Source organism: Bufo bufo, chromosome 2, assembly GCF_905171765.1.
Source record: "Bufo bufo chromosome 2, aBufBuf1.1, whole genome shotgun sequence".
NCBI lineage: Eukaryota > Metazoa > Chordata > Amphibia > Anura > Bufonidae > Bufo > Bufo bufo.
Window position 1 is genome coordinate 410,429,654 of NC_053390.1, and position 144,179 is coordinate 410,573,832.

Consider the following 144,179-nt stretch of genomic DNA (forward strand, 5'->3'; position numbering starts at 1 on the left):
TATTCCCTATCATACTAGGTCTACCATGGTTAAAACTTCATAGACCAACACTTCTATGGGACCAAGGGAAGGTAGGGTTAGATTCGGGGTATTGCCAGGAGACCTGCTATCCTACAAACCCCATATTACTGGTTGGGGGCACCCAGATACCAGACCTCTACCAGGACTTCTCCGATGTGTTCAGCTCTAAGAATGCTGAGACGCTGCCGCCTCACAGGATATATGACTGTCCCATAGACCTTCTTCCAGGAAGTGAAATACCCACGGGGAGGATCTACCCATTGGCGAAACCTGAGTTGGACCATCTCAAACAGTATCTAGAGGAAAACCTGAAAAAGGGGTTCATTAGCCCCTCTACTTCACCCGCAGGATCGGGAATGTTCTTTGTTCGGAACAAGGATTCCAGCCTCCGTCCCATCATCGATTATAGGGCCCTAAATAAAGTGACGGTAAAGAACAGGTACCCACTGCCTCTCATTAATGAACTGATTGAACGCCTCAGCACTGCCACTGTCTATACCAAACTAGACCTTAGAGGAGCTTATAACTTGATAAGGATCAGAAAAGGAGACGAGTGGAAGACCGCCTTTCGCACCCGCTATGGACTTTTTGAGTACCAAGTGATGCCGTTCGGACTATGCAATGCTCCTGCAACATTCCAAAATTTCATAAATGACATTTTTCGTGATCTACTGGATGTTTGTGTCATTGTCTATCTGGATGACATATTGGTATATTCAGATAACATCCAAGACCATAGAAGACATGTGCGTTGGGTATTAGCACGTTTGAGAGCCCACTGCCTGTACGCAAAATTGGAGAAATGCGTATTCGAAACGACCCCCTTACCGTTCTTGGGTTATATCATCTCCCCCGAAGGGATTCAGATGGACCAGTCCAAGATTGAATGTATACAAAATTGGCCCACTCCAAGTTCCAGGAAGGCACTTCAAAGGTTTTTGGGGTTCGCTAATTTTTATAGGAAATTCATCAAGAATTATTCTGCGACTACGAAACCGCTTACCAGTCTTACAAGCATCAATACGAGATTCAAATGGAGTCAAGAAGCTCAGGAAGCATTCCAACTACTGAAGCACAGGTTCACGTCCGCTCCCATCCTCACCATACCTGACCCTAACAACTTGTACGTCCTCGAAGTGGATGCATCCCAAAATGCTGTAGGAGCTGTCTTATCTCAACGCTCATCGTTAATGTCACTCTTACACCCGGTGGGGTTTTTCTCCCGGACACTCAATCCGGCCGAGGTCAACTACCCCATAGGGGAAAAGGAACTTCTGGCAATAAAAAACGCGTTGGAAAATTGGAGACATATCTTGGAAGGCTCGAAACACCCAATCACTATATACTCAGATCACCGCAACCTCCAATACCTAAAAACCGGTAAGACATTATCCTCTCGCCAAGTAAGGTGGAGTTTTTTCTTCGACCGGTTCGATTTTCAAATCACATACAGACCAGGCTCAAAAAACGGAAAAGCAGACGCGCTTTCTCGGTTGAATGAACCCCATCCAGGAGCAGATTTCCCTTCATGGGTCATTCCACCCGAAAAAATTATCGCTACTGTAACTCTACGACAAAAACTCAAGGACAACTTAAACCTAAATGAAAAGGATCGTCCCTCAGGACTCCGCATGGATGATGAGGGGTTCTACTATAAGGAGAATCATCTATACATACCACCAAAACTTACAACACAAGTAATTCAACTATACCATGATACTCCCATGTCGGGTCATCCGGGCACCTCCAAAACCGTTGATTTAGTCCGCAGATACTACTGGTGGCCCAACATGATACAGGAAATTGAGGAGTACGTCGCCTCATGCGAGATTTGTGCCACCTGCAAACATGACCGTAAGCGACCTTACGGTTTACTAATGAACCTCCCGATTCCCTCCAGACCCTGGGAGTGGGTATCAATGGATTTTATTGTTGATCTTCCCCCCTCACATGGTCATAATACAGTACTTGTTGTTGTTGACCTACTAACAAAAATGGCTCATTTCGTGGCTCTGAAGAAGTTACCATCCTCAAAGGAGACTGCTGAGGTTTTTGTGACAAACATAGTCCGTCTACATGGTGTACCTACAAAACTGATATCGGACAGGGGCTCACAATTTACCTCCAAGTTTTGGAAGGCTCTATGTGGGAAACTCCAGATAGACCATCGGATGTCCACTGCATACCACCCACAGACAAACGGACAAACCGAGAGAGTAAACCAATGCCTCGAGCAGTACCTCCGCTGCCACTGCTCTTATCTCCAAGACGACTGGGAAAGCCTGCTTCCTCTCGCGGAATTTTCCTATAACAACTCCAAAAGTGCCTCCACCCTTTATTCTCCATTCTTTTCGAACTACGGTTTTCACCCTTCTCCTCTCATTCCGATGAGTATCCCTACTAACGTGCCAGCTACTGAAGATTACATCTCCACATTGCAGAAGACCCTCAAGGAGCTTAAAGAAAATCTTATCCGAGCTAGAGAGCGACAAAAAATTTATTATGATCGAGACAGAAGGCCGAATCCCCCTTATCAAGTGGGGGACTCTGTCTGGCTGTCCACCAAAAACCTCCGCTTGGGTACTCCCTCTAAAAAATTGGGGAAACAGTTTATCGGACCATTCCGTATCGAGAAGGTCATCAACCCTAACACGATGAAGCTTATCCTACCTCCTCGATTTCAGATACACCCCACTTTTCATGTTTCCCTGCTGAAGCCTGTTCGTCCTAACCCTTTTCCAGACAGGAACCCTGCTCCGTCACCTTCGGTCATAGTCCAAGGTGAGGAAGAGTTCGAGGTTGAGGAGCTGTTGGATTCAAGAAAGAGGGGGGGGAGACTTCAGTACCTTATACGATGGAAGGGTTACGGTCCTCAAGATGATTCCTGGGAGGTGGCCGACGTTGTCCACGCTCCAAAACTGCAGAAGGAGTTCCACCGCAGGTTCCCCGGCCGCCCCTCCCCTTCTGAGGTACCCCGGAGGGGTTCCCTTAGGAGGGGGGTACTGTAAGGGATCGACGGTTTGTTTCATCTGGAGCGCAGCACCAGCTCCGAACTTCACAGCGGCGTTTGCGTTCCAGGCTGGAACGCAACGTGCGCGATGACGTCATCGCGCAACGTGCGCGATGACGTCATCGGCTCCTCCCTCACAAACACAGCAACCCGATATAAGCGCCAAGGGAGCTATACACGGCGTTCCACTAATTTGGAGTGTACGCCGTGTATGCTTCTAAGGAAGCCTCTCCTCCATAGACCAGAGCTGAACCACAACCTGCTGGGACACATATTGCTTACAGCACTACCTCGCCGGCAATCGGGACCTTCTTAACAAACCACCTAAACCGCAAGTATCAGTCAACTCAATGACTGAATGTAGCTGGACTATCATCTCCTTTATATGAGTAAATATTACTTCGGCACCCAGTGTCTGCTTACAGCTGTTGCAAGTGAGGGGGGTGTCATACTAAACAAGAGTTAAGGACGGTATAACTGTCTCTCCACACCAATTGTATCACTGCATCCACCTGTAGAAGGTATAGAATATCACTGTTAATAATTGATATAGCGTAGGGAACAGGTGTATGATGTTTGGATCCCTAACTCTCCGTATAGCTGATTGAGAGAGCCGCCTGGGAATCCGTCACTGAACCTGATCTAATATACTCACTCTCGTTCTGGGCCGTGTACTGGTTAATGCAAAACGCCTCCGCAGTTGAGATCCTCGCCAACCAGTTCCGTACATTACAGCGCTTTGCCTCTGTCTCCCTCTCAGCTTCCTCAGGCTCTAGAAACTTCTGAGCTCTAAACTAGACTCTCTTAGACTGACCTTCCTTTCCCTGACTGGGCCTTATATAAACTAGGGCTCCCTAGCTCCCTCTAGTGACTAAGAGCTGGAATGACACCCCTAGCAGGCCTGTACATGCAAGTTTCATAGTAACAGGGAAATACATAGCATTGCATTACATGACATTTTATAAAACTGACATATACCAACTTCCCATGATTAAGGAGGGACGACAGCACACCAAGTGACACCTTTGTAGTGACGGGCATTACAGTCCCCGTACACTACAGTATTTCAAATGCTTGATTCAAACCCCTGTATGTAGGGGGGTATCTTACACGGTCTGAACCAGTGTAGGCCTGAAGTAAATATATCTTTCCACAAAAAGGATGTATTTCAAATGACTGTATTTCAAATGCCTAATTCAAACCCCTGTATGTATAGTGGGGATCACAAATGCCCTGAATCAGTGTAGCCTGAAGTAAATATATCTTTGCACAAAAAGGCGGTATTAAAAATGGCTGTATTTCAAATGCCTAATTCAAACCCCTGTATGTAGAGGTGGTATCTCACAGGGCCTGAACCTCTGTAGGCCTGAATTCAATATTGGTGCACCAAATGGCGGTATTTAAAATCTCTGAATGTAACCCAAATGTATTAAGGGTGTATCTCACAATGACATCTGCATCAAAGGCTGCCAACAAAATTTTTTGTGCCCAAACGACTATTTGTTTAACAACTGAATTTGACAGCAGTATATAAGCCTGTAATTTCACACGTGCTGATGCTGCAAGGCCTGAAAATAGTGTTTTTTGTCAAATAAGTGTGTTTTTCAAACCCCAGAAAATGATGGGTGTATTTCTAGCTTAAATTGCACACTAACTAATACAGATGTTGTAGATTGCCCAAAAAGTCTTTTTTTGCTAACAGAATATGAATGCTGTATATATTTAACTTGAATTTAACACTTGCAGATCTGGCAAATACTGTTTCTTGAAAAAAAAAGTGTGTTTTTTAAACCCCAGAAAATGATGGGTGTATTTCTAGCTTAAAGGGAGTCTGTCATCAGCATTTCACTTTTTTAACCCTTCCCATAGCTCCCTAGCATGCTTACATTTAATAAAAACGTTACCTCTGGCATCAATCCTGGACTTATAGAACCATCAAAAACGATCTTTATAACTTATGCAAATGAGGGCTCGCAAGTGCCCAGGGGCGGCGTTACACTTGTAGGTGCCCTGCTTGTTCAGCCTTTTCATTGCGTCCCCCCGCCCCTTCCTACCCTCCGCCCATCCTTTCCCTCTGACCGCCTTTCTACTAACTTGTTATTCCGCCGAGATCCCGCGCCTGTATAGCATCACAGTAATTAATGCGCATGCGCCGGCTTCGCGCCGTTAGCCGTCGCATGCCCAATAGTTACTGTGATGCCGTACAAGGAATGGGCATCGCAGTGCGCATGCGCCGGCCGACGGACTGACTGCGCAGGCGCGGGATCTCGGCGGAATAATTTATAAGTTATAAAGATCGTTTTTGATGGTTCTATAAGTCCAGGATTGATGCCAGAGGTAATGTTTTTATTAAATGTAAGCATGCTAGGGAGCTATGGGAAGGGTTAAAAAAGTGAAATGCTATTGACAGACTCCCTTTAACCACCTCCGGACCGCTGTACGCACAGACGCGTCCTGGAGGTGGTTGATTCATTCCTCCTGGACGCGCCGGCGCGTCCTCTCGCGAGACGCGAGATTTCCTGTGAACGCGCGCACACAGGCGCGCGCGCTCACAGGAACGGAAGGTAAGAGAGTTGATCTCCAGCCTGCCAGCGGCGATCGTTCGCTGGCAGGCTGGAGATGTGTTTTTTTTAACCCCTAACAGGTATATTAGACGCTGTTTTGATAACAGTGTCTAATATACCTGCTACCTGGTCCTCTGGTGGTCCCCTTTGTTTGGATCGACCACCAGAGGACACAGGTAGCTCAGTAAAGTAGCACCAAGCACCACTACACTACACTACACCCCCCCCCGTCACTTATTAACCCCTTATTAGCCCCTGATCACCCCATATACACTGCGTGCAGAATTATTAGGCAAATGAGTATTTTGACCACATCATCCTCTTTATGCATGTTGTCTTACTCCAAGCTGTATAGGCTTGAAAGCCTACTACCAATTAAGCATATTAGGTGATGTGCATCTCTGTAATGAGAAGGGGTGTGGTCTAATGACATCAACACCCTATATCAGGTGTGCATAATTATTAGGCAACTTCCTTTCCTTTGGCAAAATGGGTCAAAAGAAGGACTTGACAGGCTCAGAAAAGTCAAAAATAGTGAGATATCTTGCAGAGGGATGCAGCACTCTTAAAATTGCAAAGCTTCTGAAGCGTGATCATCGAACAATCAAGCGTTTCATTCAAAATAGTCAACAGGGTCGCAAGAAGCGTGTGGAAAAACCAAGGCGCAAAATAACTGCCCATGAACTGAGAAAAGTCAAGCGTGCAGCTGCCAAGATGCCACTTGCCACCAGTTTGGCCATATTTCAGAGCTGCAACATCACTGGAGTGCCCAAAAGCACAAGGTGTGCAATACTCAGAGACATGGCCAAGGTAAGAAAGGCTGAAAGACGACCACCACTGAACAAGACACACAAGCTGAAACGTCAAGACTGGGCCAAGAAATATCTCAAGACTGATTTTTCAAAGGTTTTATGGACTGATGAAATGAGAGTGAGTCTTGATGGGCCAGATGGATGGGCCCGTGGCTGGATTGGTAAAGGGCAGAGAGCTCCATTCCGACTCAGACGCCAGCAAGGTGGAGGTGGAGTACTGGTTTGGGCTGGTATCATCAAAGATGAGCTTGTGGGGCCTTTTCGGGTTGAGGATGGAGTCAAGCTCAACTCCCAGTCCTACTGCCAGTTTCTGGAAGACACCTTCTTCAAGCAGTGGTACAGGAAGAAGTCTGCATCCTTCAAGAAAAACATGATTTTTATGCAGGACAATGCTCCATCACACGTGTCCAAGTACTCCACAGCGTGGCTGGCAAGAAAGGGTATAAAATAAGAAAATCTAATGACATGGCCTCCTTGTTCACCTGATCTGAACCCCATTGAGAACCTGTGGTCCATCATCAAATGTGAGATTTACAAGGAGGGAAAACAGTACACCTCTCTGAACAGTGTCTGGGAGGTTGTGGTTGCTGCTGCACGCAATGTTGATGGTGAACAGATCAAAACACTGACAGAATCCATGGATGGCAGGCTTTTGAGTGTCCTTGCAAAGAAAGGTGGCTATATTGGTCACTGATTTGTTTTTGTTTTGTTTTTGAATGTCAGAAATGTATATTTGTGAATGTTGAGATGTTATATTGGTTTCACTGGTAAAAATAAATAATTGAAATGGGTATATATTTGTTTTTTGTTAAGTTGCCTAATAATTATGCACAGTAATAGTCACATGCACACACAGATATCCCCCTAAAATAGCTAAAACTACAAACAAACTAAAAACTACTTCCAAAAATATTCAGCTTTGATATTAATAAGTTTTTTGGGTTCATTGAGAACATGGTTGTTGTTCAATAATAAAATTAATCCTCAAAAATACAACTTGCCTAATAATTCTGCACTCCCTGGTAGACTCACTGATCACCCCCCTGTCATTGATTACCCCCCTGTCATTGATTACCCCCTGTCATTGATCACCCCCCTGTCATTGATCACCCCCCTGTAAAGCTCCATTCAGACGTCCGCATGATTTTTACGGATCCACTGATAGATGGATCGGATCCGCAAAACGCATCCGGACGTCTGAATGAAGCCTTACAGGGGCGTGATCAATGACTGTGGTGATCACCCCATATAGACTCCCTGATCACCCCCCTGTCATTGATTACCCCCCTGTAAAGCTCCATTCAGACGTCCGCATGATTTTTACGGATCCACTGATAGATGGATCGGATCCGCAAAACGCATCCGGACGTCTGAATGAAGCCTTACAGGGGCATGATCAATGACTGTGGTTATCACCCCATATAGACTCCCTGATCACCCCCCTGTAAAGCTCCATTCAGATGTCCGCATGATTTTTACGGATGCACTGATAGATGGATCGGATCCGCAAAACGCATCCGGACGTCTGAATGAAGCCTTACAGGGGCATGATCAATGACTGTGGTGATCACCCCATATAGACTCCCTGATCACCCCCCTGTCATTGATTACCCCCCTGTAAAGCTCCATTCAGATGTCCGCATGATTTTTACGGATGCACTGATAGATGGATCGGATCCGCAAAACGCATACGGACGTCTGAATGAAGCCTTACAGGGGCATGATCAATGACTGTGGTTATCACCCCATATAGACTCCCTGATCACCCCCCTGTCATTGATTACACCCCTGTCATTGATCAACCCCCTGTAAAGCTCCATTCAGATGTCCGCATGATTTTTACGGATGCACTGATAGATGGATCGGATCCGCAAAACGCATCCGGACGTCTGAATGAAGCCTTACAGGGGCGTGATCAATGACTGTGGTGATCACCCCATATAGACTCCCTGATCACCCCCCTGTCATTGATTACCCCCCTGTAAAGCTCCATTCAGACGTCCGCATGATTTTTACGGATCCACTGATAGATGGATCGGATCCGCAAAACGCATCCGGACGTCTGAATTAAGCCTTACAGGGGCATGATCAATGACTGTGGTGATCACCCCTTATAGACTCCCTGATTACCCCCCTGTCATTGATTACCCCCCTGTAGAGCTCCATTCAGATGTCCGCATGATTTTTACGGATGCACTGATAGATGGATCGGATCCGCAAAACGCATCCGGACGTCTGAATGAAGCCTTACAGGGGCGTGATCAATGACTGTGGTGATCACCCCATATAGATTCCCTGATCACCCCCTTGTCATTGATTACCCCCCTGTCATTGATTACCCCCCTGTAAAGCTCCATTCAGACGTCCGCATGATTTTTACGGATCCACTGATAGATGGATCGGATCCGCAAAACGCATCCGGACGTCTGAATGAAGCCTTACAGGGGCATGATCAATGACTGTGGTGATCACCCCATATAGACTCCCTGATCACCCCCCTGTCATTGATTACCCCCCTGTAAAGCTCCATTCAGACGTCCGCATGATTTTTACGGATCCACTGATAGATGGATCGGATCCGCAAAACGCATCCGGACGTCTGAATTAAGCCTTACACGGGCGTGATCAATGACTGTGGTTATCACCCCATATAGACTCCCTGATCACCCCCCTGTCATTGATTACCCCCCTGTAAAGCTCCATTCAGATGTCCGCATGATTTTTACGGATGCACTGATAGATGGATCGGATCCGCAAAACGCATCCGGACGTCTGAATGAAGCCTTACAGGGGCATGATCAATGACTGTGGTTATCACCCCATATAGACTCCCTGATCACCCCCCTGTCATTGATCACCCCCCTGTCATTGATCAACCCCCTGTCATTGATCACCCCCCTGTCATTGATCACCCCCCCTGTCATTGATCACCCCCCCTGTCATTGATCACCCCCCCTGTCATTGATCACCCCTCTGTAAGGCTCCATTCAGACATTTTTTTGGCCCAAGTTAGCGGAATTATTTTTTTTTTTTCTTACAAAGTCTCATATTCCACTAACTTGTGTCAAAAAATAAAATCTCACATGAACTCACCATACCCCTCACGGAATCCAAATGCGTAAAATTTTTTAGACATTTATATTCCAGACTTCTTCTCACGCTTTAGGGCCCCTAGAATGCCAGGGCAGTATAAATACCCCACATGTGACCCCATTTCGGAAAGAAGACACCCCCAGGTATTCCGTGAGGGGCATATTGAGTCCATGAAAGATTGAAATTTTTGTCCCAAGTTAGCGGAACGGGAGACTTTGTGAGAAAAAAATTAAAAATATCAATTTCTGCTAACTTGTGCCAAAAAAAAAAAATTTCTATGAACTCGCCATGCCCCTCATTGAATACCTTGGGGTGTCTTCTTTCCAAAATGGGGTCACATGTGGGGTATTTATACTGCCCTGGCATTCTAGGGGCCCCAAAGCGTGAGAAGAAGTCTGGTATCCAAATGTCTAAAAATGCCCTCCTAAAAGGAATTTGGGCACCTTTGCGCATCTAGGCTGCAAATGCCAACTTTGTATAAAAAAATGGGAAAAGTTGTCTTTTGTCAAGATATTTCTCTCACCCAGCAAGGGTATATGTAAAATGACACCCCAAAACACATTCCCCAACTTCTCCTGAATACGGCGATACCACATGTGTGACACTTTTTTGCAGCCTAGGTGGGCAAAGGGGCCCATATTCCAAAGAGCACCTTTAGGATTTCACAGGTCATTTACCTACTTACCACACATTAGGGCCCCTGGAAAATGCCAGGGCAGTATAACTACCCCACAAGTGACCCCATTTTGGAAAGAAGACACCCCAAGGTATTCCGTGAGGGGCATGGCGAGTTCCTAGAATTTTTTATTTTTTGTCACAAGTTAGTGGAAAATGCTGATTTTTTTTTTTTTTTTTTTCATACAAAGTCTCATATTCCACTAACTTGTGACAAAAAATAAAAACTTCCATGAACTCACTATGCCCATCAGCGAATACCTTGGGGTCTCTTCTTTCCAAAATAGGGTCACTTGTGGGGTAGTTATACTGCCCTGGCATTCTAGGGGCCCAAATGTGTGGTAAGGAGTTTGAAACCAAATTCTGTAAAAAATGACCTGTGAAATCCGAAAGGTGCTCTTTGGAATATGGGCCCCTTTGCCCACCTAGGCTGCAAAAAAGTGTCACACATCTGGTATCTCCGTACTCAGGAGAAGTTGGGGAATGTGTTTTGTGGTGTCATTTTACATATACTCATGCTGGGTGAGAGAAATATCTTGGCAAAAGACAACTTTTCCCATTTTTTTATACAAAGTTGGCATTTGACCAAGATATTTATCTCACCCAGCATGGGTATATGTAAAAAGACACCCCAAAACACATTCCTCAACTTCTCCTGAGTACGGAGATACCAGATGTGTGACACTTTTTTGCAGCCTAGGTGGGCAAAGGGGCCCATATTCCAAAGAGCACCTTTCGGATTTCACAGGTCATTTTTTAGAGAATTTGATTTCAAACTCCTTACCACACATTTGGGCCCCTAGAATGCCAGGGCAGTATAACTACCCCACAAGTGACCCCATTTTGGAAAGAAGAGACCCCAAGGTATTCGCTGATGGGCATAGTGAGTTCATGGAAGTTTTTATTTTTTGTCACAAGTTAGTGGAAAATGAGACTTTGTATGAAAAAAAAAAAAAAAAAAAAAATCATCATGTTCCACTAACTTGTGACAAAAAATAAAAAATTCTAGTAACTTGCCATGCCCCTCACGGAATACCTTGGGGTGTCTTCTTTCCAAAATGGGGTCACTTGTGGGGTAGTTATACTGCCCTGGCATTCTAGGGGCCCAAATGTGTGGTAAGGAGTTTGAAATCAAATTCTGTAAAAAATGACCTGTGAAATCCGAAAGGTGCTCTTTGGAATATGGGCCCCTTTGCCCACCTAGGCTGCAAAAAAGTGTCACACATCTGGTATCTCCGTACTCAGGAGAAGTTGGGGAATGTGTTTTGGGGTGTCATTTTACATATACCTATGCTGGGTGAGAGAAATATCTTGGCAAAAGACAACTTTTCCCATTTTTTTATACAAAGTTGGCATTTGGCCAAGATATTTCTCTCACCCAGCATGGGTATATATAAAATGACACCCCAAAACACATTCCCCACCTTCTCCTGAGTACGGAGATACCAGATGTGTGACACTTTTTTGCAGCCTAGGTGGGCAAAGGGGCCCATATTCCAAAGAGCACCTTTCGGATTTCACAGGTCATTTTTTACAGAATTTGATTTCAAACTCCTTACCACACATTTGGGCCCCTAGAATGCCAGGGCAGTATAACCACCCCACAAGTGACCCCATTTTGGAAAGAAGAGACCCCAAGGTATTTTGTGATGGGCATAGTGAGTTCATAGAAGTTTTTATTTTTTGTCACAAGTTAGTGGAATATGAGACTTTGTAAGAAAAGAAAAAAAAAAAAAAAAAATCATCATTTTCCACTAACTTGTGACAAAAAATAAAAAGTTCTATGAACTCACTATGCCGATCAGCGAATACCTTAGGGTGTGTACTTTCCGAAATGGGGTCATTTGTGGGGTGTTTGTACTGTCTGGGCATTGTAGAACCTCAGGAAACATGACAGGTGCTCAGAAAGTCAGAGCTGCTTCAAAAAGCGGAAATTCACATTTTTGTACCATAGTTTGTAAACGCTATAACTTTTACCCAAACCATTTTTTTTTTACCCAAACATTTTTTTTCTATCAAAGACATGTAGAACAATAAATTTAGAGCAAAATTTATATATGGATGTCGTTTTTTTTGCAAAATTTTACAACTGAAAGTGAAAAATGTCATTTTTTTGCAAAAAAATCGTTAAATTTCGATTAATAACAAAAAAAGTAAAAATGTCAGCAGCAATGAAATACCACCAAATGAAAGCTCTATTAGTGAGAAGAAAAGGAGGTAAAATTCATTTGGGTGGTAAGTTGCATGACCGAGCAATAAACGGTGAAAGTAGTGTAGGTCAGAAGTGTAAAAAGTGGCCTGGTCTTTCAGGGTGTTTAAGCACTGGGGGCTGAGGTGGTTAAATTGCACACTGACTAATACAGATGTTGTAGATTGCACAAAAAGTCTTTTTTTGCTAACAGAATATGAAATCTGTATATATTAAACTTGAATTTAACACTTGCAAATCTGGCAAATACAGGTTTTTTTTTTTTTTTTTAAAGTGTGTTTTTCAAACCCCAGAAAATGATGGGTGTATTTCTACCTTAAATTGCACACTGACTAATCCAGATGTTGTAGTTTGCCCCAAAAAAATGGTGATTTGCAATGTCCCAAAAGCTCAGATGCAGTGCTGATGCACTGAGCATGCATAAAATGGCCGCCGCCGCCCACCTAACAGAATTCTAAAAGTTTGTATTTTTTGGTCAATGGCCTCAGGGCAGGGTAAAACGATAGTGCCCTGCACCCACACAACTATTTCTAGGTAGATCGCTGAGTTAGATTCTCTCCTATTCTCTCCCTGAAATCACCAGTCCAGCAGCATCCTCTCCCTATACTTGTAACAGCAGAGTGACGTGCAGCGCTACATAACTCAAGCTTATATAGGGCCTGGGTCACATGCTGCTCTGGCCAATCACAGCAATGCCAATAGTAGGCATGGCTGTGATGGCCTCTTGGGGCAAGTAGTATGCCGCTTGTTGATTGGCTGCTGTGCAGCCTTTCAAAAAGCGCCAAGAAAGCGCCGAACACCGAACCCGAACTTTTACAAAAATGTTCGGGTCCGGGGTCCAAAAATCCTAAAGTTCGGTACGAACCCGAACTTTACAGTTCGGGTTCGCTCAACCCTAATTGTGAGCTAAAACCAGGATTGGAGCCTCCACAGACATAAGGTATAAGGGAAAGATCTGCACCTGTTCTGTGTTTAGAGCCGCACCTGGTTTGGGCTCAAAATCACTGAGGGAAATCACTGACCGAACACTGAAGTGTGAATGAGGCATTAAACTAGATTAAGGCTGGGTTCACACGAGCGTGTCCGGATTAGTTCCGGATGCGTCCCGGTGTGTTGCGGCAAACCCGCGCGAGTAGGAATGCAATTGCAGTCAGTTTTGACTGCGATTGCGTTCCGATGTTCAGTTTTTCTCGCGTGGGTGCAATGTGTTTTGCACGCGCGTGATAAAAAACCGACTGTGGTACCCAGACCCGAACTTCTTCACAGAAGTTCAGGTTTGGGATCGGGGCTGTGTAGATGTTATTATTTTCCCTTATAACATGGTTATAAGGGAAAATAATAGCATTCTGAAAACAGAATGCTTAGTACAAGGTCAATTGAGGGTTAAAAATAATAAAAAAAATTAACTAACCTTCTCCTCTTGTTCGCGTAGTTCTCCCAGTCTTTAGTTCTTTAAAAGATAAACTATGGGCTAAAGGACCTTTGGTGACGTCAGATCACATGCTCCAATCACATTGTCCATCACCGCGGTGATGTAGCATGTGATCTGACGTCACCAAAGGTCCTTTAGCCCATAGTTTATCTTTTAAAGAACTAAAGATCGGGAGAACTACGCGAACAAGAGGAGAAGGTGAGTTAATTTTTTTTATTATTTTTAACCCTCAATTGACCTTGTACTAAGCATTCTGTTTTCAGAATGCTATTATTTTCCCTTATAACCATGTTATAAGGGAAAATAATATAGTGAATAGACTGTCACCTAGCAACCATGCATGAAAATCGCACCGCATCCGCACTTGCTTGCGGATGCTTGCGATTTTCACGCAACCCCATTCACTTCTATGGGGCCTGCGTTGCGTGAAAAACGCAGAATATAGAGCATGCTGCGTTTTTTACGCAACGCACAAGTGATGCGTGAAAATCACCGCTCATCTGAACAGCCCCATAGAAATGAATGGGTCAGGATTCAGTGCGGGTGCAATGCGTTCACCTACCGCATTGCACCCGCACAGAATACTCGCCCGTGTGAACGCAGCCTAAGGCTATTTTGACATATGCATTTTCCTTTCAGGTTTTTAGATCTGGCAGAGGATCTCAAAACCAGAGGAAAACGCTTCAGTTTTGTCCCCTATTCATTGTCAATGGGGACAAAACTGAACAAACCGGAACAGAGTGCATCAAAATGCATTTACGTTTCCATTTGTTGCGTTCTGTGAACGGACACAAAACCGCTGCAAATTGCGGTTTTGTGTCCGGTTTGCAAAACTGAACATGCCAGAACATGGCACATGCCAGATTACAAACAATGTAAGTCAATGGTGCCAGATCTGTTTTTTTCAGACAGGAAAAAACTGGGATCCGATACCCATTGACTTACAATGGAGTTAGTGCCAGATCAGGTTTGTTTATTTTCGATTTACTACAACGGATGCAGCCGATTGTATTAAATCAAACTGAAGCCTTTTTTTCTCCAGTTTTGAGATCCTCTGCCGGATCTCAAAACCTGAAAGGAAATTGCATATGTGAAAGTAGCCTAAGGCCTCATGCACACGACCGTTGTTGTGTTCCATGTCCGTTGTTCCGTTTTCCGTGATTTTCTGCGGACCCATTGACTTTCAATAGGTCCGTTGAAAACTCGGCTAATGCACCGTTTGTCATCCGCGTCCGTGATCCGTGGTTCCAGTCCGTCAAAAAAATCTAACCTGTCCTATTTTTTTCACGGAAAACGGTTCGCGGACCCATTCAATTCAATGGGATCATGAAAAAACGCGGAGGCACACAAGATTGTCATCCGCGTCCGCGCGTCTGCGTCCGTTTTTTCCTATCATTTGCATGGCAAACTTGACTTAGACTTTTTTTTACTTTCCTTCATGTCTGGTGGTCCTCCAAAAATAAAGGAAGACACACGGAAACAAAAATGGAAACGGATCACGGAACAACAGAACCCCATTTTGTGGAACGGAACACAACAACGGTCGTGTGCATGAGGCCTAAGACAGAAGAAGATTAAACATAGTTAAATAGGTAAGATAGAAAGAGAGATAGATGGATAGATCTGAAAGAGATAGATGGATAGAAAGATTGAATGATAGAAATTGTTTGATGGGTAATTCATAACGGGTATCGTCAGGCTGGCAGTATATGAAGTATAAAAATAAGGAGATGTTATTCAATTATTCATGTGTCAGTGGTCATCTGGACAAGGCATCATCTGCTTTCTTTGATTAAATGTATTGTCTGGCTGATTTTGCGCACCATATGAGAACCTCACATATGTTATTGTATTGTGTTAGCTGCCCAAGGGCATGTCTTTGCTCTTCTGAGACACTTAGATCTCCTCTCAGCATTATTGTTTCTTCCTGTTTCATTTGCTGTTTCATATGTGACCCATTTTTCAGTTGGATGACAACAAACATTTCAGAAATAAGCCATTTCCTTTGATAAGTGACTTTTTGGAGCATGTTTTCAGTTGTCATAGAAAAATGGATGTGAGACAATATTGCACAATATTTCCCACAATGCAAATAACTGCAAAAATCTTAACACACGTCATACCTGGAGATGATGTCAGTACATGTTTCTTTATAAATAAATCTTATGGCTAATCACTAAACATGCCTTATGAGTCTCCTGTGTACAGACACGACCCCTACATACACTCCCTAGGGTATATGCATCTCCAATATTAATTATTACCGTATTTTTCACCCATAAGACGCACCTGGGTTTTTGAGGAGGAAAATAAGAAAAAAAATATTTTTAACCAAAAGGTGTGCTTTTGGTGGGTTTTGAACTACCGTAATGGTGGTCTGTGGATGACACTATTATGGGGGATCTGTGGATGGCACTGTTATGGGGGCATCTGTGGATGGCACTGTTATGGGGGCATCTGTGGATGGCACTGTTATGGGGGCATCTGTGGATGGCACTGTTATGGGGGCATCTGTGGATGACACATATATAGCATCTTATGTGTCATCCACAGATCCCCATAACAGTGTCCCTGTGTAGTGAATGGGGGTCGGCAACTGTTTCTGTAATGGCAGCGGGGCCCGGTGCAGTCACTGTATTCTACTACACCGGGCCCCGCTCTCTGTAGTATACGGTAATCATATCTAACTTGTAGGTATTGTTTCAAGTATTCCAATCATCTTAAATCTAGCGCTGTACTACTTACAACTAACTTCTTGGCAGTCAGGAGGCCGGGCGGGCGCTCGTATCGAAGCTCGCTACCCTCACTGCGCCTGCGCCGCCTGCTTCATTCATAAAGTGGGCGGCGCAGGCACAGTGAGCGTAGTGAGCTACACTACGAGCGCCCGGCCTCCTGACTGCCAAGAAGTTAGTTGTAAGTAGTACAGCGCTAGATTTAAGATGATTGGAATACTTTAAACAATACAAACTACAAATTGGCGTTGTATTAAAAAGCAGGAAGTGCTCAACCCCGTATGCAGTGGTGCATCTATACCAGGGGGGGCAGATCCTGCACTTGTGGCCTGTTGCTAATGGCAATCCCCAGCAAAAATGCATACAATGGAGGATGCCTGCAGCGGACCACAAGTACCACAATGGACATCCTACACAGGATAGCAATTGTGTGCATGTGATAGACAGTCAAAAGAACATAACAAAAAAAAATACAGGTGCACTCTGCGGTCTTACTAACCCTCATACTGGTGTAAAATTGAGAATTAGCCAACATATCCTGCTTGGAGGACATGTCTGAGCCCGAGCACCGCGCCAAGGTTTCTCAAGTAGCTTGGGAATCTAACGCTAAACCTACCTGGGCCTTATGGGCAAAACCAGGAGCCAGTGGGCGAATTACAGGTGCGCAAGGTCTGACTCAAAGCAATCTCCCAGTAACCTCCAGCATGTGACCATGCATACAATGGGAGGAGGCAGAGAGCTCTGAGCTCTCTACTTGAAACAATACCCACAAGTTAGATATGATTACCATATACTACAGAGAGCGTGGCCCGGTGTAGTAGAATACAGTGACTGCACCGGGCCCCGCTGCCATTACAGAAACAGATGCCGGCCCCCAGCCCCTCCTCCCTTTCAGCATATTCACCGGACAGTCGCAGCATTAGCCCCATAAGACGCACTGCTATTTTTCCCCCACTTTAAAGGGCGAAAAATACGGGTATGTATTTTTTTACTTGTTCCAATGCTTTTAAAATAAAAAAGAAGCAACAATTTGCTTCTTACTCATGTTTTCATGTTAACAGACAATCAAGCCATCTGCCGTCATATTGCCTTCTATTGGCGTTATGGAAGCAAATGTACATCCGCTGTACACCTGAACAGATTTGACTTAGAGCTACTCCTAAGGGTGTTATTTAAGTGGCTCCCATGGTTTTCACCCTTTACCACCTATACAGGGATCTGGACTCCCGTGCAGAGGATAGACCAGACTACTACCTCTTGGTCTCTGTTTAGTAGCTTCTGACCCATGAAGGGTCAAGAGACACCATTGCAGAACACCGAAGGATCAGACAAAATTATAGACAGACAACCCAAGTTAAGGGAAGGCAACCTACTTTGTAGTTGCAATCCAGTAAACAGTCCAAAGGTCAGGGCAGCACAGGGTCAAAACAAGGAACAGGCAGATATTAGACAAGCAAATTAGGGCTAAATACAGAACGAGGCAGAGGTCGGTACACAGGCAGCCAAACAAAACAATGGCACACCTTAGCAGAAAATTAGCTAACTAGATTCTGTTGCTCAGGTACTCACCCACAGGCACCTACCCACAGCGCAGAGCTGTTGTGGCATTGAGACCACTGGGAGGGAGCAGCAAGACGTTGTCAGTCAAAGACTGCTGGCGAGAAGGGAAAAAGCCAACGAGTGCTCTGGTAGCCATACACAGGGTTGCCATCGGCAATTTCAGCGCCAAATACAGGCAAACTATATTTGGCGTATTTGGCTGAATATAGCCGAACTCACATTCATAGCCATAATTATTTTTTTTGCATCAGGTCATATTGCCATACACATAAGATTTACATTTCTATCAACTTTTGTTGTGAGTTAAGTGGCGGGGAAAGGGGATTTTTATTTACGCTGTTTACCGATCACCATAAATAATGTGTTCACTATATTGTAAAGGTTACTGTGACTACATGGATGCAAAATACGGTATTGTGATGTTTAATAGCAAGTTACAAAAATGCATTTATTGTAATGGTTTTTCCTTCATTATTTTTTTCAGTAACATAAACTTTTCTGAAAAATTTAACATTTAACATAAAAGAAAAGCTAGCAAATTAAAGTTCTATTTTCTGGCATAACTTTTAATAAATAAAAAATTCCACAGGTATTTACTGTGCATTTAACCCCAGACCACTACTTTGTAGAAGTGCTTTGATTTATGGATAGTATTTTCTGTGCCTATGAGCTATTAAACAGTATTGCTATGTATTTAATATTATGCCTATAAAGAAAACAGTAACATTATTATACTAAAGTAGACATAGACTTTAATACCTTCTGATTTTAAAGATGTTTTACACAGCGGTGGACCTGGGGTACGCCCATACTATTTAAATATGGCGAATGGTGTAACTGTAACGGAATAAAACCAAATCAAAATGGCTGATTTGCAATTTTAATCAATTTTTTTCTTTAACACATCGAGGGTTAACAGCCAAAACAAAACTGTATATTAGTAGTGGGTTGTAGTGGCTCACTCCTTAGTAGTTACAGGGTGGTGCTGCAAGCTCATATAGAGGTAATCACCCCACCCTCTGTTGAAATGTAAGGCCTCTTTCACACGGGCGTTGTTGGAAAATGTGCAGGTGCGTTGCGGGAGCACCCGCGATTTTTCCGCACGAGTGCAAAACATTGTAATGCGTTTTGCACTCGCGTGAGAAAAATCGCGTGTGTTTGGTACCCAAACCCGAACTTCTTCACAGAAGTTCAGGCTTGGGATCGGTGTTCTGTAGATTGTATTATTTTCCCTTATGACATGGTTATAAGGGAAAATAATAGCATTCTGAATACAGAATGCATAGTAAACTAGCGCTGGAGGGGTTAAAAATAAATAAAAAAATGTTTAACTCACCTTAATCCACTTGCTGGCGCTGCCGGCATCTCGTCTGTCTCCTTCTGTGCTGAACAGGACCTGTGGTGAGCATTCATTCCAGGACCTTTGATGACGTCACTCCGGTCATCACATGATCCATCACCATGGTAAAAGATCATGTGACGTACCATGTGATGACCGGAGTGATGTCATCAAAGGTCCTGTAACTGTACTTAATGCTCACCACAGGTCCTATTCAACAAAGGAGACAGAAGCAGATGCCGGGCTACGCGATCAAGTGGACTAAGGTGAGTTAAATTATTATTATTTTTTTTTTAACCCCTCCAGCGCTGTTTTACTATGCATTCTGTATTCAGAATGCTATTATTTTCCCTTATAACCATGTTATAAGGGAAAATAATAATGATCGGGTCTCCATCCCGATCGTCTCCTAGCAACCGTGCGTGAAAATCGCACCGCATCCGCACTTGCTTGCGGATGCTTGCGATTTTCACGCAACCCCATTCACTTCTATGGGGCCTGCGTTGCGTGAAAAACGCACAAAGAGGAGCATGCTGCGATTTTCACGCAACGCACAAGTGATGCGTGAAAATCACCGCTCATGTGAACAGCCCCATAGAAATGAATGGGTCAGTATTCAGTGCAGGTGCAATGCGTTCACCTCCTGCATCGCATCCGTGTGGAATACTCGCTCGTGTGAAAGGGGCCTAAATGTAACAATGGAAAAATGGGCGAGCACTCATACACTTGGCAACCAAATTGACATATGCAGAAAATATTTATTGTTAAATCCCCATAAAATTCAAGTAATAAAAATAATAAAAACAGTGTATTATAGCAATGACATACAAAAACTACAATCACATAAACTATAGTAGATATAATAGTATAGTCGATATTGTATGCTAAAATATATGATAATAAAATATTTGATACTAGTCTATAGTCGATAAATTCACTGATATAAATCACACACCAAAAACTTCAAGTATTGTCCAGGTCTTATATATGCTGTTATTGTGAAGGGGGAGGTAATTCCTCTGTGAATCTACAAACCGGATTCCAAAAAAGTTGGGACACTAAACAAATTGTGAATAAAAACTGAATGCAATGATGTGGAGATGGCAAATGTCAATATTTTATTTGTAATAGAACGTAGATGACAGATCCAACGTTTAATCCGAGTAAATGTATCATTTTAAAGGAAAAATACGTTGATTCTAATTTTCACGGTGTCAACAAATCCCCAAAAAGTTGGGACAAGTAGCAATAAGAGGCTGGAAAAAGTAAATTTGAGCATAACGAAGAGCTGCAAGACCAATTAACACTAATTAGATCAATTGGCAACATGATTGGGTGTAAAAAGAGCTTCTCAGAGTGGCAGTGTCTCTCAGAAGCCAAGATGGGTAGAGGATCACCAATTCCCACAATGTTGCGCAGAAAGATAGTGGAGCAATATCAGAAAGGTGTTACCCAGTGAAAAATTGCAAAGACTTTGCATCTATCATCATCAACTGTGCATTACATCATCCGAAGATTCAGAGAATCTGGAACAATCTCTGTGCGTAAGGGTCAAGGCCGTAAAACCATACTGGATGCCCGTGATCTCCGGGCCCTTAAACGACACTGCACCACAAACAGGAATGCTACTGTAAAGGAAATCACAGAATGGGCTCAGGAATACTTCCAGAAACCATTGTCAGTGAACACAATCCACCGTGCCATCCGCCGTTGCCAGCTGAAACTCTACAGTGCAAAGAAGAAGCCATTTCTAAGCAAGATCCACAAGCTCAGGCGTTTTCACTGGGCCAGGGATCATTTAAAATGGAGTGTGGCAAAATGAAAGACTGTTCTGTGGTCAGACGAGTCACGATTCAAAGTTCTTTTTGGAAATCTGGGACGCCATGTCATCCGGACCAAAGAGGACAAGGACAACCCAAGTTGTTATCAACGCTCAGTTCAGAAGCCTGCATCTCTGATGGTATGGGGTTGCATGAGTGCATGTGGCATGGGCAGCTTGCGTGTCTGGAAAGGCACCATCAATGCAGAAAAATATATTCAGGTTCTAGAACAACATATGCTCCCATCCAGACGTCATCTCTTTCAGGGAAGACCCTGCATTTTTCAACAAGATAATGCCAGACCACATTCTGCATCAATCACAACATCATGGCTGCGTAGGAGAAGGATCAGGGTACTGAAATGGCCAGTCTGCAGTCCAGATCTTTCACCTATAGAGAAAATTTGGCGCATCATAAAGATGAAGGTGCAACCAAGAAGGCCCAAGACGATTGAACAGTTAGAGGCCTGTATTAGACAAGAATGGGAGAGCATTCCTATTTCTAAACTTCAGAAACTGGTCTCCTCGGTCCCCAGACGTCTGTTGAGTGTTGTAAGAAGAAGGGGAGATGCCACACAGTGGTGAAAATGACCTTGTCCCAACTTTTTGGGGATTTGTTGACACCATGAAATTTTGATTCAACATATTTTTCCCTTTAAAATGGTACATTTTCTCCGTTTAAACTTTTGTTCCGTGATTTATGTTCTATTCTGAATAAAATATTATAAGTTGGCACCTCCACATCATTGCATTCAGTTTTTATTCACGATTTGTATAGTGTCCCAACTTTTTTGGAATCCGGTTTGTATCTCAGATTGGGAAAATGAGTGTCACTTTAAATATTGTAGGTGTATTTCCCCTGGGAACGTAATGTATTCATAAAATGTCCACAGGAATCCTGATAATGTTGGAATAAAAAGTCTCTTATGGTATTTCCTTTTAAAGTCGAGGTAAACTTTAAATCGGTATTTGGCTTACCGTCTGGTATCTGCTGTCTCCCTGTTGCTTGAGTGGAGCTTTAAATGTCTGCCGGCTTATTTGATCGCTCCTTCCAACAAGCTGGTTCAAATTTCACGGGAGTTCCAAAGATCGCGGGAGTTGACACTCTGTTCCGCAATTTCCTTCAGTACAGCTTTTCGACGATAAAAGTAGTTGTTGCTTTACTGTAAAAACTTTTTCTTTCTCTGTATGGCCATACAGTTTTATCGGAGGCTTCTCAATACAGGTACATCACTTGTTTCACCATACGCGTTTCGGGTAGATTCGCTCTCCCTTCCTCAGTGGTCAAGTGTCTGCCTGCCTGGCCTCAATTTTTATCCATTCCTTAATTACTTCCCAACTCTCAATCACCTGCTGTTCATGCTGTTCCCAATTGGTCAGGAAATCCTCCCACATAATCAGGGGATAATTCTATACAGCACTGAAAATTTTATTATTATTTTTTTTTTTTCTACTTGCAGTTTCCATGCGTTTTTTTGGGGACACATGCGTTTTTTTGCCCAGATGTCCCAATTGGTGTGATATACTGATGTATGAAATATAAACTTAATATCTAATTGCTAACACTTATAAAATCACATTTTAATGATAAAATATTATTAAACAAATTATTTAGATTAAAATACGGATATAAAACTATAAATACTCCCCAACATTTATAATGGATTTGAGGAATCTTGAAAGTTGGAGATTTATAGGATTCTTGGAATTTGATAAAATTCTTGGAATTTGATAGAGAAGGAAGGGTGGGTATCTAGGAGCCAAGGACACGTCGCAGCGCCGATAAACGGCCTAGCATGTGACGTGCCGTCGGCCACAAGACACCCAACCTACATGAATCCAAAAATTTCCAACTCCGAATTAAGAACTTTCGGTTGTAGAGATCCAAATTCATAAATGCGTCTGGATTCTATCCTAGACATCTGTCTAATAAAATCACCGCCTCTGTTATTAGACAGATGTCTAGGATAGAATCCAGATGCAGAAGAAAAGGAGCGCCATATGGTTTTTGGAAAGCATGTTTTTTAGATACCGTGTCCCATTTGAAGCCCCCGATGCACCCTTACAGTAGAAACTCCCAAAAAGTGACCCCATTTTGTAAACTAGGGGATAAGCTGCTAGTTGTATTGGTACTATTTTGGGGTACATATGATTTTTAATTGCTCTATATTATGTTTTTTGTGAGGCAAGTTTTGGTACTGTTTTTATTTTTTATTTTTTACAACATTCATCTGACAGGGTAGATCATGTGCTATTTTTATAGAGCAGGTTGTTTTGGACGCAATTATATCAAATATGCCTACTTTCTTTGTTTGTTTCAGTTTTACATAATGAAGCATTTTTGAAAAAAAAAATATTTTTGTGTCTCCATTTTCTCAACGCCATATTATTTTTTTTTATGCCGATCATCTTGTGCAGGGGCTTGTTTTTTGCAGGAAGAGTTGACGCTTTTATTGGTACCATTTTTGGGTACATATGATTTTTTGATCATTCATTATTACACTTTATGGGGTAAGGTGACCAAAAATTGGTTGTTTTAGCACAGTTTTTATTTATTTATTTTTACAACGTTCACTTGAGGGGTTAGGTCATGTAACATTTTTATAGAGCAGATCGTTACGGACGTGGCAATACCTAATATGTATACTTTTCTTATTTAAGTTTTTCACAATAACCTGCTCTACAAAAATAGCACATGATCTACCCTGTCAGATGAATGTTGTAAAAAATAAACAACCATTTTTTGGATACCTTGCCTCACAAAAAACGTAATATAGAGCATTTGTACCCCAAAATAGTAACAATAAAACTGGCACCTTATCTCTTAGTTTCCAAAATGGGGTCACTTTTTGGGAGTTTCTACTGTAAGGGTGCATCAGGGGGGCTTCAAATGGGACATGGCATCTAAAAACCAGTTCAGCAAAATCTGCCTTCCAAAAACCATACGGCGTTCCTTTTCTTCTGTGGCCTGCCGTGTGCCCTTACATCAGTTTACGTCCACGCGTGGGGTGTTTCTGTAAACCGCAGAATCAGGGTAATAAATATTGAGTTTTGTTTGGCTGTTAACCCTTGCTTTGTTAGCGGAAAAAAATTATTAAAATGGGAAATCTGCCAAAAAAGTGAAATTTAGAAATGTCATCTCCATTTTCCTTTAATTCTTATCGAACACCTAAAGGGTTAAAAAAAGTTTGTAAAATCAGTTTTGAGTAACTTGAGGGGTGTATTTTCTACAATGGGGTCATTTATGGGGGGTTTCCACTATGTAAGCCCCACAAAGTGACTTCAGACCTGAACTGGTCCTTAAAAAGTGGGTTTTGGAAATTTTCTTAAAAATTTTAAGAATTAGTTCTAAAATTCTAAGCCTTCTAATGTCCTAAAAAAATAAAATAACATTTACAAAATGATGCCAACATAAAGTAGACATATGGGGAATGTTAAGTAATAAATATTTTATGAAGTATCGCTTTCTGTTTTAACAGCAGAGAAATTGTAATTTTGAAAATGTAAACTTTTTCAAAGTTTTTGTTAAATTTTGGATTATTTTATAAATTTAGGCTGAAATATATCGACTCACATCTACCACTGTCATGAAGTACAATGTGTCATGAGAAAACAATCTCAGAATGGCTTGGATAAGTAAAAGCGTTCCAAAGTTATTACCACATAAAGTGACACCTGTAAGATTTGCAAAATTAGGCCTGGTCGGGAAGGTAGCAAATGGCTCGGATGTGAAGTGGTTAAAACACTTTATTTTTTATTTTTTTTATTTTATACTTTGTGTCCACCATAAGGTCATACAAGACCTCTGGGGGACATTTAACTTCACTTTTTTTTCTTTCACTATTGATTTCTCCTGTAACTGAGGCTGACATAGAAGCCCTAGTTACAGGGGAAAAACAGCCCCCAGAGAGGCTGTACAGCAGAATGCAATGCTGTACAGCCTTAGTACAGCGCTGATCGAAGTCTATGGAAGACCCGACAGCTCCTGCACTCTGTCACAGAACCTCCGGGCCGGGACAGGAAGAACATAGCACTTCCTGATCTGTATACACCGCGCTCGTTGAGCACGGTGTATACAGCAATCTAGAAGGCAGGGACACCTGGCAACTGTCCCTGCCTTCTCTCTGGGTTGCCCTGCTGTCACTGACAGTGGGCCCCCCGCTCGGCAACTGCACGATTAGCATGCAGCTACGATCTCTGAATGGATGTTCTAGAACGTCCATTCAGAGATAAAATACACCCATAGGACGTTTATATCCTATGGGCAGATATAAAGTGGTTAAGAAGCAAAAATAAATGAATCTGACAAAAGGGGAGAAAGAAGCGTTACGAGAACTATAGACGAATAAGAAGGATATTCATAAAACCAGCGGGGCTGTCACGGTCCAGCTGTGTTGTTGCTGGGGATAGGTGTAGCTTAAATGGTCATTCCTTCTCCTCTATTTAGTCCAGCCTCACTCATCATGCTATGCGGTTGATAGCTCCTTGTTTGTGGAAGTCCTTGTGTTGGTTCTCTCTGAGTTCCTGCTTGTCTGCATACTTCTGGAAGTTAAGTTTATCTTCTTTGTTGTTTGTTGTTTTCCCCTACCTTCTGATATTTGGCCTGAGGGGGTCTCCTATTCCTTCATCTGGGAAGGAATAGGCCATCCGTGTCCTGACACTATCTGCAGGGCACTGTTAGGGTTAGATAGGGCTTAGGTTCCTGCGTATGAACATTCCTACCATCTAGGTCTGTTCATACTGAGAGCAGTCAGGACTCGGTGTAGAGACTCACTAGGCCTAATACCTTTTCCCTTCCCTTCTGTGTTCAGTGTGGAGTGTTTTTACACACTGCCCCGTGACAGGGGGGAGGAGGCCTATAGGCTGCAATATGAAAAAGAAATGGATAGGATTCTAGGAGCTCAAAGCACCTATAAAAAAAATTAAAAAGCAATCCGGTAGACATATATAAAAAACAATTACAAACGTTGTTAAAAGGGGTTACGAAGAAAACATATTAAATAGAAAAGAATACGACTATCTTAACATAAAACATCCAACCACCCCCGTGATTTATTTTTTACCAAAGTTCACAAACATCCTGTCAATTTGCCAGGGAGACCAATAATCTTGGGGATTGACTCCCTTACTAGCAGAGTCTCAGAGTATGTTGATTTCTTCCTCCAGAAGTGTGTGCAGACGGTGTCTTTATATCTAAAAGATACGGAAGATGTATTAAAAATAATAGGGTATGTTTTTAGTGACTGCAGATGTTCTGCAAAATATTATACCCATGGACATAGGCTTGAAAGTCATAGAATTTTTTCTCAGCAAGGATGAAAATATGGCATATAAGCAAATAATATTTATTATAAAATGCATATAATTTTGCTTTACCCACAATTATTTCTGGTATAGGGAAAACTACTACTCCCAGATGGAACTGCAATGGGAGCGAAATTCGCTCCGAGTTTCGCAAGCTTATTCATTCATTCATTCAGTCTGAGTATTTCACAATCTGCTCAGTTACTGGGATTTTTACGCACAACCATTTCTAGGGTTTACAAAGAATGGTGTGAAAAGGGAAAAACATCCAGTATGCGGCAGTCCTGTGGGCAAAAATGCCTTGTGGATGCTAGAGGTCAGAGGAGAATGCGCCGACTGATTCAAGCTGATAGAAGAGCAACGTTGACTGAAATAACCACTCGTTACAACCGAGGTATGCAGCAAAGCATTTGTGAAACCACAACACGCACAACCTTGAGGCGGATGGGCTACAACAGCAGAAGACCCCACCGGGTACCACTCATCTCCACTACAAATAGGAAAAAGAGGCTACAATTTGCACTAGCTCACCAAAATTGGACTGTTGAAGACTGGAAAAATGTTGCCTGGTCTGATGAGTCTCGATTTCTGTTGAAACATTCAAATGGTAGAGTCCGAATTTGGCGTAAACAGAATGAGAACATGTATCCATCCTCTGATGGCTACTTCCAGCAGGATAATGCACCATGTCACAAAGCTCGAATCATTTCAAATTGGTTTCTTGAACATGACAATGAGTTCACTGTACTAAAATGGCCCCCACAGTCGCCAGATCTCAACCCAATAGAGCATCTTTGGGATGTGGTGGAACGGGAGCTTCGTGCCCTGGATGTGCATTCCTCAAATCTCCATCAACTGCAAGATGCTATCCTATCAATATGGGCCAACATTTCTAAAGAATGCTATCAGCACCTTGTTGAATCAATGGCACATAAAATTAAGGCAGTTCTGAAGGCAAAAGAGGGTCCAACACCGTATTAGTATGGTGTTCCTAATAATTCTTTAGGTGAGTGTATATATATATATATATATATATACAGTACAGACCAAAAGTTTGGACACACCTTCTCATTCAAAGAGTTTTCTTTATTTTCATGACTATGAAAATTGTAGATTCACACTGAAGGCATCAAAACTATGAATTAACACATGTGGAATTATATACATAACAAACAAGTGTGAAACAACTGAAAATATGTCATATTCTAGGTTCTTCAAAGTAGCCACCTTTTGCTTTGATTACTGCTTTGCACACTCTTGGCATTCTCTTGATGAGCTTCAAGAGGTAGTCCCCTGAAATGGTTTTCACTTCACAGGTGTGCCCTGTCAGGTTTACTAAGTGGGATTTCTTATCTTATAAATGGGGTTGGAACCATCAGTTGCGTTGAGGAGAAGTCAGGTGGATACACAGCTGATAGTCCTACTGAATAAACTGTTTGAATTGGTATTATGGCAAGAAAAAAGCAGCTAAGTAAAGAAAAACTAGTGGCCATCATTACTTTAATAAATGAAGGTCAGTCAGTCAGCCGAAAAATTGGGAAAACTTTAAAAGTAAGAGCTATTTGACCATGAAGGAGAGTGATGGGGTGCTGCGCCAGATGACCTGGCCTCCACAGTCACCGGACCTGAACCCAATCGAGATGGTTTGGGGTGAGCTGGACCGCAGAGTGAAGGCAAAAGGGCCAACAAGTGCTAAGCATCTCTGGGAACTCCTTCAAGACTGTTGGAAGACCATTTCAGGGGACTACCTCTTGAAGCTCATCAAGAGAATGCCAAGAGTGTGCAAAGCAGTAATCAAAGCAAAAGGTGGCTACTTTGAAGAACCTAGAATATGACATATTTTCAGTTGTTTCACACTTGTTTGTTATGTATATAATTCCACATGTGTTAATTCATAGTTTTGATGCCTTCATAGTCATGAAAATAAAGAAAACTCTTTGAATGAGAAGGTGTGTCCAAACTTTTGGTCTGTACTGTATATATATATATTAAGTCTAAGGCTTTGGAAAAGATAAATCAACAATTGTCTATCGGTTAGTTTTCTGGATCTTGAGATCTTCATAGAGGGTGGAAAAATGAAAATGAAAATCTTTTTGAAACCAATGGATTGGAAAAGGGTACATAGTTGTTACTAGCTGCCATTAAAAACCCTGGATGAAAAACATTCCCAAGGGACAATTGAAGAGAATTTTTAGGAACTGTACGAATAACCAAGATTTTAGGGAGTAAAGTTATTAATCAAAGGTTTTTAGATAAGGGATACAAAACTTTGAGGTGCTGCAGAATGATTCGATTATAGGCTCCAATGTACCTAGATTCCACACCATTATTTTCAAGAAAGCTCCGACAACAGGGGCGTTGCTAGGTTAAAACATTCGGGGCCTGGTCCTTGATGTTTTGCCCCAGGCCTCGAATGTCCTGCCTGTCTGCTAGATACAACTGTATCGCCATCCTTAGGACAGCAATACAATTAAATCTAATACACTGGAAGATCTGAAGGACCTGTGGTGACATCACAGGTCATGTGACCAGCAATACAGGCAGTGGTTGAGAAGTACCTGCGATGATGTCACCATCATGTGATCAGTGCAGGAGAGGACGGGAGAAAACCTGGGGAAAGAAGCTGTGATGAGATTTTCTACATGAGAAGAGGTAAGTGAAGGGAGAGGCAGAGCAATGCTGGGAGTTGTGGTTATTTAACTGGGACTGTATGTTAGGGCTGAAGGGAGGGATGTTATTTACATGGGACTGTGTGTTGGAGGTGGCTTGGAAGGAGGTCATGTTATTTACATGGGACTGTATGTTGGTGGCGGCTGTGGGAGGGAGTGATGTTATTTACATGGGACTGAATGTTGAGGGGGCAATGTTATTTACATGGGGCTGTATGTTGAAGGTGGCTGGTGGGGGGAATGATGTTATTTACATGGGACTGAATGTTGAGGGTGTGATGTTTACATGAGATTGCATGTTGGAGGCGGCTGGGGAGGAGGTGATGTTATTTACATGGGACTGTATTTTGGAGGGGGCTGGAGAGATGGTGTGGTGTTTTTTACATGGGACTCTATGGCGGAGAGAGGGAAATAGTGTTATTTACATGGGACTGTATGTGGAGGGAGAAATGTTATTTACACTGGGGGAATCTCATGGGAACATATGTATTGGCTCCTATGAGCTGAAGTTATTACTTCGCGAAGTCTTGCGAGACATTGCATAATAACTTCGTAAATTGATTTCTACTGTAAAAAAACATTTCCCAAACTCGGGTTCGGTACCAAGGTACCACTTGGAACTGAACCCAAGTTCGGGAAATGTTTTTTACAGTAGAACTCAATTTATGAAGTTATTATGCAAAGTCTCGCGAGACTTCGCGAAGTAATAACTTCAGCTCATAGGAGCCAATACATTCTAATACTGTACAGAGCGCTCACATCCGTACATTATTGAAACAAAGTTTTATGCAAATCGACTTTGGATGTTTCATCCGAAGTCGATTCACTCAGCACTAATCTCAACACCAATCCAACTATATTATAGAATTCTCTTTTGCATGCTTATTTAGGCACTTTTATATTGGCCGAGGATTGGGGCAATTATCGAGAATCATTTATCTCCATACAGACGGCAATGAACAATGAGTTCCTGATAATTGCCTGTGGCTCAGTCTTTACTCCACAGAAAGTCATTGCTCCAGATCTGTTCTGCCCCATGCATGGATATTGGTTTGGGATGTTCAGTGTATTGGTGATTCCTTTATTCTTCAAGTAGGGTTAGCAGCTTGTAGAAGGTCAGGGCTCTATGCAGCAAGGTCAGATGCCTCTTTACATTGATCAATACAATGAGGCTGTGTGGGAGTTCTGAACAATGAAACTGTTAGTATGTGTGATGACAGTGACGGTTTCTGTAGGCTATATGGCAGGTGCATCCATTCTTTTATGTATGTCTTTCTTTTGGGGTTTTACTTCCTGGATATGGGGAGTTTATTTTAGAAAAGCACTAATATTTGATGGCTGTACAGTATTGTGATTATACAGAGGCATAGTTAGGCGGGCATGTGCCTTGGTTGCTGCATACCAAGAAATGCTCCAACAAGCCACTCTGCCTAGTTACATGCTTAAAAGGGTTGTCCTAGATTTTTATTGCCTATGCTCAGGATAGGTCATCAATATCTGATGAGTGGGCAGCGCCAATGATCAGTTGTTTGAAGAGTCTGCGATGCTCCAGCCTCTTCCTAGGCCAGTGACATAACCGTTCATCAGTCGCATGGCCTAGGCGCAGCTCAGTCCCATCCAAATGAATGGGCCTGAGCTGCAATACCAAGCACAGCCGCTATACAAGGTATAGCACTGGGCTTGGTAAGCTGAGAAGAGAACGCAGAACTCACCAGAGAACAGGTGTCTTTTTAAACATCTGATTGGTGGGGGACTGGTGGTAGTGGACCCCCAATGATCAAATATTGATGACCTATCCTGAGGATAGGCCAATAATCTAAAAATTGGGGAAAAAAAACCTTTAAGGCAGTAAGCTGAACCTTTGTCCCAGAGAAGGAAAGCCTAGCGGCAACTCTGGATCATATACTTATTTGATAATAAAGCAAATACTTTTTAGTTTTTTTATTCCTATATATATATATATATATATATATATATATTGCAGGATAGGATGTCGCACTAAGAAACCGGAACTGCCAAAATGAGGTGCTCCTGTCCTAACGAGAACACTCACTCGATAAATAGAAAAATGTGTATATATATGGATAGGGCACTCTCAGAAATCAAGGACCATGCAAAGATACTGGAAATATGTTTATTTATGCTAAAAATATGATCAACAATCAATAATAAAATAATAGCAGCATAATAGATAAAATACCTGCTTGGTTGGCAGTGAATAAATACCAGCAGAATAAAACAGTGAACGCAAGCAGTAAAAATAGCAGCAAAATACGATCGAAAGGGTAAGTAGCAGTAATATAATCGAATATGGACAATCCCAATAGTAATGACTCGATGATATAGAAATCGGGTAAGCTGCAAAAGTTCGAACTACAAGTAAATCGACCTGCAAAATAATCGGAAGTCAAAAGTGTCCACTACTAATGATCGATGAGAAAACTTCAAAGTTCTTTACTTAATTCCACCAAAAACAATCCGTCCTTAAACATTGATTATAGTTAATATCGTTGTGAAAACTTTCCTGAATAAAGCGACGTCCCTCTACTTAACAGCTTGCAAGCGATTATTTATTTACATTTAATCCAGCTTCTATCGAAACAAACTTTACCGAACCTTGGGATATTTTTGCTCCCTGCGTTGTGCCGGCGTTGTTGTAGCACTCTGGTATCAGGAGTTTCTTCTTAATGGAAACCACGCTGGCGGGCTGTTATTCAACACGTGGGCCAGTGATGTATCGGTCCCTCTATGTGTTAGCCATCAAATCGCGTAGGTAACTTTCGAAGATATTAAATCCCACTTTTTCCGGGTCGGTTGCAGTCGATAGTTGGTAAATGTATCTGGTCACAAATTGCGGTGGATGTGACACCAGACGCGTTTCGGGGTACTCGCATTTACCCCTTCCTCAGTGGTAGACATCCCCCCTTTGGCATTCCTCTTTAATAGTGATCACACTATTACGTAATTCATGGACTCGGTGGTTAATTGAAAAACGTCAGTTCCGGTTTGTAAGGTGTATGTATTTACTCAGATTGGTATAGGACACAAATGTCTGTTGTTGGTTCATATATATTGCCCAAAAAATAAGAGTGAAAATAGCAAATTTCGTGCTTTAGCAATTGCCTAGATGTATATAATTGCATACGTTTGTTCATAATGGATACATGTATCATCTGAAGAAAAAACGCACCTATGCATGTTGTGTTATTGTTGCGGCATGTGTGCGGTTTTTTCTTCTTTATGTCTAAATTGTAAAGACATTAGATATACTGCTGATTGGATTATCAGAATTATAGGGTATTCATGATACAATGTCAAACAGGAATATATTAATAACACTAATGTTGGATTATCTGACAGTCAATTAAATACATGTATATAATAATTATAGATTCAATAAGAAGTGCAAATAAAGAGTACGATAAAAACCGATAAAAAATTCAATAAAAAAGATTCTATTAAAAAATTCGGTATAGTTCGATGTAAAAAATCAATAAAAACAGTGTAGAGGGTGCAGAGGTTAAAGGTAAATAAATAATCGCTTGCAAGCTGTTAAGTAGCGGGACGCGGCTACCCATCCTGTTTCAGCGGGACGCCGCTTTATTCAGGAAAGTTTTCACAACGATATTAACTATAATCAATGTTTAAGGACGGATTGTTTTTGGTGGAATTAAGTAAAGAACTTTGAAGTTTTCTCATCGATCATTAGTAGTGGACACTTTTGACTTCCGATTATTTTGCAGGTCGATTTACTTGTAGTTCGAACTTTTGCAGCTTACCCGATTTCTATATCATCGAGTCATTACTATCGGGATTGTCCATATTCGATTATATTACTCCTACTTACCCATTCGATCGTATTTTGCTGCTATTTTTACTGCTTGCGTTCACTGTTTTATTCTGCTGGTATTTATTCACTGCCAACCAAGCAGGTGTTTTAGGAGTGGTGTATTTGAACACATCTATTATGCTGCTATTATTTTATTATTGATTGTTGATCATATTTTTAGCATAAATAAACATATTTCCTGTATCTTTGCATGGTCCTTGATTTCTGAGAGTGCCCTATCCATATATATACATATATATATATATATAGAAGAAAAAGTAAGGCAGCACCAACCTATAAACAATACTACGGGTGCAAGCTCAAAATTGCAAGCTTACCCATATATACACTTATTTATTTATTTTTTTTATACATTTCTGGTTTATCAATTCTATGAAACAAGCTTTACATTGTAATTGTCAGTTGTATCCTAGATTCTCAAATTTTTTTGTTCACATATTTTATTAGTATACTTTTTTGTATATTTGATAAGAATGATTTATATTGTTTGTGTTTAGACGGGTTTAACTGGTTAGTGTTTGATAACTGCTCCAAAGCAGAGCTCTGTTGTGGCTCCACAGCCTTTGTGAGCTCTATTGTCTGCCTCTACTGCTATTCAATGAAACCAGTCAGCTTGGAAGGGGCTTTCTTTCTCACGAGAAGCTTCTAGTGAAAGTGGTATTATAGCCACTTGGCTACAGAGCAAAGAAGATAACGGAACCCACAGGAGCCCTTCCTCGAACATCACTGTATCTAATTAGCTGGGTTTATCTGGACATAGTAGCTGAATGAGTGATGGAAAAAGCTGTCCTTTTCCAAACTTCTTTGGCACATTAGTGATCCAGGGGAGTGGCTTCTAAGCACCAGCTGTCCATGGTTTTACTGTCAGAGCCCATTAGCACTCACAGTTTGTTTGGGATAACAGGCACTTCCAGTCCCTGAGCATAAAGTCAGTAGTAAGGTACCAGAGACATGCAGCACCTCTTGTTTTTGCTGTCAATATCTTTATTTTTGTACCAGATCCATGACATAGGTGCAGATGGCTGTGGCCCTTGTGTCAGGGATGCCTGCAGATCTGTCACCTGTGCAGTTCCTGAGCTGCTCACCAAAGATGATTGTAACTGCTGTGACCGGTGCCTCAGCATAGAAGGAGAGGAATGTGGTGGACGAGATGAGACCAGAGCCCGGTGTGCTCCTGGCATGGTCTGCGTGAGTCGGTCCAGTTTTAGAAGTGGAACTTCCTCATTTTCTGATGGAACAGGATTTTGCTTGTGTGAAGAGGATGGTGCTGTATGTGGCTCTGATGGAAGGACCCATTCAAGTGTGTGCGCCCTACGTCTGCAGAGCTGGAAGACACAAAACCTAGGCAAAGGTTCTGTCCACAAGGTCCATGATGGCGAGTGCACATTTGGTAAGATTTTATGATTGTCAAAGCCAAGAATAGTCATTACTTGCATGCTGGTTTTTGTGTCGTTTTTATGAAAATGTTTTATCCAAAGCCAAGAGAAGATGCAAAAGAATGAAGTATTAAGGAAAGACTTCTCCCATGTAGAAACTGCTCCGAAAACTACACTTGTGAATCTAGCCTTGTCAGAACAAATGACACTACAAGTGACAAGTTAAACAAGGCTTATTTTGAAGAGCACAAAGCATGCTAAATCTTTATAATATGTTTTATTCTTCAATTTGGCCCCAAGTTCTCAACCACTAATCTGAGGGATCAGGTTAAAGGGGCTCCAAATGATGTTATACTGTATACTGTGTGTTCATAATCCAGCAGTATATAGCTAATCCATTTCTGACAGTTTTTTCTAATGGGAGCCTCGTCATATGTATCTATGCTGAACTGCCATATTTTAACTAAAAGTTTACTTGTAAGTTATATGGAGTAAGATACAAAGCAACTTTAGGTTAGCCTTGTTCTAGATTTTAGGTTTTTAGATTTTAACAAACTGTGAGCTGCTATATTCTGAAGATGAATTATCTTAAACGCTGACTTCATGTCAGTGTATTATAAAGAAGAATACCAGTCAGTATAGGGTGATGACAGACTATTGGGTGGCAAACAAAAGTTGAGGAGGAGCACCCATGAACCTTATCGACCACACCGGAATGCACCAGCCCAACCACGATAGTCCACAGATCAGCAATAAAAAAACGGTCACGACAGCATCTCCAGTTTCATCTTTATTCTTTGTACTTTAAAAGAATGTGTACACAAACAAGCCAAGTAGCAATGTTTCAAGATTGATAAAGGCTACCATGTAGCTGAAACATTGTAAAGTACAAAGAATAAAGATGAAACTGGAGATAGATGCTGCCTTGACCGTTTTTTGATTGCTAGACTATTGGGTGGTTCCCTGAACAGCTTCTAAGTAGTTGGTATGATATTTTCATAAGTCAAAGAGACATGCACAGAAACATGACTTGAAGTGATCGGATTAGGGGTTTCATTGATATTTCCTTAAAGGGCCTCTGTTAGCATGATTAACCCTATACCAAACATGAGCATATTGCTTATCATGGCTGATCATGCTGAGTAAAACAATATATTTATTTTCTATTACGGGTTAATGATATACATGAATTGTTATATTTATGTAAATTACCTAGTTGGAGCACCAGGGCGCTGGCCATAGCTGTAGAAGCACCGCTAGCACAACACTCCCTGTGCTCTCTGTACTCCCCTCTCCCTTTTGAGTAACAAACTAGACATCTCGTCTACACTATGTTCTTGTGGCAGTGCCCGGTGGCTCTTGCACAGTGAATCACAGGCTGTTTTCTGCACTTGGGAAGCTGCAGAAGATCTACTGTGTGTGCTCTGAGTCGCTCAGTGACTTGGTGCTTGTGCAGTGGATCTGATGAGCACTGCTTTCTGAGCCCATCAGATCCAATGCACTAGTGCCAATTCACTGTGCCTCAGGGCTGCTGTGTGAACACAGAGCTAGGCAAGGTGACTAGCCCTGTCACTGAAAGGGGAGTGTGGAGTACAGAGTGGCATTGTGCTAGTGGTGATTCTAGTGCCATGGGTCTAGTGTTCCAACTAGGTAATTTACATGAAGAGAAAAAATTATATTTCTCGGACATTATTAACCCTTTATAGAAAATAAAAATATTGCCTGGTTTAATAGGGTTGATCATGCTGACAGAGGCTCTTTAGATTCACATAATCATAGGGATAGTTCAGATAAAGTTTTTGTGTCTCCTTTACGCTTCTTGATACTTTTTCCTAAGGGTTCATGCAAATGGAGGACATGTGACTCCATTCTAAGAAGCCTCCATACACACTGTGGTGCCACGTGCGTGAAGCCAAATGTTGTATGAGGGACAATGCAATAATGCAATAATGTTGTAAATAAAGACAAAAGAGCAATAGTTAAAAAGAACCATCAGTATGCACCTCCATGCACTGGCATCAGAAATTGAGGGCAATTCCCACATCTTTAAGCACTGGACAATTTTGAATCCTGTATGCAAATGAAAAACTTATTATACTGATGTAGTTTTGAAAGTCAAAATCAGGAGTAAATCATAAAAGCAGAGAAAGTGTAAAGGACTGATAGGACTACTCTTTATTGAATTTACTCCTGATTTTGGCTTCCAAAAGTGCACAAGACACCTGACCACGTGGCCGTACCCTTAGCCTAGGTTCACATCTGCCCTTATAATTTTCACTTTTTAGCGCTTTCATAGGAAAAGGAGACTGAAAATGATAGAGAAATGGGTCTGTCATATAATGGACACCAGCCTCGCCCAACGGACCTCACTGGCTTAAAATGGAGTCTTGATAGGTTTCGGTCATGTATGTCATTTTACAAGAAGAAATACTACTTATATTATTTAAATATATCATTCTATGCTATTTTTCCTCCATTTATGATGGGAGATTTGATAGAGGCACCTAATGAAGCCCCCAAAGCAGCTGTAAACCTACCCAAGTGCATGAGCAAAGTGTTAGGTGTGATGGCACCTTGACAATGGTCCTCTCAGGAGAAAATAAATGTCCATGGGTTAAAGCTCTGAACAGAGCTAAAGAGTTACAACTCTGTGTAAGGAGGAGCATAATTATTGCAGTGTGCACCTCCGTGACAAGTTCTCTTTAAAAGAGTTGTCCGGGTTCAGAGCTGAACCTGGACATACCGTATTTTTCGCCCTATAAGACGCACCAGCCCATAAGACGCACCTAGGTTTTTGAGGAGGAAAATGAGGAAAAAAATATTTTGAACCAAAAGGTGTTCTTTTGGTGGGCTTTGGACTAATAGTAGCCTGTGAATGACACTATTATGGGGGATCTGTGGATGACACTGTTATGGGGAATCTTTGGATGACACTGTTATGGGGGATTTGTGGATGACGCACTGTTATGGTGGTCTGTGGATGACACTATTATGGGGGTTCTGTCGCTGACACTGTTATGGGGGTCTGTGGATGGCACTGTTACGGGCGTCTGTGGATGGCACTGTTATAGGGGCATCTGTGAATGGCATGACACTGCTATGGGGGGGATCTGTGGATGACAGATAAATAGCATCTTATGCTATGTGTCATCCACAGATCCCCCCATAACAGTGTCCCCAATACAGGGAGTGGGGGCTGGCATCTACACTAGTTTTGTAATGGCAGCGGGGCCCAGTGCAGTCATTGTATTCTATTGCACTGGGCCCCGCTCACTGTACTAATCGTATCTAACTGCAGGCAATGTTTAACTATAGAATATCTTCAATCCAGCAGCCTGTACTTACGTCCATAGCAGGTAACAGGCAGGAGACTGGGCGGGTGGGCGGGCACTGGCAGCGTTACTCACTACGTCACGTGTCCGCGCCGCCTGCTTCATTCATAAAGTGGGCGGAGCAGGTGCGTGACGTAGTGAGTTGCGCTGCCAGTGCCTGCCCGCCCGCCCAGCCCCCTGCCTGCTACGGACGTAAGTACAGGCTGCTGGATTAAAGATATTCTATAGTTAAACATTGCCTGCAGTTAGATACGATTAGTACAGTGAGCGGGCCCCAGTGCAATAGAATACAATGACTTCTACGGGCCCCGCTGCCATTACAAAGCTAGATGCCGGCCCCCAGCCCCTCCTCGCTGATACACCCCTGACCGCGCTGTGCAGCATGCAGTCGGCGGTGTATCAGTGTAAACGACAGCATTCTCTTCATAAGACGCACTGCCTTTCCTCCCACTTTTGAGGGGGAAAAGTGAATCTTATAGGGCGAAAAATACGGTACCCAGAATTTCACCCAGGCATCCCCCATGACAAGAGCATCAGAGCATTTCACGTTCCGATGCTCTCCTTTGCCCTGCACTGAATCACGTAGGGAAAAGGCATTTTCGGGAGATCCGGTGATGAACTGGGCTCTCCTTAGGGCTGCCAGGCAGAGGCTTCCGTCTAGCAGTGAGCCCGGTGATGTCACCGACACTGATGGGCGGGCTTTAGTGCTGCCCTAGCCTGTAAAACAGCTAGGGCAGCGCTAAAGCCGGCCCCTCAGAGTCAGTGACGTCACCAAATACACTGCTAGATGGAAGCCTCCACCCGGCAGTGTGTTATTGTAAATAAAAAAGCCCTTGCCCTGCGCGATCCAGCGCAGGGCAAGGGAGCGCATCAGAGCATGACATGCTCTGATGCTAACATCAGAGGGGCTGCCTGGGTGAAAATATGGGTATGTCCGGGTTCAGATTTGAATCCGAACAACCCCTTTAATTCTCCTATAATGCATTTCAATTTTAATGACTGTACATTACATTGTGGATGTATGTGAATGATAATTTTTTTTATACATCTTTAATCTTCTATTCTTTATATACATAAAGGAAAGAGTATACTGTTAGTACTCGCAGTATAAAAAGGTCCAAGCACAATGATGTTCCATAAATTATTAGAGGTAAATTATGAGGAAGAATTACATTTTACTGGATGTGACACATTATCTTTTTAAGTGTTTTTTAGGCTAGCATTGGTTCATGGTTTCTGTTCTTAAAGGACCCATGCCCGATATGGTCCTCTACATCAGTTCTTTTCATACATGTACCTTTCTTTCAAGATGTAATTGGGATTACTGTATATATAGCATTGTGTTCTCCTGACCATTTCCACTTTTGTTGCAGCAGTTGAGGCTTCGTATTTGAGGAAAAGAAAACTAGAGCACATATTAATAAATGTGAACCATGAGTATATTTCCCTCTGTGTGTGTGCTTTGTATGGTACATAGAACGATTCACAGTGGCTCTCCCATAGATAAATGGTGGATCATGCCCTCAGTTTTCAGATGGCATACTTGTAGAAACTAGAACTGGTTTGTAGTATGCATGATGGACGTTTACCGGCCTACAGAATTGCCAATTTAGATTTTGTGCCACCCACAGTGCTCCCTTCTTCCGTAGTTTATCTAAAAGCTGGTTGACATATAAAGTATAGTCTGACACCATCTTGCCACTGAGAGCCGTGCAATATAATGACAGCTGAATGCATGACGAGGACACTGCCGGGAGAAGCTGCTTTTGTCATCACTTGCAGCACAATAACCCTTCAATACATGAGGAATGCATTGTAGTCTAGGTCCTTTGTTAGTGACTGTATGTCTGGGATACAGTCTAATGAGTGTCAGTCTTCCTATATACAAGCCTAGTGGGCTTTTTTTTCTATAGTTTTGCAGGTTTACATTTTTTAGACCCTAAGACCAAACACATGTTACCTTTCTTTCAGATTTTTGACTTTATACTAGCATCATGCAGATTTTAGATTTATTTTCATGTCTAAATGTAATCAGTAACAAAGACGTGCTTATGTAGGCTAATATAATGAGTGTACTAATTTTATAAGCACCCCTTGGGAGATGCGGTCAAAACAAATTGAACGTGGGGTTATGTAACATGCCATCTGCCAACGTATTAATGGCTGCAGAAACAATGACCTTCTCCCCTGGCCCTCCTATCTGATTTAAGGTTTTTGATTGACTGCAAATCCCCGGGGAAGAGAGTGAATAGTGCACGTGCTACATGTTTGTTGCTTCTGTTTATGCTATTTTGGGTTCAAAACTGTTAGAAGAGCACTCTTTGACTTTGCTACTAAGGTAAAATACTCTTGATCTTCCGCTCCATAATTACAGGGCATACATTCTGCACCATATACCGACCGTGTGAATGTGTTCATCGATCATCTCTCCGGACAGGTCTGTTGCGGATTTTTTTGCAGTGAAAAATCCACAGCTCATTCTCAATGCGGCTCAATTCCACAGCAGCAAAATCCACACCAAATACGGAATTCATGGTGTAATTACTGTGGATTTTCTACTGATTCCACCTACTGCATTGCAAATGATGAAATTTATGGCAGACATCAATGTCCGGATTTCAATGTTGATATTTTCCACAAATGTGTAGATAAAATTTTGTAAAATATTATACACTTTGCTGCTACTATTACACGTTGTGGATTTTCCACATGTAAATCCATGACAGAAAATATGCAACTTAGATGCCAAGTGAATATACTGGGTCTCCATATTGCAGTGATGTGCCATGTGGCCAAGTACTGCGTGGGAAAAATGCAACTTTTGCATTAAGTACAGATAACAATTACAGTAAACAGCTAGGGTATGCCACATGACACACTACCATCCCATAGCTGCAACGTGGAAACCCACAAATCAGTGGAATGCACTAAGGGCTCATGCTCATGACTGTCTTTTTCTTCAGTATGCTATCCATTTTTTCATGGATAGCACACTCACACATTCATTTCTAATGATGTGCCATATTCGATTTCGCGATATTTTGCGAATATTCGATTGAATATTGAAAATTGAATATTCGTCATTATTCTATTTATCGCGAATAATATGCGATTTAATTATTCGCGTATTGCGAATTTTCTTTTAACTGTATAAGGCAACTTTCCTATGGCTGTGGCTAGGCTAATATGTGTATTTTACGAATATTCTATATATTGCTATAACTTTGTTTTTTAGAATATTCGTAATATTCTAAAAAACAAAGTTATAGCAATATAGAGAATATTCGTAAAATACACATATACACTGTACTTTAGCTAATATAGTGCTATAATCTTTTTTTTTTTTGTAAAAATTTTTTTGCCTCTTCTGAACCTCAGTTTTGGAAAAAAATTTACACTATTAAAAAAAAATACTATAGCACTATATTAGCTAAATTGCAGTCTATATGTGTATTTTACGAATATTCGCTATATTGCTATAACTTCGTCTTTTAGAGTATTCGTAATATTCTAAAAGACAAAGTTATAGCAATATAGCGAATATATTCGTTATTTAGAATATCAGTCTTTATTTTTTCCAATGTGTACTGTTATTCCACTTTGGCATACTGCTCCCCCGACAAGCGTCCCCGTCACTATGGGAACGCTTGTGGGTTAGAATATACAATCGGATCTGAGTTTTCACGATCTCAGGGAAAACTCTGATCCGATGGTATTTTCTAACCCATGGTGACGGGGACGCTTGTCGGGGAGGAGTATGCGAACAACTGTACAGATAGGAAAAATTAATGCGAAAATTCTAAATAATGAATATATTTACTATATTGCTATATATTTGTTTTTTAAAATATTGGTCATTTTATTTTCCATATGAAAACATGATTCCTCCCTGCTTAAGTTGCTTGTGGGCCAATGACTTATTGACCCACAAGAAAGAAGCAGTCAGGAATCATGTTTTCAGATGTAAAAAAATGACGAATATTCGATATAACAAATATATAGCACTATATTCATATTTGCGAATTTACGAAGTTGCGATATTCGCGATTAATAGTCGCTATTCGAATATTCGAGTTCAACACTATTCATTTCTATAGAACATCCATGCATCAGTTTTTTGTTTTTTTTTGTATCTGTGTGCCCGATCTGCAAATCTCTGCGTACTGTAGGTTCTATTCTTGCACATATTTGTAAATGAGTGTAGTCCTTTCTATTGAGGGGAATGCAAAAAATATGGAATGCACATACAAGCTATCTGTATTTTGTGGATCTGTTTTTTGCAGACTCAAATACGGTTACAGCTTAATTCCCTTTTTCAAGCCCAGTAAAAAACAATTTCAATAAATGATCAGATTCAATAATTTTTTGGAATATGTATCCCTGGCTTTACATAGGGAGTCATTAATTAATTTGAAATGCACCTAAATTAGGCGTATTTCAGGCGCCGCAATCTACAACTTCTCCCCTCTTACACCAGGTCTAAAAAAGTGGGCATGGCATGGGCAGGCGTAGAAAAAGGTCTAAATGTAAGACAGCAAGGAATTTGTCTTACATTTAGAACTGGTGGAGAATCCGCCGAAGTTATGAAGAGGCCGGCGCCTCTACATAACTTCGGCAGAACCACCTCCAGCTTAAGGCTTTATTAAGACCTGCATCTAAATCGCCTGTCTTAATAAATGTGCCCCATTGTCTTTAATTTGCTAGTTCATTTAGAAGTGTAAGTTTATAGTAGCCATTTCTGTTGGAAGTGTAAATGTTCCTTAAAGGGGGTTTTCCCACAAATAATATTATGTTTAGTCAAGTAATTCTTATTTCTGAACATGCTTTGTATTTATTTCTTCTGTGACAAGGTATTAGCTGTATACATTTCTTATATCTCTACCTAGTTTCAGTGTGTACACCTTATGACATGTTCAGACGTGGACACGCATCTGCCCTTTCTCACATCTTCAGCAGTGTGAAGGAATCCCTAATGGTGAACAGGCTGTCCCATAATCTGTGGTGTCTTCTTTGCTGACCAGAGGAAGAGAATGCCATAATAAATGCTCAGCATTTCCTCTGACAAGCAGAGAAGAAGCCAATGTGGCATTCTTCTCCTCTGTCAAGCAGAGAAGAGGCTGCAAAACACGGGACCTCAGGGATCCCTCCGCACTGCCCAAGAGGAAAAGACAAAGCAGAAAAGTGGAGTATGTCCATCTCAGAACGCTGTGAAAGGTGGACACCATATATAGGGACCACTAAAATACTAGGAGGTGTTATAATAAATTTATCAATTGAATGTCTTGTCACAGAAAATAAAAGTTGTTAGTGATTGTCAATGCAAAATGTGTTAAATTAGGTGCATTTATTTGATTAAGAATAATTTTATTTGTGGGATAATGTTAGAGTCACTGTACTTTTACACAATTTCATTTTATTTAATAGAGAATGGTGTAACAAATTTCTAAATCACTTTATTAAAAAAAATATGCCTCCATCCACCTGAAAAAATCTGTAAAGTCATGGCCACTAGGGGTATCACGTCCACCTAATTTGCAGTCCACTGCCTGTTGTCAGGCAAGATCCGTTCCTAGTAACAGAGACTAAGTGGATGGCTCAAAGGAAATGGGAGCATGTCAGAGTTAGCTGAGATCCAGAGCCTGATACAAAAAAAACAACAGCTTCTACACTGCTTTTGAAGATTATAGGAGCCTCATGTGCACCTGTAAGTATGATTTCCCCTTCCATATCTGTTATGTGAGCTTCAGAGCTGAAAACAAACACAGTGGGACATAAGGTAAAGGATGTCACAGCAATACAGTACTGGCAGATTTCACAGAAGGGATATGTCCCCTGCTTCTGAGTGAAATGCATGTAGCTGTGCAACAGAAAAAAAAACATGTTTATTCACAGTTATGAATCTACAATGAGGCAGAGCTATTATGCAAACTTTTTTTTTAGAAAACTCAGGTACGCTTTAAGCTGTCAACTTGGCAAAAGTTGTCTTGTACAGAAGACTGGCTATAAATGGTCTAGAGTTGTATTGTCATGTACAATACCACACAACAACAGATCCTCCATATTTAAAGTACTGCAGTATTGCAGTTTTCCCTTTTGCTGCAACCCTGGGGACATGTGAACACAGCCAAAGGAATGGTAATTAATGGTATTTACCTACCACTGACATTCTTTTTAAGGGTAAGGCCAAATCGGATGGCCAACACATGGTGTGGATGCAGCCATAATGCAGCCATAAACCACATGTCCACGCGAGGAGCAGCACTTTGGTAGTATTAAAAAGTGCTTAGAAGATGCCTGCTTATCATTCATGGCCACACGGTTCTGATAAAAATGTTTTGGCTTCGATGGTAAGCAAGCAACTGGCTTTTCAGCAGCATCATGACTGCGTTTCCACTGTACACTGGCTGCCTCATCTGGGGACCAGCTAGCCATCTATTGTATGGTTGTTACTGCTGGAATAATGATCAAGCCATTGCTGTTTTATTGGTAGAGTTAAGAATACTTTTAGTTTTTATTGATCATTGATTTTGAAGCTGAAGGTGATTGATATGAGTCTTGTCTATATATTTTTGATGATTACTAAACATCAAATTATAACATAAGTTACTAATTTAGATAAGTGTCTTGGTATTTATTATGCAGTACATGATGTGGCGGCAGAAATTTCTGCAAATGAAAATATGCTCTGATGGGGTTGTTTCTGTCTGAATGGCATTGTTAATGATGGTATTCTGGGTGGCCCTATTTATTATAGGCTTTATGGCTGGCAATGTTATGGGGGAATGCCGTCATAGTGGCATTGCCTTCCTTCCCGACAATCTGCTGCTCACTGGTGGAGGAGACCGCTGCATTTTCAGTGATCACCTCCAGAGTATGGGGAGGAGTGATCGCTAATGCCATCATTCTTCCCCATACTGACTTGTTCTTTGTCGACAGCAGATCGTGTTTACACAGCACAATCTGCTGCCGGCAAACAATGATTTTTGTGTACGCACAAATGATCGGATTATCCGATGAACGAGCGTTTCACTTGTTCATTGGGTAATCGCCAGTACATTTACACAGCCAGATTATTGCTAATGAGTGTTCCTATGAATGCTCGTTAGCGACTATCTTTAAGATTCTCAGGCCGTGTAAAGGCCCCATTTCAGAAATATATTAGAGCTCTCATCTTGACACAAACTAGCCCAGTGTATTATCACCGTGATGCAAAAAGAAGGCCTGATCAGGGTCTCTGTATCAATTGAGCCCTTTGGTAGAAAACCAGAAAACCAGTATTGATGACATCTTATGTTAATAGCATAAAGAATAATGTATATCTGTGTGAAGGGCACTAGTGAATGGTAATATTCTTCTTCCGGTGCTGTACATTTTTGTGTGGTCTTCTTATGATGAAATAATCCAAACATTTCATGGCTTACATAAACATATTGGACGCACACTTAAAATAGTTTTTACGCAATGGAGCACTCTGGCTTAAACAGGATGTAGCAACAGCTTGTACTCTTTATGTAGATGATGTGATATGTTTTTAATGAAGAAAAACCCATCTCCAGTGTATATATGAATGTATGTGAACCCAGGAACATATGGAGGCCCAATATCAATCATTTGTGGGATATCACTTGTCCTGCTATATTGTAGAGAATCACACGAGCAAATCCACGCTTGAATATTATAGTTTTTTTCAGTCAACAGCTGTTCTGGTCCCAATGGCATTTCTCTATGTTAGGGTCGATTCCCACGTCCGTGTGTGTTTTGCGGATCCACGGATCCGGGGATACGCAAAACACGGACATCGGCGATGTGCGTTCCGCATTTTGCGGACCGCACATCACTTAATAGAAAATGCCTATTCTTGTCCGCAATTGCGGACAAGAATAGGACATGTTCTATTTTTTTCGGGATCGGAATTGCGGATCCGCAATTCCGGATCCGGGCAGCACATTGTGCTGCCCCATAGAAATAAATGGGTCAGCAATTCCGTTCTGCAAAATGCAGAACGAAATTGCGGACGTGTGAATGGACCCTTATTTTGTTTGGTAATTTCTAAATGATGTCATTCTGTGATTTCAGTGGTTTCAGTTAGCCTCCATTACATCGGGTTTCCATTGTATTCTACCCAGTAAAAAAAAGTCTGTTAAAAAGTCTGGTAAAAATAGCTATTTTGATCTTTTAACAATGGATATCTTTTTGATATTTTTTCTTCATACAGATCATGGTACCTCATTTATGCTTTCCATTCGCATACACTAAGAAAAGGAACCATATATAAAATATGCAATTTTTCATATTGATATCAGAATGGTGTGGTCACCTAAAAACAACATGGACGATAAAAATAATCAGTAAAGAATATTAGCAGCAGAAATTCTCAGTTTATTTTATCCTGTTCTCTAACATATAACTATGGAAAAAATATGTGGCCATGTAAAAAAGTTAAAATGGTAAAGAACTCAGTAAAGAAATAAAGATCTGAACTAAAATCAGAATCAGAAACTTGAGAATTCTGGCAGTTTTCGGCAGTGGGATTCACACCACTCAAGTATTTGTCCTACTGTAAGAAATAGAATCATATAGATCAGGGATGCCCAACCTGCGGCCCTCCAGGTGTTGCAAAACTACAACTCCCAGCATACCCAGACAGCCTACATATGTCAGGGCATGTTGGGAGTTGTAGTTTTTCAACAGCTGGATGGCCGCAGGTTGGGCATCCCTGATCTATATGAAGGAGCTTACTGAAATAAGGCCCCATTTACACAACCATATTTTTGGTCTGCATCTGATTCGCATTTTTTGCTGATTGGATGTGGACCCATATATTTGAATGGAGCTGCAAAAATGCGGACAGCACACTGTGTGCTGTCCGTATCCGTATATCCGTTCTGCAGTCTGCAGATAGAACATGTCCTATTCTTGTCCTTTTTGCATACAAGAATAGCCATTGTTACAATGGGTCCGCAAAAAAACGGATGTTTTGAGGACCACAAAATACATATAGTCGTGTGTATGCACCCTTAGACTGAGCTGTCATACCAAGCACAACCACAAGTATATGTCTAGTACACAAGAGGAAGCAGTACTGCCTGGTGCACAGTGGGTCCTTCATTTAGCTAACATGGGCGGTGAGGGGGCTGGGAGCTGAACCCCCAACGATCAAATGGCCTATCCCTATCACTTGATTTCTCTATACCCTTTCCCTCAGATTGTTTGCCCTCACTGACATGGCCCACTTTCCTTCTGTACCAATCTGCCACTCGGTAACCTGATGCTTTTTAATAATGTTATGTATTTAAATAGAAAAAGGGAAAATGAGTGGGCATGCACAAATCAGAAAAAGAGTACAAGACCAATGGGCAAAAAGGTACACTGAACATGTAAAGACTAAAACAAGACCATGGAAGCAGGTACCCACCCAAGATTGTACAAAATAAGTTTTTTATTGTAGCCAAAATACACACATTAAAGTCCTGTATACTGCGGTTGGGTACAAAATAAGCACCATAAGCGAAGTGGAAGCAATCCCCTCAGTGATATAAATGGCCCTGACCATGAACACAATCATGAAGTGTAACAACTGAAAGTAGAAGAACAAAGTGTTAGAAAAGATGCACCATACATTTGGTGCACCACACATTCGATAAATTGTACACAAATTATGGGGGTCCATACTCCTGCAAATCTGCAAATTCCCCTAATGATAAATGTCTCTCAGTATCCCTCGCATTTCAGTCCATCCCCCCATCTTTATTCCCTTCTTATGATGTACATTGCGACGGTAGCGGTGGGCACTGATGGGGGAATTTTTCATAAGGGTGATATTTGAGATCACTTCTGCAGTAGTCTGTGGTGGAGTACTTTGCACCAAATTTATCAAATATTTCATGGTGGTTGTTAAAGTTGGTGCAAGTTTAAACCTAACACTTTGAGGGACATTTACCAAGACTGGTGCTCCCTGCCCTGGACTAAGACGGGTCTAATTTATTTAGAGACAGATGCCTCTTAACAAATTAGTCCCATCTCTGGCAGTCCATGCTCCAGAAACTGAAGTCTACGCCAGCTAGGGACTAGCATAGACTTCAGCTTCAATTTGCCAGTTTCTGGCATAAGTTATAGTTGATCTGGTGGGCTGTGTGAAGCCATGCCCCTCTGACTAAGCCCCTCCCCTTTTAGAAAAGTGGTGAGAAGCTTAAAAAGTTGCAAATTATGGCGCAACTATAGCATGCTCCATAATTTGCTACTTTTTTACACCACAACACTTTAGTAAATGTCTCCTCTTTGTCTAGAAATGCTACCCCAATTTTCCTACACCACCCCCTTTAAGATTTTTTTTTTTACTTTTTAAAACATCCCAGTGATAAATTTGGAGTAAAACTCATTAACATAGCTAACCACGCCTAATTTACCACCCACTTTTCAAAACTGGAGTGAGTGGTGAAAGAATGAAAAAAAGTCATTTTTGCGCAAGGACCCAAAACGTTGCAATGTCCCTTTTTGTGACTTTTTAATGCCAGAATTTTGGAGTGCAGGGCCTGATAAATTCCTGTCTAAATCTTTAGGCTAAGTTCTGTTTACATAGCTGACAAAATATTACTAAAAAGTTATTTATTAATGAATAATATGCTCGCCTAGGGATTTCATGGGTTCAAAATGTATGTATGAGTAGTGTGCCATAACAAATCCTACAAAGACCGTTCTATTATAAAACATAATTCAAAAATTCTAAGCTAAATGCACTATAGAAGTATTTAATTTTGTGTCCTTTGCATATGTATTTGGCAGGTTCATTGGGTTCTGCCTGCCTGACAGGATGTGTGATTTGATTAACCTCTGCACACAGGGAATGGGCCCTCTTGTAATGTTCTCCTCAGAGAGGTTCAGTGCTACTGATCCTGTCTGTTAATAGACAAAGCTTGTGCCTTCATATTGCATTACCCCTGTTGAATATTTATTTCCTGCCATCCGCACCAAGGGTTTTCATAGTCATTTTATTCCTAAAGCTCACACAGATCAGGAGGGATTAAAAAAAGCTGTGGTCTGATCGGTGGCCTGTGCTTCATTGAGGTCTATTATTCAAAGGCTGATCCACTGCTGAATAGAAAGTGTCAGGGTCTTTGAAGTGCAATTCAACCTGTCAGTGCTCAACACAACAGTTTGCAAATACACTGCTTATACTTTGCACCTGGGTCTTGTTTCATTTGTCCTTTGTCCCTTTTTTTTTTTTTTTTTTAATATTTCAAAGAATGACCATGAGCAAAATGGCAATTTAGACAAACATGTAAAATACTCATAAATAATGGTTCACCTTCATCATTAAAGTGGTTTCCAGTTTGGATTAACATCCTTTAAAATGATCATTTATAAAGGTAGCTGTAATTTTGTAATGTATTTATTTTACCATTATTGATCCTATCTTCCGTTCTGGGCTGTGGTCACATGACCATGTCCATGTAACTCCTTCTTATTTCCTGTGATAATTATGGGGGTGTCAAAGCAGCAACAGGGACAGTGATAGGGGAGTAACTATGTAAATAGCTGGGTGGGAGGAGCTATAAACTAGCTGGGCGGTGTTAGAGGCGGTGCTGGAGCTGTGATAGAGAAAGGAGAAGTGCATCATGGGTTTGGTTGGACGCAGCAACAGGAAGTGCTATATACAGAATGGAAACAAACCTGAGTAATCTATTTACCTGGTTAATACGGGTCAAATTGAAAAAGAAAACATTACTATTATAATCCTGGAAAACCCTTTAAGTTCTACATTGGTTTTTGGGAATAGCCCTTTTTCCTGTGAATGAGGACTTCTTCTCCCACTTCTTAACAAATTCAATAGAGCGTAAACGGGCTGCTGGCAGTACTGATTTCTATGCCCCCGACAAACAATTTTGGTTTTAATATAGGACTCTGTACTGTCTGGATCTCTCCCTATGAGAAGATGTGGTTTCAGTATACCCCTTTAAAAGGAATCTGTTACCACCCTGTTGGACTATTATCACTTATAATGTATGAGTAGTACAGCAGATAAGGAGTGGATTTTAAAACTGTGTTGACATACACTGTCGGGACTGTGCATGCGTACAGGAGTCCTCTCTGTTATGTTAGCACAGCAGTCCAGACTGTATTTCAGCAAAGCTTCAAATTCTGACAGTGGGGGAACGAGGGGCAGTAGGAAAGTAAAAAATGTATTCCTGAAGATAACAGTCCAAAATTGTGGTGACAGATTCCCTTTAAGCTTGTGCTTCATTCAACTCTATGAGAGATATGGGAACAGCCACTTTTTATGGAGCTGCAGTGCACATGCTTGACCAATGCATATGGTTCCTCACTGTGGACATGCTGGTGAGTAGGAATAGGGTACGGAGGTCCCTTGCACTATAAATTTCATGGGGGACTCAACAATCGTAAGTTTATCCCCAATTTTGTGGATAAATGTTATTAGTGAGTAAACCCCTTGAGCTGAAAATTGAGGGCTCATGCCCACAAACGTAAGGGCTCCGTGCCCGTGCTGTGGACACCAAATAGCGCTCCATAATGCACGGGCACTGGCCGTGTACACTCCATGCTGCAGATGCAGACCCATTGACTTGAATGACTCCTTGATTTGCAAAATACGGCTAAAGATAGGACATGTTTTATCTTTTGCGGAGCGGAGGCATTGATCGGAAGCCCACAGAAACACTATGAAGCGCTGCTGTGGGTTCTCAGGTCCTTGCCTCCACACTGCAAAAGATAAGACATCCTATCTTTTGCGGTATCTTGCAGATCGTGAACCCATTCAAGTCAATGGGTCTGCATCCGCAGCAAGTAGTGCACACAGCCAGTGCCCATGAATTGCTGACCGCAATCTGCTGTCAGCAGCACAGGCACAGAGCTCTTACGCTTGTGGGCATGAGACCTAAGAGGTACATAACAGATTCATTAAGTGCCCTAATGCATATGCCATTCTCTATTGTTATGCTGTGTTAGCATACAAGTGAGAAGGGTGCTGGTGGCATTACCCTGTGTCCTGGAATTGAGGGTTTGGTGGCATGAACAAGTTTTAGGAAAGAGGTCCTGTTTTGATTTTTTCTATGGGGCTTCCTCTTATCTATCTAATGTTTTGACAAGTGTTTGCACTTTATATTGTAGGTACATGATACAGTACATTCCAAACTTGTTCTAGCTATATAATGAAGATAGAATCCAAGACTACTGGTATAAGAGCAAACTCTGGAGTTATAATGCAGATCGTTCTCTGGTAGCTAGTGAGAAAACCAGCACCACCATTTCAGGGAAAACTGATTCGTTACCACTAAGCACAAGGAAATTTAGCTTCGCATTGAAATTTGGTTTGAGGTCAATTTGTTTGACTTTGAATCGCTCAACACTAATTATTATACATTTTCAGACAGTAGTAAAGTAAATGCTGCAATCCTAGTATTTATTACTAAAGGGTAAAAATCAATATAGGAATATGCAATGTGTTTAGACCAGAAGATTTGCATCAGTGAAACCAATCATTTTACAGTATAGACATAAAAGAAATAAAATATAATCTTCAACCTGATAATTTGGTCAGTTAGAGCTGTCTCTGCATTCATTATTATGGCAGCTCGTATCCAATATATAGGGTGTTTTTGTACTTTATTTGGATTTATGTTTCTGTTGGACTCCACTGATCACCTTTACAGTGATTTTGAGACTGTTTAATGAGTTTGATACCAGGTCTGACAAGGACTAAAAGATGAGGGTCCTACAAGTCTATTCCTCTGCCCTATGCTATGTCATTATCACATCTAGAATGTCATTTCTATTAAAAGGTATGGCAGCTTCCTGATCTTTATTTCAGGAACACAGTCATGCCAAATTAATTTAGACATTTAACTGAGAGGTAAAGGGCATCGATATTGAATGTCACCCTTTCAGTTACCAGTCATAAGAGTACAAGGTTTATAAAGACATATGGGGACATTAATGATAAAATGAGACGTAGATTGAGGTGGCACTGCGGCTTTTCAAATTATCGCTTCACCACTTTAATCACATGGAGGAAACAAGGGGTACGGTAACTCGCAATCTGGTGGTGCACAGCTTGTAGGTACAAAATAATGGCAGGAGGATTTTCATTTGGTGTCCTTGGATGTAGAGGGTCTCTACACACGCATCCCCCAAGACAGAGGCATTCTAGCAGTGATGGAAATTCTGGAAAACACAGACAAGAGTGAGGTCTTTAAGAGTTTCATCAAAAATGGTCTAGAACTAGTTTTGAAAAACAATGCCTTTATGTTCGGGAATGCATGGTTTAAACAAAATGTCGGCACCGAGTTGGGGACTCCAGTCGCGTGCACATTCGCTAATCTATACCTGTCATGGTTCGAGGATAGATACGTGTACTCGGTGTCCAACCCCTATGTTGAACACATACAGACATACTTGCATTTCATAGACGATGTGTTCATCGTATGGCGGGGAACTGAACACACTTTCCCTATAATTCGTCAATCACTTAAACAGAGTCAACGACATGAATATGCGCTTTACCTATAAATTTGGAGGTAATAAGCTGGAGTTTTTGGATGTGCTCGTCTCCGTAAGTGGTGGGGAGCTGGTGACCGAGGGCTTTCGCAAGCCCACGGCCACCAACTCTCTACTGCATTATTCTAGTTACCACCCGATGGCCATCAAGAGTGCTGTACCTTATGGCCAGTTCAGACACTTGGCGCGAATAAATAAATCAGAGGAGAGCTATAATAAACAAGCCATGGATTTAAAAAAACTATTGAGATCAAGGGGTTATCCCTTAAATTTATTAAACACAGCCATGGAAAAAGCAACTGTCGTAGGCCGAAAAACTCACCCCTGTCCTGCACCAAAAATAAAAACAAAACCAGATAGCAGCGAAACGCCCCGCCCTTTTGTATTTTCATTCAGGTATAGCCCGATGGCTGATATAATTAAAAAGGTCGTCAGAGACAACTGGAGCATTGTAGCCAGCGATGCCAACCTGAAGGATATGCGAGACCTACGCCCCTTGATTGCATTTTGGAGATGCCATACCCTACGTGACAAATTGGTCCGCAGCCACTTTAAAGAAACAAAAAATCGTACTTGGCTGGATGGTTGGTCACCGAGGGGTAATCGGAGGTGCGGCAGTTGTTCCTTTTGCAGGTACAACTCCCAGTGGTCTCACATATCCTTCGGCGGTATCAATCATAAAGTAAACACACTAATCACATGCAGAAGCAAGTATGTAGTGTACCTAATCTTGTGTAGATGCGGCCGATTCTACATCGGTAAGACGATCCGCTGCCTCTTTGAAAGCATCCGCGAACATATACATTCCATCTCCACCGGTAGGGGTGTCCCACGCCTCATAGAGCATATTCAGTCTGCACATAATGGAGATAGTTCAGTCCTCAGATTTGCAGGTTTAGAAGTTGTGCAGAACTCACCGAGAGGGGGCGATAGAGGACGGGAACTACTGAGAAAAGAAGGTAGATGGAGCCTACGCTCTAATGCCTCTGGGGTTAAACTAAAAACTCGATATGAGTGTCTTTTTGTAACTTCTCAATACTCTATGTACGGTGTTTCTGTTGTTTTTAATATTTCATTGATGTCTCATTTTGTAACATTAAGATGCACAACCCCTGTTGCTGACGTAGCCTACACTCGCAATATTATGCGACAGCCTACGTCAACATCATGCGCCCAAGTTTGCGCGCGTGACGCATAAAAGATTACGTCTTTTTGCGCCAAAGGGTTGATAGTATTGGCCAGATGAAGCGGTGATACGCGAAACGGCCGTCGTCATGTTACTGTGATTGTCTGTCATTTCCCTCTCTGCACCTAGTAAAAAAAATTCACATCGAATGGTGAGTGCCGCTCATTCATTTCTATTTCATATGGGGACATTATTATTGTGCGTCATTTAATAAATTACCGGTAGGTGCACCCACACAAACCAGACAGACTTAAAACTGACACAACAAACACCCCAAATGATACATTCCCCCCATAATACTTACTTTGGTTGTTTCCAATATTTGTATGCAATACAAGTAACTAAACTGGGAAAATGGTTAGCTGTAGCAAGGGGGTTCTCATCTGTCTGCCCTCTACTCACCATACTCAAGACTTGTAATGAAGATTTCCAGACCACTAGACATTACCTACACCCCTACTAGGTACGCTATAAATAGGTATGCTATAAATTTTTGTATATGTTAGACTAGTTTCACACTGTCGGCAGGAGTCCGGCAGGCTCTTCCAGCAGAGAACAACCTGTCGGAGCTCTCTGAAACCAGCATTGCCAGATAGTACTGGAAAGCCTGCCAGCCCCATTGAATATAATAAGGTCCGGCAGAGATCCGTAAATATGCCAGGATTTGGCTGGATAAACACTGCTGCACACAATGGTTTTTGTCCTGCCGGAGAGCCCAGTCGCATATAGTAAGAAACCTAATATCACTATTCACAAATAAGCATTGGATGAAAAACTTTCAGTTTACATGCCAGTACCCCTTCATCTTCTGTATGGGAGGAAAGGTTACAACCCATCTTTGCATGTTTTGATTACTTAATGAATGTTTTTACTATTATAAATATATTGTGCTCAATTAAGTAATCTAAAGTATTCATCTCAACCTAATTAAACCATTATGATCAATTACATGGACCCATTTAGTAGCTGATGTTGAAAGAGATGTGCTAGCACTACATGTTCTACACTGCCCACACAGAGTACTGCCCTGATCACAAAGAGTAATGACATGACAAATCAAAGGTTTTGATCTGTGGGGGTCCAAATGCTGAGGTCCCACTGTTTGCTAAAACTGAGCGTTAGAAACCCTCCGCTGAGCATGGTCTCTTCTCACTGCTGAAGTCAACCTCATAGATTTTCTATTGGGCCCATGTTTATTTCATCTTCAGCAACTGGCAGGGGTCTCAGTCTCAGTCCCAAGGAATAAAACTTTTGATATAAGTTCTCTATAATGTCTTATATGGTGCTTCTGAGTGAGTGCAAGACAGTTAGGAAGCGGAATCTGCTGTCTCTATTTGTAGTCTATAGGCAGATATGCTTGTAGCTAGTCTCCACCCACCAGCTCAGAGACCTCTGAAAAGTAGAGCTGTAGACTGCAGAGAAGAAAACTGCTAAAAAATGCCAGATATGAGTCATGCAATATTCAGATATAGTGCTATCATTCATGTATACACACAGCTTATTCTGAAAAATTATCTCAAAAGTGTAGGTATGCTTAAACTTCCTCTCACTTTGCACTCTTTGTCAGACCATCAGACAGGTCAGGCAGGAGCAGTGACTCAGGACAATATTTTGTATTTAAAGGGGTTGTTTGGGTTCAGCTCTTTCTGCTACTTCTTAACAAATTCCATAGCTTTCATGCTCCGATGGTCACCTTTGCCCTGCGCTGAATTGCACAGGGCAAAGGCTTTTTTAGGAGAACCGGTGGCATACTGGGCTCTCCATAGGGAAAGCTAGGTGGAGGTTTCCGCCTAGCAGTGAACCCGATGACATCACCGGCTCTAATGGTCCAGCTTTAGCGCTGCCCTATCCTGTAAAACGGAGACAGAATCCAGACAGGCACATAGACTTTCTATTGAGTTTGTCTTTCTTCCTCTCCTCTGCAGCAAAAGGAGTGAGATATGCGAGCACTTCTCTCCCCTCATTCTAACGATCACTGGGGACCTCAGCACTCAGACCCCCATCGACCAAAACCTTTGCTACGTCTCTATGACATATGAAAAGTTTTATGAAACCTCAGTGACCCACCATCCATGTGGTAATTGTATTTGTACTTGTAATGTGAGAAATTTAAACGCTAGATTAGAATCTGTGTGAATTCAGTTGATGACCTCTTATATTTATGGGTCTTGTTTTGTAACAGTAAAAGCCGGTAACCCAATATCAAGCTTTTTTTTCTTACTCCTAATGCTATATATTCTCGTTTAACTGGGAGACTATTGAGAAGACACTGAAAAGATTTCTGCTGCCATTCTCAGATGTTGTGTGGATCTTATTAAGGAGAGCTTAGCTTCTCGAGACTGGTGACAGAACAATGAATGAGGCTTGTCTTCCAAGAAAATGGCTGACCCCTGACTGTTTACTGGTAATTAAACCTCAGCACTACTGAGGATTAGATGAACAAGAAATTAGCTTTATGAAATGCTGGTTGAATTCTAATGATCTAAATGTGTAGAAAAGCCACAAGTAATTGGACATTAAATGTGGCAAAGGATTGAAACGTCCCCAATTTTAATTTTTAACAAGGTTCGTAGTAGAGTGCAGGACAAAGGGAGAAGAGTGCAGACACCAGTAATGGGCTCTACATTGTTATGTGGAAATCTGACAACGGCAAATGAATGTGCAACGTCTTCTTTCCCTGCATATAAATGTCTTGACTCTGACACTGTGTCATTTAATGACATGAATATTTCTATGCTTCAATGCATATTATAAAAACCTACTATCATATACTGGGCATTATTTATCATAGCAGCATGAGCCTAACTGTCACAGCTTAGCTCAGTAGGTTAATTCGGCAATACACCAATACAGATTTGACGCAAAACAGTAATAAATACAGTAGACAATGAAAACAGCATCTAAATTCCCCCAAATCCACTCTTAAAGGGTTTGCCCAGGATATTGATATTGATGGCCTATTGTCATGGATGAGATTTGCAGATAGCTGGAACTTATAAATAAACGAGCGACTGGCTTGATCCCAAACTAAGGAGCTATTAGGTGAGCCCTATAAAACCCTAAGAGCTCTCCCTGACTGCTATGCACATACAAGGGTCTCGATGGTAGACGATTGCATGCCCACGTACCTAAGCCTGTGTGACACCTGAAAACCCTATAATAGTGAGGGGACATGACCACCGGCTCCCTGCACTTAATACGGAGGGAGTCAGGGTCACCTAGAATCAAGCCAGCAAGCAAACACAATAAAGTAAAGGACTTATCTGAGCAAACAGCAGATGCAGCCTCCAGCAGTGAACACTTCATCCAGGAAGTAGTATAAACCGCAAAAGGAGGCAGTATGGGAGGGAATATAAAGGAAGACGATTATGTCTAAATAAGTGACACCTGGCAGAAGGAAAGGAGATGAGAAAGTGAAACCAAAACAAAGAACATCATACAAGAGGTAGAGAAGAACGTCTGCCAGACCTTTTCACAGAAGTGGCGGTGACACGTATCTACAGGATTGTCTAATTAGTAGAGATCTGACTCGGGATCCTCACTGATCAGCTGTTTGAAGAGACGTGGTGCTCTGGTAAGCACTGCGGCCTCTTCCTAGGCCAGTGACATCACGTTCATTAGTCACATGGCCTAGACACAGCTCATTCCCATTCAAGTGAATGGGGCTGAGCCGCTATACCAAGCACATCCACTATACAATATACAGCTCATTACTTGGTAAGATGTGAGGAGGCCGCATCACTCACCGGAGCACGGCAGCCTCATCAAATAGCTGATCGGCAAAAGTACCAGGAGTAGGACCCCCACCAATCAGATATTGAGACCTATCCTGAGGATAGGTCCATCTAACTCCAGTGGGATTCACATACAGACTGTCATAAGAGAGAGCTGTGTTAATAAATTCCCTCTTATGCTTTGCATTTTTAACCCCTTCTGAAGCTCTATAAGGTTCTAGGGTAGTAGCATACATGCTATCTTGGGAAAAGGAGAGGGTGTAGAATATTCATTTATCAAGGCCAGCGTCTGTTACACCAGCCTTGATAGGGCCTGCACTGCCACAGGAGGCATGTAATGTATGTCAAGGCGCAGGCCTCTTCGTAAATTACTTGCCTCCTCCGCCTCTGTGCGCTGGAATCAAAATCTTCTGTAGATTTCTGTCATTATTTCCGCCAGTTTCTGACATAAATAATGATGAATTAGCTGGGGCTGATGTCCCTGCCCTCAAAACACCCCCTTTCTGTAGAATTGTTAAGGGAGGTGTAAAATGCAGATTGTGAATAGAAAAGTCACAAATACATTGAATGGATGGATTTGCCACTTTCTTACGCCAAAAAGATGCTAAGGGGAATGATACATTTTCCTAATATTTTGTGCATTTACATCATTCCAAAGAAGGAAGCGGATGGTGGGGACAGATTCACAAAGTCTTGGCAAGAAGACGCAAAGGCTTTCCCTTAACACAAAAGACCTTTGTGAGCTTGTTTCTATGAAGACTCCTTGAAATGCACATGGTAGTGTCTGGTCAGGACAAGAATAAGAATAAATACAACAGTTTGCACTTTTTTGTATAGTTGACTATGTATAATAATACATGGTAATTAGTGTTGAGCGAACCCGAACTGCATAGTTCGGGTCCGTACCGAACTTTGCGAGTTCAGGTACCCGGACCTGAACTTTGCAGCAAAAGTTCGGGTTCAAGTTCGGTGTTCGGGCATTTAATAAAGCTTTTGGAAAGGCTGCAGGGCAGCCAATCAACAAGCCTTTAAGCTGTGGGCACTTAGAAGCCATCACAGCCATGCCTAGTAATGGCATGGGTGTGATTGGCCGGTGCATCATGTGACCCAGCCTCTATACAACTGGATCACGTGTAGCACCGCCCATCAGTGACAGGAAAATTAATATAGTTAATCCGTCTGTTAGTTTGGTGGGTGACATATACCCATTTTCTGTGTGAGGTACATCTGCACTGCATACATGACAGGGAAATTAATATAGTTAATCCATCTGTTAGTTCGGTGAGTGACATATACCCATTTTTTGTGTGAGGTACACCTGCACTACATCCGTAACAGGGAAATTAATATAGTTAATCTGTCTGTTAGTTCGGTGGGTGACATATACCCATTTTTTGTGTGAGGTACACCTGCACTACATCCGTAACAGGGAAATTAATATAGTTAATCCGTCTGTTAGATCGGTGGGTGACATATACCCATTTTTGGTGTCAGGTACACCTGCACTGCATCCGTGACAGGAAAATGAATATAGTTAATCCATCTGTTAGTTCGGTGGGTGACATATACCCATTTTTGGTGTGAGGTACACCTGCACTGCATACATGACAGGGAAATTAATATTGTTAATCCGTCTGGTACATCGGTGGGTGACATATACCGCCTCTTCTGCTGCAGTCTCGGCCTCTTCCTCCCCTCTGGAGTAACAGTGGCACCTGCCAGCCCGCAAACAGAAGATGTGTCAGCGACACCACCACCTCCACCACCGTCACCATCACCAAGCATCTCTACACTGTCCCATGGAAGCGTTCCTAAAGAGGAAGTACTCCCCTACCCACCAGCGATCCTTGGTCCTGAATGCCAGCATTTCAAAATTCCTGGCCTTTGAAATGCTGTCATTCCATCTGGTGGAGATGGAGACTTTTAAAAACCTTAACCTCACAGTACGTGGTTCCCAGCAGCCACTACTTTTCCAGGCGAGCCATCCCTGCCCTGCACAACCAAGTGGCGGACAAAATCAGGTGTGCACTGCGCAATGCCATCTGTGGCAAGGTCCACATAACCACTGATACGCGGACCAGTAAGCATGGGCAGGGACGCTATATCTCCTAACTGCACACTGGGTAAATGCAGTGGCGGCTGGGCCTGAGGCGGATAGCAGTTTGGTGCAAGTCCTTCCTCCACCGAGGATCGCAGGACGTTTCTCGTTGCCTTCTGTTGCCTCCTCCTCCTACTCCGCTTCCTCTACTGCCTCCTCATTCGGTCAGCGTAACACCTTCTCCACCAACTTCAGCACAGCCAGGGGGAAACGACAGCAGGCTGTTTTGAAACTCATCTGTTTGGGGGAAAAACCCCATACCTCGCAGGAGCTGTGGACGGGTATGGAACAACAGACCGATGAGTGGTTGGTGCCAGTGAGCCTCAAGCCCGGCCTGGTGGTGTGCGATAATGGGCGAAATCTCGTAGCAGCTCTGGGCCCGCACTTTCTGACGCGCATCCCTTGCCTGGCGCATGTGCTGAATTTGGTGGTGCAGAGGTTCCTGAAAAATTACCCCGATATGTCACAGCTGCTGCAGAAAGTGCGGGCTGTCTGTGAGTGCTTTAGGCTGGTAGACGCGCTGCTGATGGCATTGGGGGCTCAGTGGAAGCACAAGGCGAAGGTAGAGGAAAAGGAAGAAGTCGCCAACGCAGCTGGGGCACCACCAGCACTTCAGAAGGGAGAGTTAGCAGGGCTGAAATGTGGAAAAACATAGTGGAGCAGCATGTGTGCACACGCCTACACGTACTGACTGATGGGTCTGCCCCATTCAACTTCTGGGTTTCCAAATTGGGCATATGGCCTGAACTTGCCCTTTACTTTTGGGAGGTTCTGGACTGCCCTGCGGCCAGTGTATTATCTGAACGTGTGTTTAGCACGGCAGGGGGCGTCATCGCAGACAAGCGCAGCCGCCTGTCCACAGCCAATGTGGACAAGCTCACGTTCATTAAAATGAACCAGGCATGGATCCCTCAGGACTTGTCCATGACTTGTGCAGAATCTATCATCTATCTATCTATCTATCTATCTATCTATCTATCTATCTATCTATCTATCTATATCATATCTATCTATCTATCTATCTATCTATATCATATCTATCTATCTATCTATCTATCTATCTATCTATCTATCTATCTATTTTTCTATCTCATATCTATCTCATCTATCTATCTATCTATCTATCTATCTATCTATCTATCTCCTATCTATCTATCTCATATCTATCTATCTATCTATCTATCTATCTATCTATCTATCTATCTCTCTATCTATCTATCTCATATCTATCTATCTATCTATCTCATATCTATCTATCTATCTATCTATCTATCTATATCATATATATTTACCTCATATCTATCTATGTCTATCTATCATTGTTATAGCCACTTTAAAGAGACATCTCAGATGTTTTTAGATGGCTGTACGTTTCAAACAGTCGTATAGACAACAAAGGAGGCTAGCAGGCACTTGGCAGGTATTAATGCTGTGTCTCAGGGGGAATAATTTGGGGGGTTTGTGTGAGCTGCATAATCTTCCAACACAGTCAATTAGGCACTTCCACATGCAGATATACTTGTTTCAAAGGTAAATTTGCAGAAGGCATGTCTTTTACCAGATGGTCCTTTTTTCCTTCACATCTATTTTGGATAAATGATGTGACCTCTCGCAGCTGCCAAGGTGTCTGTGGGAGTCCTGGCTCCTATGTGGATTGCTCATTATTCCATGTGCATACAGTATACCAACAGAATATGCCATACTGAGCTATTGTCACTCCCTAGTATAATAGATGAGCACCAGGGGTGACCAGTAATGGTTTTCTCTGCTATTTGTATCGACTGTGTTTATTATCATGTCATAATAATTTCATGGAGGTCTTTTTTTTTATTTTGAGATCATATAGTGTTTTCATTATTACCTGTGTTTTTTTATTTTATTTACCTTGATTTTATTTTTTGTCATCCTGAACACTGTTGTTTATACGTGATATTTTTGAAAAATACATTTGGTTTCCAGGACCAGACATTGTTTAGCTCTTCTTCTCTGGGGCAAAAAATCAGCACTATAATGGCAAACCCATTTAGATTTTTGCAATGAAGCCCATTTCTTTTATGTACCTCACTGATTTTAAAGGCTTACTCTACCTCCATCCACTATCCATAGCTATAATATGTTACCACTTGCCACCTAACTCCATTTAAAACTTGAAAATTCAGATCCAACAACAGTTAGTATTCCTCCTCATTTACATGAATGCATATTGTAACATACAAGGGTCTAGGAAGCTGAGCTGTATATTGATGGAGTCTTTGTGCTGCTCTTGCTGCATTAGTTGTCATCATGTCTTCTTCTGAGTTTGAAGTAGTTCTATGGCAGAATAAATAAATAAATATATATATATATACCTCTTATATATATCAAAATTAGTTTCTGTCTGTCTGTTCTTTTTGCGCTACCAAACAACTTGACCTATCTTCACCAAATTTGGCACACAGGTACATCAGGTGTCCGGTAAGGTTTTAGACAGGGTCTAAGCTCTCTAGGACGTACCATTCCTGAGATATTCCCCCAAAAATGCAAATATGGCACATCACATGACCTACATTAGCCAATAGAAGCCGCAGGTCTTTTTCTTCATATCCCAACTGCCATACACACAGTCACATGTCCCTTATCAGCCAATAGAAGCTCGCAGGTCCTTAGTATCAACATACACATAGTTTTACTCCAGGTTTCAATAACAACCTAGCCATTTTTCTTTACTGCTGTAGGTCAGCTTTAGGCTAGGGTTACACAAAGACAATAAGTCGCACGACACATAGGGCACAACTACACTGCTACATGCATCCATCTTGGATGGATTTTTTGCAACTGTTGTGTTGCAGTCGCAGCATGTCTCATGTCGCAGTGCGACACCATAGCCTATCATTATAACAATTGTTGCGCGACATTGGTACAACAAAATGTCACGCGACATATGTCGTCATGTAGCCCTAGCCGTAAAGGGGGCAGGTCGCTGTGGAGGTCAATGTTAAGGGGGCAGGGGCCACTATTAAAAGGGCAGCTGCTGTGAAGGTCACTGTTAAAGTGGCGGCCACTGTGGAGGTCACTGTTAAAGGGGCGTTCACTGTGGATGTTACTGTTAAGGGGGCAGGCCGCTGTGGAGGTCACTGTTAAAGGGATGGGCACTGTGGAGGTCACTGTTAAGGGGGCAGGGGCCACTATTAAAGGGGCAGCTGCTGTGGAGGTCACTGTTAAGTCAGCAGGGTACTGTGAGGTCACTGTGAAGGGAGCGGGGTACTGTGGTGGTCACTGTTAAGGGAACGGGGTACTGTGGCAGTCACTGTTAAAGGGACGGACGCTTTGGAGGTCTCTGTTAAGGGGCAGGGAACAGATGAGTTCACAGATAAGGGGACGGTCCCCTATGGAGGTCAGTGTTAAAGGGCAGGGTGCTGTATTGGTCACTGTTAAGGGGGCGGGCCCCTGAGGAGGTCAATGTCAAGGTAGTGGGGTGCTGTGAAACTCACTGTTATATGAAGTTTATTTGCTCCAACCACATGCATAGAGATCTGTAGCCTCAATGTAAATGCATTTACTTTCTCTGCCAGGTGATCAGCACTACTTCCACTATGGTCACTTAACCTTCTGTAGAATCCAGTATCTCTTTCCCTTAAGGGCTGGCACATAAGGTGTCACTTTGCTGCCATTTTAATCTACAGGCAGGGGCGTAGCTATAGGCTCATGGGCCCTGGGGCAAGAGTTCAGTTTCGGCCCCCCCTTACCTCAATACCATTTCCTAACACCACCAGACCCCTGCACGCCCACCATGCCCAATGGCAGAACTAAAATCTCACAGAGAAAATACATTTTAATGCAATAAGTGCATGTACAGCTGCTCTCCATTCATTTTCTATGGGGCCGGTGAAAATAGCCGAGTACTGGCTCGTCTATTTCCGTCGAGCCCGTAGAAGTGAATGGGAGCGGTGGCCGGTCATTCGCGGTACGCTCCCATTCACTTCTATGGGGAGCCGGCTTGGTAATGGCCGGACTGGAGTCCTCCAGCCACCACCTTGCGAGGCTCCGTTCTCGATATAGGTGCGGGTCCCAGTGGTGAGACCCGCACCTATAAGACAATGGGGGCATAGCCTAGCAATATGCCCCCATTGTCTATGATGAGACAACCCCTTTAAAGTGATAATTGACTTAAGGTTAGGCTGCTACGTTCACATGGCTATGGCGCTGCCGTGCCTGTGGCACCACAGCTATGTGAATGTACAGTAGTTGACACTTTAAAGGGAATCTGTCACCTTTCCTAACTCAAAATCGGATTTTAAAGCAGTCATGCCGCACAGCTTACTTTGAATCGGCTGTGCTCTTCTATCTTGTAATCCGTCCAGTAGTTTAGGAGAAAAACGACTTTTAAGATTATTCAAATTAGCCCTGAAGGTGCCCAGAGGGGCGTTATGTTCCCCTTTGTGTGACCAGTAACGCCCCTCTTACAGTGCCCAAAACGCCTTCCTTCAGAATGCCTAACCGCCCACAGCCTCTCATCCCTCTCCTCCCCCTCCCTCACGTCCGAGTGTAGTCTCGCACAGACGCAGTACCCACTGAGGGCTGCACCAGTGCGATCTGCAGGAGACTGAGGGCAGGAGCTTCATCCTCGTCACTGGGAATGCGCCGAGCCCAGTGATGTCCGATGCTCGCTCTTCCCTCAGTCTCCTGCAGATCGCACTGGTGCAGCCCTCAGTGGGTACTGCGTCTGCGCGAGACTTCGCTCGGCCGTCAGGGAGGGGGAGGAGAGGGATGAGACGCTGTGGGTGGTTAGGCATTCGGAAGGAAGGCGTTTTGGGCACTGTAAGAGGGGCGTTACTGGGCACACAAAGGGGAACATAACGCCCCTCTGGGCACCTTCAGGGCTAATTTGAATAATCTTAAATGTCGTTTTTCTCCTAAACTACTGGGCGGATTACAAGATAGAAGAGCACAGCCGATTCAAAGTAAGCTTTAAAATCCGATTTTGAGTTAGGAGAGGTGACAGAATGCCTTTAGGTCAAGTCTAAAACGGGGATACATCAGGAGGCAAGGTAGTGGCAGTGTACCCCCCAAACTGAGGTGACATGCTGTACAGCCACATTACAGCAGTGTCACTCACCCAGTGCAAGTAGAACCCAGCCCCATCCCAAGCCATCACAATCTGGGGAAACCAGTACAAACTGGCTGGTTTACACACAGACTACTAGCAACTAGGTCCTGGGCCCCTGGCCCTACCAGCCTGTAGCAGGAGTGGCCGACCCTTCCACATCAGTCAAGCCTCTGCTCATGCTGGCTGCTGTGCTGGTATCTCCCAGTCAGTCCCCATTCCATCCCACCCAGCACCATTGTTCTGTAGAGCTCTGCTGGTCACGCCGCCTCACCTCACTCACTCCCTGCAGCAGGCATGCACAGCTTCACATCGATGTCCGGCTCACAACTCTACCGAGCGGAGCCACGCCCTCTCCTGAATGTGCCTGCACATACACACGCTCTGCCTCTGCCCCCACCACTATGTGAACTTAGCCGGAATCGTATGTAAATCACTAGCGCTGCCTGCAGACAGTTCTGAAGCAGCGCTTTCATTGTTTACTGGGTCTGGGACTCTGTCTCTCCTGGGGGGCCCCGTGGGCCCCCCTGACTTAGGGGCCCGGTCGCAATTGCGACCGCTGCGACCCCTATAGCTACGCCACTGCTATAGGGTAAAAGGTTTTCCTGCTCCTTACTTCTACTTCACTCAATGTCTGCATAAAACTGACTTCACTTCTTGCAGAGGAAGGAGTGGTGCCAACCTAACCTACCAACAATTGGTGTCCCCATACATAGGCTGTAAGACATACAGTGCAAAGAGTACAGTACCCAAAAACCCTGCAGCTGGACGCTGCACCAGTGCAAGTCAAATGAAATTACTAAGTTGCTATTACTATTTGAGTATGAATAAATTTGACACATATCAATAGTTCTTAGGTTGTGCACTATACTCTGAGGTTTTGTAAGATTGTATCCAACCCCTTTTAAGCTCTTTAACTCAAAGACAGCATTAGTAATGTCAATGGAACAATGACATATATGGCTATGGGTAAAGCACCCGATGACACGTGTTTCGGCCAGTCTTAAAGGGGCAGGCTTCTGTGAAGGTCAAAGTTAAGGGCATGGGCTGCTGTGGAGGTCCCATTTTAAGGAGGCGGGGCACTGTGGGAGGGTCAGTGTTAAGGGGTGAGGGGCTGTGGAGTTCACTGTTAAGAGGGCGGGGTACTGTAGAGGTCACTGTTATGGGGGATACTGTGGATATCTTTTAACGACACACACAAACATTAAATGAAATAGATGAACTATACCCGTGCGAAGCCGGTTCCTCCTGAATCGAGGGACTATCGCGGGCACCCTACATCCTATACAGCTTTCAAGGGAGTGCTGCCACAGTTTTCTTATGGATATATATATATATATGTTATATATATATAAAATTTATAATATACCGTATTTTTTGCCCATAAGACACATTTCCCCCCCAAAAAAGTGGGGGGGAAATGCCCCTGCGTCTTATGAGGTGAATACTAATCAGCGCTTCCATTATGGAAGCGCTGATTAGTACCGGAGGATCGGGAAACGGTGAAAGCTCTGTACTCATCACCGCTTCCTGGTCCTCGGCTGTTGGCTGTGCAGGGCTGCACACATGTGACCTCATGCTGTGCGCAGCCTTCACAGCCGACAGCCGAGGACCAGAAAGAAGACATAGAGAGCGCTGGCGGTGAGGAGCGGAAGCGTCCAGGAGCAGGAGAGATAAGTAGTTTATTTATTTTATTTGCGCTGATGGATGGAGGCTGACATATAAGGCTGGGGAGCTGATATATGAGGCTGAGGGGCTGATATATGAGGCTGAGGGGCTGATATATGAGGCTGCGGGGTTGATATATGGCATTGGGAGGCTGATATAAGAGGCTGGGGGGATGATATATTGCATTGGGGGGCTAATATATGCCGCTGGAGGGCTGATATATGGCATTGGGGGGCTGATATGAAGTCTGATTGAGGGTCTTATTAACATTGGGGGTCTGATTCGTGGTCTGACCTGAGGCGTAATGGAATTTTTTTATTTATTATTGTCTTATGGGCCGGTACGTCTTATAGGGTGAAAAATATGGTGTATATATATAGGAGTAACGGCGTGCATCTACAGGAGCTAAGACGCCATCTCCTTCTACTCCATAAACCCCCAGCAAGGAGTGCTGCGGACTTCCTTTGCTATATATATATATATATATATATATATATAAGCTGCTTACAGTATGTCCTAAATTCAGTGTTCACACATGGCTTTTCCCAGTTTTCTGCCCACGATGGCATATACCAGTGATGGCGAACCTTTTAGAGACCGAGTGCCCAAACTGCAACCCAAAACCTAATTATTTATCACAAAGTGCCAACACAGCAATTTACCCTGAATATTACAGTCCAGTATAGTAGATCTTGCATGTACTTTATTATTTAGCTATAATAGCCTGCCCACATTCAGTGAACTGCCAGTGCTGTTCATAGTGCGTCCTGTGCTGAATGAATTGCAGGAAAAGTCTAAGGCATATTGGTACACCATAGACTTTTTCCAGGGTGCGGGTGCCCACAGAGAGGGCTCTGAGTGCCGCCTCTGGCACCCGTGCCATAGGTTCGCCATCACTGGCATATACAGTACTACAAATGAGCTTCAGGAAATGTTTCTAATTAATACCAGCTATTCTACTTAGCAAAACACAATATTCACTTCCCACGCAAATGATTTTGTATTAATAGGTAAAGATGGGTTATTTTGTTTTTTGCACTCTCCATACACTGCTGTAGAGTTGTATACAGTTCAAAATATAGAGGAATTTCAGATCCTAAAAAACATATTACTTCCACTGCTTGAAAAACATGAATGCCAACTGGCAGCTGGCAACAAGTGTTGCACAGTGATCTCCCTTTTTATCACTCCTCTGCCGTTGTTGCCAACAGAGGCGTCCGCGTTTTAATCGGCACCACAGGGCCCCCAATTACAGCTCTCATCAAAAATACTGAAACAATAGGGCAAATTCATATGACCAGAACCCAACAGACCCCATTATAATCAATGGGATCGGTTGAAATGCCAAATGTCCACCATGTGACAAATCTTGTACTTCTGTTTTTTCGTTGTTCTGCTCCTACAGTGGAGATGAAGAATGAAAATACAGTTGCTGATGTTAATGTGGCCTAAGAGTATTATTAAATGAGCCTTTTTCGTGTGTTTCCTAAAATCTTTGGAATTCCAGTCTCCTGGTGTCATATAAATATACTGTATCCTTACCTTCTAATGTGTAGCTGTGTAAATAAGATTAGAGTTCAGTATGGGTGCAATCATTTTCTTTCTTTTTCCCTTTAGCTCCTGTGATTACTGTGGCACCTAAAAAGATTCACAATGTGACTGGAGCCCAGGTTTATTTATCTTGTGAGGTAAAGGCAATTCCAACTCCAAGCATCTCCTGGAGAAAGGTAAAAAACTAGATTTTGAACCACAGTGCTTGGTGATGAAATGTGACCACTTTTTATAATTTAAAGATGTAATCAATCTGTGTAAAATATTTCATTTTTGAAAATGTAAATTTCTTAATTCACATTAATCCCAAATTACAGCCTGTATCATTGTCCAGAGCTGCATTAATAGTTCTGCAGGCTTCAGAGCTGAAATCTCCCAGTATTTCTTACCTTTTATGGTGATTTGCAAGCTGGGAAGTGCAGGATTTATATCAGTTACTGTATAGTAGAGATGAGCAAATCGAAGTTGACGAAGTGGAATTCGATCTAAATTTCAGGAAAAATTCAATTCGCACCGAATCCGAATTTCCTCACGCTTCATGGTAACAAATCAAATTTTTTCCTAAAATGGCTGCTGCACATGTTAGGACATGGAACAAAGAACTCTGGGAATGAGGGATCACCCATAATGCCATGAATACAGCCAATCAGCAGCCAGCCAGCCCTGTGATGTCACAGCCCTATAAATAGCCTCAGCCATCTTGGATTCTGCCGTTTTCCACTGTGTTTAGTGCAGGGAGAGATGTCAGCAGGCACTAGGGACAGTGCTAGGAAAGACTTGAAAACTTTTATTTTGCTGAATAGAAGTTCAGGGAAAGAGCATTAGAAGTGTAGGGAAAGGATAGGGAGGAATTATTCCACAGTACTGAAGCAGAACAGGGTCCAATAGGGGAGTGTACAGCCTGGGTAATAGGAACAATCCTGTTACACCTTGCTGCACTGACTGGGGCAAATTTCCATTATACTGCTGCTTTCAGGTTTGCAATAGATGATACCTCTTTAATTCCAGTAAACCTTTCTTGTTATTGGGGTGCAAGTGCTTTGTGATACAGCCATTAACAGGGTGTTTTAATAGGAAATATTTCTACATCTTATTTGACATTGTGCAGTGCAGTTATATGTTCTAAATCCTTTTTTAGTGTGTATCAGTGGCAAAAAAAGTATTATTTGCCGTTGTGTGGTGAAGTGACAAAATTACAGCCTTTTTTGGGGTGTATTAATTTCCTTTTTATTTATTTGATCTAACAGTATGTCAGACAGAGAAGTGACAGGCCCTACACAGGGGAGTGGCAGAGGCTTAAATGTTTATGGAGCAGGCACAGGTCGCAGCATAGTAAGGGGGCGTTGCAGCAGGGGTCACTTCGAGAGGCCTGAGCTCCCGGTGTCATCTAGCGGTCGTGTCTTGACCAGCAACCCAGCGGTTCTTGGATGGTTGACTCGGTCATCCACTTCATCCCAAGTAACATCACACATGCCCAGCCAAGAGTCGGTGGGTTTGTCAGACACAACCCTTAGTTGGCATGGCCCGGGAGCAGGCCCTGTGCCCTCACCTGTACTCAACCTGCCTGATGTCCAGCCAAGATGTGGAGGAGACTTCTGCTGCTTCCGCTGGTAGGCGGGCAAGTAGTGATGAGGAGAGTGGCGTGGGAGCTGGTGTTGCGAGCGGTCAGGCTCCTGGCTCAGAGACTGTTGAGGAGGACATCAGTGACATGCTGTGGACTTTTCAAGCTGTTCTCCCACCCTCCCCACCCCATGACTGGGCTACTATTTTGCCTTTTTGGCCTGGTTGACATCATCATTTATTTGACTCTTCTTCTGATCTGTCAGAAGGAAGGAAAAGTGAGACGTACAACGGATCCTGTATGTGTAGCAGCTGTAAGGCATGTATGGTCCCATCAGAATTGGCTTATGATTTAGTAGCCAAAATCAGTAGTGGGTACAAAACACAGAAGACATGCAAATATTCCATTTACGTGTCATCTGTATTTTGGATCCACTCCTGTTTTTTTGGGCTTTAGCAATACTGATGGATTACTGACCAAATGCTGACCGAGTGAAGGCGGATGGTCAACAGACAGGATCAGTTTTTTGGTGGTTATTGTTCTGACAGATCAGAGGAGGGTAAAATAATCAGTGACGTCAACACAAACTTACTGCTGACATCCTCTCTACTCTGTCGGGGATGGGGGGGTTCTACTTGTATAAGTGTTTAATAGAACAGGTTCTGTAGACATCTATGTGGAATCAGCTGACGACGGTGTAAAAGGAGTGCGGTCTTTCATGCTACAGTAGAATCTTGGGCCTCTGCACCTGGCGCTAACATTGACCTGTAATGCTGAGTTCACAGTTGTTATTTGGTCAGTTTTGGACCGGTAACTGCCCAAATAAGTGAAGTGTGCAGTGATTTAAAGAGCGATGCCTGTCATGTGCGTGTCATACTGACTTATTATTATTTCACTACCACAGCAGACTCCCTATGCGTGTCCCAGAGATTGGATTACCAATGAACATCTGATGACCAAATGAAAGGCCATACATATCAAAGTCCCTGAGAACCCCTTTCAACACATATTACCCACCTGAAAATGTCACTTTTGAACTTATGTCTGCAATATAGTTGGGGCACAACTCACGTGACTTAAAGAGGTTGTCCAATCTCAACCTTTCATGGCAGAGATGTGATAAACTCACAGTAAGCGCCGGTCTGGAAAGTTATTGAAACAGGTCACCGGCAGGGGAGGGCTGGCAGCCTTAGTCCTGGGGGGCAAATCCAGTCAAGTGGCCCATTTTAGCCCCGCCCATTATTATAAGCCCCTCCTACATATAATAGGACACTCCCAACAAACACTGTACAGCTGACATTCTATTGTTGAGGCCTGTCTCTACACATCATACGGAGAGGGGGGGCCTGTCCTGGCTGCACTGCCTGCTTCACATTATACAATAGACAGCAGGCTACAGCCAGGAAGCTCCTCTGCTCTCCTCCCTCTCCAGATCCTGCTCAAGGCCTGTGGTTCCCCCCACCATCTGCCACCCGCCCGTGGCCTGCTGTCCCCCTTTGCCATCATCACCTAGCTCTGAATCCTCCTTCGGCAAATGGCAGGGGGAGGAGCCGGAGCATCTCCTCTCCTACATAGCGCCCCATACCTCTTACATCCAGTGATGTCACCTTTGTTGTAGATGTTCTCTTTCCTCATCTTCTCCATTCAGACCAGACCGCCATGATGATTTTTCTGCCATCTCCCGTCTCTGCAGAGATTGACAAACAGACATTAGATTCACACATTTCCATCATCTTCACATCTTCTGAACACCCTTTCCTGCCACCCCCAATACTATATTGCAGAAAAAGTTCCCCTGGAAATACTACTACCACACAGATAGTGCCCCCTTCAACAATTATTGCCACACAGTGCTCTAAAAAATAACTGCGCCCAGACACTAATAGTATAAAGATAATGTCCCCCAAAAATAATTGTGCTAAGCTGATACTATGCCAGGGTGCCCCCCAAAGTAACAGTGCTCCCCAAAATCCCACCAATAGAAATAATTCTCTGCCAAAGCACACTTAGTAGTAATAATGCCCCTATAGTGCCCATACTAGTAATCATGTTCCTCATAGCCCCCCAGTAGTAGTAAAGCTCCCCATAATACCCCCTAGTAGTAATAATTCTCCCTATAATATGACAGTACATGAAATACCCCCGCTTAGTGCCCGCAGTTAAGCTAATGTCCCCATAATGTATGCCAGTATACAATACCCCTATATAGTGCCCCAGTAAATGCCCACATAGTGCTCCTCTCCCCTTTCCCCATAGTGGCCCCCATAATATGCCAGTAAAAAAAATGCCCCTTCTTAGTGCCCCCAGCAGATGCCCCCATAGTGCTCCTCTCCCCCACATGTGCCAGTAAAAAATGCCCCTTCTTTGTGCCACCATATGCCCCAATAGTGCTCCACTCCCCCATAGTGCCCCCAAATAATGCCCCATAGTGGTGCTCTCCCCTATAGTGCCTCCCATAATGTGCTAGTAAAAAATGCCCCCTCAGTGCCACCAAATGCCATAGTGCCCCCCATAATGTGCCAATAAAAAAGGCCCCTTTAGAGCCCCCACTTCCCCATAGTGCCCCCAAATAATGCCCTATAGTGACACCGGATGCCCCATAGTGCCATTCTTCCCTATAGTGCCCCCCATAATGTGCCAATAATTACAAAAAGCCCCTTTAGAGCCCCCAGATACCCCCATAGTGCTCCTCTCCCCCATGGTGCCCCCCATAATGTGCCAGTAAGAAATGCCCCCATAGTGCCCCCCCATAGTGCCAGCTCCTCCCATAGTGTCAGCCCCCCCATAGTGTCAGCTTCCCCAATAGTGCAGCTCCCCCCATAGTGCCAGCTCCCCCCATAGTGCCAGCTCCCCCCCATAGTGCCAGCTTCCCCCATAGTGCCAGCTCCCCCATAGTGCCAGCCCCCCCATAGTGCCAGCTCCCCCCATAGTGCCAGCTCCCCCCCATAGTGCCAGCTCCCCCATAGTGCCAGCCCCCCATAGTGCCAACTCCCCCCATAGTGCCAGCACCCCCATAGTGCCAGCTCCCCCATAGTGCCAGTTCTCTCCCCATAGTGACAGCTCCCCCATAGTGCCAGTTCTCACCCCCATAGTGCCAGCTCCTCCATAGTGCCAGCACCCCCTATTGTGGCAGCCCACCCCCCCATAGTGCCAGCTCCCCCCCATAGCCATAGTCACAGCTCCCGCCCATAGTGCCAGCCCCCCCCCATAGTGCCAGCCCCCCCAATAGTGCCAGCCCCCCCAATAGTGCCAGCTCCCCCATAGTGCCAGTTCTCCCATAGTGCCAGCTCCCCCCCCATAGTGCCAGCCCCCCCATAGTGCCAGCCCCCCTATTGTGGCAGCCCCCCCCATAGCCATAGTGACAGCTCCCCCCCATAGTGACAGCTCCCCCCACAAAGAAAGAAAAAAAAAACACTAATACTTACCTCCATCAGCAGCGATGCGATGCAGGCCTCTTCCGGCCTGTGTCCCTGCTGTGTGCCGCCCGGGTCAGGCGGCGCGAGGATAATGACGTCATCGCGCTGCCTGAGCCGGCCTCTGATAGGCTGCAGGCATTAGTGCCTGCGGCCTATCAGAAGAACAGGGGAGGGACACGCCTCTCCCTCCCCTGCCCCACAGCACAGGCATCTGTATCGCTGTCCTGAGGACGGCGATACAGATGAATATGGAGATGAGCGCTTCCACAGTGGAAGCGCTCATCTCCTACTGCCCGCCGCCACCACCGCCGCCGCAATTACATCCAGGGCCGCGCCGCCTGTGGTGATCGGCGGTGCGGCCCTGAGGAATAAAAAAATAAAAATAATAAAAATATTTGTTAAAGACGGCCCAGCGGATGTTTTTTTAGGGCGGCCTGGGGGGGAATTGCCTCCTTGCCCCCCGGCCCAGCCCGCCCCTGGTCACCGGCTTTCACTCTGGTCTATCTGTAACAACCATAGCAGTAAGGCTACTTTCACACTGGCAGCACGGACATCCGGCAGGCTGTTCCGTCGGGTGAACAACCTGTTGGGTCCGTCCTGCCGCTAGTGAACGTGTGCCCCCGGACGGCCGATCTGTCCCCATTGACTATAATGGGGGCTGGGGGCGGAGTTCCGGTGGAGGCACGGCAGTGCACGGCGAGAGGCTGCCGGAATAAATCTACGACATGTCCGACATTTATTCCGGCAGCCTCTCTCCGTATCTCTGCCGGAACTCCGCCCCGCCCCCATTATAGTCAATGGGGGCACACAGTCACTAGCGGCAAGACGGATTCAGCAGGCTGTTCACCCAATGGAACAGCCTGCCGGAGGTCCGTGCCGCTAGTGTGAAAGTAGCCTAAAAGGGAGCTGCTCAAACAGTGTAGCTGGAGAAACTTCGGAATCCATTTCAAACGGCCGTATATCCAGTTTTATAACAGGCAACACTGCAAAGACCAAGATTGCAGCTGTAGCTCAATTTTAGCCTAAAAGAGCCTAATTAGCCCACTCCAGCCACACAGCCCAAAAACCGTTGGGACAAAACAGTATTGTCCTTTCTTTCCTGTCTGAACAGTGTTTGGGAAAACTAGTGGGTGGATGGGCAGGGGTTAAACTTTGAAATTTCCATTAATACGCACAGTATCAATATCCTATGCCTCTAGAACATTTTATAGTATACCTACATATTTTTGCCATTAAATTAAATCTGTCAGCAGTTTTGACCATGCTAAACTGCTGACAGCACTACGTAGGGATTAGCTATAACAGTACAAACATACCTTTTGTAAAGTATTTATTATCAGTACTGAGTACTTTTTTCTGTCAGATTCTGCTCCTTAACCACTTCAGCCCCCAGTGCTTAAACACCCTGAAAGACCAGGCCACTTTTTACACTTCTGACCTACACTACTTTCACCGTTTATTGCTCGGTCATGCAACTTACCACCCAAATGAATTTTACCTCCTTTTCTTCTCACTAATAGAGCTTTCATTTGGTGGTATTTCATTGCTGCTGACATTTTAACTTTTTTTGTTATTAATCGAAATTTAACGATTTTTTTGCAAAAAAATGACATTTTTCACTTTCAGTTGTAAAATTTTGCAAAAAAAACGAGATCCATATAGAAATTTTGCTCTAAATTTATAGTTCTACATGTCTTTGATAAAAAAAAAATGTTTGGGTAAAAAAAAAATGGTTTGGGTAAAAGTTATAGCGTTTACAAACTATGGTACAAAAATGTGAATTTCCGCTTTTTGAAGCAGCTCTGACTTTCTGAGCACCTGTCATGTTTCCTGAGGTTCTACAATGGCCAGACAGTACAAACACCCCACAAATGACCCCATTTCGGAAAGTACACACCCTAAGGTATTCGCTGATGGGCATAGTGAGTTCATAGAACTTTTTATTTTTTGTCACAAGTTAGCGGAAAATGATGATTTTTTTTTTTTTTCTTACAAAGTCTCATATTCCACTAACTTGTGACAAAAAATAAAAACTTCTATGAACTCACTATGCCCATCACGAAATACCTTGGGGTCTCTTCTTTCCAAAATGGGGTCACTTGTGGGGTAGTTATACTGCCCTGGCATTCTAGGGGCCCAAATGTGTGGTAAGGAGTTTGAAATCAAATTCTGTAAAAAATGACCTGTGAAATCCAAAAGGTGCTCTTTGGAATATGGGCCCCTTTGCCCACCTAGGCTGCAAAAAAGTGTCACACATCTGGTATCTCCGTACTCAGGAGAAGGTGGGGAATGTGTTTTGGGGTGTCTTTTTACATATACCCATGCTGGGTGAGATAAATATCTTGGTCAAATGCCAACTTTGTATAAAAAAATGGGAAAAGTTGTCTTTTGCCAAGATATTTCTCTCACCCAGCATGGGTATATGTAAAATGACACCCCAAAACACATTCCCCACCTTCTCTTGAGTACGGAGATTCCAGATGTGTGACACTTTTTTGCAGCCTAGGTGGGCAAAGGGGCCCATATTCCAAAGAGCACCTTTCGGATTTCACAGGTCATTTTTTACAGAATTTGATTTCAAACTCCTTACCACACATTTGGGCCCCTAGAATGCCAGGGCAGTATAACTACCCCACAAGTGACCCCATTTTGGAAAGAAGACACCCCAAGGTATTCGCTGATGGGCATAGTGAGTTCATGGAAGTTTTTATTTTTTGTCACAAGTTAGTGGAATATGAGACTTTGTATGAAAAAAAAAAAAAAAAAAAAATCATCATTTTCCACTAACTTGTGACAAAAAATAAAAAATTCTAGAAACTCGCCATGCCCCTCACGGAATACCTTGGGGTGTCTTCTTTCCAAAATGGGGTCACTTGTGGGGTAGTTATACTGCCCTGGCATTTTCCAGGGGCCCTAATGTGTGGTAAGTAGGTAAATGACCTGTGAAATCCTAAAGGTGCTCTTTGGAATATGGGCCCCTTTGCCCACCTAGGCTGCAAAAAAGTGTCACACATGTGGTATCGCCGTATTCAGGAGAAGTTGGGGAATGTGTTTTGGGGTGTCATTTTACATATACCCTTGCTGGGTGAGAGAAATATCTTGGCAAAAGACAACTTTTCCCATTTTTTTATACAAAGTTGGCATTTGACCAAGATATTTCTCTCACCCAGCATGGGTATATGTAAAATGACACCCCAAAACACATTCCCCAACTTCTCCTGAGTACGGCGATACCAGATGTGTGACACTTTTTTGCAGCCTAGATGCGCAAAGGTGCCCAAATTCCTTTTAGGAGGGCATTTTTAGACATTTGGATACCAGACTTCTTCTCACGCTTTGGGGCCCCTAGAATGCCAGGGCAGTATAAATACCCCACATGTGACCCCATTTTGGAAATAAGACACCCCAAGGTATTCCATGAGGGGCATGGCGAGTTCATCGAAATTTTTTTTTTTTTGGCACAAGTTAGCGGAAATTGATATTTTTAATTTTTTTCTCACAAAGTCTCCCGTTCCGCTAACTTGGGACAAAAATTTCAATCTTTCATGGACTCAATATGCCCCTCACGGAATACCTGGGGGTGTCTTCTTTCCGAAATGGGGTCACATGTGGGGTATTTATACTGCCCTGGCATTCTAGGGGCCCTAAAGCGTGAGAAGAAGTCTGGAATATAAATGTCTAAAAAATTTTACGCATTTGGATTCCGTGAGGGGTATGGTGAGTTCATGTGAGATTTTATTTTTTGACACAAGTTAGTGGAATATGAGACTTTGTAAGAAAAAAAAATAATAATTCCGCTAACTTGGGCCAAAAAAATGTCTGAATGGAGCCTTACAGAGGGGTGATCAATGACAGGGGGGTGATCAATGACAGGGGTGGTGATCAATGACAGGGGGGGTGATCAATGACAGGGGGGTGATCAGGGAGTCTATATGGGGTGATCACCACAGTTATTGATCATGCCCCTGTAAGGCTTCATTCAGACGTCCGGATGCGTTTTGCGGATCGGATCCATCTATCAGTGCATCCGTAAAAATCATGCGGACATCTGAATGGAGCTTTACAGGGGGGTGATCAGGGAGTCTATATGGGGTGATCACCACAGTCATTGATCATGCCCCTGTAAGGCTTCATTCAGACGTCCGGATGCGTTTTGCGGATCGGATCCATCTATCAGTGCATCCGTAAAAATCATGCGGACATCTGAATGGAGCTTTACAGGGGGGTAATCAATGACAGGGGGGTGATCACCACAGTCATTGATCATGCCCCTGTAAGGCTTCATTCAGACGTCCGGATGCGTTTTGCGGATCGGATCCATCTATCAGTGCATCCGTAAAAATCATGCGGACATCTGAATGGAGCTTTACAGGGGGGTGATCAGGGAGTCTATATGGGGTGATCACCACAGTCATTGATCATGCCCCTGTAAGGCTTCATTCAGACGTCCGGATGCGTTTTGCGGATCGGATCCATCTATCAGTGCATCCGTAAAAATCATGCGGACATCTGAATGGAGCTTTACAGGGGGGTAATCAATGACAGGGGGGTGATCAGGGAGTCTATATGGGGTGATCACCACAGTCAATGATCATGCCCCTGTAAGGCTTCATTCAGACGTCCGGATGCGTTTTGCGGATCGGATCCATCTATCAGTGCATCCGTAAAAATCATGCGGACATCTGAATGGAGCTTTACAGGGGGGTAATCAATGACAGGGGGGTGATCAGGGAGTCTATATGGGGTGATCACCACAGTCAATGATCATGCCCCTGTAAGGCTTCATTCAGACGTCCGGATGCGTTTTGCGGATCCGATCCATCTATCAGTGGATCCGTAAAAATCATGCGGACGTCTGAATGGAGCTTCACAGGGGGTTGATCAATGACAGGGGGGTAATCAATGACAGGGGGGTGATCAGGGAGTCTATATGGGGTGATTAGGGGCTAATAAGGGGTTAATAAGTGACGGGGGGGGGGTGTAGTGTAGTGTAGTGGTGCTTGGTGCTACTTTACTGAGCTACCTGTGTCCTCTGGTGGTCGATCCAAACAAAGGGGACCACCAGAGGACCAGGTAGCAGGTATATTAGACGCTGTTATCAAAACAGCGTCTAATATACCTGTTAGGCCTCTTTCACACGGGCGTTGCGGAAAAATGTCCGGGTGCATTGCGGGAACACCCGCGATTTTTCCGCGCGAGTGCAAAACCTTGTAATGCGTTTTGCACTCGCGTGAGAAAAATCGCGCGTGTTTGGTACCCAAACCCGAACTTCTTCACAGAAGTTCGGGCTTGGGATCGGTGTTCTGTAAATAGTATTATTTTCCCTTATAACATGGTTATAAGGGAAAATAATAGCATTCTGAATACAGAATGCTAAGTAAAACAGGGCTGGAGGGGGTTAAAAAAAATAAAAAATCATTTAGCTCACCTTTATCCACTTGCTCGCGATGCCGGGCATCTCCGTCTGACTCTTTTACTGTCTAGGACCTGTGGAGAGCATTAACTATAGTTTAAGGACCTGGGATGACGTCACTCTGGTCATCACATGGTACGTCACATGATCTTTTACCATGGTGAATAAAGGTGAGTTAAATGACTTTTTTTTTTTTTTTAACCCCTCCAGCCCTGTTTTACTTAGCATTCTGTATTCAGAATGCTATTATTTTCCCTTATAACCATGTTATAAGGGAAAATAATAAGGTTCGGGTCTCCATCCCGATCGTTTCCTAGCAACCGTGCGTGAAAATCGCACCGCATCCGCACTTGCTTGCGGATGCTTGCGATTTTCACGCAACCCCATTCATTTCTATGGGGCCTGCGTTACGTGAAAAACGCACGAAGAGGAGCATGCTGCGATTTTCACGCAACGCAAAAGTGATGCGTGAAAATCACCGCTCGTGTGCACAGCCCCATAGAAATGAATGGGTCAGTATTCAGTGCGGGTGCAATGCGTTCACCTCCCGCATCGCATCCGCGCGGAATACTCGCTCGTGTGAAAGGGGCCTAAGGGGTTAAAAAAAAAACACATCTCCAGCCTGCCAGCGAACGATCGCCGCTGGCAGGCTGGAGATCAACTCTCTTACCTTCCGTTCCTGTGAGCGCGCGCGCCTGTGTGCGCGCGTTCACAGGAAATCTCGGCCATCGCGAGATGACGCATATATGCGTGACTCTGCGCAGGGCTGCCACCTCTGGAACGCGATCCTGCGTTAGGCGGTCCGGAGGTGGTTAAAAGGGTTCTCCAGAAATTAAGAAAATAAAATTACTGAAAATACTTAAATATTACTTTATTATACACATATTTCAAAATACCTTTCATTATTTATAATGGCTTGTTTTGTCTAGGGAGCAATCATCAGGGGAAATAAAATGGCTGCTGTCCTATTAGTGCACACAGAACCTGTCCTAATCACAGAGCATGACGAGATACATCAGACCACTGATGTAAAGAGCTGCCTCAGCCTCCTCCCTGCTCTACCCAGGGATTATGATCCTGAATACAGCTAATAAGATCTTCAGCTGAATCTCTGTAGGATTGGAGACATGAGGAGACATGAAGTACAGAGAGGAGGGAGGGGTGTGGTAATGAGCAGCAGCACTTGTATGCAGTCTCCATTACCACAGCCCCACATTATCACAGTCTGTCCTGTCTCTCCTCTGTGTACTTCATGTCTCTTCATAAACTCCATTCCTACAAAGATTCAGATTGAACCATATTCAGAATAATAATCTCTGACAAGTACAGCAGAGAGGAGGATGAGGCAGCACTTTAGCTCAGTGTTGTGAAGTAACTTGTCCTGCCGTGTGATTAGGACAGGTTTTGTGTGTACTAATAGGACAGTGGCCATTTTTTTTTTCCTAATGATTGCTCCCTAGACAAAACAAGCCATTATAACTAATGAAAGGTATTTGGGAATATATTTATGCAGAATTAATATGTAACTATTTTCATTTTCTTAATTTCTGGAGTACCCCTTTAAGTGCACTAGAGGCAGAGGTAGATAGTGCTATCTATATTGAGCTGTTTCCAAGCTCACCAATCTGCCCTAAGTGACAGATGTAGTGGTCTCCAGGTTGGATTCTACCGCTGTCACAGAGCAGAGATCGGAGGCTGTGTAGTAGCTCAATACAGAAAGCACTTTACAATGAAGCCTTGCCTCCTAGGGAGGAGCAGAACATGGAAGAATTGAATTTTATATTCACACAATTCCTGACAATAAAAGCTCAATGAAAGGTATATTTTTCCTGCTCTCCCTGCCCTTTATCTAGTGCAGTCAGCAGTTTAGCAAGGCCAAAACTGTTCCCTTTAAGGCTCCATTCACACGTCCGCAAAATGGGTCCGCATCCTTTCCGCAATTTTGCGGAGAGGGTGCGGACCCATTCATTCTCTATGGGGACGGAATGGTTGCAGACAGCACACAGTGTGCTGTCTGCAGCCGCAATTGCGGAGCGCGGCCCCAATTTTGGGTCCGCAGCTCCGCAAAAAGATAGAGCATGTCCTATTCTTGTCCGCAGCTTGCGGACAAGAATAGGCATTTCAATGGGGGTGACGGGCGGGTGTGTTGCGGACCCGCAATTTGCGGGTCCGCAACACACCACGGACGTGTGAATTAAGCCTAAGAAACCCTTGATTGTATCACAAAAAAATGTATTTTACTGTAAACTGCTACAGTTTTCTGGTGCAGAATTCATGCAGAAAATCTGCAGATTAGGCCCAGTGATCACGTCATCACGTCTGGGATTTAATGGAGGTTAGATGGCACCTCAATGCAGGGTTTTGTGGATGTCAGGAGATGGTTCCCAAAAAAAAAAAAATCATGTCTGGCAATTACAGTGCAGAGGGCACGGCAGATGAAGAGAGCTGAGCCTCTAGATGTAACAGCATTGCTCCTGTTTCTCCTAAAGACTCATTTGCATATATTAAAATTTCATGCAGGCACATATGAACATGGGACCAACTCAGATGCTTTAAGCTGCAAAGCGCACATGTAACAGGTCAGCCAGTTTCATAGGTACAAATATGCTGACAGATGCTCTTTAAAGTGGTGGATGATATATGATATCTGTCTGTCCATTTCTCGTCATTGGGCAATCTTTCCATACTCCTCCATACACATGCAAGTTTGGATAGACCAACTATACATGCTTTTTTTTTTTTAAAGGGCAGGGGATAAGGTGTTTCCCTATTACCCTATGAAATGTATGATCTACTGTATATCTTCTTATTCAGTGTGTACAGGCCTTTGTTACATATTTATTATTTTTGTAGGTTACGGAGTCTCAAAAGGGAATAAGGCTGTTTGAAGAGCTTCCTGGAGACAGAGTCAATGTTGCTGTTCAAGTTCGTGGTGGACCCTCTCGTCATGAAAGCTCTAGTTGGGTTATGGTGAGTTCAGACAATTTGATATATAAAGAGAAACATGGTCAATGCCACAGTAATAATTATGTGATTAATATTCAGTGATAATGTATGTCATTTGAAAAAAAATCTGGCATTTTCTTTAGATAAAGCCATTGACAAAAGAAGATGAAGGAAATTACCAGTGCCATGCAGCTAATATGGTTGGAGATGCCTTTGCTGAAGGGTCAATCAAAGTTTCAGAACATAGCATACGCAGGATGAAGAAGAACCATCATTCTAGCTCTGAGGTCATTGTTTAATCAGGTATTTGGAAAATTCTAAATAACATTGTCAAAAATTCTCAAAATTAATGTCTAAGGCCCCTTGCAGACGAGCGTGTCCGGATAAGGTCTGGATGCGTTGCGGCAAACCCGCGCGAGTAGGTACCCAATTGCAGTCAGTTTTGACTGCGATTGCTTTCCGATGTTCAGTTTTTATCACGCAAGTGCAATGTGTTTTGCACGCGCGTGATAAAAAACTGAATGTGGTACCCAGACCCGGACTTCTTCACAGAAGTTCAGGTTTGGGTTAGGTGTTCTGTAGATTGTATTATTTCCCCTTATAACATGGTTATAAGGGAAAATAATAGCATTCTGAATACAGAATGCATAGTACAATAGGGCTGGAGGGGTTAAAAAAATAAAAATAAATTTTTAACTCACCTTAATCCACTTGTTCGCGCAGCCGGCATCTCTTCTGTCTTCTTCTTTGAGGAATAGGACCTTTGATGACGTCACTGCGCTCACCACATGGTCCATCACATGATCTTTTTTTTACCATGGTGATGGATCATGTGACGGACCATGTGATGAGTGTAGTGACGTCACCACAGGTCCTTTTCCTGTGCACAGCAAAGATGAAGACAGAAGAGAATCCGGGCTGCGCGAACAAGTGGATTAAGGTGAGTTACATTTTTTTATATATTTTTTTAACCCCTCCAGCCCTATTGTACTATGCATTCTGTATTAGGAATGCTATTATTTTCCCTTATAACCATGTTATAAGGGAAAATAATAATGATCGGGTCCCCATCCCGATCGTCTCCTAGCAACCGTGCGTGAAAATCGCACCGCATCCGCACTTGCTTGCGGATGCTTGCAATTTTCACGCAGCCCCATTCACTTCTATGGGGCCTGCGTTGCGTGAAAAACGCACAATATAGAGCATGCTGCAATTTTCACGCAACGCACAAGTGATGCGTGAAAATCACTGCTCATGTGCACAGCCCCATAGAAATGAATGGGTCATGATTCAGTGCGGGTGCAATGTGTTCACCTCACGCATTGCACCCGCGCGGAAATCTCGCCCGCGTGAAAGGAGCCTAACAGATCATTTTATGATTCACTTTAACACCAATATCTAACTTCCTTCTAAACCACAGACAAAGAGGTCCAAGTTGATAACATCTATGTTGTTGATTGCAGAGCTTGTGCAATGAAGAGTTACTTTTACTATTTCTGTATGTCCATAAAGTACTTGGAGTTATTAACGCTGTCACCATAAATTTTATTATCTCATTAACAAAATATTTTCTCTCTATGGCAAAATATATTTTACCTTGGAGAGCTGCACTTTTGTCAAAGAAGGAAGCTGACGTTTTTTGGTGGAGTGAGGCTTTAAGAAAGCTGACCTATCAGGTTAAAAGCAATGTAAACCCTGATATGACTCCTAGGAGTGACAATAAGAGTCCTGATTATCCAGCCCACACAGGATGAGTAACAGCTCTCCTTATATCATTGTCTGTACAATCATTGGCTGTCCTTCATCCTTTGTGGACGGGGTAATCAGGACTCTTTACAATCTCTCCTAAGAGTCCTGTCAGGATTCACTATGCTTTTAAATCTTATACAGTTGCAAGAAAAAGTATGTGAACCCTTTGGAATGATATGGATTTCTGCACAAATTGGTCATAAAATGTGATCTGATCTTCATCTAAGTCACAACAATAGACAATCACAATCTGCTTAAACTAATAACACACAAAGAATTAAATGTTACCATGTTTTTATTGAACACACCATGTAAACATTCAAAGTGCAGGTGGAAAAAGTATGTGAACCCCTAGACTAATGACATCTCTAAGAGCTAATTGGAGTGATGTGTCAGCCAACTGGAGTCCAATCAATGAGATGAGATTGGAGGTGTTGGTTACAGCTGCCCTGCCCTATAAAAAACACAAAAAATTCTGGGTTTGCTTTTCACAAGAAGCATTGCCTGATGTGAATGATGCCTCGCACAAAAGAGCTCTCAGAAGACCTACGATTAAGAATTGTTGACTTGCATAAAACTGGAAAGGGTTATAAAAGTATCTCCAAAAGCCTTGCTGTTCATCAGTCCACGGTAAGACAAATTGTCTATAAATGGAGAAAGTTCAGCACTGCTGCTACTCTCCCTAGGAGTGGCCGTCCTGTAAAGATGACTGCAAGAGCACAGCGCAGACTGCTCAATTAGGTGAAGAAGAATCCTAGAGTGTCAGCTAAAGACTTACAAAGTCTCTGGCATATGCTAACATCCCTGTCAGCGAATCTACGATACGCAAAACACTAAACAAGAATGGATTTCATGGGAGGGAACCACAGAGGAAGCCACTGCTGTCCAAAAAAAACATTGCTGCACGTTTACAGTTTGCACAAGAGCACCTAAATGATCCACAGCAGTACTGGCAAAATATTCTGTGGACAGATGAAACCAAAGTTGAGTTGTTTAAAAGAAACACACAACACTATGTGTGGAGAAAAAGAGGCACAGCACACCAACATCAAAACCTCATCCCAACTGTGAAGTATGGTGGTGGGGGCATTATGGTTTGGGGCTGCTTTGCTGCGTCAGGGCCTGGACGGATTGCTATTATCGAAGTAAAAATTAATTCCCAAGTTTATCAAGACATTTTGCAGGGGAACTTGAGGCCATTTGTCCACCAGCTGAAGCTCAACAGAAGATGGGTTTTGCAACAGGACAACGACTGAAAGCATAGAAGTAAATCAACAACAGAATGGCTTAAATAGAAGAAAATACGCCTTCTAGAGTGGCCCAGTCAGAGTCCTGACCTCAACCCGATTGAGATGCTGTGGCATAACCTCAATGAAGCGATTCACACCAGACATCCCAAGAATATTGCTGAACTGAAACAGTTCTGTAAAGAGGAATGGTCAAGAATTACTCCTGACCGTTGTGCACGTCTGATCTGCAACTACAGGAAACGTTTGGTTGAAGTTATGGCTGCCAAAGGAGGTTCAACCAGTTATTAAATCCAAGTGTTCACATACTTTTTCCACCTGCAATGTGAATATTTACATGGTGTGTTCAATAAAAACATGGTAACATTTATTTCTTTGTGTGTTATTAGTTTAAGCAGACTGTGATTGTCTATTGTTGTGACTTAGATGAAGATCGGATCACATTTTATGACCAATTTGTGCAGAAATCCATATCATTCCAAAGGGTTCACATACTTTTTCTTGCAACTGTATATCACAGGGCTCAGCTTCTCTCCCTCTATTATGTCCTGTTCTCAGATGGAGGCGCATAAAACACAAGACAGGTTCCATTTAATAGTGATTCTGTCATTTGAATACAACTAATTAGTAATTCTTCTTGCAGTAACTGAAGGGCAATACTGAGTCATTTAACTGACCCCTTCCCGACCTCCACTGTAAATATACAGGGAAAGTCAGGTCTTTAAAGATGGTACCCACTCAGAATCTGCACAGTCACCAAAGCCGCCAGGTGCCTGCTGTTTTAGACAGAAAACACCTGGATGCATTGTTGCATTGTCTGTGATCGGCGATAATGTTGATTATGGATTTTTATCCCCTCAGACGCCATGGTCAATTGCAACTACGGCATCTGAGAGGTGTTTCCTTGGGAACGTTGCACTCTCTGGGCCCAAAGCTCCCCTGTGCCAAGCTTTAAGGAGTTGTAATGAAAGGCTTACGGGAACATTTAAGATATTTTATGCGCCTGGTACAGTCTGAAAAGAAGCTTAGACGTGTTTTAATATTTTGATCCAATAAATATTATGGGGACGTCTCTAATCTTGGTTTGTTTGTTTTTTCTACAGGCTTGAAGAGCATTGGGTTTTTACAACATTTTAATTGCTTCATTATGTGTAAGACATGTAGAAATAGTTTTATATTGTTGTTCTGATGTTTTTGTACAATCTTTTAAATAGAAAAATGAGTTTAATAAAATTTCATTACTAAAAACCATTGGTGTAAAGAGGAGAAAATAGTGGATAAAATAAAAAACTAGTGTTGGGCGCGAATATTCTAATCGCGAATGTTAATCGCGAATATCGGCACTTTGAGAATTCACGAATATTTACAATATAGTGATATATATTTGGAATTTTGAATATTCTAGTTTTTTTTTCCATCAGTAACCTCCCTTCTTGCTTGTGGGCCAATGAGAAGGCTGCAATGTCTTTGTCTGAGCTTAGCAACATCCCTAGCAACCAATGGGAAAGTTGACTACCCCTTACTATATAAGAACCTCCCCAGCAGCCATTTTCTACAGTTCTGATAGAGACAGCAGTGTCGTTGCTGTGCTCTGTGCTTTCCACACTACATTAGATAGATAGTTAGATAGCTTATATATACAGGGTGGGCCATTTATATGGATACACCTTAATAAAATGGGAATGGTTGGTGATATTAACTTCCTGTTTGTGGCACATTAGTATATGTGAGGGGGGAAACTTGGTTTTAACGTAACTTTATTCTTTCATGAGTTATTTACAAGTTTCTGACCACTTATAAAATGTGTTCAATGTGCTGCCCATTGTGTTGGATTGTCAATGTAACCCTCTTCTTCCACTCTTCACACACTCATAGCAACACCGCAGGAGAAATGCTAGCACAGACTTCCAGTATCCGTAGTTTCAGGTGCTGCACATCTCGTATCTTCACAGCATAGACAATTGCCTTCAGATGACCCCAAAGATAAAAGTCTAAGGGGGTCAAATCGGGAGACCTTAGGGGCCATTCAACTGGCCCACGACGACCAATCCACTTTCCAGGAAACTGTTTATCTAGGAATGCTCGGATCTGACACCCATAATGTGGTGGGGCACCATCTTGTTGGAAAAACTCAGGGAACGTGCCAGCTTCAGTGCATAAAGAGGGAAACACATCATCATGTAGCAATTTCGCATATCCAGTGGCCTTGAGGTTTCCATTGATGAAGAATGGCCCCACTATCTTTGTACCCCATATACCACACCATACCATCAATTTTTTTGTTCCAACAGTTTTGGAGGGATCTATCCAATGTGGGTTAGTGTCAGACCAATAGCGGTGGTTTTGTTTGTTAACTTCACCATTCACATAAAAGTTTGCCTCATCACTGAACAAAATCTTCTGCGTAAACTGAGGGTCCTGTTCCAATTTTTGTTTTGCCCATTCTGCAAATTCAGTGCGCCGATCTGGGTCATCCTCGTTGAGATGCTGCAGTAGCTGGAGTTTGTAAGGGTGCCATTTGTGAATAGCTAATATCCGCCGAAGGGATGTTCGACTAATGCCACTCTCCAGTGACATGCGGAGAGTGCTACGCTGTGGGCTCTTGCTGAATGAAGCTAGGACAGCCACTGATGTTTCTTCATTAGAGACAGATTTCATGCCTCCACATTTTGGCAAATCCAACACTGAACCAGTTTCACGAAACTTAGCAAGCAGTTTGCTAATTGTAGCATGGGAGATGGGTGGTCTCGTAGGGTGTCTTGCATTGAAATCTGCTGCAATGACCCGGTTACTGTGTTCACCAGACATCAACACAATTTCTATCCGCTCCTCACGTGTTAACCTCGGCGACATGTCAATGGCTGTAAACAAAGAGAAACTTGTAAATAACTCATGAAAGAATAAATTTACGTTAAAACCAAGCACACCATTGTTTTTCATGTGAAATTCCCAATAAGTTTGATGTGTCACATGACCCTCTTCCTATTGAAAAAACAAAAGTTGGATTCAAAATGGCCGACTTCAAAATGGCCGCCATGGTCACCCCCCATCTTGAAAAGTTTCCCCCCTCACATATACTAATGTGCCACAAACAGGAAGTTAATATCACCAACCATTCCCATTTTATTAAGGTGTATCCATATAATTGGCCCACCCTGTATAATACAGATAGTCAGTGTAGGTTATATCCTGATATAGTGTAGCTGTTGCAGTGCAGTGTGATAGGTTCCGCTGTCCATACATACATGCTGACCTGCTAAAATGTAAAGTTTCACGTATTGTGCCAAAATATTTACATCATTAGTGCCGATTAGAGCAACCGCGAATATATTGGAGCACTCTAACTGCATATAAAGCCATTTTTAATTTTCTGCCATGCCAACCATTTTCTCCAGTCTCAGGAAACTTCTAGCAGCTTTAAAAATGTAGCAAAAGTGACCCACGCCTGTATTTCACACGCATTACGCGAATATTACATTGCCGATTTTTTGCCATCAAGTAAATAATCTCGAATTCGTGAATTCACGAATATATGACGAATATTCGCCCAAATATTCATGAAATATCGCAAATTCGAATATAGCCCCTGCCGCTCATCACTTATATCAACACACGTGTCTGAAAATGTCATTCCATATTTCAGAATGAGTCTGTTTCTGCACCTTGTGCATGGCTTTCTACAACCCTCTTCAGATGAATGTGACAGTCACACAAATTTCTGCAAATCTTGCACCTGTGAATATACTCTTACGCCACAAGATTAAGCAAAACTAACAAAGAGCACTTTGGCTTCTATTGTGCAGATAAATGTCTAAAGCATATCATTCAATGTACACTATATGGAGAAAAGTATTGGAGCGCCAATCTTAATGGGCTTCTGTCACCCCACTAATTTTTTATTTTTTGGGGGGTACTTATAATCCCTATACTGCGATTTATCCATACATAATGTAATTAATCATTTTGGTTCAGTAGATACTGCAAAAAACGTACTTTTATAATATGAAAATGACCTGTCTACCAGCAAGTAGGGCGGCTACTTGCTGGTAGCAGCCACATCTTCCTTTCATAAAGACGCCCCCTCCACATGTTGATTGACAGGGCCAGCGGACGCTCTTGTTCTCTGCTGGCCCTGTCTGCATTCAAAATCTGGCGCCGGCGCCGTATCTGTTTTCAGTCGGCGCAGGCGCACTGGGGGGAGGGCGCTCGCTCGGCCGCTCCTTCCACAGTGCGCCTGCGCCGCGTGTAGATGTGACGTCACCGGCGCAGGCGCATTGAGGATGGAGCGGCCGAGCGAGCGTCCTCCCCTCAATGCGCCTGCGCCGACTCAAGACAGGTACGGCGCCGGCGACAGATTTTGAATGCAGACAGGGCCAGCAGAGAACGAGCGCTCGCTGGCCCTGTCAATCAACATGAGGAGGGAGCGTCATTATGAAAGGAGGATGCGGCTGCTACCAGCAAGTAGCCGCCCTACTTGCTGGTAGACAGGTCAATTTGCATATTATAAAAGTAAGTTTTTTGCAGTATCTACTGAACCAAAATGATTAATTACATTATGTATGGATAAATCGCAGTATAGGGATTATAAGTACCCCCCCAAAAAAAAAGAGTTTAGTGGGGCGACAGAAGCCTTTTAATGTGTTTCATACAGTCCCATTGTAACAGGTGTATAAATTCCAACCTCTCGCCATGCAGTCTGCCTTTACCAACAAATCATAAAGTTACAGAGTTGGGTCCCACACTGCCCTGAAGAGTTCCAAACCTCCTCCTTGACAGCAGCACAAAAACTGCTTCATGGCCGTGCTGCTGCATTCATGCCTTACATCACCAAGAACAATGCCAAGCGTCAGATGGAGAGGTGTAAAGCATGCTGCTACTGGACTCTGGAGCAGTGGAAACATGTTCTATGGAGAGATATATCCCACTTTTCTATTTGGCAGTCTGATGGATGAGTCTGGGTTTGGGGAATGCAAGGAGAATGTTACCTGCTTGATTGTGTGACAACTTTAAAGTTTGGTGGAGTAAGGATCACTTGGGCACTATGGATTTATTTTCAGGGGTTGGCCTAGGCCCCTTAGTTCCAGTGAAGGTAAATCTTAATGCTTTAGTATACCAAGACATTTTGGACAATTGTATGCCTCCAACTTTGTGGGAACAGTTTGAGGAAGGCACTTTTCTGTTCAATCATGATTATGCCCCAGTGCAGAAAGCAAGGTCCATAAAGGCATGATTGGGTGAGTTTGGTGTGGAAGGACTTGACTGACCTTCGCCTGCTCAAAGCCCTGACCTCAACCTTATTGAACACCTGTAAACTATAACATAGATTGCACCCCAGGGCCTCTCATCCAAAATCAGTATCTGGTCTCACAAATGTTCTTCTGGATGAATGGGCAAAAAAATCCTCCAAAATCTTGTAGAGAGTCTTCCCAGAATAGTGGAACCTGTTTTAGCTGAAAATGGGGGATAAAGCCAATATTAATGCCTATGCATTTAGAATGGGATGTAAGGTGTAATATAGTTGTCCCAATACCTTTGTCCATATAGTCTAAAGGCTGATGCACTTCCAGACCAGAGATTTTTTTATAACTTTATTTCTGATAGTAAGCAGGTTAGAACTCAAGAATATAGAAGCATAGGCTAACCTAGAACAGAAAAAAAAATTTCCTTTGTTTATTCAGAGACTATAGACATGAATAAAATATCTAGGTTTCTGTTGGATAGTTGACATTTCTGTGTTGCTAGGTGATGTATCTTCAAGTCATTATATACTTTTACTTTGCACAATATATACAGAATGTAAGGTATTTTAAAATTTTCACAGTTGGCCCAACTATGAAAAACATTTCTTGTTTATGTTCTTCATGTAGACTACAATAACTACTTTTACGTTTGTGGTATTTTTGCTATATATTATGGCAGTGCTTTTCATAGCGACATGCAGTATTTTGAGCACTAGAGGACTATAAGAACTGATGCGATGTTCCAGGAGATGAGTGACGTAACTACAAGTCACTGGGCCCCACAGCACATTTTTGAATGGGGTCCCCACAACAACCTCTTCGCAAACCCCTCCTCCCATGCAAACCCCACACCTGTGGCTAGTCAAGATCGCTCTCTCAGAAGAGGCCCAGCAGCCACTCTGTTCCGTTTCTACACGTACAGTATATACTGTGTCATGACACTGTATATACTGTGACTGTATATGATGTCATTGTATAACACTGTGGAGGGGACACTGACAATAAAATCTTTTAGTCCTCCTCCAGGGTGGTCCCCTTCTGAGTTCGGCCCCAATGCAGCTGCTTCCCCTGCTTCCCCTATAGCTACTACCCTGTAGGAGATGATTGACACTCTCGCAATCCATATGAGCTGCTGTTTTTCTGGTTCTCCCCTGTTTCTCTTTTTACGACAAAGTACTGCTGTAACCTACAGTATATAAGACATATAAAGTCATTTGGAATAGAATAAAAGTATAACTCATTGTCCATTATTTATTAGCTATTGCATGTTTCCCAGAGAAATTACCTTGCAAGGCCACTATGTTGTCAGTGTAAGCACCATGGAAAACATAGACTCCAGAGAGTATGACAATAGGCTGGGGCATTTGGAAGCTGCATCTCTATATTATAATTTATAACGCACTCTTGCTACATTTACATATTATTATTTTTTAAATAACAGAAACAGAAGTAAAAAGGGAAAAGGCATTGCAAGCTTGAAACATTACTCCCCACCTTGAGTCCCCCACTGTTTGGGGACATACTATTTTTTCCCCTGTATAAGTCACTAGTTAGATTTTGTAGGTCCTAGCAATGAAGAGGTTCCATGCGAGGAGAACCTGTAGTGTAAATACCTTTTAGTGGAGCAGAACTGCACACTCTGCGGCTGACAAGGTGTCTCTGTTGCTGGGCCTGCTATGGTGACACTGTGGCTGATACTACATGGAAGCTCTATGGCTACTGTTATAGGGCAAGAAAAGCGTTGGGAGCACTTGCTGGCAAGTGTATGTGTAACACCCTAGAGTGGTGTTACCACTTCTGCACCTTGCTACTATCTTTTATGGTCTAACCTATATGTCACCTATATATTTATTTCTAGGTCCCTCAAAATGGTGCATTCCTTATAATGTTATGTAACTGCTTATTACATGTAATGTGCCTGGTTCACCAGCAGGTGGCAGCGTAAATGTCAGAGCTTTCCTTAGAGTGAATGGAATTTACCATTCCATTTTCCCCCCTTTGGGCAGAAGTGGGCGAGTCCTGCTGGCTACCAGAAGGAGGTGGGGCAGTTCTGGTTTGTTCTGGTTGAGACTCCATGTTGGAGCTGCCAAGATTCTAACCTATTCCTTGGCTGAAGAGAAGTCAGACTAAAAAGTGAAGTGCAGCATAAAGAAGAAGCCAAGTTATCCAGTCAGCTTGTCAGTACAGCAGAGTGAGAGAAAGATATAGCAGAGTTGAGTTTACCTCCCAGTTTAATGCTAAAGCCTGCTGGAACCAAGACAAAGCCAGTAAAGTGTTTGAAGAAACGTTTATTCAAAGTAAAGCTGCCATTGAACTTCATCTCAAGGTCTGGACTCAAGTTATTCTTTCCAATCTCTCAATTATTCCCCCTATTTATTGCTTCGGAGCCAAAGCCTGGGGGGTCCAGCGGTATCCAGGTAGGAGCACCGTGACACACATAAAGAGACATTTAGGCCGCACTATACGACTCAGCATTCCTACACCTGGGACACGCGATATAGAGGGCCCTGGGGGGAGGCACCCGTTGCATATGCATATACTTGTTCTCACATGTTTGTATAGAGACCACATTTTTCCTGCTAACAGGTAAGTACAATATTTCTCTGTGATGATTTTGTTCATTTCAACAAATCATATTCCTTAAACATCCACATCTTCTAAATTAAATTTAACAGTGTTTTATTCATGTGTATGGTAATTGTAGCTACCAGGTTGTCAATTTGTTAGTATGAAGTTCATGTAATTTATAGATCTGTATACCGTAAGTATACATTTAAGAGTTTTATAACCCCGCTATATTCCTTCTGCTTTATGGCCTTATTCACACTACTGTGTCTGATTTTCTGTCCCAAAAAAATAGATCTGTGAAAAACGTGAAGGACATGGATGTGTTTTTTGAGAGGCATGCAATATTCACGAAAACGAGCAAAATGCCTATGCTAAAATCATGTTTGACATAATGCATCTAAAGTAGGAAGAGACATTACACATAAGCTTGGCAATTTAATCAACACAATGAATATGGTATTTTCCAACCTTAATGCCTTTATTGACCAGACATTGTTACTGGTCATATGGTTTCACATCAATCCAGTGTGACTTATTTGGGAAGTATTTGACTATTGCCATTAGAGATGAGCGAATTTCTCAAAAATTTGATTTGTCTGGTTCGCCAAATTTTCCTAGTTTATTCGTGGCGAATCGAGTAAAAAAACGACAATTTCCTGGCTGCAGAGAGCCTTTATAGTGGTGTAGAACACTGTGCCTTGCAGTAACACGCATTGGGAGTCTGCTGTGGTAGTGAAATAATACTGTGAGTCAGTATGACATGTAGATGACAGGCGTCGCTCTTAGAATCACTGCACACTTCACTTATTTGGGCAGTTGCGGGGCCAAAACTGACCAAATAACTCAAGTGTGAACTCAGTCTTACAGGTCAATGTTAGAGCCAGGTATAAAGAATCTGGAGAGGCCCAAGATCCTACTATAGCGTCAAAGAGCGCACTCCTTTTACACCAATTCACTGATTCCACATAGATTTCTACAGAACCTGTTCTATTAAACGCTTATACAAGTAGAGCCCCCTGACAGAGTAAAGCGGGTGTCAGCAGTAAGTTTGTGTTGACATCACTGATTATTTTGCTTTTCCTCTGATTCGTCAGAACAATAACCCCCAAATAACCCCCAAAATAACCCCCAAAAAACTGATTCTGTCTGTCGAGCATCCAACTTCACTCGGTCAGCATTTGGTCAGTAATCCATCAGTATTGCTAAAGCCAAAAAAAACAGGAGTGGATCCAAAACAGAGATGACACGTGAATGGAATATTTGCACGTCTTCTGTGTTTTATACCCACTCCCGCTTTTGGCGACCAAATCATAAACCAATTCTGATGCAAAATAGGGACCATGTCATGCAGGCCTTACAGCTGTTTGACAGGATCCGTTGTGTGTCTTATTTTTCCTTCCTTCTGACAGATCAGAAGAAGGGTCAAATAAATGATGATGTCAGCAAGGCCAAAGGCAAAATAGTGGCCCAGTCGTGAAGTGGGGAGGGTGGGAACATCATGAGAAGTCCAGAGAGTGGCCCTATGACATAGTGGTGAGGTGGAAGCAGCATGAGGAGGCCACAGAGTGGCCCAGTGACAGATTCTGGAGGTGACAGCAGCAGCAGCATCAGGAGGCCACAGAGTGGCACAATGCCAGAGTGTGGAGATGGCAGCAGCATCAGGAGGAGACCACAGAGTGGCACAATGACTGTCACAGACGTTCCCGCGACAGGTGGCAGGAGATCGGTGAGACTGAAAACACGTGGTTTGATCTGACAGGTTTTCCCTTTGGATCAATAGGCATCTGTGTTGTTTCTGGTATGGCCACACCCCTTGCCTGAGGTGTTACTAATGTGGTAATTTTACCTTACTTATTTATAGTTGCTTCTCTCACTATGCTGTGCGGTTAATAGCCTCAGTTTCAGTTGTGGATTGCTGGTGTGTGGATCTCTTCCCTCTTATTCTCAGTGTGGTGTATCCCTCCCACACTCATGCATGACAATGACAGTGTGAAGGTGGCAGAAGAAGCATCAGGAGGCAACAGATTGGCACAATGACAGAGTGTGGAGGTGGCAGCATCAGGAAGCCACAGAGTGACACAATGACAGAGTGTGGAGGTTGCGGCAGCAGCATGAAGAGATTACAGAGTGTAGAGGTGGCAGAAACAGCAGTATCAGGAGGAGGCCACAAAGTGGCATAATGACAGAGTGTGTAGGTGGCAGCAGCATGATCAGGAGGCCACAGAGTGGCAAAATGACAGAGTGCGGAGGTGACAGCAGCATCAGGAGACCACAGAGTGACCCGGTGACAGAGTGGGGAGGTGGGTGGCAATACCAGTACCAGCTGAAGATGGTGGGTGAAATAAGGAGCACTTGGTATCAGATGTGTGGCATCAAGCGGGTGGCAGCATCAGAATAGTAGTTGAGGCAGGTAGCCAGAAGAAACCGTTTTGGTGTTGGTGTGGCACCATAGATTATCTAGTCTGATGCATCAGCCATTGGTGGGTGGAAATCCTGGCTGATCCACGCCTGATCTTCTGATCATCTTGAAAAAGGTCAGTCCCTCGCCGCACTAAACACCCGCACACCAATGCCACACTACTGGCCAGGCAGGACAGCTTTTCCAGGGCAAACTCTGCCAGTTGCAGCCACAAATCCAGTTTGGCTGCCCAGTAGTCCAGTCGATCTTCTATGTGGGGTGGCAGGGAGCTGTCCAAGTATGCCACCACCTGCTGGTTCAGGTCCTGCTCCAGGTCTAGCTGCTGCTGCTGGTGAGTAGTTTCTTCACTAGGTGGGTGAAGAAAGCTGCTCATATGCGACTCTAGACTCAAGTTGCTGCTGATGGAGCTGGAACTGCTCCTACCCCCCCCCCCCCTGCCACAGCAGCCATGGCAGATGAACGTGAGCGCAGAGGGCCCTTCCTGGTCAGACCTGCGAGAGGATGGATGATGGTGCAGATAGGCAGTGACCAACTGACTGCATAGGATGTCTCTATAGTAGTTCAGTTTGTCCTCCCTCTCAGCGGGTGTAAAAAAGGCCCCCATTTTGGACCCACCGAGGGCCCAACAAGGTGGAGAGCCAGAAGTCATCCCTCTGCCGAATGGTGACAATTCGGCTGTCACTACGCAAGCAAGTGAGTATGCATCGAACCATTTGTGCAAGTGACTCAGAGGGACTCCCTGCCTCCATCTCCACTGCATACTGCCACGGCATGTCTGGGTACTCTGCCTCATCTTCCTCATTGCTCTGTAGCTCGTCTGGCTGCTCCTGCTCCTCCTCTCCTGTTACCTGTGTACAGTCGTGGCCAAAAGTTTTGAGAATGACAAAAATATTAGTTTTCCCAAAGTTTGCTGCTAAACTGCTTTTAGATCTTTGTTTCAGTTGTTTCTGTGATGTAGTGAAATATAATTACACGCACTTCATACGTTTCAAAGGCTTTTATCGACAATTACATGACATTTATGCAAAGAGTCAGTATTTGCAGTGTTGGCCCTTCTTTTTCAGGACCTCTGCAATTCGACTGGGTATGCTCTCAATCAACTTCTGGGCCAATTCCGGACTGATAGCAACCCATTCTTTCATAATCACTTCTTGGAGTTTGTCAGAATTAGTGGGTTTTTGTTTGTCCACCCGCCTCTTGAGGATTGACCACAAGTTCTCAATGGGATTAAGATCTGGGGAGTTTCCAGGCCATGGACCCAAAATGTCAACGTTTTGGTCCCCGAGCCACTTAGTTATCACTTTTGCCCTATGGCACGGTGCTCCATCATGCTGGAAAATGCATTGTTCTTCACCAAACTGTTGTTGGATTGTTGGAAGAAGTTGCTGTTGGAGGGTGTTTTGGTACCATTCTTTATTCATGGCTGTGTTTTTGGGCAAAATTGTGAGTGAGCCCACTCCCTTGGATGAGAAGCAACCCCACACATGAATGGTCTCAGGATGCTTTACTGTTGGCATGACACAGGACTTATGGTAGCGCTCACCTTTTCTTCTCCGGACAAGCCTTTTTCCAGATGCCCCAAACAATCGGAAAGAGGCTTCATCGGAGAATATGACTTTGCCCCAGTCCTCAGCAGTCCATTCACCATACTTTCTGCAGAAGATCAATCTGTCCCTGATGTTTTTTTGGAGAGAACTGGCTTCTTTGCTGCCCTTCTTGACACCAGGCCATCTTCCCAAAGTCTTCGCCTCACTGTGCGTGCAGATGCGCTCACACCTGCCTGCTGCCATTCCTGAGCAAGCTCTGCACTCGTGGCACTCTGATCCCGCAGCTGAATCCTCTTTAGGAGATGATCCTGGCGCTTGCTGGACTTTCTTGGACGCCCTGAAGCCTTCTTAACAAGAATTGAACCTCTTTGCTTGAAGTTCTTGATGATCCTATAAATTGTTAATTGAGGTGCAATCTTAGTAGCCACAATATCCTTGCCTGTGAAGCCATTTTTATGCAACGCAATGATGGCTGCACGCGTTTCTTTGCAGGTCACCATGGTTAACAATGGAAGAACAATGATTTCAAGCATCACCCTCCTTTTAACATGTCAAGTCTGCCATTTTAACCCAATCAGCCTGACATAATGATCTCCAGCCTTGTGCTCGTCAACATTCTCACCTGAGTTAACAAGACGATTACTGAAATGATCTCAGCAGGTCCTTTAATGACAGCAATGAAATGCAGTGGAAAGTTTTTTTGGGGATTAAGTTAATTTTCATGGCAAAGAAGGACTATGCAATTCATCTGATCACTCTTCATAACATTCTGGAGTATATGCAAATTGCTATTATAAAAACTTAAGCAGCAACTTTTCCAATTTCCAATATTTATGTAATTCTCAAAACTTTTGGCCACGACTGTATACAAACCACCCATTTCGCTACACATTGCTTGTGCTCCAATGTCCTCCTCCTCCAGCTCAGCCCCCACAAGGCTCATGTGGCCGTGAGATGTAGGTGCCAAGTCTCCAGTTCCCTGGCCAGCCAGATGTACCAGCATCTGTTCCAGCATATGAAGCAGTGGAATGACGTTGTTCATCCCGTAGTTCTGGCCAATGACAAATAATGTGGCCTCCTTAAAGGGCCTGAGCAAACGGCAGGTGTCTCGCATGAGCTGTCACTGGCTGACATCGAAGTTACACAGGGGAGTACTCCTGTCTGCTTGGATCATCAATAAATCGTTTATGGCCTTTCTCTGTTCGTATAGCCCAAGGATGGCCAACCTGCGGCTCTCCAGCTGTTGTAAAACTACCATTCCCACAATGCATTGCTCTAGGCTGATTGTTGTTGTCAGTCTGGGCATGCTGGGAGTTGTAATTTTGCAACAGCTGGAGAGCCGCATCCCTGGTATAGTTGGTCCAACATATGGAGGGTGGAATTCCAACGGGTGGAAACGTTGCATATCAGCCTATGTTGGGGGATGCCGTTCTGCCGCTGCAGTTCAAGGAGGATGTTAATTGCGTTATACGAGTGGCTGAAGTGCATGCAAAGTTTCCTGGCCATTTTTAGGATGTCTTGCAGATGAATGGAAGACTTCAGGAACCACTTGACAACCAGATTGAACACGTGTGCCATGCAGGGCGCATGGCTCAGCCTTCCTTGACGCAGCGCCGACACCATGTTATTCTCATTGTCAGTCACCATGGTTCCGATTTTGAGTTGTCGCGGAGAAAGCCAGGATTCGATTTCTTGATGAAGGACACAGAGCAGTTCCTCCCCTGTGTGACACCGTTCGCCCAGGAAAATGTGTACTGCACATGTGGTATGCTGTAGGGGCACTGTAAATTGTCCCTGCAATGGAGGCTGAGGACAAAGTGGACGAGGCAGAGGCGGACATTGTCGCAGGACCAACGGCGTGACAACGTGGAGGTGGAAGCGGCGTCGCCTGGCCAAGTTGCTTGTGTGGCTGAGCAGGAACCACATTCACCCAGTGGGCCGTAAAGGACATGTATTGTTCCTGACCGTGGTTACAGCTCCACACGTCAGTGCTGCCGTGCACTTTGGCAGACACCGACAGGCTTAAGGACTGACCCACCTTCTGTTCTACATACGTGTGCAGAGCTGGTACTGCCTTTTTGGCAAAGATATGACGGCTTCGGACTCTCCACCTCGACTCGGCACAAGCCATCAGTACTCTGAAATGTGCACCACTTGGAAAGGGAGTTACTGCAGCACCAGCAACTTGGCCAAGAGCACATTCAGCTTCTGCGCCGTTGCATGAGTGCACACTTACTGTTGTCTCTTGGCAATCGCTTTGGTGATCAATTGCTGACGGAATGACTTTCAAGGAGTAGGAGGAGGAGCAGGAGCATCAGGACCAGCAAATGATGGGAAGGACAGACAGTTTCCTTTGGCTGTGTTGTAGCCTTGACTGCCTGAAATCGGGTTCGTGCCACTGGTTGCTGCGGCAGGCTGGACCACCACCAGCCCACTTTATGGTGACGCTGCATATGTTGACTCAGGGCCGTGGTGCCATCATTGGCACCTTGGCCACGCTTAACCTTCTGCCAACACAGATTCGGCAAATGGCCATGTTCACCTTTTCCGGCAGCTTAACAAAAAACTGCCACACTACTGAGTAGGTGATTTTATCTCCAACACTCAGCACTAACTGACTGGCACGGCCGCTGCCTCCGTGAACCCCTGCACCACTACTTTCTGGGCAGGTAGGTTCCTGTGAAGCAGATGGTCTACCCCGGGCATGTTTGGCTCCCGACCTCCTACTGCTGCCACCCTTCTGACTCCCGGCCATGCTACCGACTTGCTGGCTCCGCCACTGCCTCACGCACTAGCTGCCACTCCCTTCTCCCAATGATGATGAAGCCCCTTTTAGCACCCGGCTCCCAATTGCGATCGGATCATCATTGAGTACTGTCTGCACGTCACGGATGTCCTCCTCAATGGTCTATGAGCCAGGAGCCTGACTGCTTGCAACACCAGCTTCCACGCCACTTTCCTCATCACTACTTGCCAGCCTACCGAAGTTGGCGGCGGATGTCTCCTCCAGATCTTGGCTGGGCAGTAGCTGCTGACTGTCTTCTAGTAGTGTCCTCGCTATATAGTGGAGCTGAGCCCACAGCATATAATACTTCTCTGGATGAACGAACAGAAAAGGACAGAGGCAGGTTGAGGACAGGTAAGGGCACAGGGCCTGCTCCCAGGCCATGCCAACTAAGGTTTGTGTCTGACAAACCCATCGACTCTTGGCTGGGGGTGTGTGATGTCACTTGGGAAGAAGTGGATGACCGAGTCAACCATTCAAGAACCCCTGGGTTGCTGGTCAAGACACGATCTCTAGATGACACCGGGAGCTTAGGCACCTTGCTGCGACTCCTGCTGCCACACCCCTTTACTCTGCTGCGACCTGTGCCTGCGCCAGAAACATTTAGGCATCTGCCACTCCCCTATGCAGGGCCTGGCACTACTCTGTCTGACATACTGTTAGGTCAAATAAAAAAAAAAAAAAAGGAAATTAAAACACCTAAAAAAAGTCTGTAATTTTCATACTTCACCAGACAACTGCTAATAAGACCTTTTTTCCCCACTAATACACGCCAGAGAAGGCTTTAGAACATATAACTGCCCCGCTGAATAGCAAATAGGCCCTTACTTTTTTCCACTTATTCATAGAAACATAGAATGTGTCGGCAGATAAGAACCATTTGGGCCATCTAGTCTGCCCAATATTCTGAATACTATGAATAGCCCTTGGCCCTATCTTATATGAAGGATGGCCTTATGCCTATCCCATGCATGCTTAAACTCCACTGTATTTGCAGCTACCACTTCAGCAGGATGGCTATTCCATGCATCCACTACTCTTTCAGTAAAGTAAGGCCCCTTTCACACGGGCGAGTTTTCCGCGCGGGTGCAATGCGTGAGTTGAACACATTGCACCCGCACTGAATCCTGACCCATTCATTTCTATGCGTTGCGTGAAAATCGCAGCAAGCTCTATATTCTGCGTTTTTCACGCAACGCAGGCCCCATAGAAGTGAATGGGGCCGCGTGAAAATCGCAAGCATCCGCAAGCAAGTAAAAGAATGCAAAGTAAAATAGTGATGGAGGGGTTAAAAAAAAAAAAAAAAAAACTCACCGAGTCCACTTGATCGCGTAGTTGCGGATCTCTGTCTTCTTCTGTAATGTTGAGCTGCCGGCTAAGGACCTGTGGTGACGTCACATCACATGATCCAATCACATGGTCCCTCACCATGGTGATGAACCATGTGATTGGACCATGTGATGAGCACAGTGACCTCATCAAAGGTCCTATTCCTGTGCACAGCAAAGAAGAAGACAGAAGAGATGGATTAAGGTGAGTTAAATAATTTTAATTTTTTTTTAACCCCTCCAGCCCTATTTTACTAAGCATTCTGTATTCAGAATGCTATTATTTTCCCTTATAACCATGTTATAAGGGAAAATAATACAATCTACAGAACACCTAACCCAAACCCAAACTTCTGTGAAGAAGTTCGGGTTTGGGTACCAAACATGCCGATTTTTATCACGCGCGTGCAAAACGCATTACAATGTTTTGCACTCATGCGGAAAAATCGTGCATGTTCCCGCAACGCACCCGCATCTTTTCCCGCAACGCCCGTGTGAAAGAGGCCTAATACTTCCTGATATTACTTTTAAACCTTTGCCCCTCTAATTTAATCTATGTCCTCTTGTAGCAGTTTTTCTTCTTTTAAATATTCTCTCCTCTTTTACCTTGTTGATTCCCTTTATGTATTTAAAAGTTTCTATCATATCCCCTCTGTCTCATCTTTCTTCCAAGCTATACATGTCAAGGTCCTTTAATCTTTCCTGGTAAGTTTTATCCATGTACTAGTTTAGTAGCTCTTCTCTGAACTCTCTCCAAAGTATCAATATCCTTCTGGAGGTATGGTCTCCAGTACTGAGCACAATACTCCAAATGAGGTCTCACTAGTGCTCTGTAGAGCGGCATGAGCACCTCCCTCTTTCTACTGGTAATACCTCTCCCTATACACCCAAGCATTCTGCTAGCATTTCCTGCTGCTCTATGACATTGTCTGCCTACCTTTAAGTCTTCTGAAATAATGACCCCAAAATCCCTTTCCTCAGATACTGAGGTTAGGACTGGGAAGTTAATGTACAAGGTTACAGTCTGTTTAGAAAGGATCGTCAAAACCAGAGAGGGGGAGGGGTCTGTCTTTATGCAAAGTCCTGTCTAAAGCCCACAGTCCGAGAAGATATAAGTGAAGGACATGAACATGTGGAGTCACTGTGGGTAGAAATACATGGAGGCAAAAATAATAATAAATTACGAATAGGAGTTTATTATAAACCACCTAATATACCAGAGTCCACAGAAAATCTACTACTAAACGAGATAGACGAGGCGTCAAATCATAATGAGGTGGTTATTATGGGGGACTTCAACTACCCAGATATAGACTGGGAAACTGAAAGCTGTACATCTCATAAAGGAAACAGGTTATTGGCAATAAAGACAATTACCTTTCCCAACTGGTTCAGAACCTGACTAGAGGGATGGCCATACTGGACTTAGTATTAACCAATAGACCTGACAGAACAAGAGATGTGCAAGTTGGGGGACACCTGGGAAATAGTGACCATAAAGTAATAAGCTTCCAATTATCCTTCAAACGAGCGTTTATACAGGGAGGAACAAAAATACCAAACTTAAAAAAAGCACAATTTAGCAAACTAAGAGAGGCCATAGGCATAAATAACTGGGATAAAGTCCTCAAAAATAAAAATACTGCCACAAAATGGGAAATTTTTAAAAGCATCCTAAAATCTAATTGTGAGAGGTACATACCTTATAGGAATTAAGGTTTAAGGAACAAGAAGAAACAAATGTGGATAAATAGAAATGTAAAGAAAGCAATAAATGACAAAAAGAAAGCACTAAAACAGGAGGGTGGCGAGGAAGCACTGAAAAACTATAAGGAAAAAAATAGAATATGCAAAAAACTAATAAAAGCCGCCAAACTAGAGACCGAGAGATTAATTGCCAAAGAGAGCAAAACTAAACCTAAAATGTTCTTAAATTATATAAATGGTAAAAAGTATAAATCTGAAGGTGTCGGCCCTCTACAAAGCAATGAGGGGGAAGTTGCAGAGAGCAACGAGGAGAAAGCAAAGCTATTAAATATTTTTTTCTCCACTGTATTCACTAAGGAAAATAAACTGTCAGATGAAATGCAGAATGTAAAAGTAAATTCCCCATTAAAAGTGCCCTGTCTGACCCAGGAAGAAGTACAACAGCGACTTAAAAAGATTAAAATAGACAAATCGCCAGGACCAGATGGCATACACCCCCCATATCCTAAGAGAATTAAGTAATGTCATAGCCAGACCCATATTTCTGATATTTACAGACTCTATACTGACAAGGAGTGTTCCACAGGATTGGCACATAGCAAATGTGGTGCCAATATTCAAAAAGTACAAACTAAGAAGACAGGTTGGCATCAGCAGGAGCTGCTCAAACCCACATGCAGTTGTGCATATATATAGGGGAGCAAATCCTGCACTTGTGGCCCGTTGCTAATGGCAATCCCCAGCAAAATGCATACAATGGAGGATGCCCGCGGCGAACCACAAGTACCACAATAGACATCCTACACAAGGTAACAAGTGCGGATGTGATAATTAATATAACAATATAACAAAACAATAACAGACATAGGTGCACTCTGCAGTCTCACTAATTCTCAAACTGATTTTAAAATTGAGAGATTAGTCAACATGTCCTACGGTGTAGAACATGTCTTAAGCCCGGACACCACGACAAGGTTTCTCAAGTAGCCCGGGACCCTACACTCTCCTACCTGAGCCATATGGGCAATACCAGGAGCCAGTGGGCCAATTACAGGAGCATAGGGCCGACTCGCAAACAACTCACCAGTTACCTCCAGCATGTGGCCATGCTTGCAATGGGAGGAGGGAGGAGTCTGTGAGTCCCACTCAAGACTTGCTGATATAGCCCAGGCTTCACAGGTGCACCTAAATGTGACCTGTAGATGGAAAACAGGCACATTTAAATAGGAGTTTATACACCTCCAGGAATCTATATATACAAACTAAGAAGACAGGTTGGCATCAGCAGGAGCTGCTCAAACCCACATGCAGTTGTGCATATATATAGGGGAGCAAATCCTGCACTTGTGGCCCGTTGCTAATGGCAATCCCCAGCAAAATGCATACAATGGAGGATGCCCGCGGCGAACCACAAGTACCACAATAGACATCCTACACAAGGTAACAAGTGCGGATGTGATAATTAATATAACAATATAACAAAACAATAACAGACATAGGTGCACTCTGCAGTCTCACTAATTCTCAAACTGATTTTAAAATTGAGAGATTAGTCAACATGTCCTACGGTGTAGAACATGTCTTAAGCCCGGACACCACGACAAGGTTTCTCAAGTAGCCCGGGACCCTACACTCTCCTACCTGAGCCATATGGGCAATACCAGGAGCCAGTGGGCCAATTACAGGAGCATAGGGCCGACTCGCAAACAACTCACCAGTTACCTCCAGCATGTGGCCATGCTTGCAATGGGAGGAGGGAGGAGTCTGTGAGTCCCACTCAAGACTTGCTGATATAGCCCAGGCTTCACAGGTGCACCTAAATGTGACCTGTAGATGGAAAACAGGCACATTTAAATAGGAGTTTATACACCTCCAGGAATCTATATATACAAACTAAGAAGACAGGTTGGCATCAGCAGGAGCTGCTCAAACCCACATGCAGTTGTGCATATATATAGGGGAGCAAATCCTGCACTTGTGGCCCGTTGCTAATGGCAATCCCCAGCAAAATGCATACAATGGAGGATGCCCGCGGCGAACCACAAGTACCACAATAGACATCCTACACAAGGTAACAAGTGCGGATGTGATAATTAATATAACAATATAACAAAACAATAACAGACATAGGTGCACTCTGCAGTCTCACTAATTCTCAAACTGATTTTAAAATTGAGAGATTAGTCAACATGTCCTACGGTGTAGAACATGTCTTAAGCCCGGACACCACGACAAGGTTTCTCAAGTAGCCCGGGACCCTACACTCTCCTACCTGAGCCATATGGGCAATACCAGGAGCCAGTGGGCCAATTACAGGAGCATAGGGCCGACTCGCAAACAACTCACCAGTTACCTCCAGCATGTGGCCATGCTTGCAATGGGAGGAGGGAGGAGTCTGTGAGTCCCACTCAAGACTTGCTGATATAGCCCAGGCTTCACAGGTGCACCTAAATGTGACCTGTAGATGGAAAACAGGCACATTTAAATAGGAGTTTATACACCTCCAGGAATCTATATATACAAACTAAGAAGACAGGTTGGCATCAGCAGGAGCTGCTCAAACCCACATGCAGTTGTGCATATATATAGGGGAGCAAATCCTGCACTTGTGGCCCGTTGCTAATGGCAATCCCCAGCAAAATGCATACAATGGAGGATGCCCGCGGCGAACCACAAGTACCACAATAGACATCCTACACAAGGTAACAAGTGCGGATGTGATAATTAATATAACAATATAACAAAACAATAACAGACATAGGTGCACTCTGCAGTCTCACTAATTCTCAAACTGATTTTAAAATTGAGAGATTAGTCAACATGTCCTACGGTGTAGAACATGTCTTAAGCCCGGACACCACGACAAGGTTTCTCAAGTAGCCCGGGACCCTACACTCTCCTACCTGAGCCATATGGGCAATACCAGGAGCCAGTGGGCCAATTACAGGAGCATAGGGCCGACTCGCAAACAACTCACCAGTTACCTCCAGCATGTGGCCATGCTTGCAATGGGAGGAGGGAGGAGTCTGTGAGTCCCACTCAAGACTTGCTGATATAGCCCAGGCTTCACAGGTGCACCTAAATGTGACCTGTAGATGGAAAACAGGCACATTTAAATAGGAGTTTATACACCTCCAGGAATCTATATATACAAACTAAGAAGACAGGTTGGCATCAGCAGGAGCTGCTCAAACCCACATGCAGTTGTGCATATATATAGGGGAGCAAATCCTGCACTTGTGGCCCGTTGCTAATGGCAATCCCCAGCAAAATGCATACAATGGAGGATGCCCGCGGCGAACCACAAGTACCACAATAGACATCCTACACAAGGTAACAAGTGCGGATGTGATAATTAATATAACAATATAACAAAACAATAACAGACATAGGTGCACTCTGCAGTCTCACTAATTCTCAAACTGATTTTAAAATTGAGAGATTAGTCAACATGTCCTACGGTGTAGAACATGTCTTAAGCCCGGACACCACGACAAGGTTTCTCAAGTAGCCCGGGACCCTACACTCTCCTACCTGAGCCATATGGGCAATACCAGGAGCCAGTGGGCCAATTACAGGAGCATAGGGCCGACTCGCAAACAACTCACCAGTTACCTCCAGCATGTGGCCATGCTTGCAATGGGAGGAGGGAGGAGTCTGTGAGTCCCACTCAAGACTTGCTGATATAGCCCAGGCTTCACAGGTGCACCTAAATGTGACCTGTAGATGGAAAACAGGCACATTTAAATAGGAGTTTATACACCTCCAGGAATCTATATATACAAACTAAGAAGACAGGTTGGCATCAGCAGGAGCTGCTCAAACCCACATGCAGTTGTGCATATATATAGGGGAGCAAATCCTGCACTTGTGGCCCGTTGCTAATGGCAATCCCCAGCAAAATGCATACAATGGAGGATGCCCGCGGCGAACCACAAGTACCACAATAGACATCCTACACAAGGTAACAAGTGCGGATGTGATAATTAATATAACAATATAACAAAACAATAACAGACATAGGTGCACTCTGCAGTCTCACTAATTCTCAAACTGATTTTAAAATTGAGAGATTAGTCAACATGTCCTACGGTGTAGAACATGTCTTAAGCCCGGACACCACGACAAGGTTTCTCAAGTAGCCCGGGACCCTACACTCTCCTACCTGAGCCATATGGGCAATACCAGGAGCCAGTGGGCCAATTACAGGAGCATAGGGCCGACTCGCAAACAACTCACCAGTTACCTCCAGCATGTGGCCATGCTTGCAATGGGAGGAGGGAGGAGTCTGTGAGTCCCACTCAAGACTTGCTGATATAGCCCAGGCTTCACAGGTGCACCTAAATGTGACCTGTAGATGGAAAACAGGCACATTTAAATAGGAGTTTATACACCTCCAGGAATCTATATATACAAACTAAGAAGACAGGTTGGCATCAGCAGGAGCTGCTCAAACCCACATGCAGTTGTGCATATATATAGGGGAGCAAATCCTGCACTTGTGGCCCGTTGCTAATGGCAATCCCCAGCAAAATGCATACAATGGAGGATGCCCGCGGCGAACCACAAGTACCACAATAGACATCCTACACAAGGTAACAAGTGCGGATGTGATAATTAATATAACAATATAACAAAACAATAACAGACATAGGTGCACTCTGCAGTCTCACTAATTCTCAAACTGATTTTAAAATTGAGAGATTAGTCAACATGTCCTACGGTGTAGAACATGTCTTAAGCCCGGACACCACGACAAGGTTTCTCAAGTAGCCCGGGACATGTTCTACACCGTAGGACATGTTGAGTGCACCTATGTCTGTTATTATTTTTTTCAATATTCAAAAAGGGTGCAAAAAGAGACTCCGGAAACTATAGGCCGGTAAGTTTAAAGAGGACCTTTCACTAGAATAAAACATCTAAACTAACTATACAGACATGTAGAGCGCGCCCAGGGATCTCCCTGCACTTACTGTTATACCTGGGCGCCGCCCGGTATAGCCTCCGGTATCTTCATAGTTAGGCTCCACCCAGGGGAACCTGCCGGCGTCTCTTTCTCCCATGCTGTAGCGCTGGCCAATCGCAGCGCTCAGCTCATAGCCTGAGAGGAAAAAAACCTCTCAGGCTATGAGCTGAGCGCTGCGATTGGCCAGCGCTACAGCATGGGAGAATGAGACGCCGGCAGGATCCCCTGGGTGGAGTCTAACATGTGAATATACCGGAGGCTATACCGGGCGAACGGAGCGGCGCCAAGGGATAACAGTAAGTGCAGGGGGATCCCTGGGCGCCGCTCTACATGTCTGTATAGTTAGTTTAGATGTTTTATTCTAGTGAAAGGTCCTCTTTAACATCTGTTGTGGGTAAACTGTTTGAAGGTTTTCTAAGAGATGCTATCTTGGAGGATCTCAATGAAAACAAGCAAATAACATCAAATCAGCATGGCTTTAGGAAGGATCGATCATGTCAAACTAATTTAATCAGTTTCTATGAGGAGGTAAGTTTTAGACTTGACAGTGGTGAATCAATGGATGTCGTATATCTGGACTTCTCCTAAGCATTTGACATTGTACCAAATAAAAGGTTAGTATATAAATTGAGAATGCTCAGACTGGGAGAAAATGTCTGTATGTGGGTAAGTAACTATCTCAATGATAGAAAACAGAGGGTGGTTATTAATGGTACACACTCAGATTGGGTCACTGTCACTAGCGGAGTACCTCAGGGGTCAGCATTGGGCCCTATTCTCTTCAATATATTTATTAATGATCTGGTAGAAGGCTTGCACAGTAAAATATAAATTTTTGCAGATGACACTAAACTGTGTAAAGTAATTAACACTGAAGAGGACAATATACTGCTACAGATGGATCTGGATAGATTAGAGGCTTGGGCAGAGAAGTGGCAGATGAGGTTTAACACTGACAAATGTAAGGTTATGCACATGGGAAGGAATAATGCAAATCATCCGTACATACTAAATTGTAAAGCACTCGGTAACACTGACATGGAAAAGGACCTAGGAATTTTAATAAACAGCAAACTAAACAGTAAAAACCAGTGTCAGGCAGCTGCTGCCAAGGCTAATAAGATAATGGGTTGCATCAAAAGGGGCATAGATGCCCATGATAAGAACATAGTCCTACCACTTTACAAATCACTAGTCAGACGACACATGGAGTACTGTGTACAGTTCTGGGCTCCTGTGAACAAGGCAGACATAGCAGAGCTGGAGAGGGTTCAGAGGAGGGCAACTAAAGTAATAACTGGAATGGGGCAACTACAGTACCCAGAAAGATTATCAAAATTAGGGTTATTTACTTTAGAAAAAAGACGACCGAGGGGAGATCTAATTACTATGTACAAACCGGATTCCAAAAAAGTTGGGACACTAAACAAATTGTGAATAAAAACTAAATGCAATGATGTGGAGATGGCAAATGTCAATATTTTATTTGTAATAGAACGTAGATGACAGATCAAACGTTTAATCCGAGTAAATGTATCATTTTAAAGGAAAGATACGTTGATTCCAATTTTCACGGTGTCAACAAATCCCAAAAAAGTTGGGACAAGTAGCAATAAGAGGCTGGAAAAAGTAAATTTGAACATAACGAAGAGCTGGAAGACCAATTAACACTAATTAGGTCAATTGGCAACATGATTGGGTATAAAAAGAGCTTCTCAGAGTGGCAGTGTCTCTCAGAAGCCAAGATGGGTAGAGGATCACCAATTCCCACAATGTTGTGCAGAAAGATAGTGGAGCAATATCAGAAAGGTGTTACCCAGCGCAAAAATTGCAAAGACTTTGCATCTATCATCATCAACTGTGCATAACATCATCCGAAGATTCAGAGAATCTGGAACAATCTCTGTGCGTAAGGGTCAAGGCCGTAAAACCATACTGGATGCCCGTGATCTCCGGGCCCTTAAACGACACTGCACCACAAACAGGAATGCTACTGTAAAGGAAATCACAGAATGGGCTCAGGAATACTTCCAGAAACCATTGTCAGTGAACACAATCCATCGTGCCATCCGCCGTTGCCAGCTGAAACGCTACAGTGCAAAGAAGAAGCCATTTCTAAGCAAGATCCACAAGCTCAGGCGGTTTCACTGGGCCAGGGATCATTTAAAATGGAGTGTGGCAAAATGGAAGACTGTTCTGTGGTCAGACGAGTCACGATTCGAAGTTCTTTTTGGAAATCTGGGACGCCATGTTATCCGGACCAAAGAGGACAAGGACAACCCAAGTTGTTATCAACGCTCAGTTCAGAAGCCTGCATCTCTGATGGTATGGGGTTGCATGAGTGCGTGTGGCATGGGCAGCTTGCATGTCTGGAAAGGCACCATCAATGCAGAAAAATATATTCAGGTTCTAGAACAACATATGCTCCCATCCAGACATCATCTCTTTCAGGGAAGACCCTGCATTTTTCAACAAGATAATGCCAGACCACATTCTGCATCAATCACAACATCATGGCTGCGTAGGAGAAGGATCCGGGTACTGAAATGGCCAGTCTGCAGTCCAGATCTTTCACCTATAGAGAACATTTGGCGCATCATAAAGAGGAAGGTGCAACAAAGAAGGCCCAAGACGATTGAACAGTTAGAGGCCTGTATTAGACAAGAATGGGAGAGCATTCCTATTTCTAAACTTGAGAAACTGGTCTCCTCGGTCCCCATATGTCTGTTGAGTGTTGTAAGAAGAAGGGGAGATGCCCCACAGTGGTGAAAATGGCCTTGTCCCAACTTTTTGGGGATTTGTTGACACCATGAAATTCTGATTCAACATATTTTTCCCTTAAAATTGTACATTTTCTCAGTTTAAACTTTTGTTCCGTGATTTATGTTCTATTCTGAATAAAATATTAGAAGTTGGCACCTCCACATCATTGCATTCAGTTTTTATTCACGATTTGTATAGTGTCCCAACTTTTTTGGAATCCGGTTTGTATATATATATCAAGGGACAGTACAGAGATTTCTCCCATCATCTATTTATCCCCAGGACTGTGACGAGGGGACACCCACTGCGTCTGGAGGAAAGAAGGTTTGTACACAAACATAGAAGAGGATTCTTTACGGTAAGAGCTGTGGGACTATGAAACTCTCTGCCTGAGGAGGTGGTGATGGTGAGTACAATAAAATAATTTAAGAGGGGGCTGGATGAATTTCTGGAGTGTAATAATATTACAGGCTATAGCTACCAGAGGGGCCGTTGATCCAGGGAGTTATTCTGATTGCCTGATTGGAGTCGGGAAGGAATTTTTTCCCCTTAAGTTGGGAAAATTGGCTTGTACCTCACAGTTTTTTTTTTTGCCTTTCTCTGGATCAATTTGCAGGATAACAGGCCGAACTGGATGGACAAATGTCTTTTTTCGGCCTTATATACTATGTTACTATGTTACCACACAACGGCTAATAAGCCCTTTTTTCCCACTAATACAAGCCAAAAATGCTTTAGAACATATAACTGCACCGCACAAGGGCAAATAAGACGTAGAAATATTTCCTTGTAATAAACTCTATTAATGACTGTATCAAACAGCACTTGCACCCCAATAACAAGCACGATCTGCTGGTATTACAGAGCTGTATAATGGCAATTTGGATCCGCAATCAGTGCAGAAAGGTGTAATAGGATTGTTCCTATTACCCAGGTTGTAAACTCCTCTACTGAACCCTGTTCTGCTTCAATACTGTGGAATGAAGATTCCTCCCTATCCTTTCCCTGAACTTCTATACAGCAAAATAAAAGTTTTAAAGTTTTTCCTATCACTGTCCCTAGCGCCTGCTGACGTCTCTCCCTGCACTAAGCACACTGTAAAATGGCAGAATCCAAGCTGGCTGAGGCTATTTATAGGGCTATGATATTACATGGCTGGCTGGCTGCTGATTGGCTGCATGCATGGCATTATGGGTGATCCCTCGTTTCCAGAGTTCCTTGCTCAATGTCCTAACACGTGCAGCAGCCATTTTAGGAAAAAATGTCATTCGTTACCACGAAGCGTGAGGAAATTCGGATTCGGTGCAAATCTAATTTATCCTGAAATTCAGATCGAATTCCACTTCGTCAACTTTGATTCGCTCATCTCTAATTGCCATGATAAGAAAAAGGTTCAGGATACACATTTCTTACACCGTCAGACACAGGTTGGGAATTTATTAACCACGTGCATCAGTTTTCTGGAGAACAAAAGTTGAGAATCTTTTGCTCACACTTCAATGTCTTGCTGTTTTGTACTTTCCTTGTCATTTATAGCAGGCATAGATTTACATTTCTGGTGTTCAGACATCCCACAGCATCCTGTAGATTACACTGGCCGTAATAAATCTCCGCTAGTAAATAAAATATTCAATTTTATAATAATAGATAGGAAATGAAAATTACACAAACGAAACAAAGCAAGTACAAAGCACCACGGTGTGAAGACATAATTATATACTGGTCATCATAACAGAACCACAAGTTACAGAAAATTAAAGAGTGTGTGTCTCTCAATCATTTTGTAATTATCTGCTCCGTCATTACTTTCACTGTTCTCCATTTTATAACACAGAGCTTCAAATTCCACGTATAGTGTTGAACTATAAAATTCTAGCTGCCTCTAGGGGGCGCTTAGGAGACTCTGATGCATTATTCAGTGTAAAGACATAATCAATCAGATGAGATAGAAAAAAACATAATAATATTCAAGGATGGATAATATTTAAGTATTGCTATCAAAACCTCACTTGCTGACCGTCACAAAGCTTGAATCTTTCCCACTTCACCAGTATAAAAGCCCTTTAGATACAGAGCACGTGCCTCCAACTGGTTCAGAATTCACCTGCTTCTTCTAAGTGATGGTCAACACTTTATTGCTATGAGTTGTTCATTTATGGTAGTTAACTGGGAATATATCTTATATCATTATTGCATTTATTTAGCATTTATGTGCTTATCAAATAATGTCAGAGTGTGTAGAATCATAGCTTTGGTAACACCCATCTGTCAATGTATTCATGGAGTTTTAGAAGGAATAATATTGGAACAGCACAATATGAAGAGCTAGTAAAAGGTGCATCAGCACTGTTTTTTCTTATAGTTCCATGATATGAGATGTATTGAAATATTCCATAATTACTTATAGATTCTGTACAATCCGTGAGGAAAAAACCTATATGTGTGTCTGTCTACAAAATCAGTAGCAGATAGAGGTAAAGTATGAAACCAAAGTGGGTTAAAGGGGTTAACTGTTGTTTTTAGCAGATATGCTCATGTTGTTGCTTACTGCATGTACATCTTTTTTTTTTTTTAATTTGGACCCTCCGACTTTTATGACTTTTATGACAGCCTATATGTAGCATTTTTAGTTGCTTTATCCAATCAAACCCATGATGCACTTCTCCTTTCTCTGACACAGCTTCAGCACCGCCCATAACAACCCAGCTAGTTTTTAGCTCCTCCCATGCCACTATTTACATATATATATATATATATATATATATATACACTTTTCTATCACTTGCTGCTTTGACACGCCCATAAAAATGAGATCACAGGAAATGAGAAATAGCTGGGTGGAGATGGTCATGTGACCACAGCCCTGAACGGAAGATAGGAGTGATGAAGGTATAAGAAATGCATTACAAAATTATTTTAATGGAGGTTGTTACACTCCGGAAAATCTCTTTAAGGTATTTATATAAATTTTAATAATGGTGATAGTAAATACAAATACAATATTGGTATTAAATCTGAATTATTTTGAAGAATTTTACGTGTTATCTATTGTACATTTTTGCACATTCTCTCTAGACTTTCAAATTGCTAAGAATTTTTTTGTGGAATTTTTATTGTCACACATTTGACTTCTGTGTAAGCTTTAAGTCCATCCTCTCCAAGCTCTCTTCCATTTCCTGATTCTTTATAGCCACCAAATGGTGTCTGACAACCCACAATATTATAAGTATTGACCCACACTGTACCGGCTTGTAATGCTTGAGTGAAACGCATTGCCTTATCTAAGTCTTTAGTGAATATACCCGCTGCCAGTCCATATTTTGAGTTATTTGCTCTTTCAATAACTTCTTCTATCTTTCGAAATTTAAATACTGATTGTACAGGGCCAAATATTTCTTCCTTTGCAATCCTCATGTCATCCTGGACATCAGCAAAGACGGTTGGCTTGATAAAAAAGCCTTCATTCCCATGGCGTTCTCCACCACACATTAGCTTGGCTCCTTCCTTTTGACCACTTTTAATGTAGTCAAAAATTTTGTCAAATTGTTTCTTATCTATTTGTGGCCCATGTTCTGTGTCTAATTCAAAGGGGTCTCCAGTTCTTCTTGATTTGGCTTTCTCAATGGTCCTTTCTAAAAAGTCATTGTAAATAGATTCTTCAACATAGGTTCTGGAGCCTGCCGAGCAGCACTGACCCATATTAAAAAACAGAGCTTCATGACATTGCTTTACTGCTTCGTCCAGGTCAGCATCTGCAAGGACAATACATGGGCTTTTTCCACCAAGTTCCAGTGTTACTCTTTTAAGATTTGATTCCCCAGCTGCTTGTTGAATTAGTCGGCCAACTTTGGTGGAGCCTGTGAAGGCAACTTTGTCAACGTTCATGTGTCTTGATATTGCTTCCCCTGCAGTAGGCCCAAAGCCAGTTAAGATGTTCACCACACCAGGAGGAAATCCAGCTTCTTTTATTAAAGAAGCTACATATAAAGCAGATAGTGGTGTCTGCTCAGCAACTTTCATGACAACTGTGTTTCCAGTGGCTAGTGCTAGTGCAAGTTTCCAGCTCTGCATTACCAATGGGAAATTCCATGGAATAATTTGACCACATACTCCAACTGGTTCATGCCTGGTATAGCAAAAGTAATTTCCATCCATAGGGATAGTCTTTCCATGCCATTTGTCTGCAAACCCTGCAAAATACCTATATATCTTGATTGTTTCCCCAACATCCATATTATAAGACATTGAAATGGGTTTACCATTATCCAGACTTTCCAAGGAGGCCAAATATTCTCTATCTCTCTCTATAAAATCTGCAAGACGATTCAAAAGCTGACCTCTTCGTGACGCATCCATACAGCGCCAGGGAGATCCCAGCTTGAAGGCTTGCTTTGCAGCATCAACCGCAAGATCTACATCAGCCTTGTCTGCTTCTGCCACTTCAGTAATGATAGTTCCAGTAGATGGGTCCACAGTTGGAAATGTCTTCCCACTGACTGCATTATGCCATTCATTGTTTATGAACAGTTTTGTATAATGCACTTTGTCCAGTGGCTTCTCTACTTTTTTAACAGAATAATGAGCTACGAAATTACGTAAAGCTGAAGCATGGCAGCGAGCCTGGAAATGGAGCATGGTTTCTCTAGAAAAGAAATATGTTACTAAATACAGCATACTGGTATATAGTTTAAAAGATTAATAGCTACAAAGCGAGTGATAAACATCCTGTCATATATGCTGCCTTATATGATGGATGTGCATTTGTATGTGCAGAAGCAGTAATTCTTTTGATAATGTGAATGGATTCTTTTTGCCACATGTACACTATGGATAACTATACGGGTACTGCCACACACGGTGGAGTTTCATTAGCTAATATTAAAGGGGTTGTCTCACTTCAGCAAATGGCATGTATCATGTAGAGAAAGTTACTACAAGCAACCATATTGCTTCTTTTGCTGGTTTGATTCATTTTTCCATCACATTATTCCCTACTTGTTTCCATGATTATGACCAACCTGAAATCCAGCATCGGTGGCAGTGCTTGCACACTATAGGAAAAGGCACCAGCCTACAAGCACTCTCGTGGGCCTGGCACGGCCACCATTGTTGGAATGTAGGGTGGTCATAACCAGGCATGGGATTCAGCCGGTTCGCTCCGGTTCTCCAGATCCGGTTGTTAGAATTACAGCCGGATCGTAAAACCGTGTTGCTGACTGAATCCCGATCCGAAGCTCGGCAGCAGCGGCAGCAGGTCAGGGGAAGATGCAGCAGAGCAAGGGACAGGCGTCTCCCTTTCCTGCTCCTCTGATAGGCTGCAGGCACTAGGCTTGAGCCAAGATTTGTACTGCGTGGGACACAGGCCGCAAGAGGCCTGCATTGCTACCAGCATGGAGGTAAGTATTAGTGTTTTTTTTTCTTTTATGTGGTGTGCTATGGGGGCATCAACTGGGGGCGTTACTGGCACATGATGGGGAACACTATGGGGGCATTACTGGCACATGATGGGGAACACTATGGGGGCTTTACTGGCACATGATGGGAAACACTATGGAACATTACTGGCACATGATGGGGGACCCAATGGGGGGCATTACTGGCACATGATGAGGGATACTATGGGAGCATAACTGGCACATGATGGGGAACACTATGGGGGCATTACTGGCACATGATGGGGGCATTACCGGCACATGATGGGGGATACTATGGGAGCATTAGTGACACATGATGGGGGATACAATGGGGGCATTACTGGCACGTGATGGGGGATACTCTGGGGCCAATACTGGCACATGATGGGGGAATCTATGGGGCATTACTGGTACATGATGGGGGAAACTATGGGGGCATTACTGGCACATCATTGGGGACACTATGGGAGAAACTACTGGCACATAATGGGGGACACTATAGGGGCATTACTGGCACATCATGGGGGACACTATGGGGGGAATCTACTGGGGGCATTGCTGGCACATGGGGGACACTATAGGGGCATTACTGGCACATCATGGGGGACACTATGGGGACATCTTATACTGGCACATTATGGGGACACTATGGTGTTGGAGGGGGGGAGAACACTATGGGGGCATATTATGGGGGCACTAAGACGGGGCATTTATAGTGGCACATTCTGGGTAACACTATGGGGGAATCTTATACTGGCACATTATGGGGCACTATGGGGAAGAGGAGAGGAGCACTATGCGGGCATTTACTAAGGACATTATATAGGAGTATTTTATACTTGCACACATTATAGGGGCACTATGGGGACATTAGCTCAACTGGGGGCACTGAGGGAATTTTTTTGTACTGGCATACAGAACGGGAGCATTTTTGAACTAGTGCACATTATTATTATTGAAGGTGGCAGGTGAGTTGTTAAGAAGGTAGGAGGATGATGAAAAAGTAGGAACCTAAGATGTCTTTTGTCAAACTGCAGAAACGAGAGATGGGTGAAAAATCATCATGGCGGTCTGGTCTCAAAGGAGAAGATAAAGATAGAGAAGGTCTGCGTCAGAGGAGAAGTCACTTGATGTAAGATGTATGTGGTGCTGTATTCTGGATAGCACAGAATATAATATGTCTGCAAATATGTCTTTAGTGCTAGGTACAAATGTGTATAAAATGTATATGGTGTAGGTAATCTACTGTAAGTGTAGCCTAGGTGTCATTTATATACTGTATGGTGTATATTGTATATGTGATTATATGAGTGTAGTGTCTATATAGTCTGTTTATGTATGCATACCTCCCAACCATCTCAGATCTGGCATAACTACTGTGTGGGGGGCACAATGGAGACTAAGCAGGGTTGGGACATGTACAGATAGACATTGGGAGGAGTTAGAGGTGTGGGCCAGCTCTGTTGAAAAAAACTTTGCGCGACACTGATAGTTTAGCTCCTTAGGCTTTTTAAAAGTTTTGTGGTATGTGTGTGTAGTGTATACATGGTGTATTTATGTATGTGTACCATGTATATGGTGTATTTATGTGTATGTGTGTTGCATATATATGGTGTATGTATATGTAAACATGTGTCGTGACGCCGCGTATCTGCCGTTGAGTAGGGAACCTGTTGTTAAAAATTTGAATCCCACCCCTGGTCATAACCCCTGGAAACGAGCAGTGTATAATGTGATGGAAAATGAATCCAACCAGCAAAGGAGACAATATGGACAATCACAATACATTAGTAAGTGTCTTGTATTACCTTTCTCTACATGATAAATACCATTTTCTATAGTGAGACAGCCCATTTAAGTGGCTTCTAAGAGCTTGCTGTATAATCATTGCAGACCATGACGTAGAAGAGTCACGTGCTGCTGGAGAAGAGTCACGGTTATTCATGAGCTACCTGATTATGATTGGAAGTTCTATCCTACGTTGTCCCCCAATTATCAGCAGGTAAGCGAGGAGAACTGGCAGCGCGTGATTTCTCTCCACCATGGTCTGCAATAATTATACAGCAAGTTCATGGCATCCATTTAATATTAACTCATGAGTGACCGAGTGCTGAAATCAGTGATTCTGTCACTACTTGATGTTACCCTCAGTGAAGGCTGCATAAAGTTGATGACAGGTTTCTTTTGAGAAAAGGTTAGAACATTGTCTTTGGTTTCTTTGTCAGGATGATTACCTAAACTATTCTTTTATGACAGCTATATATACAAGGATAAAAGCTGTCCTTATAGTAATTAGCATTTTATTTGTTTGAAAATTCCTTTGAATGTGAAGAAATAATAAATGTTAGGGATCATGTACATAGCAATGTGCGTAAAGCCTGTAGTTTATTATATCATGTCTGGCACTTTGTATTAGGCTACATTCACACGACGAAAAACGATGAGGGAAGTTTTATTAATGGCCGTCACATGACCATTTTAAGAACAATGGTATTCTATAGGTTATGCATACTGCAGTTTTTTTATGGCCAGTGAATAACGTGTGACGGACTGAACCGTCACTGGGGCTGCTGGAGAAGCCTGAGGGCCAGCCTCCTTCCTACAGACTATGGACTGAGAACTATGGAGACCCCCTCAGACCTTTTGGGGTTACAGGGAACTATGAACCCTGATTTATGTGTGTAATTTATATGCCACATATTTCCTATTGCCCATTAAAAAGGCATGGTGTGGATTCAGCAACACAAAAAGGGTTAACTCTGCACTGAGACTCCCACTGATTGTGTTAGTGATGGGATTAAGATAGTTGATTATAATAGCAGCCAACTCCTATGATACACTCAGGAGATAATCCCATCACATGTGTCTCCTCTTCCCATTCATTCATTATGGAGGGGGTGAAGATATCTGTTTGCATGTTCATTGTTGATTGCGTCAAAGACAATGCCAGTGTGTTTGTTAATTGCGTCACAGACAATGCCATTGTGTTTGTTGAATAGGGTTAGTTTTGTGTTTAAACTGTACAGGATTGGCTGCTATGTCATGTCCTCAGTATGTCATGTGTATATAAGTCAATGCTGTGTGTTCAATAAAGAGTTCCTGTTTTACCCTTCATCATGTTGAGGCTGGTGTTTGGGTAACTGATCGACACTGGGGATTGCTATACGCTGAAGATTTGCTATACTCCCCTGGCTATTCTATTAGCTCTTGTAAGAGCTGTTCCTGCTCTCTGGATTTAGGTGAGGTTCACCAACTGGAGCCTGGAGCCTTGTCGTAGGTCCAGAGTGGGTAGGAGACGGTGAGACCTCAACCAAGCTTCGGCGGTTTGTGGGGTCTGCAGTGCTTACGGTGTCAAGTGGAGTGCTTGGAGTCCTCGGGAAGCACTTGGAGCACCTATCGACGGAGGTACCCAGTCGGGGTGCCAGGAGATCCGTTACATTGGTGACAAGCAGTGGGATGGCGTCCTAGTACGAGGAGGAGCAGCTCGGAGACACCGTTCGTGGAACATATTGAGGGCAACGCTAGTATCCGTACAGCGCCCCTGGCTACAGCATAATGGAAACAGCAGTGGAGTACGATGAGGGTGTCATGGATGACTGAGATACAGCCCGCAAAGGCATCTGGTACCAGGCACTGGGTATTGTGGAGTATCTGCGGGACGAGAGACTCCCCATGGAAGACCAGCGGTTGCAGAAGCAAGTAGCCCACCGGATGCCCTTCCTGGGAGAGCAGCCCCGGGAGGAATGGGTAAAGGAATTGGAACACCTAGCATGGCAGGGGCTGTGGCTGGAATATGCCTACCAGGCGCTCTGGTGGTATGGGGCACAGTACCTACCCAGGACAGCTGAGCATGACAAGCCAGAGGGAGAGGAGTTTGATGGTCCTGGCTTGTTATGGGAGACTTTTTTAGAGCTGGAGTTTGGGAGTCCTACACAAGCCCGGTTCAGGGACCTCTCTGAGTGGCGGGAGAGCAGGTATGACTGGGACGACACTCACAAAATTGAGCAAGACCTGGTCCACCTGGTGACCCGGGAGATGAAGCTAGAACAGGACTACCAGCAGCTGTTCCACTCCAGTGAGAGGGCTCAGCGAGAGAGCAGAGTGTCAGACCCAGATCCAGAGCCCTTCAGCTGGGAGGATATTGTGGAGGTTTACTGGGAAGACCCGACTGAAGTATCCCCTGCTTCAGTACCAGCTACAGAGGTAGGGGACCTCATAGACTGGTCCTGGGGGGAACCCCATATGGCAGGTGGAGATGGGACCGAGATCTCTCCACCGGGCCTACAGGGATGCTGGGCAGTCGGCCCAGATCCCCAATGGCAGCCGGAGTTTCAGGGAGTAGGGACAGTTGGTCCTGCTCCCCAGCGGCAGTATGTTTTGCAGGGAGAGGAGAGCATCGTCTCCATTCCCCAGCGGCAGTGTACCTTGAAGGGAGAGGAGACAATCGGTCTCTCTCTCCAACCACAGGGGGACAGCACCCCTAACTCCGATGGTGCAGATGGGACCGCAGTCTCTGCACCAGGCCTACCGGGATGCTGGACGGCCGGTACGGATCCCCCACCAACCCCGCAGGAATGCCAGGAGGGGGAGGTAAACGATCCCGCCTCTTCACAGCTGATCCACAACAAGGTCCTGGGGGCAGGATTCTGACCCCATCCCAGCGGAAGAGCTGGCATCTGGGAAGAGCGCAGTTGGCCTCTGCCCTCCCCTATCCTCTTGTCCAGAGCCTGACTCCCCACTGGCTACCCCAGCAGAAGAGCTGGCATCTGGTCAGAGTGCAGTCGGCCTCTGTCCTCCCCTATCCTATTGTCCAGAGCCTGACTCCCCACTGGCTCCACTAGCGGAGGAGCTGGCATCTGGGCAGAGCGCAGTCGGCCTCAGCCCACCAAGTACCTACAGCTCCAAGCTAGAGAACAACAATGAAGCAAGGAGTAGCAGATGCCCACTCAACAGCTGGGGACATACAGAACAGAGCCAGGCCCCAGAGTTCAACAGGACCAGTGTTTGTTTATGGGTGGGCTACTCGACTCGGGAGGTCAGGTACCTGGTTAGTCTACTGTTGGAAGGGGAGAAATGTGATGAACTGAACCGTCACTGGGGCTTCTGGAGAAGCCTGAGGGCCAGCCTCCTTCCTACAGACATTGGACTGAGAACTATGGAGACCCCCTCAGACCTTTTGGGGTTACAAGGAACTATGAACCCTGATTTATGTGTGTAATTTATATGCCACATATTTCCTATTGCCCTTTAAAAAGGCATGGTGTGGATTCAGCAACACAAAAAGGGTTAACTCTGCACTGAGACTCCCACTGATTGTGTTAGTGATGGGATTAAGATAGTTGATTATAATAGCAGCCGACTCCTATGATACACTCAGGAGATAATCCCATCACATGTGTCTCCTCTTCCCATTCATTCATTATGGAGGGGGTGAAGATATCTGTTTGCATGTTCATTGTTGATTGCATCAAAGACAATGCCAGTGTGTTTGTTAATTGCGTCACAGACAATGCCATTGTGTTTGTTGAATAGGGTTAGTTTTGGGTTTAAACTGTACAGGAATGGCTGCTATGTCGTGTCCTCAGTATGTCATGTGTATATAAGTCAATGCTGTGTATTCAATAAAGAGTTCCTGTTTTACCCTTCATCATGTTGAGGCTGGTGTTTGGGTAACTGATCGACACTGGGGATTGCTATACATTGAAGATTTGCTATACTCCCCTGGCTATACTATTAGCTCTTGTAAGAGCTGTTCCTGCTCTCTGGATTTAGGAGAGGTTCACCCACTGGAGCCTGGAGCCTTGTCGTAGGCCGATGGTGGGTAGGAGACGGTGAGACCTCAACCAAGCTTCGGAGGTTCGTGGGGTCTGCAGTGCTTACGGTGTCAAGTGGAGTGCTTGGAGTCCTCGGGAAGCACTTGGAGCACCTATCGACGGAGGCACCCGGTCGGGGTGCCAGGAGATCCATTACATAACGGACATCAAAAAATAGAACATGTTCAATCCTGTCTGTTTTCACTGACTGACAGCCCCCATATAATTGAATAGGACCGTTTTTTAACGTGCGTTTCTCAAAATGGCACCAGTGAAAAAATTTCCGTTCAAAACTGACAGTTTATCCGTCTTTCTATTTGTGTGAATGTAGCCTTATGGTATGTGTTGGAGCATTTATTTTTAGTAAGCTATATCAGATATATTCATGAATGTCTATGTTGCAGCTAGTGATACAAATGCTAAAACCCTGCTGGGTGCAGGTAAGAAATAATGCTCAGACCTGTAGGCATTCCATATACAGCCATGAGGTGGTTCCATTTACTTAAAGCACACCTTTGGCATTATGGGGGAGATTTATCAAAATTGGTGTAACAGAAAATTGGCTTAGTTGTCCACAGCAACCAGATTCCACCTTTTATTTTTTTTAAGAGCCCCTTTGAAAAATGAAAGGTGGCAACTAAGTCTGTGTTTCTTTACAATCATTTTGATAAATCTCCCACTCCTATATCTTTATGGGAAGCAGCTATCAGCGCATGCACAGTGAAGTGAGGGGTGTGGCTCCGGCTGGCTGTGCCCTGCTGTGACATGGATGATATACCTGGCCTTTGGGCCATCAATCAAACCTGAAGAGGGACCAACCAGCCTGACTCTTCTGAGGAGCAGCTCCAGTATTGTACTGCATGGCAACCATCAGGTCCCTGAAAGGATGGATGAGGAGAGGGAGCGCAAACCTCCCATATGCCATTGTCAGCGCTGAGGGCAGCATATGCGGGGTTAATCCACTGGCATCGGCGTTATCAGTAACAGCCGGATCCGTGCTGCTGATTGTGGCATCGCACATGGGGAGGGGGGGGGAGGAAGGACCGCAGGATCAGAATGCTCCCCCTGGGGTACAAAGTACTGGCCATTTAGGGTGAGCATTCTCGTCCTGGATCCTTAAGGGGTTAAAAAGAATTTAAGAGAGGAATCCTAAGTGGGCTTTGGTACTTATGACCATACAGGTCATTTAAAGTAATTTTTCTAAGTGGTGCTGAATCTTCCACTCTATAAATGAAGATCGACGTAAACCTGTCACCTTCCTGAGTAATAGACCAGTAGCAGGTTTGGGGGCCTGAATTCACAATACAGGATTCATTTAAATAAGCCAATTCAATTTTCAATGCCATGCTTGGAGGGGAATCTGTTTTGTCCTGCGTGATGCCTATATAATAACTGTGCTATCCATGATGTGCGGACTGCTGTGGAGATAAAAATGGAAACACTGAACTCGATATAACTCACTGCTTCATCAAACGTTACTGCTGAGTACATAATAGCAAGGCTCATCACTGCAAGGCAAGTGAAAAATGCTGCCTCCTTCTGCTCTGAAAATGAGATTGCTGCAGGTTCTTGTGTCTTCTAAAATATGAGAAATATTACCAGAAAGCGCCTATTGTGATAAAAATGAATACTCACCATGTAACAGTCTAGTCACAGATAAAAGCTGTCAGGGAGCCCTTTTATCGCCTGCCTCATCTCGCTGGTTCTCCTAGTACAAATTATATGAGGGAGGAGATCCTATCCTTTGTCCTCTCCCTCTTTATGTGAATAAGCCAGTAGGATACAACAGTGACTGTAACCAGCTTTTCCAGCAGAGCTCTCCCACGTAGCACAGAGAGAGAAAACACAACCTGATCTGCAATTGTGAGAATGTTCTGTTCAATGTGTAGGTACAGCTCTTTTCTGTATAATCAGATAGTAGTTCTCTATGTACTGATCTACGACTGTCTTAGCCCACAGGAGAAACCTTTTGACATATTTCTATTTAAAAGTTGCATAGTTTATAAGGTGGAAAAATAACATGTTAACCAAGAATAAACTATAATCCTACTGTGTTGACCCAGAGGAGGTCCAAAAAATCCTATCAGGTGGTTGCCAGCAGTGATGGTCAGTTCGCAGTGTTTGCCAGCGAACACATGCGGGCTGCCATCTTGACTTACCCGTCCGGCGATGCACAGGTAAGCCCTTACCTGTGCCTGTGTAGGGAGCCGGTCTGATATCAAATGCAGTCACCGGGAGTAGGCAGTTCCGAGAACAGCCCGATGAAGGCCCCCGGCGGCTGTTCTTGGTACTGCCTGCTCCCGTTGACTGCATTTTATTTCAGACCGGCTCCCGGCACAGGTAAGAGCTTACCTGTGCGTCGCGGATGGGTGAGTCTACCTTACTAAAGATGGCAGCCCGCATGTGTTCACTGGCGAACACTGAGAACTGACCATCACTGGTTGCCAGTTGCCTTTTATTAGGAGGAAAATTTCTTCCAGACACAAATTCTGGCAGTCAGAATAAATCTGTGAATCAATAACTCATCTATAGTAATATAGTACTCATATTATGAAATCTTTCAAGAAGAGCAGGTAGGACCCACTTTAACTTGCGCAATGAACCAATCATCACAATGTCCTGTGGCAATGTGCTCCCTAATCTCACTGCTCTAACAGTAAAGAATCTCCTTCTAGGATGATGGTGAAGCCTTCGCTCCTTTATGTATACATTGTGTCCTCTTGTGTTAAATACAGAACTGGCTATAAAAAGATAGAATGATCTCTGTATGGGGCATGGCCTGGCCAGCAATGTAATCAGATGCACACTGTAAGAGGTCCTACACCTATCCTGATAAATATCCAGATCATGGGCTTTATATTTGGATTTTGGTCAAAATAAGGGTATTACCCTTGGAGGATCTTTCAGGTGTCAGAGCAGAACGTGGACACACTATGACTGCATCAATAAGGCAGCTGGAGGCCTGGAGCAGGAGGCTCATCATAGCAGCCACATTTTCCAACTGGATGTTGACACCACACCAGTGGCACACTGAGAGTGACTGATCCAGTGACAGTGAGGCTGCTGTTAAATATGGAAAGTTTGTCAGGATCTCCATTAATGACGAAGTAGAAGGTTGCTGAGTCAATGTGGGTGGAGGAAGGTGAATGTGGAGATGGCGGAGAGGCTGTGGGAGAGATACATGGTCAAGAAAGTGGTGGTGCCATGTGTTTGAACAACGTGGTAAACAATATACAAGGTACTGTCTCTGGAAACTCTAAACTCTAAACCTGTGACTGGGAAAGCTGAACTCACTCTAAGGCTCCATTCACTCATCTGCAATTGTGGTTGGCATCCGTTGCGGTCCGCGGAAAAAAATAGAACATGTACTAATCTTGTCCGCAATTGCGGACAAGGATAGGCAGTTCTATGGGGGTGGCGGCCGGGTGTATTGCGGATCCGCAATACACTACGGACGTGTGAATGGACCCTCAAAGATATATGTATTGCAATTGCATTCTTTTCTTGAAGCATGGAATACAGAAAGTTTCCAATCGTACAACTGCAGTTGAAGGGTGAATTAGTGACCTGGAGGATAGAGTTGCTCCAGTAATGCATGATGTCAGAATGCATGATCAAGCCAAAGTAGACAACCTTGAAAATAGATTGAGAGCCTGGGACACATCAATGTATGCTTGGTGGGGGGTCCTGGAATTGGTGGAGCGGGTTAACCTCACTGATTATTTTAAGACATGGTTGCAAAATATTTTTGGTAAAAAGCCCTGACACTTTTATATTCAGTGGAGAGGACCCATTGGGTCCACTTCCTGCCAGAGACACACCAAGGAAGGTCCTGGTTAATTTCTTGCACTACAAGGATTGGGATAACATCCTAAGAAAGGCACCAAAGTTGCTGGAGGTGACCATTAAAGGGGTTGTCCGAGTTATTTTTTAGTTCTTTATATGTTTCTAACTAATCAAATGTAACAGCTTGTCCATACACTTGTGCATCTACAGTTGCCCCTTTCTCAGATTTCACTGAGGGTCACATGACCTGTGATGTCAGCTTCTCTCCCTGCTCTGATGATGATTCCTGCACAATCAGATATGTGTCTGTACACCAGACTTCACAGTGATGGCCACGCACCCCTGCACTACCAGCTGCTGCTTATTGCTCTCTACCTGGATTCTTAACCCCTTCAGCAGCACAGACTCAGGGCTGAAGGGTTAACTGAGTAGCTGCAGGCAGTGTGTCACGAGGGTGTCAAGAACCACGCCTGACTCCGTTATACCCGGGGTCAGGAAGTCGCAGCGGTTGGCTGCGTGCTCTATGTAAGATAGGGCTGTTTCCTTATGGTAGCTTTCTGGGTTTGCTTAGCAAACCCTTTTGGCTCACTCAGGGATCCGTAGCTCCTTCTCCTCAGCTGTTCCTTGTCCAGCACTCCCAACCTCCTTATATTCCCCTCTCACACTTCTCGGGTTGCCAGATATAGAGCTTCCTGCCTGGACATCTATTCTGACCCTCTGGAGCTGTGTTGCTGCGTTCTCTGGTTGTTGGTCCAGAACGCTACCCTCCGGATCCCTGTTGGACCTTTGTGGTCTGCTGTGGTCGCCCACCTGGGTGTATGTGTTTGTCTGTATTGTCTGTCCTCTCCCTGGTGTTTCCCTCTTAGTGTCAGTGGTGCGGACTAGCGATCCCACCGGCCCGTTCACTATCTAGGGCTCATTTTAGGGAAAGCCAGCATTTAGGCACGTGATCGCCGCACGGGTGAGGAACCCGTGTAGGGACGTCAGGGCAGTTAGGTGCCAGCCGCAAGGTGAGTCAGGGGTCACCACCTTTCCCTCTCCCTTGGGCAGGGCTTTCCCTTTTCCCTCCCTGTGCGTGACGCCGGTCATTACACAGTGAGGAGACAAATGCTGGGCACAGGAGCTGACAGAGTAGTTCTGAAGAGCATTGCACAACAGGTAGGAAGATCCTGTGTGTATCAGCAGTGTTATTGTACAGCTGGGACCTGTAGTCCTACACATGCAACATGCTGCTGGGTCTACCAGAAGGCAGACATGTAACTTAGGGCAGACTTATTCACGCCCTTTGCAGAGCAGGGGGAGGGGCAGACAGGGGCAGACTGACAACTCATGGGGCCCCCGGGCAATAGGAGAATATGGGGCCCCTGTGTCCCCGCCCACCCTCAAGCCACACCCACCCACAGCTCCACCCACATATCGCGCCTTCCACATCACCTACACTTGGTACAGAATTTCTCTTTACTATGTTCAAAATAAATGTTTACTAATTTAAAAAAAATTCACTCCACCACAACACAAGCGTATCTCAGACTCAGTGTATCACACTGCTCCACAGCAATACAACTCACAGTAATGTGCGATGTGCAAGTACATCACAGATCACATCAGCAATAAAATGCATAGAAAAATGCAGTGTGTGAGTATCCCAAGCTCTACAGCAATATAAGTTACAGGAATGTGCAGTGTGTGAGTGTATTACAGATCACCTCATCAATACAATGCACAGGAATGTGCAGTGTGTGAGTATATCATAGCCAACCCACTGCTTTCCTATAGGGAAGCATTGGGAGGCTATTGCGCATGCTTGGCTTCATAGAGATGCTTTGAATCATTGCATTTCTATAGGAGTGTTTAGCGTGAATGCCAGTGTTGCACGTTGTGCAACACTGGACTAGGAAGCACCTCTAGTGACCGTCTGATGAGTGGCCACTAGAGGTGTTCCTTGGCAGTAACGTAAATGCTGCATTTTTTTCTGAAAAGGCAGTGTTAAAATTAAAAAGCTTTCAGAGACATGCTATAGACACCAGAACTACTACGTTCAGCTGTTGTGGTTCTGGTGACTATAGTGTCCCTTAATATAGAGGGAAAAAAAGAATCAGCACAAAAATATCAAATACAATGGCTATATCATTATTCAAAAAATTAAAAAAAGCACAACTTCTGACACAAATATATAGTATTTTGCAGGTTACTTTTTTGTTTTACAATATGCAGATAGTACTGTACCCCTCCATCCACCCCTCCCTCCCCCTTCTTCATCCCCCCACCCCCTTCTCCAACCACTCCAGCCACCCAGCACCCTTACTCACATAAAACAAGTCATATATATAATATAGCTTACAGTGAATTACTGAATACTTACAGTTCTGAAGACTCCAGCAGGCTCAGGATCAGTGCTCTGGGCAGAGGACAGCTGGGCTCAGGGCTGGAAGTGGGCACTGCTCTGCAGTTCAGGAAGGAGACCTATGGAAGACGCACCTAGGTTTTAGAGGGGGACAATAAGAAAAAAATAATAATAATTATTACACCTCAGGTCAGACCACCAATGTTAATTAGACCTCAGCTGACAGCCGCACTCAGGGGTAGGGAGATCTGATGCAACATTTTGCACTGCAATATCTCTATACCCCTAAGTGCGCACGCGCGGTGCACAAAGTACTTCTATCGCGGCGCTGCAACAATTCTTTCCTAAGCCAGTGGATTTTCGCTTGCGCAGCGCCGCGCACACCCTCCTCCAGCCGATTCCTGTGCGGCCGCGTCACTTCTGGTATAGACTTTTTGCAAGGTATAGAGATCTGGCAGAACACCGGCCGGCATTTGACTTCCTGGTTCCGTTCCCTGCGAGCAGAAGGAGCGGAACTGGACGGGAAATTCTAATAAATATAAACATAAAAAGTGACAAACACACATAAAAGAGGTTATACATTGTAATCTGAGAGGCTTACACTGTATAACCTCAGATCTGACATTTGATCACTGTACAGTGCCCCTTGCCTGCCATTTTACTGTCAAATATTTATGCAAAAAATTGTACCACTTTTGGTACAAAATTCCTGACATAATCATACCGCCAGGGAGGTTAAGAGGTGGCTAAGAAAACTTCAATTGTCCTATGTAATGTTATATCCTGCAAAGCTACAGTGCATTTGGAAAGTCTTCAGACTTTTTAGCTTTTTCACATTTTATGTGGCAGCCTTGTGCTAAAATAAAAAAAGATCAAATGTTTCCCAATCATTCTGCACTCAATACCCAATAATGACAAAGTGAAAAGAGCATATTAGAAATCTTTGCTAATTTATTGAAAATGCAGAACTAAAATATTGCATTGGCATAAATATTCTGAACATTTGCTCAGGACTTAGTTGAAGCAACTTTGGCAGTGATTGTAGCCACCAATCTTTTTGGGTATGATGCCACAAGGTTTGCCCACCTGTATTTGAGAATTTTCTTGGCCATTCTTCTCTGCAGATCCTCTACCTTGTTACGTGCTGGAGGCCCAGGGCAGACCTCCAAAACGTCTTGCAAGCAAGACACAGGCAGATACAGACCAGGGACCAACAAATTACTTTATTACACATGTAATAAGTAAACATGACAGTAACATATACAGGTTAGGCAATAGTGGTAGCCATACCACAGAACCAAGTGCACTGGCAGGCCAGAGGCAAAACCCAGAGGGCGGAGAGCCAGTGAGCCCCAATCTTCACCGAGCCCCTGGTGGTGGGGATGAACAGGGCCGAGGGCTCACTGGTTGCACCTCTAGGATGGTCCTGGTACACTTGGCCGCTACCTGTAGAGAAGTACATGGATCAGACAACAAGACAAACGGTAACCAGCACCGAAGCATGTGCCTGGACCCCAAGCGGAATGGAAGCATGGCGGTCTCAGGCAGAGCTGCACACAGACTAGAGTTCCTCCCTCCGGAGAGCCCAGGGGCTCTATCACGAAGGCAAGACAGACACAGGAATAGAAGCAGTAAGGCACTGCAGGACAGACAAGGAACAAACTAGATCGGAAGCAGTAGGCACTGCCAGGCTGGACATAGGACAGGATCAGAAGCAGTTTAGCACTGCCAGGCTATCAGATGCAGTTAGAGCACTGCTAGGCTAGACATGGAACAGAGTGGATCCAGACAGAGAACAGGTAAGGCATGGACAAGGATAACAACATCAATACAGAACAGGTACAGAAGATCAGGCAAGGGAATAACATAAACACCACCAACACTATACCAGGCGACACCACACAGAAGGGCAGATGGCAAAACCCCTTGGGTCAGCATCAGCGGGCTACACCCAGCAAGACAAAAGACAGGCTGACCAAAAGCCCCATGTCACGGGGTTCCGAAGGTGCACTCGGTCCCCCATTGCCCGCAGAACTGTTGCTTAGCTTTTGGAATGAGGTTCTGTGTTTGACCTCATTCCCAAGGCGGCTTTGCTAGCTGGGTGGCTCCCTGCTCCTAGTCTGCCTTGAGCGCCGAGCTGATCACTCGGTGCTCGACTGGTTGGTCTGTCGGTCATGTGACGCTGGCCACGTCGCATGACCCTCACTCCCCACTATAAATACAGGCAGCCTGCTGGCTACAGGTTGCCTGTTAATTTCTAGGTTCCTGGCTATTTGTTGGACTGCTGAATACTTACCTGATCCTGTTCCCTGACCATCCTTTTGCCTGCTACTCCTGTACTGCGCTTCCGTCCTGGTATTGTGACCTCGGCTCCCACCTGACTACTCTCTTAGGACTCCTCTTGTACTTCTCTGCTCTCCTGGTATTTATGACCCCGGCTTCTCCTGACAATTCTCTGCTTGCTCCATTTGTACTTTGCAGCTTTCCTGGTATTGACTCGGTCCGTTCACGTCCTGTTGTTTGTCTGTCTGTCATCCCTGCACTTACTCCAAGTTAGGGATTGCCGTCCAGTTGTCCCCTGTCATTAGGACTCGCGAGGCAAGTAGGCAGGGCCAGGGGTAAGGGTGGAGCGCAGTGGTCACTTCCCTCCCCCCTGTGTGTGTGTGTACGCGACCGTTACACCCCACAGCTCACAGATAGAAATAGCTGCATAAGGAGGGCACCTGATAAGCCACAACCAGGAACAGACCAGGGAAATTTAACCCCATCAGAACCAGGATAACCAGAACCATAGAATAAACGATACATACCACAGTTCACACACAAGGCCGCAGCCAGCATGCATCGCAGAACCAGCATACAAGGGAACGCCCACAGCCAGTACACAAAGTGCATGGCACCAGAGACAGGAACCACAGATGTAGACATAGAAGTCACAAACACACCGCAGCCAGCACGCAGTCCCAAACAAACAGCATAAACAGTTGCAGCCAGTACGCGAGAGAGCCTGAAGCCAGCCTACATGGCAACAGTGACAAGAACTGCACAGAGATGCAGAAATGGGAGAACAAACATACATAGACAAGTTCAAACAAGATATCACAGCCAGCATGCAGCCCCAAGCAACCACCATACACAGGAGTCAGCCTGCAGCCAGTATGCGAGAGGGCATGCAGCCACCCTACACTGCCACAACTGTCACAGTGAACCGCACAGTGACATACCTCTGTAAGGTTGGATAGGCACCGTAGATGGACAGCCATTTTAAGGTCTCTTCAAAGATGTTCGATTGGGTTCAAGCCCAGTCTGAGGTCCAGAGCACTCTGGATCAGGTTTTCATTAGAAATATATACCGCATGTACTTTGCTCCATTTAGCTTTCCCTTTGTAGTGATGGCATTGGTCAGGTGATGAGCAGTGCCTTGTTTCTACCATACATGATGCTTAGAATTTAGGCACAAAAGTTCAGTCTTTGTTTCATCAGACCAGAGAAACTTTTTTGCAAACTGCAGATGGACTTTCATGTTTATTTTACTAAGGAGAGGTTTCTTTCTGGCCACTCTGCCATAAAGCCCAATAGGTTGGAGTGCTGCAGTGATGGTTGAACTTATGTAAGTTTCTCCAATCTGAAATCAGAATCTTTGGAGCTCAGGCAGAGTAACCATTGGGTTATTGGTAACCTCTCTTACCAAGGCCCCTTTCCCACTGATTACTTAGTATGGTGGGTCAGCCAAGTCCTGGTTGTTCCAAACTGGTTTCATTTAGGCATTATGGAGGCCACTGTGCTCTTGGGAATTTTCAGTGCAGCAGAATTTTTTGTATTCTTCTCCAAGTCTGTGCCTGCACGCAATTCTGTTTCTGATTTCTAAAATTCTGTTTTCACTTTGTCATTATGGGGTATTGAGTGCACATTGATGGGGGAAACTTTTTTTTTTTAAACTTTAGCACAACATAACAAAATGTGAAAAAAGTGAAAGGGTCTGAACTCTGAAGACTTCCTGAATGCATTGTAGATATTAGCAAGGTACAGGAAAAAATTGGCAACTACGAATGCAGCAACCACCTGAAGATTATACTGGCTAATAAAAAGAAATTATTTTTCAGCAAAAGACAGATATGCAGACAAAATCCTGTAGGTGACTAGAAACAAAATCAGGACATTGATTACTAAAAAGTGGGGAATGGCATAATAACTAGCAGGGTGAACCCCAAGGGAAGAAAGGTTGCACCGTATATTTACTGCACAGCCCAGGGAGAGCCAGGGTGAGGACTGCCACCATGTACTGTGAGTACTACTACCACCTTTATATGTGGTGGCTGTGGGGCTGGGTCCCATCAACTTCCAGCCCCATTTCAGCATAAAAATGGAGGGAAGAGCTTCTAGAAGGGATGTGTTCTGAATTTGTTGGCAGAGAAAAGGGAGAGCAATGGAATGCTAAAGGAGACCTGACTGTGCCCTATATAGGTCTTTGCCAGGGACACATGCCTCTCTTGCCCCACCCACCTATGCCCATGCTCCATTAGTCAGGAACACTAGCACTCAGGAATAGAGCAACTGAACAATCAATCCACTGCTAATCTCCTCCAGCACATGCCCGCTGCAGGGAGAAACAGAGCATTAATGGCAAAAGTTACATAAAGGACAAAATAATCCCTAAAAAATGACATTTCAAATATCTTCACTGTAGATAACATATGCAAGAGAGATCCTACTTATGACAGATTTATTAAAAAGTATAATATTTCTAGGGGAGGGTGGACAATTTTGCACAGCATGAAAGGATGTGGTTATGAAGCAGTCCAACAAAGCAAGGGATGTGTCACGACCGCTATCCCAGCAGCAGTCATGACGCACCAGACGGAGGGGAAGGGGGACCCTTATCTACGGATGGGAAATAGAATGGCCACCCCTGACTAACCCTAAGCTGGCACCTGTCTGCCCTGATACCCTAGACGGGGTGTGAACCCGTGCGGCGAGCAGGATGCCTAAACCCTCAGTCACCCTAACAAGCCTAGAGTGGGGAAAGGCCGATGGGAGCGCTAGTCACCATCACTCACGTCTAGGAGAACAACAGGGGAAGACAGCAACAAACAAACAATCTATAGCAGAGATAGACTTATCCAGTCACGAGCAGAGAAGGCGATCCCAAACACGACAGTCCACGCCGGACAAGAGCTCCACAGCAACACCGTCAAATGATCTCCTTCAAAGGTCAGAATAGCACTGGAAGTAAGGACTATATCTGGCAATGACTGCAAGTGAAACTGAAACTAATATAGTAGCTGGGAGTGGCGACAGGACTCACCTGAGAAGGATGCCTACAAACTCCCAGTCAGGACAAAAATGTTCACAAGGCAAAACCCGGATGACATACCCTGAACCATGGAGCAAACTCACAAGCTATCGCGAGTAGCAAGTCGCTGCGACCTTCTCCTCCCAGACCTGTCTGGATCAGTCACAGTCGTGACAGGATGTTGTTGAAAAAGACATTAAGAAGGTAGACAGTTTCTAGATTGGAATTGTTATTGTCCCCACTGGGATATTCCCAGTCTTCACCTATCCAAGCAATATGCAAACCAAAGGCTATGCAATTAATAAAATAGAAGTTTACTACATGTGCCCTCTCCCAAAGAAACAGCCATCTTCTACCATAAGAACAGTCCATAATAATGATTAGCTGCCAGGTACTCTAGGCTGCAGGGGAGCACCCAGGAATTTTGTCTAGGGGGGATCTGAAAGGTAAAAAATGTGGCACATGTAGCGCGATGTGCCAATTCTTTTGCCCGCCGATTTTTCAAAGCCCCCTTCATATTTAAAAATGTGGCGCGTGTAGCGTGCTGCGCCGATTCTTTTGCCTGGCCATTTCTAAAAGCCCTGTAGGAGATGAAAAATGTGGCGCGTGCAGCACAATTTTCTAGCCCCGCCCATTGTTAAAAGCCCCTCCTACATATAATAGGCCACTCCAAACAAACACTGTACAGCTGAAATTCTATTGTTGAGGCCTGTCTCTACACATCATACGGAGAGGGGAGGGCGTCCTCCGCTCTCCTCCATCCCGAGATCCAGCTCACCCGCCCGTGGCCTGCTGTCCCCCTTGCCCGTCCTCACCCAGCTCTGAATCCTCCTTCTGCAGATGGCAGGGGGAGAAGCCGGAGCATCTCCTCTACTATATAGCGCCACCTACCCCTTACATCCAGTGATGTCACCTTTGTTGTAGACGTTCTCTTTTCTCATCTTCTCCAGTCAGACCAGACCACCATGATGATTTTTTAGCCATCTCCTGTCTCTGCAGAGATTGACAAACAGACATTAGTTTCCCATATTTCCATCATATTCCCATCTTCTGAACACCCTTTCCTGCCACCCCCAATACTATACTGCAGAAACAGTCTCCCTGGAAATACTACTACCACACAGATAGTGCCCCCTTCAACAATTATTGCCACACAGTGCTCTAAAAAATAACTGCTCGAAGATACTAATAGTATAAAGATAATGTCCCCCAAAAATAATTGTGCTAAGCTGATACTGTGCCACGGTGCCCCCCAAAGTAACAGTCCTCCCAAAAATCCCACCAATAGAAATAATTTTCTGCCAGAGCACACTTAGTATGTAATAATGCCCCTATAGAGCCCATACTAGTAATCATGTTCCTCATAGCCCCCCAGTAGTAGTAAAGCTCTCCATAATACCCCCTAGTAGTAATAATTCTCCTTATAATATGACAGTACATGAAATACCCCCGCTTAGTACCCGCAGTTGAGCTAATGTCCCCATAATGTATGCCAGTATAAAATACCCCTATATAGTGCCCCAGTAAATGCCCTCATAGTGCTCCTCTCCCTCTTCCACATAGTGTCCCCCATAATATGCCAGTAAAAAAATGCCCCTTCTTAGTGCTCCCAGCAGATGCCCCTATAGTGCTCCTCTCCCCCATAATGTGCCAGTAAAAAATGCCCCTTCTTAGTACCACCAGATGCCCCTAAAGTGCTCCACTCCCCCATAGTGCCCCCAAATAATGCCCATAGTGCCGCTCTTCCCTATAGGGCCTCCCATAACGTGCCAGTAAAAGATGCCCCCTTAGTGCCACCAGATGCCATAGTGCCCCCCATAGTGTGCCAATAAAAAAGGCCCCTTTAAAGCCCCCACTTCCCCATAGTGCCCCCAAATAATGCCCCTATAGTGCCACCAGATGCCCCATAGTGCCGCTCTCCCCTATACTGCCCCTCATAATGTGCCAGGAAGAAATGGCCCCATAGTGTTCCCCCACCCCAAAATGGGCAAGAAATAAATGCCCCCTGAGTGCTACCTGCAAAAAAATGGGGCTGTAAGAAATGCCAGATGCCCCCATAGTGCCAGCTCCCCCCAAAAAACAAAAAAACAAAAACAGAACACTAATACTTACCTTCATCAGCAGTGATGCGATGCTGGCCTCTTCCGGCCTGTGTCCCTGCTGTGTGCTGCCTGGCTCAGGCGGTGCGATGATAATGACGTCATCGCGCCGCCTGAGCGGGCCTCTGATAGGCCACAGGCCTATCAGAAGAACAGGGAAGGGAGACGCCTCTCCCTCCCCTGCCACAACACATCCATCTGTATCACTGTCCTGAGGACGGCGATACAAAGGAATATGGAGATGAGTACTTCTACAATGGAAGCGCTCATCTACTACTGCCCCCCCACCGCAGCTGGCAACTAGAACCAGGTCTGCGCCGCCTGTGGTGATTGGCGGTGCGGCCCTGAGGGATAAAAAATAATAATTATTCACTGGTTGTTCTAGGGAATCGGGGGTCCAGACCCACTGAACCACCCCTGTCGGTGCGCCACTGCTAGGCTGATTTGTTTTCTAGAATCGGATAGCTGATAGAAAAAGAAAGTATGTGAATAAATCAAAATACCATATAATATCAATTCTTAGACCATGGATGCATGCAGATACTTACTACAGGAGCTGAATGGCATGACCCTGGACCTGAGGAGACACAAGTGACCTGTTATGAAGAAAGCTAAAACTAGAATACTTTTCCTGAACTATGACATTAAACATGAGAATTATCAGTTTATTCTGAGGAACAATTACTGAATGAATGAATGTTGTAAAAATAAAAAAATAAAAACGGTTCCAGTAGCAATAAAATGGGCACCTTATCCCCTAATTTCCAAAATGGGGCTACTTTTTGGGAGTATCTACTGTAATGGTGCATCAGGGGGGCTTAAAATGGGACATAGCATCTAAAAATCAGTCCAGCAAAATCTGCCTTCCAAAAACCATACGGCACTCCTTTCCTTCTGCGCCCTTACATCAGTTTACAACCACATGTGGGGTGTTTCTGTAAACAGCAGAATCAGGGTAATAAATATTGAGTTTTGTTTGGCTGTTAACCCTCGATTTGTTAAAGAATACAATGGATTAATATGGAAAATCTGCCAAAAAAGTGAAATTTTGAAATTTCATCTCCATTTTCCTTTAATTCTTGTGGAACACCTAAAGGGTTAACAAAGTTTGTAAAATCAGTTTTGAGTAGCTTAAGGGATGTATTTTCTACAATGGGGTAATTTATGGGGGTTTCCACTATGTTAGCCCCACAAAGTGACTTCAGACCTGAACTGGTCCTTAAAAAGTGGGTTTTGGAAATTTCTTAAAAATGTTAAGAATTGCTTCTAAACTTCTAAGCCTTCTAACGTCCTAAAAAAATAAAATGACATTTACAAAATGATGCCAACATAAAGTAGACATATGGGGAATGTTAAGTAATACATATTTTATGAGGTATCACTTATTGTTTTAAAAGCAGAGAAATAGAAATTTTGAAAATTACGAATTTTTCAACATTTTTGGTAAATTTGGGATTTTTTACATAAATAAAGGTGAAACATATTGACTCAAATTTATGAAGTACAATGTGTCACGAGAAAACATTCTCATAATGGCTTGGATAAATAAGTGTTCTAAAGTTATTACAACATAAAGTGACACATGTCGAATTTGAAAAAAATTGCCTGGGCAGGAAGGTGAAAACTGGCCCGGAGTAGAAAGGGTTAAATACATGATTTGCCATTTTTTATTCACCTTGTCCCCCCAAAAAAAATTAATAACAGTGATTAAAAAGTCATATGTACGCTCAACAGGAGCATGCGTGCGGGCGCACGTAGCTGACGCGCGCACCTCCCTTCCGAATGGTGAGCTCCCAGCCCATGTGAGACGCCACTTCAGCTGCTGACCTGCCGACCTGCTGACTCCCGAATGTGAACCTCGCACCTTGCCGCCAACCGCTGTTGCTGTCACTATTTGGCTGCTCTGCTTAGCGGTGAGGGTCTGAGTAGTTAAAATCCTCAGTAGTTAAATCCTCAGCTGAATAATTTCTGCCCTGGATGGAGAATAGGACCGGAGCACAGATGAAGATTGGAAGTGCCAGGTGGAGTGCTGCTACTCCGGTCTGAAAGCTGTCAACCCCCCCTCCCTCCTGATGAAAACAGGAGCAAGGTGAGAAGTGCATCGTCCAGCGCAGTGCCGGATCGGAATTGGGCTGTTGGACAGGCTTCTGTACCAAGGTGAGGCAAGCTGGTTTAAGGGGAGACAACTGAGGGGAATTGATGTCACCAGTAAATCGGTTCTAAAGCTTTGGCGTGAGAGCCTGCTGGCGATTCCCCCTCTCCCCTGAAGTATATGTCTGGAAGATAAGTCTGCACTGTGGAATTGGAGGGAGAGGGTTGAGGCCATTGACGGTGATGTGTAAAAAGGGCAGCGAAGTAAGCGGAAAAGCGGCAGAGTAATCTAAACTCTAAATCGGCCAAGGGAATGCTTTTGCTAATTTTCTCTTTCAGACCAGACGGGACGCTAGCTTGGTATGCTGGGATACTTGCTGGAACTTTTGGTGTGTGGAGTGACATTAATTGCCGGTTTTTGCAGCCCTTTTGTGCTCCCAGCATAGGACAATATATCTGCTTCCTTAATCTGCGCAATTGGAAGAGTATAATTGTTGGAAGTATCTCTCCCTTTCCCCCCCATGTCGCTTTTGCTTGTTGCCATTGGAACTTTCAGAAGATTGGAAGATCTTGGACCCTTTTCCCTCTTTTATTCCCCTCTACATGCACAATTGTATGATTCCCTGTCCCCCTACTAACAGTATTTGGGATGAATTTGAGTTCCCTTTAATTGCATTATTTGATTTGACTGTGATCCAGGGATACTGCTTGGTGATTACCTAAGCCTGAGGCGTTTTTCAGGAACTGTTCTGTATGAACTAACTAATCAATTGTATATGAACTTTGAAAATGCCCTAGGAACTTATCAATTGTCTTGGATTGTAAATAGAAGATGAATTATTTATTTATTTGATATATAAGTTATGTAATATAGTAAGCTGGGATAGAGATAGAGGGGGAAGGAAAGAGGAAGAAAAGGGAAAGAAAAAAAAAGAAAAGAAAAAAGAGGGAAAAGAAAAAAAGGAAAGAAAAAAGGGGGGAAAAAGAAAGGAAAAAAAGAAAGAAGGGAAAAAAAGAAGGGAAAAGAAAATAAAGGGAAAAAGGAGAAAGGGGGAAAAGGAAAAAAAGAGAAAAAAAAAGGATAAAAAAGGGAAAAAGGGGAAGGAAAAAAAAAGCAAAAAAAAAAAAGCTTTAGAAATGTCTAGACTAGAGGTAGGAAAGAAAAAAGAGCCCAATCAGAATTAAACACCTCAATTTCTCCAATGTTTAAGAGAGTAGAAAGATCTAAACAACAACTATTGACTAATATAGGTGGACAGATTAGTCCTCCTAGGAGGAAGAAGGACGACATATCCCAAATCCAGGAGGGGGAATCCCTTAGCCTGATAGAGAATGATACTACGATACTACCTGTTGAGGGTTTCCAATCTGGGGAGAGTCGCGACAAACAGTTGAAAGCTGTGGAGAAAATTATCTCCACCAAAGAGGAGCAGGTTCCTAGTTTGCAGGACATATTTCGAGAAATAAAAAAATGTAACTCTGCAATACAGAATCTCTCTACAGACTGGAAATATTAAGGAGGCTGTAGGGTTCCTCAGGGCAGATTTTACAAAAATATAAAGATAGGCTGACAGAAGTAGAGAAGAGAACATCAGACTCTGAGGACCTTCTGCAGATAATAACTAAAGAAACAAGAATCTTAAAGGAAGAAAATAGAGAACTCAAAAATAAATTACTGGATTTGGAAAATAGGTCCAGGAGGGCCAATTTGAGATGTTTGGGGTTCCCGGAGGGTGTGGAAGAACACGACCTCTGTAGCTTTATACAAACTTGGCTGAGGGAACAACTAGGACAGGATATTTCAGACTATAAAAACTTTGTAGAGCGAGCTCATAGATTGTCGGCAAGGTTGCCCCCTCCTGGTACAAGATCCCGACCTATAATGATACATTTTTCATCGACTAGGGATAAGGAGGAGGTATTACGAAGGTCAAGAAACAAAGGGTACAATAATAATGTTATTTTCCGATTATGCAAAGGAAACAGTAAGAGAGAGAAGCAAATTTATTGATGTAAAAAAAATGTTGTGTTTAAATAATGTAAAGTACTCAATGATGTTCCCGGCCAAGTTGAGAGTTGAATGGGAGAATAAAACTAGTTTTTGTTGACAAGGCAGAAGCGGCGGGAGAATGGGTTAAAGAAAAGATAAAGACTTAAGGTGTAAAATAGGGCTGGGGCTTAGTCGGGAGGGAGTAATGCCAAGAGAGAGGGCCAGGTTTGGATGCTCTACTGAGCCATTCAGAAAGGGTGGGTTAGGGAGGGGCAGGGCCGGCGTCATAACCCGGCATCCCCGGGCAAGTGCCGGGGCCCAATGCTCCTGGGGGGGCCCACTGAGCTGCTATGAGCACTTCCATCAATACAGATGGGAGCTCTCACTGCTGTCATTTCACATACGCAGTACCCCTCTGGTGGGCCCTCTGAGCTGCAGAGACTCAGGACACGCCCCCTCTACACAGGACACGCCCCCTCTACACAGGACACACTCTGCCTGAGGAGACTGGAGAGAGACCGCACGGCTGGAGCTGGAGCAGAGAAGTGTGAACACAGTCTGTGAGTGAGTCTGCACTGTGACTGTCTCTTCTCTGTGGGACAGAAGGAAAGGGGGGGGGGGGGGGACACTGCTGCTTCATTCTATTTAGTTGTGTTACTGTTTTATTAAGCTGATTGCCTCCATGACACCTGCCCCCCCCCCCCATATCCTGTCCTATATCACCCTTATGGAGCCCCTGCTGTCTCATTTCCTCCCTCATGTATCCAGAGCTCCTGTTTCACCCTCCTGTCTCCCATTGCTGCCCTGCACAGACCTCCTGCCACTACTTGTATGAATCCCCCTCAGAGCCCCTTCAACCTACTTGCTGTGTCCACCCCTCCTGTCCATCCAGGGCCCCGGGCCCCTGTCTCACTCCTCTGCCTCTCATTATGGTGGCATCTGAACCGCATTCACCATAAGGACCTTCTAACATCACAGGGTCATGTGACTGTGCCCCCCACCCCGTACTGTGCCCCTTTATACCCTGCATTGTGCCCTCTTACCACACTCTGTGCAGTGCCCATAGTCATTCCCTGTACTGTGCCCTCTTATACCCTTTTATCCGGTCACTGTATGGTGGTTTTATCCTTGTATGGCGGTGTTATCACTATATGGCGGTGTTATCACTATATGGCGGTGGTATCCAATAACTGGATGGCCATAACTGTATCCCTTTCTGCCCACACCACTTTTTTTAGACCTGGCATGAGCGGGAAAAGATACAGATTGCGGTGTTAAGGACCTTTGCGCCACATCTGTGTCAGAAATACGCCTAATATAGACGTATTTCTATATAATAAATGACCCCCTAATCGTATGATTATTCGGGGGGTGGGGCTAATATCTTTATATTATATAGATTCTAGTGTATTATACTGTGCCCTGTATTTCCCAGTAGAAAATGATCCTTGGGAAGCACAGTCCTCATCCCTGACCACCAGGTAGCGCTCTGTCAGTACATGGCGTCCTCCCCTCTCCGCCATGCTGCTCCGCTGTGTACTGGGGCTTATTCTGACACTAGGGCTGGGTTCACATCACATTTTTGCCATCCATTTAATGCATACTGAAAATGTATGCATTGACAGATGCCTCAGACTGATGCCGTACAGTGGCGTCCGTTCACCATACAGTTCCATGGTAAAAAAACATATACGTTAACGTATGCATTTTTTACTTGACTCTGCAGGATACAAAAACGTGGAGTGCTGCACATGTGTATACATCAAACCGATAGGAAAAAATGTAATGTGAACACACATTGGGGGGGAGGGGGGCGTACTAAATTTCGCTGTGGGGCCCAGTCAGTTCTAGCTCCATCACTGCACATCTCCTTCTCTCCTCCAGGCCTGGCTCACTGCTGCAGCGGGCCGGAGGAGAGAAGGAGCGCAGGGAGCTGCGGTTAGTGAATGACAGGACCACCAGCTCCCCTGCAATGATAGGTATGTGAGGGGGCCACTGGGGGGTCATTCATCACACTGTGAGGGTCCCTTACACAGTATAATGACTCCCAGTGCCCCCCATTTAGTATAATGATCCCCATTGACCCTCCATTTAGCATAATGACCACCAGATCCCCCATTAAATATAATAACCCCTCGTGCCCCCTCCATACAGTATAACCCCCAGTGTGGGGGCGACTGGGGGTCATTATTCTGAATGGAGGGTCACTGTGGGGTCATTATACTGTGAGGGCCCTTTACATAGTATAATGACCCCCAGTGTCCCCCATTTAGTATAATGATCACCAATGACCCTCCATTCAGTATAATGACCCCCAGAGCCCCCTCCATACAGTATTCCCCCCCGTGTGGGGGCTACTGGGGGTCATTCAGGGCCGGCTCCAGGTTCATGTGGGGAGCTGGGAGCTGCGGTTAGTGAATGACAGGACCACCAGCTCCCCTGCAATGATAGGTATGTGAGGGGGCCACTGGGGGGTCATTCGTCACACTGTGAGGGTCCCTTACACAGTATAATGACTCCCAGTGCCCCCCATTTAGCATAATGACCACCAGAGCCCCCATTAAATATAATAACCCCTCGTGCCCCCTCCATACAGTATAACCCCCAGTGTGGGGGCGACTGGGGGTCATTATTCTGAATGGAGGGCCACTGTGGGGTCATTATACTGTGAGGGCCCTTTACATAGTATAATGACCCCCAGTGTCCCCCATTTAGTAATGATCACCAATGACCCTCCATTCAGTATAAATACCCCCAGAGCCCCCTCCATACAGTATTCCCCCAGTGTGGGGGCTACTGGGGGTCATTATTCTAAATGGGGGCGACTGGGGGTTATTATTCTGAATGCAGGGCCACAGGTGGTCATTATACAGTGGGGGGGAATTGGGGGTTCATTATACTGTGTGAAGGGCCACTAGTAGTCATTATACTGTATAGGGGCCACTGGGGGTCATTATACCGTGTAGGAGCCACAGGGGGACATGTCAATGTAAAAAAATGCCTCATGGGGGCCCACTGGGATTTATCGCCCAAGGGCCCACATGAACCTGGAGCCGGCCCTGGGGAGGGGTTTGTAACCTGTAGTGGCGTTCAACCCTGGGAGGGAAGAAAGAAGAGGAACATACATACCTAAATTCCCCCTTTTTTGGGGGGGGGTCTGTTATTTTTCTGCCCTCTCATTTCCAGTCTTCCACTTCTCTGTTTTCCCCCTCTGGGCCCTTAGCTACAGCTAGGAAATGGATAGTCAGTATTGATAAGATTATGAGATTAATTTAATGGAATATTAGGGGCCTGAGTAGGGGAATAAAGAGAGTGGCAGTTTTTGATGCAATACATAGGTTTCTCCCCGCTATAATTTGTCTACAAGAAACACATCTGACAACTGATACGATAATAGGGGTGACCAGGCCATGGATGCAGCACGCCTTTCACTCGGTTTTTTCATCATATGCGAGAGGAGTGAGTATAATAATTCATCGAAATATAGACATTAAAATAGTAAAAACAGATATAGATGGGGAAGGTCGATATGTCCTCTTGGACTGTATATTGGAAGGTAGAGCATGGATAATAGCAAATGTATATATACGGCCACCTTTTAAAACAGATGTTTTATTAAAAATGAATGATTTTGTTCTTAAGGTGGGGGAAAAACCGCTTTTAGTTATGGGAGATTTCAACAACGTAATAGATGGTAAAATGGACAGATGTAGATTAGGTAACTGCTAATTAATCAACACGGGGTCAAAATTAAAAGATATCACAGAAGAATTGGGTTGGATTGATATTTGGAGGGTAATGCACCCAAAGTTAAAGAGATATTTATGTTTGTCAAAAACTCAAAGGAGTTTATCATGGATTTATTTAGTTTTCACTGATAATAAAGGTGCACTGGACATTGAACAGGTTAAGTATGGACAACTTGGGATTTCAGATCACAATTCTATTTTTATAAACAGGGATGAATATAAGTATAGGATGGATAAACATAATGGGTATTCATGATAAGATTTTTAAAGAGATTAGGGAATATTTTGAGATAAATGAGCGTTCAGCAGAAAATAATGTGGTTTGGGAGGCCGCAAAGGCTTATATAAGAGGGATTATCACTAAATACATGGCAATATATAAGAAGGGAATAAGGAAAAATATAATGGATTTAGAAAGAGAGGTGGAAAAATCCGGAAAAAAAAATATTGATAATCCCATAGCACAAAATTACAAAGACTGGATAGATAAAGTGGCTAAACTGGAAAGCGATTTGTTCCTAATGGCGGAACAACAAAAAGAAAATTCTGTGACGGATAATTCCATTTATGCACACATACCTGGTAAAAAGCTAGCAGCTCTGGTGGCAACCCAGATAAAAAAGAATAATTACATTCACTGCTTGACAGATAAATTTGAGCATAAGGGTACTTTCACACTTGCGGCAGGACGGATCCGACATGCTGTTCACCATGTCGGATCCGTCCTGCGGCTATTTCGCCGTGCCTCCAGACCGCCACTCCGTCCCCATTGACTGTAATGCGCAGCACGGCGGTGCGCGGCGAAAGGCCGCCGGACTAAAATTACTGCATGTCAGGTTTTTTAGTCCGGCGGCTTTCGCCGTGCACCGCCGTGCTGCGCTGGAGCTCCGCCCCCGTCCCCATTATAGTCAATGGGGACGGAGCGGCGGCACGGCGAAATAGCCGCAGGACGGATCCGACATGGTGAACAGCATGTCGGATCCGTCCTACCGCTAGTGTGAAACTAGCCTAAGATTGTTGCACAAACGGCTAAAATAGATCTGCTTAAGGAATATTTTGAAGAAATGTATAGCAGTAAAATAAATAAGAGCTTGGCGGAACCAAAACTGTTTGTAGGGAAAATTACTATTACCATGCTAACTTCTGATCAAAGGGAAAGCCTGGAAGCTCCTTTAGACCCCAAAGAAGTGGAGGCGATATTATCAAAGATAACCAAGAACAGGACCCCAGGAATAGACGGAATTCTGTTTGAAATATATGCCCAATATAAAGAATTATTAATTCCGAAAATGCTCACAATGTGGGCTGTCTCGAGGGAACTGGGAAAATTCCCGGACTCTTTGAGAGAAGCTCTAATAACACTTATTCTAAAACCTGGGAAAGACCCAGAATCCCCGGACTCATATTGTCCTATCTCATTAATTAACACTGATAATAAAATATTATCAAAGATTCTAGCAAATAGACTTGGGAGAGTGGTTCCTGGGATTGTTCATGAGGATCAGTCGGGTTTTATGTCAGGCAAGACTACAACCAATAAAATAATTAGATATTTTATGGGTATCCAGTTGGAGCCTACAAACTGTGGTGAACGTATGATTGTAACTATAGATGCTTCGAAAGCTTTTGATACGATAGAATGGCCTTTTTTATTTGCAACATTGGAGAGAATGGGATTTGGAGACAATTTCGTATCTTGGGTTAAGCTATTGTATACCGAAGTCTCTGCAAGAGTAATACTAAATGGCAAATATTCTGACAAAATACATATTGGCAGGGGGGTTAAGCAGGGTTGCCCCCTATCCCCACTGCTATTCGCCATAGTTATGGAACCCTTAGCTGATTTGATTAGGCAATATAAAGAAATTGTAGGCTTAAGATTTGGGGCCCATGAGGAAAAAATTGCCTTATATGCAGACGACATTATACTGTTTGTGGGGTCACATGTTTCACTTATGAAGATATTTCAGGTTTTTAAAGAGTATTGTAAGTATGTCGGACTGAACATAGACTGGTCCAAATTGGCCTGCATCACGATTGATCCTCTGAGCGGCTTTGTACCGGGATCACTGGAAATCAAAGAGATACAAGAACTGGTTAAATACTTAGGTATTCAGATAACAGCCAATTCTGGGGACTATGTACAGCTGAACGTGCTCCCTAAAATACAGGAGATTGGGAAGAAATTAAAGGTTTGGAAAAAAATACATATTTCGATGGCGGGCCGCATTTCATTGGTGAAGATGTGTATATTACCCTCTCTTAATGACATCTTCTGGAATGCACCGGTAATAATTCCCAAAATTATATTTAAAAG

At 43.7% G+C, this 144,179-nt stretch overlaps 2 protein-coding genes across 2 annotated transcripts; one reads left to right on the forward strand and one right to left on the reverse strand.

The window, feature by feature from the left end:
* The first annotated feature begins 33,981 nt into the window (after positions 1 to 33,981).
* On the forward strand, positions 33,982 to 85,293 carry IGFBPL1 (insulin like growth factor binding protein like 1). The gene is made up of 5 exons (XM_040420344.1): positions 33,982 to 34,479; positions 67,695 to 67,804; positions 80,872 to 80,988; positions 81,108 to 81,267; positions 85,064 to 85,293. Exons 1-4 carry the CDS (start codon positions 34,041 to 34,043, stop codon positions 81,261 to 81,263), a joined length of 822 nt encoding a protein of 273 aa, XP_040276278.1. The 5' UTR covers positions 33,982 to 34,040; the 3' UTR covers positions 81,264 to 81,267; positions 85,064 to 85,293.
* Positions 85,294 to 112,327: 27,034 nt separating this feature from the next.
* On the reverse strand, positions 112,328 to 122,241 carry ALDH1B1 (aldehyde dehydrogenase 1 family member B1). Its single transcript, XM_040420345.1, has 2 exons — positions 122,146 to 122,241; positions 112,328 to 113,925 (listed from the first exon to the last, which is right to left on the reverse strand). Exon 2 carries the CDS (start codon positions 113,916 to 113,918, stop codon positions 112,371 to 112,373), a length of 1,548 nt encoding a protein of 515 aa, XP_040276279.1. The 5' UTR covers positions 113,919 to 113,925; positions 122,146 to 122,241; the 3' UTR covers positions 112,328 to 112,370.
* Between the last annotated feature and the right edge of the window lie 21,938 nt (positions 122,242 to 144,179).

What these genes read in the sequence shown, in the direction of transcription:
- IGFBPL1 (XM_040420344.1), top strand. Translation starts at nt 34,041, where the DNA reads ATGCAGCACCTCTTGTTTTTGCTGTCAATATCTTTATTTTTGTACCAG. An exon ending in CAAGCATCTCCTGGAGAAAG is followed by an intron (nt 67,805 to 80,871) that starts GTAAAAAACTAG and finishes TTATTTTTGTAG; the next exon opens with GTTACGGAGTCTCAAAAGGG. An exon ending in AAAGCTCTAGTTGGGTTATG is followed by an intron (nt 80,989 to 81,107) that starts GTGAGTTCAGAC and finishes CATTTTCTTTAG; the next exon opens with ATAAAGCCATTGACAAAAGA.
- ALDH1B1 (XM_040420345.1), bottom strand. Translation starts at nt 113,918, where the DNA reads ATGCTCCATTTCCAGGCTCGCTGCCATGCTTCAGCTTTACGTAATTTC.